At 39.3% G+C, this 144,179-nt stretch overlaps 1 protein-coding gene and 1 long non-coding RNA gene across 3 annotated transcripts; one reads left to right on the top strand and one right to left on the bottom strand.

Moving 5' to 3' along the window:
• The first annotated feature begins 4,230 nt into the window (after nt 1–4,230).
• LOC134879815 (zinc finger BED domain-containing protein 4-like) lies at nt 4,231–8,003 on the top strand. The gene is made up of 2 exons (XM_063906336.1): nt 4,231–5,813; nt 6,703–8,003. The coding sequence occupies exons 1-2, from the start codon at nt 5,125–5,127 to the stop codon at nt 7,223–7,225; spliced, it is 1,212 nt and encodes a 403-aa protein (XP_063762406.1). The 5' UTR covers nt 4,231–5,124; the 3' UTR covers nt 7,226–8,003.
• Nucleotides 8,004–68,621: 60,618 nt separating this feature from the next.
• LOC134879675 (uncharacterized) lies at nt 68,622–143,575 on the bottom strand. 2 transcript variants are annotated; one of them, XR_010167859.1, is made up of 4 exons: nt 133,002–133,237; nt 132,800–132,881; nt 131,080–131,172; nt 68,622–68,759 (listed from the first exon to the last, which is right to left on the bottom strand). It is a non-coding gene; the product is annotated as an uncharacterized LOC134879675 (long non-coding RNA). The 2 variants fall into 2 exon arrangements; XR_010167858.1 differs by lacking the exons at nt 132,800–132,881; nt 133,002–133,237 and adding an exon at nt 143,441–143,575.
• Nucleotides 143,576–144,179: the final 604 nt, after the last annotated feature.

The raw sequence follows: 144,179 nt of genomic DNA, 5'->3' as shown, positions 1-144,179 counted from the left end.
CCTGCGGCCATCACAGGACAGCTGCTAGTTTAAAACCAAAAATGTGGCGTTACATCACCGGGGTGAAAAGACCCACTGAGGAGAGTGTACAGGAGGGGGTGGGGGGAAAGCGCTTTTTTAATGAGAGATGGCGAACAACAGATCGCGACTGGCTGGTGTACGAGGAAACGAGCCAGACCATGTACTGCTCAGCCTGTCGTCAGTAGGCCTACGCATCGGACGCTCACAGGTCAAACAACTTCATCGTGGGGACAACAACCTGAAATTGGAAGCCGTGACGACCACGAATCATCTAAATGTCATGTTCACGTCCTGAAAATAACTAGTTATGTAACATTTGGAACTGGGACATTGAGGTTGACAGAATTGTTCTGTACTGTTGTGTGGACTCAGGGTTTAACATGCTGAACTGTGGTGACTTCTCTAAAAGTGTTCTTGCTGATGTTTTGGAGATCATCCTTTTCTATGAAGCATCTTGGATCTTGGATAGTTTGATGCACTGTCTATGCCTATGGTTTGTATTTGTAATGGTTGCAAGTGGCTTGTGCTTGTGTTGTCTGTGACTGCAAGTGTTAAATATATATATATATATATATATATATATATAAAAGTTGAGTGGCTGGTACATTTTAGAATCCACCAGCCACAGTGGCCGGTGGGCAAAAAAATTAATTTCCATCTCTGGTACGGCCACACCAACTCAGAACCCAAAAGAGGCGCAACCCATTATCAAATGAGCAGTTGTTTCATGTCAACTGTATCTAGATAGATGTAGGAACTTTGTGTTTGAGAGTGTGTCAAAACAGGTTTAAGACCTGATAGTGTTTTCTCATTAAACTGATTTAGTCATGAAGTTAAATTGAGCAGCTCATGGATCAATGTGTTGCTTCTGCCATTACTTCATTGCCAAATCACTCATTTTAGAGCTGCTGTACTTACAGCGTGAATATCATTACTTACTGCTGACATTTAATTAGAAAAGTACACAGAGAAGACGTGGAACATATTTATCTTATGCTTCTCATCCCTATGGCATCCTACTGACATCTTTCCTTCTTGCAACATTGTTAATGTGTGGTTTGCCACCATTGCTTCTCTCTTCATCCAGGTGTATCAAACTCTCTCATCAACCACACGCACACACATGCACACACTAACAGGATTCTTGCCAGCAAAACAGCAGAGCCACAGATAACCCAATAGTCAAAACTGACGGATCCAATCAACAATGCAGACATCATGGATCAAAGTGAAAAAGGAAGATGTGTGTAGAAAGTCGCCTGAGCGTTGAACCAAAATTAGGATACGGATTCCTTTTTAGGACAATAAAGAGAAAGAAACAATTTTCCTATCACATGTGCCACTTTACTGTACGCACATTACTTTAATCAGAGCTGAAATAACCCTAAAAGTGGAGTTGGCAGTCAAACAGCCCCAACCTGTGTGCGCACTTCTCTACCACTGTTCTGAGAGGAGACTCTCCTGAAGCTGTCAGCTGAATCATCAGCCTACTTTCAGCTGCTCTCTTCTCTGTCAAACACTGCTGCTACTGTACATGAAGACAGCTGTCGGCTCAGGTCACAGGCTTCATCACGAGGAGGTCTCCCGCTCATGTCAGGGGTCTTCAGGAAGGGAAGTCACTTCACATACCCAAACAACTCGAGTCAGCGGCGGACAGACATAAGAACAATATCCACGGGAGCTGTACATGTTCCCTCTCAACTCCTGTGTTTTCTAGTGGAATTCATGAAATGAAAAAAGATAGAGAATATCCCTTGCCTTGAAATCCAAAGAGGAAAACGACGCCGGGGATCCATACGGTGTGTATAAAGAAGTAAAGCATGGTTCCTCCAGGTGCAGAAGCTCCGCGCTCTGCCCGACTAATGTGCGTCTCCTGCGGGTAATTTCCAGAAGAGGAAGCGCTGCGGATGAATCCGAGCGGTGGAAGAAATCAAAGCAGTGTGAACGCTGCTGAGGACTCACGAGCTGGAGACTGTCCCTGCTGCTCTTGCTGCTTAACACGGACAGTAGCGACCCCTACCGACACACTTACAAACAGAAAGTGTGTGTGTCCCCTCTCCGTGTGGTCAGTGTGTTTCCACTGAAGGAGCGTTTCATGGTTCAGCACGGACAGCAAATCTGAACAATCCAAAACATTTCATTCAGCCCCACAACCACGATTTCTCACATCGATGCTCTCACTCTTTTACTGCGATTACTGCTGGACAGGAAGGCCAGTGAAGAAGAGGGGAATGGAAGTTCAAGCAACACGTGTTTGCTGCTCAACAATTACACAACTCACAAACAACATCAAAGTTGCATCGGTATTTGTTATTTAACCATTATAAATGTACTAACATGGTGTTGTTTGTATAAAGATAACTAACTGTTGTCAATATTTCCGTCAAAGTTAAACAAATTAGATGCAGGAAACCGTCACACGATCTGTCCTAAAGTCAAACTGCAAAATGCATCAGTCAGGTGGATTTAATGTAATATCTGCAAACACACCGACACAATCTGCAATAAACACACCGTAAGACCATTTTGTAGTATAACACATCACAATCCATTAAGATAAAGACTGAACTGTAAGCAGAAGCGTATTTAATGATGCAACAATATGCATAAATATGCAAAGCTTCCCACATATGACTGTAATGAGTAATTATGCATGGCCAGGTGGTAGAAAATGATTTCACGTTACCAAGAGTTACTAATATCTTTGCAAAATGCAAAAATATTGCAAATGTTGACATTTACGACATGATAAGAACGATAATGTCCCAGTCTTTTTTTCTCCGGCTCTGACAATGTATCTGGTCAGAAGCTGCTTACCTCTAACTGTCTTGATATATTTAGTCATAATTTATTGTTCAGTTTGTATTGTTTCTTTGATATGTGAAAGATTTAGTGATGGAGAATTTGGGTCTGATATACTGTGAGGAAATGATACGAGATCATTCTAAGGAAAACATATGGAAAGATATGGGAGTGGCATGAAACTAGATGAGTTTTTCACATCATGAGGCATGCTGGGAATGCAAAGGAGCCATTACTCTTCTACAAATACATACCACGTACAAAAAGTGAAAGGCAGAAGAGGGAGGCAGGAAATGGTGTTGGGGTGGAGATTGAATAAAAGGAAGAAAAGGACCTTTTGACCTCTGACTACACCCACCATCACTAATATGTGGTTGGGTTTAATCAGAATTGAGCCGTGTTGAATATATAATCACACCCAACTGTGATATTGCCATGTCCTGGAGTCCACCTGCAGCATGGTGAGAGTAAAAGCCACAGGAGGTCAGCAAAGAGAAGACTGTTGAGTTACCTGCCAGTCAGCACCATGGACAGAGAAAGAGCAGAAGTAGAGCACATAACTTGTTCATACTTCACATTACACAAGAAAAATGAGTACATTTAGTAGATTAACAGGTCAGGAGGCTGCCCAAGTCATAATGATGTGTCCTCAAACAAAAAAAGAACACATCCTGCTGTCAGGTAATCTGAAGTCTGACTAATGTGTTCTTCACATCAGAGCCGAGATCACTCCAGTTACTGTACAATATAATAAGTCTGAAACTGAAAGTTTGCTGCTTGACTGTCCATCCATCAAGTATCAGGATACAGCGCAGAAAAGATCTGTATTGATTTTCTAAATGTGACACCACGTTAACACTGCACTCTCTCCACTCTGAGCTGTGACCTCCAGAAGTGGATCATTTACCGTAAGGTGCAGATAGTGTCTTGCTTTGATGATCATAACTCTTGGAGCTTTAGTTTCCTCTGCTGTTGGTCTGCCCTGAATGAACAGCTCCTTTGTCTATTCCTGGTGTCTTCATCCCAATGGTTTCCATCACAGCTGACCCCCAGCTGATTACCGTGACTCTGCGAGAGCGTTGATTTATGACTGTTTTGCTCTGATTATAGTGAAGCTCTCTGCTGCAACACTGAAGCTCTCAGCTGGCATACCAATGTGTGAAAGCTTCCCTAAAGACTTTGGTCTCATAACTGTTTGCCTCTGGCGAAGTGCCAAATGTCTTTAGATCAGAGCATCATTTTTTGGTTTACGTCCAGCTGGAAGTGCGTGGGTCTCTTTTGCTCATTCTTTATTCCCTGGAGAGCAATGTATGCCGTGCTAACGGTAGTAGTAGGGTTGTCCCGATCCGATATTTGGATCGGATCGGCCGCCGATATTTGCAAAAAAATGCGTATCGGCCGGCATGGAAAAATGCCGATCCACAGACTCCCGATCCAGTTTTAAAAAAAAGTCCGGTCCGTGTTTTCCAGCGCACCGATTTAAATAATCCATTCCACTTTTTTCTGTGTTGTTCCCTAATATCCGCTCCGCATTTTCCAGCACACCAACACACGAGCGCATCTCCTAACCCACAGGTGCATAGACATAATAATAATAATATTATGTCTATGCACAGGTGTCCTAACCATTAAGACGGCCATTTGAAGTTACCGGTAAAGATGTCGGCTGTGTGGGATTACTTTACCCTAAAAGACGAAAAAGATGAAGAGGTGGAGTGCAAAACTTGCCACAATAAAGTCAAGCGTGGTGGTAGAGCTGTAAGGCATTTTAATACAACCAATCTTATTAAGCATTTGGCGAAATACCACCATAAACAGCATGAGGAGTTTTTAAAGAAAACAGAAGAAAAGAAAAAGAAAGGTCCAACACAACTTACTCTTGCACAAACGTTTGCAAAGCGTGACATACTGCCACTGAACAGTGCTAAAGCCCAGGGAATAACACGAGTCATTGCCGAGGAAATCATTCTGGATGACGAGCCATTATCTCTCGTGAGTAAAGTGGGATTTAGACGCACCATCCAGCACCTGGAACCACGGTACAACATGCCCAGCCGTCATTAAATCCTTGAAAAAACGATCCCCCAGATTCACAAAGATGTTACAGATTACATTACCAAACAGATAGAGAGTGCAAATTATTTGAGTTTCACAACTGATATATGGAGCTGTGATCACCGTCCTTTGTCTTTATTAAGTTTAACTGCACATTGGATTGGGCCGGATTTCACCCCAAAGAGAGCTGTTTTACATGCGCGCGAGTTTAGAGGCTCACACACAGCGAATGCCATCACAGACGCAATGGAACATATGCTACGTGCTTGGAAGATTGACAAAAAGAAGGTCCATGTAATTCAAAGAGATAACGCGGCCAATATGAAAAAGGCAATGGAACAGCTTGGAGTGCCCAGCCTGGGATGTTTTGCGCACACCTTACAACTCGTTGTCCAACACGGTCTATTGGCACAGCGAGCTGTAAGCGATGCCATCGCCAACGGGAGAAGAATTGTGACCCACTTCAAACACTCCCCCAAGGCCTACGCGGAACTCGAGGATGTTGAAGAAGAGTTGAATGTTGAACCGAAGCGTTTGCAACAGGACGTTAAAACCAGATGGAGCAGTACGAAGATGATGATCGACAGCCTTGTGCATTGTAAGCGGGCGCTGCAGGCCTATGTATCGGATAGCGACAGCAATTTGCCAGTCACATTAACAGGCAACCAATGGTCGCTGCTAGAGAAAACGGCGACAGTTCTTAAACCCTTTCAAGAGCTGACAGCCCAGGTCAGTGCAGCCTCCGCCACAGCAGCTGATGTTATCCCATTTGTCCGTGTCCTGACACGCTTTCTGGACAGTGAGAGCGAAGAACACCGAGGGATTCAAACCATGAAGGCCACATTACTCGATGCGGTTCACACACGTTTTGACCATGTGGAAACGGAACCCCTCTATGGCGTGGCAACAATGCTAGATCCACGCTACAAAGACAAGTAAGTGCTTTATAATTATTTGAGAATGTTATAAGCTTTAGTACAATATTGAAAATATTTTACTGTACAGCGGGCATTTATTTCTTTGTCAGTATTTCAGTAGCCTATTGTTTTGTAGGTGTGATGGGAATGTATTACAGTGGAAACCGCTTATAGTGGTCACGGATATAGTAATCAACCGCTTATATAGATCAAAAGGCTTGGGAAAGAATAATTTCTATACAAATGCTGTTTAAATAATTCTTATTAATCAAGAAATCCGCTTATAATGTTAATTTTTGGCCATTTTATGAATGTCAGACTTGAAAAAAAAATGCACCGGCGGCACAGCAGAGCCGACGCACAGCGCAGAATAAGTTACGTAGGCTACTGTATTTGAGTTACAGTGTCTGCGCACTGCGCAGTACTATAATTAAACTTGCATGATAATACAATTCAGTAAATGCTGAAGCTACCGTTTCATTTAATTTTTCTCATTGAAAAACGATACAAATGGCATTTAGATGATATTCTGCATAAAAAAATAAGTGAAATACCTGTAGGCCTACGTAATACAAATTTGGTTTTAGTAATCAACCGCTTATAGTGTTCAAATTGGCTCTGGACCACGTGATCACTATAAGCGGTTTCCACTGTATTATTATTATTATTATTATTTATGGTTATATAAGGTGATGGGAATTTATTATTATTAGTCTAGTGTTAATATTCTTATTTGTCTTCAGTTATCTGATGGGTGAGGAAATTAACATCACTGTTGATCATTTGCTGATCGTTTGTGATCTATTTTGTGTGTTACTGGTTGTCATTTACCATTAATATGTGGAGACTGACTGAAACAATATAAAATAATTGATACATCTTTATTACATTACATCCAAATGTTAAGGTTCCTCACTGCTACCAACCTGGATCAGGCAAAGGAGGCACTAAAGGTAGAGGTGATGAAAATGGAACAAGAACTGAAGACCATGCCCTCTGGGGAAGGTGTGGCTGAGGCTGAGACAGCAAGGCAAACACCAGAAATGGAGGCTGGAAGCTCAACCAGCAGCCTGGGCAGCTACTTTGACGAGATACTGGAGGAGAGCGGCACAGCAGGTCCGTCTGAGCAGCAGATCACCCCAGGGGCACTGTTTCAGTTGGAGAGCTACCTCAGTGAGCCTCCACTTGGGCGTAAGCACAATCCTTTTCAATACTGGAGAGACAATCAGGCTCGACTACCCACCCTGGCAGCAACAGCAGCCAAGTTTCTCAGTGCTCCTTGCACCAGCGTTGAGAGCGAGAGGCTTTTTAGCGCAGTCTCACTCATCATTGATGAACACAGGAGCAGGCTGACACCTGAGCATCTTGAAATGCTCGTCTTTGTAGAATCTCCCCATCATGCTCGGACTGCAGCCAGGGCATACAGTTGAAGGGAGTGTGTAGATTGAGATGGAGCAGCAAAGTGTGGAGGAGATTGGGGAGTAGAAGTCATTTTTGTTTTTAAATAGTTCACAATATTATTTGCACTGATTGTTTTTAAAGCCTTGGTTTACACTTGTTCAAGAGCAGAGTACTGATGCTGAGTTACTAGACTATTTTCTACTCAGGTTGTTTGTGTGATTTGCTTTCTTAATACAGTTTACAGTATTATTTGTAATGTAAATGGAGACTGCTAATGAGCCTCTTTTATGTCCCTTTTCTCTCTCTGTCTCCACACTAATTCACTGATTTGGCTAATTGGTGCCCACACTCTTTCAGACCCAAACCTGTCATTACAGTGTCACTACATCACACATTTTATGTACAGGGACAGCAAATGTGTGTGTCTGTGCTCTGTCCCTTTGGTGTATGCTTGTATTTGTATGTGCTGTCCCTTTTGTGAGTTCAGCCTGTGTACCTCTCTGAGATCATTTATCTCGTCACATAAGTACAGGCACCCAACGTACATGTCTTTCACTGTATTTGTGAACGTGCATTTGCACTTTACACTGGAAGTGCACGTCTGTGTGACTGTTTGTGTTTGAGTTTGTGTTTGAGTGTTGCAGGGTGCGGGTGTTTGTATACTGTACTCTAAGAGTGTGAGTGAACTGTGTACAGTTTACAGTATTATTTGCACTTTTTACTGTTAATTGATGCCATTTCTGTTTGTTATTTATAATTTTGTCAATTTTGTGTTTATCCCTGAATAAACAGGAAAACTCTTTTCAACATGAGTCTGACAACTAAGTTAGTAGGCTAAATAACTTTAAACTTTAATACATGCTTGGATAGGCCGGTATCGGTATCGGCCGGTATCGGTATCGGATCGGAAATGCAAATACAATATCGGTATCGGATCGGAAGTGCAAAAACCTGGATCGGGACATCCCTAGGTAGTAGTCCTCAATATCCAAGCAGAGTTGCTGTGTTTTCATACAATAAAATACACGTTTTCAAAATCGATTTAATCCAAGTCTCTGGTCTTGCAAATTTACTTCTCTTGTAAAGTTTTGAGGCTGATGATTTTTAATCACTTTTTCTTTTAATACATGATTTATTAAATATGATGGAAAACAAGATTAAATAATATTATGCACAATTATTTTTTCACCTGGAGACATTAAATAGATGTTATAGTTCGAGACAGCTTTGAACATAACATTTTAACAAACTGCTGCAATGAATCCTATTCAAAGTGCTTTTAATTGGTCAAAGCAGACATCAGGGCAGTGATCAGGACATGACTGAAGGAGACGTGAAGCTTTGTCCTGGTTTAAAGGAAAGGAAATTAAGTTCAGTCCGTGTGTGGTTCTGTCTGTGGAATCTGGTGTCGAAGAGACAGAGAGCTGAGGCTCCAACCACTGACACGACACAAGAGGGTAGCTCCATCCCTTTGACTCTGACAGAAGACAGGCTGGGACGGAGGAGAGCTTTTGTCCAGATGTAACAGGACATGAAAAGCTATAGGGAAGGATGTGGCGTTCATTTAAACAGAGGAATGAACAGTAGTGGCCTACATAATAATTTACTAAAAAACACACCTAGATTGAACTTCAAATTCCTCAGTGTGATCTGAGGAATTGACTCTAAGCTAAGGAAAAGCCAATATAATTCAGTTTATCAGCTGATTTGCTGTTAATTTTCTCCATGAATGGTCATTAGCTCACCACCTGCTGGGCTACAGTGTAGATCAGCTCGGCAGATGTGTTATGATCTAACAGGATCAGACAAGTGTGAGACACACAGCTCTGCCCTCAGCGAGTGAACCTGAAACAGTACATAAAGATATATGCTGTCTTTGAGTCATTACGCTCGCAAGGATACACATGATGCAGGTGTTGCATTCGTACTGTGGTCACGAATTAACAAGTTTCCTAATCATAATGTTTTGATAGATATTCGTCCTTATATTGTTTTGAAAAAATACAATGTGAAGACCAAACACTTTTTGCCCAATATATTACAGATGTGGAAACACTTCAAGCTTCAACCAACTGCATTCATCAGGCTGCAACATTTAGCAAATATGCATTGATTGCAGGTGAAAAGTATTTGACACGTTTCTAAAGTAAAACACGTAATAAAACAAACAAAGTCCTGACTTTTTCTCCGAGAATAATGTACACCCTTCTACATAATATCCCCACTTCTGAGAAATCACTCCTTGCCATTGTGTTCTTCCAAATATAACTGTGATACTATGCAATAACAGTCACAGTACCGGGAGGGACTTGGCTTGGGAACGGGTCACTGTTTCAAGTCCCCGAAAGTGCTAGCGAGGTGTCCCTTAGCAATACACTGCTCCCTACACTGCTCCCCAGGCACCATATATCTGGCCGCCCACTGCTCCTGACACTGGGATGGGTCAAATGCAGAATGTCAATTTCCCCTCGGAGGGACAAACAAGGGTTGCTTCATTCATTTTCATTTCATACACACAGTACTAGGAAAAGCACACAGAAACACAGATAGCTAATCCGTGAAATGATTTCCTCTGAACACCACCTTAGCAAATCAAAATGGATTCATGTGGAGTCTCATTGGAATGTCAAGTGTTGAAACATGCCGAAGGCTGCTGTTGTTTTTAAAGTCACATGTCTTATATCAGCAAAACAAAAATTGGGGTGTCAATTGTGTGTGTAGTGAGGTGTTTTTTTTTGTTTTTTTAACAGTACATTAAAACTTACCCTAACAAGATAATTAGAAACAACGTGTGCAGTGATCCCAGATGTCACTGTAGTTTAATCAAACTTTAAAAAAAAGAAATATATGAAAATGGTACTGTGTTGCTATTAATTTGGAGGTGATGGTTGAAGTGATTGACAAACTGGTGCAGCAGCTAGATACCCTAAACTGATATGCTGTTAATATTATAAAATGAGCATAAGCATTATTTAGCAACTTTAGCACACATTTGATGATGACATAGTGAAGAAAATATTCAATTGAATCTTTTTCATCAGCTCCATTTAGAGAAACCCCTAAAGAGGCAGGTCATAGTAGAAAAACAAACAAAAAGTGCATATTTAATATCATTCAACAAAGGCTGTTTCAGTTGGGCAGTTATGTCAATTTGTAACACCGTTTTGCTTCCTGATTTGACAAGTCTGAATGTGAAAGACACATCTACAATCTGATTATTAGAGATCATATGCCATTGTTTCATTAACATAAATTGACAACAGCACAGAGAAACCAACTCACTCCAGTTCTAACTCCTCAGTAACTTAATTTGTCTTCCTCTCTCCCTCTCTCCATTGTTGTCTTTCCACTCTAACCCGTCCCTGCAGCTCTGTCCTCCTGCAAGCTGGGTCACACAGTGTTGTGGGCGTGCAGTGTAACCTCCCAGCCTCACAGGATGTCATTATGCAGAATACAGGACCCAGTTCACACTCTAAGGAGATCTGCCCTGCTGCCAGCAGCTAGACTGGAGAACTACATTATCATATTCAGGGATACGAAAATTCACCAACTCAGCAAGACCCCTCACCCGATAAGACCAGCTCATGTTGTACTTAATTATTATTGATAGGCAGAGAGGGAGATAGACGGCAGTGACGACAAATAGCAGTTCTAAGTGGCTCTATAATGTGAAAGCTTATGCAATTAGTTTCAATAATGGAGCTTGAGCAAATATTATAGTATATTAAGTGCATTAGAGGGAGAACAAAGGGATTAACACACATAAATGAAATGTATTCTCTCATTGTTTCATGGCGTTTACCTTCTAAAGTACTAGCACCAGATCATTTGACTGTGGGAAAGGCACTCTGTTTCAGTGTTCATTTCTTTCCTTTGCATTTATTAATTCACAGGATAACTCGGGGTGGAATCATTGTGTCTGCTACGCTGTCATCTTCTGGTTCCGGGAAGTTTTTGGTTGAAAAGGTGCTCAGAAGTTTCTTTCTTAGTGACAGTGCCACTATCACTGAGCAGACACGTAGTCCACTACAAAGTCCAACCAGCTCCAGTATTTCAGCCTGAGGGTCATTTAGTTTTGTTCAGTGTTCCTTTCTTTAATTCCCACTTTTTCTTTCAGTCATGCATAAACATTCATTCAGATTCCGATTGTTGATACGTTTCCTAATCTTTACTGTTCTTTAGTTATGGTAGAAAGCTGAAATGGAAATGCTCAAAAGGGACTTTCAGGACCAAGTTTAGTTGCTCTGGTTACTTCTTTAAACATGTTTGGTTGAAAAGGGACTCAGGTGTTCTTTTTCTATGTGACATTGCCACTGGCACTACGCAAACACATGCAGCTCTCTCCAAAGCCTCAGGGTTACTATTTAAAATATGACCATCCCATAGCTACTGCAGTATGACAAAGCAATCCCTCACGTGTCAGCTACACCACAAGGTCAACACTGACGGTAACACAGATATCTGCTGGATGGGTAGGCATACTGGGACTGCTAAAAAGCTATTCCAAACAACAAAGAACAATGAGGTCTTAGAGAAAATAGGATGAAATTGAGATTCAAAAAGACATTTTTCTTTCTTCCCATTAGTATTCTCTTTGGTTGTTTGTATGAAACAACAAAGAAATGTCATCTGTTGATTTTTCTCTTCAGAAACCTCACCCAGAAAACCAACTTTACACAATTAATTTCCCCACAGTCTGCTTTCAATTCCACAACACTTATTTCGACTTGGGAAAAATATATTTTTCATCAATCGTTATTAGGGTGTAGCAGCACACAACTTTAAGGGAAGGGGACAAAGTGTTGTTTTTGTTTGTGAATTATCTATGTGTTTTTATGATGCATGTTGTGATGCAGTGTATGAAAGGTGCTATTAATAACGTTTGATTTGATTTTGGGATTACTGATGTTAATTGAGTGACCATACCACATAGTATATATCATTGTGTCATATGATGTATTATATCCATCTGTTTTAGATTACAATTAAAGTGAGTTTATTCAATACTAATGTTGACCGAGTAGTTTTACAATAATATAGCAAAACAAAACAACAGGAGAACGTCCGCCTGCTCCCCACAATGATCAATTAACAGTGAACAGAAGGTGATTAAAGTAAGGTAAAAATAAACGGCATCACACTGAGCCTGTTTAGTGTTGCTTGAGTGTTTAGTGGTTTGTCACGTTCTAGTCACTTTGCTCAGCGATACTGCTTGTTACAACTTGTACTCGCCCTTCTCGCCATGAACTGTTATTGCTCAGGTTAATGTCGCCCCCCTCCGAAATAACATATTTGGTTCTTGGATCTTGCCGGGCAACCGAGTGGGGCCAGAAAGATCAGTTTTGTTGGCGCTTAAAGCCGCACCGTTACGGTGGAAACACGAAAAACCAGATCTTTATCGGCTCCAGCTCCGGGTTGGTGGAAAAGCAGCATCAGAGGGACTGAGCCATCGTTAACTAAATTATTGACACCTGTGCTTTCTGCTGTGGTGATTAAACGGTTACACTATGAGACAGCCATCAACAGAACAGTAATGCTACATACAGACAGAAAAATGACACTGCCTCGGGAGTCACGCTCACTCTGACCGATAATATAATGTTAAGGTAAGTCTGATTTTTTCCACATTCTAGACAGTTGATTGTATCATATAACAGATAAATCCAGTCTCCAATGTACGGAACAAAGGTGATGTGTGCATGCAAATGGTACACATCAGCATCATCATCAACATTAATTGACTACATGCTATTAATTGGACAGCATGCAACATGGAGTTGGCTGACATTCAAAGGAACACACCAGGTTGCCTGGAGCACCGTGGAGCTCACAGCAGGAGGATGGACAAAATGCCTTGATGCACAACAAAAACTTTCCTGCTGTACAGTCCTCTTGTGATTATTATGTACCTCATTTATTCTGTCTGCATGAGAACAGTGTTAGAAAGGGTAAGAGGAGGAAATAAGGACAACATTGCTTTAGTTGGTACCAAATTGTACAAGGACAAATTCAGTGGTGTTTGTATGAAAACAATGGTCAAAAAAACACCCAGATATTCAGCAATCCACCAAAACTAACACACAAAAAAAATCTTTCTGAAACAACATGTGCATAAAACAGTGCTGAAGAAGGTGATCTTAGAAAAGGAGAAAGGCAACAGTGTACGCATTCTATAAAATGAAGTCCACACTGTGGCATCTTAGATCAGCAGCATTAAGTGTAAAACAAGCTTCCCCGGTCTACACTGTGATCCTTGAAACCTGTGTGAGATGACCTGATAGACCTGTATGACTCATAATAATTTAGTAGGTCTGCAAGGTTTTGTTCACTGAGTGCATTTAATGCTCCATAAACACGGAGCAGAGGCTTAGAAGAGTTTGTTTAATACCATACAACCCCTCCAGATCCTACATGTACAATACAACACCTGCAAAAACTAGGAGCACGTGTTTTTACAAACTTATGTGGCCCCCCACACTGCTGGGATAATATCTCTGAAATGTGATGTGTGTTTTGCTTACATTTTCCACACACACACACACACACACACACACACACACACACACACACACACACACACACACACACACACACACACACACACACACACACACACACACACACACACACACACACACACACACACACACACACACACACACACACACACACACACACACACACACACACACACACACACACACACACACACACACACACACACACACACACACACACACACACACACACACACACACACACACACACACACACACACACACACACACACACTTTGAAAACAAGTGTAAAGTCATAAATCCCTTTCTATCATATGAGCTTGAAAGTGTTAATTTTAGTACAAATTATACCACACTACTGCAGGTTTATCCATTTTAAAAGTGTAAATGATCAGCGTACATCAGTAATGATAAAACACACAGGCATTGTTGTCATTAGTATAATTGAAATGTAAATTCCCATAAAGCAGCTTCAAATACGTGTAATCCCACAGAGTCCTATGGTGGCTAGTTGAATACAGAGAGTTGCACTAAATGAAACACTAATGCATGCACAGATTGTCCAACATCATAATATTTAAGAGGCAAGATCAAAGTGGATATATTAAACGCAATTATGGTATCTATTTACATACAAAGAGGGGCATTTTTATAGCTACTACGGGAAAATGGTGACAGGGTATATTAGGTCTGTTCGTTTTTAACTGTATGTGATGATGGAAAAGGCTAACTGCACCCGAAATGTTTAGAGCACTTCCCAATTATTGGTCGTGCGGCTGGAGGTGACAGATGAATTGTCATGACAGAATAAAAATGTTGGTTTCCTGTCATGATTTGGATGCAACATTTCTCTTTCTCAAGATATATACCTTTCCACTTATACATTTTGTTTTCTCACACACTTGTTCTGTTCCTTTCTCTACACTTCCTGTACTAGTAATGTTTTTTTATTCCAATGTTCTTCTCAGAAGATTGTATTCAACACAAATACCATTGAAAGCAATGTTTGATATTATTGCTTTTGTCGTTCTCCCATTCATTCAGTTCTGTTCTTCCGACATTTTTTTTTTCCTTTCTCTGGCTGATAAGGAAGGTGGATTCAGCTGCTTTCAAGAGGTTGGGGAGGGAACTGAGTTTGCGACTTACATTGTGTTGAAGTTGATGAGTACCTGACAAGAGAAATGCTGCTGTTGTATCTGGCTCTGACTGAACATGCTGAGGCTCTTGGTAATTTGGAATGTGAGTTGGCTTTAGTTTAGAAAACTGCAAATCCTCACACTTCTCAGATTATCTGATTTGAAAGAAAGTTTGATGAATTCAAATAAAGTGATTGAGAGAGAACTGCATTACATTCAAAATTTCAGGTATTGCACAATGTGCAGCTCCTATGTGTTAACTGTTATTTTTCTGTAGGATTTAAAAAAATCTTTGACTCTTTTCTGATTTATAAAGATACATATTGCTGTTACTTAATAGTGTGTCTGATATAGATTATGCCGTTATGGTTAATCACAAAAACAAAATGCATCAAAAACAAGTACAGTAATACAATGACAAAGTCATAGTAGCACTACGGCCAGTGATCGCCCTTTCCACAAAGCAGGGGAGTGAACTAGCCTCATCATCACCTTTACTGTGAAACAGCCGGGACTAAACCAGAGCAGCTGCAGAGCCAGAAGAGAGAGACACCGGTGAGCCCATACCAGCTGTCCTCAGCTCTCCTCCTGAACTCTATCAAGGATCTCAATAAAGCGTAAAGTGAGGCCATAGAACTGAACGTTCTTAAACACTTTATCTTATTTAGTCATTACAATAAAGGCCAATGCCTGCATTAAGGCAGGGATATCTGTAGTGTGCACTAAAGAGAGCAATGGGAAATGAATCACTACATGCAATGAAGGTTTGCAGATGATGATTTTTTCTTCTGCCCTCCTGCATCTCTTATAACCCCTGAAGCCTCTCCTGACTTTGTGGCCAAATCCTCAACACAGCCAGCATGACCCTTATCATCGCAGCAGCAGCAGCAGCAGAGCCTGTCCACACGTGGCACACTACCCAGAACATGATGGAGTTGTGAGAGTGGGTGTTGTTGCTTATGATCTCAGTATGAGTCTAATTAAAGTGCAGACCACTACAGTATGATTCAAGTGTGAAACACAGGGCATTTTTCACAACCTCTCTGACAGGAGAGAGGAAGAGAAAATAACAACACAATTCAATGGAAACAGGCAGCTTCTTTAGAGCTGCTCGAAAAACCAAAAGCTTAATTTATTTGTCCCGCATAAGACAGCATTTTTTTTTATTAACTGACATACATATGTACATATACGGGATACATACACATATAGACATATATACATATACATTAACAGCTTTCTTCTTCATGATGCAACTATATTATTCATGTTATTAGTCTTTTGGTTTAGTACTTTATATTGTAATCTGTGCAGACATTCCAAATAAAACATCTAAAGTATGTTTATCTACAGATACCTCTCCACGGGCTCAAAGCAGGCACAGAGACAAAGAGGTGAAGCTACTCTTAACTTTAAACAGGAGCTCAGACTCCTCTCACGTCCTCTTCTTAGTGCTGCTGACCTGTACAGGCTGTTTAAATAAACTGTGAAACGGCTTTATTTAGCAGACAAGTAGAGCCACATGAGGCTGGACTCTAAAGGCAAAATAAAGCTCAGTTGTTTACTTAGATGATTTAACTTCACCTGTGGCGGTGAAAGGACATTCTGGAGTGCAGTGACCCTTCAATATGAGAACATCATTAAAAACCATTACAGAGCTGGAGAAAGATGCTCACAACAGATCATTATTATCAACAGAAAGAGAGAGGGAGTTCTCATGCACCCGAGTTATAATTTGATGTTGTAATACTACCTGCAGAATGCATTATGCATGACACCACATATTCAGACTATGATATGCAGGTTGTTGAATCATCAAAATGGGAAACTGTGTCTGGGGGAAGATACTTTGCTGCTTTCAAATATTAAAAAGAGTTCCAACTTTCAAATACTTTTTACTTTACCTATTTGTCAAAGCCTTTAATAGCAATCATTCTACACATTGTGTTTACATTTAGGATAATATCTCAATTGTACTATATGTTGAGTGATCAACCATGATCCCTAAACACTTGCCTGAACCGAGTCTAAAACTGTGGCAGCAGTTTCGGTTTGGATTAAAACGGTTCTAAATAAAATGTTAAACTTCCTCTAAATGTACATGTGTGTTCCCTGTTTGCTGATCTTGTGTATAACCCACAAGCTGCAGTTTAAAAACACAAAAGCTATTGAGAGAGTTATTCAACATTAACTCGAGTTCATTTCCAGTCATGTCTTTCCCCTTACCATAAACCATGTAATAAAAAAACTCTATAACAAATTAATATTTATAAATAAGATAGGATTTGTACTGCTGTGGATTTCAATTGTGTTGAATTTAATAAGCCTTAAATGCAGAGGCTGACACGGTTTTACAGGAATCACTGCTGCTAAATTACGGTAATTTAACAGTCATATGAAATATATTACTGCCAGTTAATATAGGTATATAGCATGTGTGTCATCTGTAGAAATTCATTTAAGAATATGATTGTGTTCTTGTGCCTGTGTGTAGACAGTGGACTAGCAACAAATGATACGTACAAAATAGTAAGCAGAGGTAATCCCAAATATCCCCGATATTTGCTGCAGTGACAGGTTTTTCATTCATCCAAACCCAGAAAATCAACATGAAGAGTAATACATGAGCCCAGTGGACATTGGGATGAAAACAATGACATCAACCAACTCTGAGAAAGATAAACTAAACAAATTGAGCCAAATATTAAAAATATATGCTACTTGTTCAGGAACATGAAGCATGTCATGTATCCATGAAGTCGTTTATATGTTTATATGCATTGTATTCACATTTGGATATAGGGTTTATGTGGCTTAGGTGAGGAATTGTTACAGAAAGTTAACAATTTAACATTATTGAATAAAGCGTTTACCTTCAGGCAGACACAAGTTTAGTTATACTCTTTCCTCTCTTCCAGTATCTGTGTCGTTCTGTCTGATTTCCCATGCATATACTCTGTTTCTAAATGTGGGAGTAAAGGAAATGTTCAGGGCAGGGCCTGTGCTAGTCACAGACACATAACACCTGCATATGGAGGAAACCAATTTCCCCAAATGCAACAGATTATTTTGAGCAGAGGGTGAGCAGGAAAGACTGAACCGATGCGTAAATAAGGCTGAAAACTAAAGATACATTTAGCAGGAAGGGAAGAGCTTTGATAAATTAGGATGGACTAAAAGGCAACCAACGTACAACAGAACACTGATCCTACTTTTAATCCATGTCCTGGTATACCCTTCTGACAGACTTGTGTTCTGAAATGTAAAAGGATCATGTTCAGTGCTACAAACCAACTTCTCGCTCATATCTCTTCCTCTCCAGATGTGCTCCAGATGTTGTTGAGGAGCCGACAGATGCTTCTTCGATTCACACCAGAACACTGTGAATAGATTTTCTGAAAAACTAATGACCATACCTGAAACGTAAATATTATTAAGTCTGCTAATCAGTGCAGTATTAGGATTTGAAACCGTGTGCTAATGGGATGCATATCTCCAAAAACATTATGCAGCTTTTTGTTCCATGCATGCATTTATTGTATCCATCTCTGTCTCAAAGACATGATTTAGTGTTTAAGAGATTTTCCTTAATGCCCTTTGTTTAACTTCATTGTTTCAGTCTTAGTTTTTTTACTAAGTCTTTTAAAACACTTTTCTTTGTAAACTCATGCAAATACTTTAGAAATAGTCCAATCTGCATACATCTCTCAGAATCATTTGTCATGTAAATTAACAATTACTCTGCAAGTGCCTCTGCTAAATATGAAGCATGGTGTTGGCTCATTCAAAGCTCTTCCATACGTCACAATCTTATTTTTTACAGAGGAGAGAAAGAAACAAAGGCTAAATATCAAAAATGAAATGTCTTCCCTGCATGAAAAATATGAATGAAATTGAAAAATCAGTGATTTACAGCTATAAAACTGAAATGATCCAAGTTATTCTTTCCACCCCTCTTTTCTTTATTTCAGAGAGATGAATGGAGAAAGACTGTGGAGCCTTTCACACCGAGGCCGACTGGGAGAAGCAGATTAACTAAATAGCTTGTTTATGATTTCATGGGCTTCAGCTAGGAGCTGATCCTTTAAATGTTCCATAACCTCCAGCATACTACAATGTGATGCTGTTTTCTTTATGTGATTATTGTGGTCTTATTATTTCCACTGGGGGATTCAAGGCTTTAGCTCACTTCCTGTCCATCTCCTGTGTTGATTATAGAAATCCGTTCATTCCACAATTTCAAAGCAAGAGTCTCTGTGTCGTCTATGTCGTCGCATCGCTGGTCTATTATTCTTTTTCATGCAGCCTTCACATAACCTGAAAAAAATACTTCCTGTACATACAAGCTGTAGACCCCTAAATGAATAAAACATTACAGCTTTTCAATGCATGAAGCTTTCAATATTAAAGATAAATATGTTCCTTAATTCAAAAAGACCCACATACATCACCCACACTGGTTTTGCTCGAAGGGGGCTAGTGCCAATGTCCTTACATTAGAAGGCTTAGAGTGACTTCCTCCAAATACTTAATATTATATAATATAAATTACTGAACTAAATTGATATTGCATATTTTATAAATTCAGGCTCACACATCCACCATCACATATGATTCTTTGGAGGTCCTTTCTGTTTTATGGGAGGAATATGCAGACGCGTATCCTTTGAAAGCAGCAACTCCAGCATATTCTACATATTGGATTATTTTTAATGTCCCAGGGGTCTGCTCAGAGTTAAAACAAGTGTTCTCTTTCTATGCACCCTGGGCATGGAAAGAGAAATGTGATTGCAAAATGTCACAAATTTAGAAGTACAGTTCTCCTTTCATTCAATACTTTATAAAAAGATCATTTTAACAAATTGCCCTGAAGGACACATCTTGCCGTAGAGAGGAATGTGTTATGGTTATCACCAGATAAATCTCCTCTGTTCTCTGTTTATATATTGTAAGTATTTTGCTGTAAATTATTATGCTGCTGTCTTGACCAGGGCTTCGTGGAAGAAGTAACCCCAACCCTACACACGGAATCCCTCTCCTAAAGGACACACCTACATGTTTTACTCTACGTAATGTGTAGCAGAGTTAGACCATCCTACACATAACAGAGAATATTATTAGCAAGACAAAGAAAGTCAAAGCTGCTTCATTAGGAGACATGTAAAATGTTACTCAAACAATTAAGCTTCTGTATCACCTCTATGTGTTTATGTCTACAGTTAGATATCAAAGTCAAACTCTGTTCTGATATCCAGCTGAACTCACAGAGGGAGGCACGCACACAGAACAACAATGAACACATGTCAGCGTGTGTCATGTGGAGTTGAGGTTAGATTCCAGAGAGCGGGTGTAGATCTGTAAAAATTTGGATAACACTTCTCTGTTATTTAGGGAATTCATAACAGTAATGCCTGTAGAGCCAGCGGCATTTTAAGACTAACCCCGCATATTTGAACAGCAGAATCATGAAATATTTGTGGAACATTTTGACACAGTGGGGTTTTTTTTGGGGGGGGGGCGTTAATTATTCACAATCATTACACTCTGTTCCACTCATGCATATTTTAGATACAACCGTGCATATGTTTTTCGCAAGTTTTGCATGTGAAGGAATGCAACTAAATATTTCCTTGAAAGCTGAAATGTGTCAGACTCGCGGGAGATCAGTGTTTACAGCATGCAGTCTATGGTTTACAGCACTTCACCTGTTTAACGCTGCCTACAGGGAAGAACACAAGAAGCCTTTTATCAGTGATGCTTGTTTTCTTTAGTGCTGGACTGTATGTGTGTGATAACTTCAGCCAGAGTCTGGCCTATGAAATATGCAACAGCCAGACATAGGGTGAAAGGCTTGAATCCAACCGGGAAACCGAACAGATGTCTGGCTGTATAAAACAGTGGACATAATTTAAATGGAGGAGTGGGCTAAAATGTGGCAGAAAAAAAACTATTTTGGGGGCTGTAATATAATGTAAAACATGGAAAATAGTTTGCATCATTTAATTATATGAACTCAGGAAATCATGGTCTGTAGCACTGGGAGGATTTCGGTCCATTTCTTACCCTCACTTTGTCACTCACTAAATGTACTATCTTTTCCAAAACGTTATTGCAGCTCCATTAAGCCACTTCCAGGTATACTTGGTCAGCTTTGAAAAAACAACAATAAAATGCAGACAATATCACGGCTGGGAAATACAAGACTGGAATTTGGTGATTTGGAGAATGTTATTTTTGCTTCCTCCACTGAGTTGACTTTCAGAAGTAGTAGTATTATGCACCAGTCATCATTGTGTATATCCAGTTCTCAATAAAACATTGACTGCTGTCGTGTGCAACATATCGACATGCTTGTTAGCATCCTATACATGACAAATGCTCTACTCTGACTTCCACAATAACAGAGAGCTTCATGGAGTAGAAACTTACATTGTGAAGAACCATTAGTTCAATATTAACAATCATTCAACAAACACTTGCTGTAATGATTAACAGCAGAGAAGTAACAAAACACAGATTCTTCCTTGAGAAAGAATAGAAACAGGCAACTCCGCAATACTCAAATATATGTTCACATGTCCTTGGCTGTCATATAATATGTTGACAGCTACAGTTTGCATTGGGCTTAAAAAAAACAAATGGAATAGAGAAACTTTAAATCCTCTTTACTGACAAGCTGTTCACTTCTGTTGCCAGCAGTCCTGATGCCGAATTTGCACTGAGAGTGATTTCATGATGATGTCCAACTGAGCTGCCAATCGATCCCTGTGTTTCTTTGGTTACTCCATTACCAGCACAACTTTCAGGCTTGAGCTGCTACAGGCTGAAGAGCTTCATTATTGTTGACATTCAATTACAAAAGCAGACAGGTGATGGAATAAATGTAGTGATGTTGTGAAATTGCAGGTAATTAAAAACAGTGACGCACAAATATACAGAGACCTCCTGGACTATTGCAGGGCTGTCATCGCACACAAAGCAGGTCATTGCAAGTGATCAGGGAGAATGGGCTCATCAACATGGTTTTAATCCCAGTATAGATCAATGGCTTTATTTTCTAAGCACTTATCTAGATTGTAGACTTCTTGCAGCTCACCTCTGGCAGCCCTTACATTCTTCCAGGTAAGCTGAGAAATTACTTCTCTGGGCTCAACATCTTCAAACGGTCAGTTGTACAAAAGAGAAAATCTAAGTAGGTAAAGATCAGTATGTGAGCTCCTGTTAGCAATTCCACTGATGCATGCATGGTGTAGTTTGAAGACAAATTCCTCTGTGGACCAGATGGATTCCTCCTTGCTCTCTGCACCACCCACATATTATTCAATACACAGCATACGCTAATCAGTGCTAACAGAGTCTGAGCACAGTATGCAATTAGGTGACCAGCCTCAAGGCCTTTTGATTAAATCACTGATTATTGACAGATTTCTTTCCAAGCCCCTTGTTTTATCAGAAACAATAAATAACCCCTGCAATCGGTTCAATCCAATGATAAACTGTGTGTCTGTGTGATGACTGATTATGATGGTAATTATCTATTGGATCAATTTTTGTTCATGGCGTCAGCATTAATTGATTCTTTGAACTAAAGTATTTTACAACAGCTGTCCTCGACAGTAATCGCCATCACACACACACACACACACACACACACACACACACACACCATGCAGATAACTCTTTACATTCAAGCAAAACAGATTATGTTAAGCTTCACAAAGCAAATGAAATGCACACATGTATAGCTTATATTCTACTATATAAATAAATAAATATAGACTATAGGCCACTCGAACACGCTCAGATAAAAATGCCACACTGTTAATAAGCACATGTTTTAAAGCATGTGCCGAAGTGTAAAGAAAGAAAGTCCACTAACTGCCATTATTTAACGGAAGACTACCACTGGTAAAATCAGAACGAAACCAGCTGCATGGATCACCAAAGTGGCTCTCATTATGCTGCTATGACAAGAGAAAGACTATAGCAACAATTCAAAACTCATCAGGAAAAAAGCAAAACAAGTTCACCTTAATACACTAAGACCAGCCTTGATACTAACCACGTTGCTGCAGCTGGAATGAATCTATTTGTGTTATAATGTCATGGTAAACAATACAAACTAAACACAATAATACTCAAAGTGTTTAAACACATACGGAAAACACCTGTGCTGGCATTGTAATAGCTGAGACAGCTGTATCAGATACATTTTTATGTTCATTAAAGTGGAAACGTCCATTAGGGTCTGATTCTGTTTATAATAGCTGAGGAGTCTACCACAGGTAAACACTCAGCCACGTTGGGACTGTGTGATTCAGTAAAGGTCCCCTATTGTGCAAAATTCACTTTTTGCTGTCTTTTATATATAAATGTGTGTCCCCGGTGTGTAAGGAGACTCACAAAGTGTCAGAAAATACAACCCTCTTAGCCACATCTCTAAAAATGGGGATACAACAGAGCTGATCCAGAATTGCTGCCGATATGACATCATATCGGAAATGTGGACTGGCTTTACATTGAACTCCTGGCAACGTCCCACCCACGTAACACCTACCAACATATCGTCTGCAATATACAGTCGCGAGCTGAATCCCCTCTGCAGCACCTCTGTGTCTCGCAGAATGTCTGCAGGAGGGACTTAGAGTTGTTGTATATGGGCCATTCTACCGAATTGGTTCAAAGTCAGGTTGGGAAAATGTTTGAAATGTATATGTTTTATTCCCAAAACTTTGACTATATATATATATTATATATATATATATATATATATATATACCATTTAGTCCACACAACACATTTATTTTAAAATGATGGGATTGGACTGCTTCTTACCATTCAATTTTGTCACTACCAAAATGATCATGTCACTACCGAAACTTTACCATATGTTTCGGTAGTGACTGTTTCGGTAGTGACAATTCTAGCTAACTTTGAGCATAACTAAAGAATGCTAGCATACATGTCTTTGAAGAGGGGTACACTCATAAAAACATAATATTTTGCATAAAACCCCAAAAAGTTCTCTTAATTGAAGAGAATATGTGTTTGGTAGTGACAATTCTTATGGTTACATGCCGATTTTCAGACTTTGGAACATATTTATATAAAAAGTATGGGATTCTGCTACTTACCATTCAGCCATGAAAGTTTGAGATGCTGTAACACTTCCCAATCCAAAATGCAGGGGGTGTGGCTAAAAACCAGGCTCAGCCAATGGACTAAAACTCTTGTGTTTCGGTAGTGACATGAAAACTGGGGACATGATTTTGAGTATAGTTTTTTAAGTTAAAGATTAAACCCACAATAATTCTAAATATTTCAACTTCTGTTTAAACGTAATCATAAAGATATTTGTAATCACACCATTGAACAAATTCTTAAAATTGTTATTTACAGACTTCCCAATATAAAGTACCCTATAAATGATGAGTTTGTATATATTTAGCTTATCACTATCTCATTTAATGCCTTGGGATTACATATACCATAACATGTTCTTAGTAAATATCTTTGACTAAAGACTTAATTGTTTTGTTAAATTATTTTTCTTGTTGAGGGACTGCACTTTGAACCAATTCGATAGAATGGCCCATATATAAAATACATACGTCACTGTTCTACTGGTAAACATCGATTAGTGTTACAGAAATCATGCTTGATGTGGTTTGGAACATAATATGGGGTTTAATCACGGCAGCGTTTAGCTGAGTATCTCCATTAGAAACGTCTCTCTTCAGACATAGAGCTGCATGCGCTCCAAAGGGGCGCGGCCAGCAGCAGCTGATTTGCATGAAAGGGAAAGTCACAGAATCAGCACTTTGGAAAACGGGGCTGAAACAGAGGGATAGGGGTCATGCTAAAATGCATTGTCTGTTTGGTATTTTGAGACATGTTTTATATATATATTTGAGACCTATAATATATGCTATAAAAGAGCATAATAGGAGACCTTTAAGGGAGATGTGAGGAGATTAAGGATCCAATGAGAACAGAGCTCACTGACAATCAGTCTGCCCCTTGCTGCCTCCGGTCTCTGTGACTCAAGAAGTAAAACAACAATACCTCATTAAAACTACACAATTTAATTTGCCCTAATTCATTTGATGAGTCTTCTACAAAAGGGTATCCATGCCACCTCGATGAACAGTGACACACCAGACTACAAGCCTCAGTCAGCTTGGGGAGCAGCAGAGCAACATGAAGGAGCTTCATCTTCAACCATGTGTGCTATCAAAACAACTGCCTTTTAATTTCATGTTTTTGATATTCCTGTACACCCTAATCTCCACCTTATCAATCAACACTTTGAATCCTGCCGTAAACAGACAAAAAAACAACAACAAAAGACAGAAATATATCTTGCTCCTGACTGCTTTTCAGCTGACCTCATTGATTGCAATTGAAAAATAAGCATATACAAAGCACACCACATAATAAGTTAAACCATTGAGGATGCAAGAGGCCATAAGGGCATAGGAAATTGCAGCGATGGTGAAAAATTGAGTGGAAATATTTAATAACTCATAAAGTAAACAAGACAAGAAGTCTGAACTGAGCCCAAAACATCAATTTCTGCAATGAGTAACATAACACCATCTCAATTATCCTTAATGTATTTGCTTGTCCTGAGAGTCAGCATCAGTCTTGCTGAATCTTTATTCAAACATCCAACCATACATAATACGGGAAAAGTTAATTGCAGAGTCATTCTCAAACTGAATAACTGAGAATTGCCGATTGCAGCATCGACTCTAAAGACCCAACGATGATTTCTTACTCAAAGTCATTTTATCATTCAGTCCAGCTGAGATGCTTCTGTCACTTCATTACCAGACTGCAGACTTCCTTTTAAAGAGGATACTGATGTACTGACAGTGTGGAGAGCACCATTATTTACTGCTGACATTTAATTACAAAGCAGACAGGAGCAAACACAAACATTGGAAACAAATATTATTCCTCTCCAGGGCTGATTCTCCTTTCTTTGCCTGTTACTTGTTGTCACAAGTTCTTGTTTTATCCCTCTTGCTCCCTTTTTCACATGCAGCAAAGACTGTCAACCAGCCAGTATCAAAGTGTCTACAACCTGACCAATATATTTAAAACAGGTGGATGACATCAGGAAGGTGGTCAGGTGGTAAGTAGACAGACGGAGATAACTGTCAAATGTGTTAGCTTCTTGATGTATGACAGAGACGACATTATAAATAGCTCATTCAATCTGACCAACAATTTCAAATAAAACATTAATAAACAAAACACAGAAGAGCGTTATCTGTCCTTTGCCGTTACTTCTGAGACACATTAGCTACATAACTGTACAATGAGCCAAGAGGTTAGGCTTTCTTTGGATCTGCAAAATTGCCCTCCTCTCAACAAATGTAGTATTAATTTAAATATGTAACATTTCAATATATACCAGTATGGGCTATAAATGTACATATTAGTTAGTGTGTTGGTCTCTTACTTTGTTGGTTGATTGAGAACAATGAAAGAACATCCTTATAACATGTAAACAGACATAATAACTGCTTCTACAGGAAATATTGAATATACACAAGCTAGCAGGATAAAGAGCAGATCAACGGGAACAACAACCTTTTTAGTATAAGATTACAAAACTAAAACCTAAAACCTAAATGGCAGCATGGCTCTCCATCAAAATCAAAAAATGTCCTTTTGTGGCAGGAGACTAGGCGCACCAAGAAACATCTAGGGAACCGATATGTCAAAGACAGAAAATAAATGTAAAGAAATCCAAGAACTGCAGAGTTTAGACATTGAAAGGCGAGCCATTTAAAAGAAAAAGAAAAAAGGTTTCAATCCTAAAGCACAAAGTCCCAAACTGAGGATCCAGTCTGTCTCAGGATGATGAAACATCTTTTTGATGTAGAAAGCAGAAATCTTGCAGCTTGTATAAAGAGGCATGGTATTGTTTGTAACCCGAGCTATGCAGATATGACAGTTAAAAACCATTTGATGTATTCTCCGTGTCACCAGCGATTAACAACTTCCTCTTGCACAAGTCATTCTGATGTCGTAGTTGCAGCAATAAACCTGACAGACTAATCAGCTCTAACTCAACTCTCCTTCAGTGTGGCTGCCAGTTGGAGCAGCAGCTCATTAGCAGAGAAGCTGACAATGTGAGTAGACATGGCAGTTTGTAGGCTGAGGTAAGAATTAGTGTTACTCATATTGGGAGATGTAGGAGCTATTCATCACTTTCATCACACTAAATTGTGTTGCTGATATATTTTCCATTATGTTCACGATCATTAACACATGAGGTACAGGTAGACTGTGTGAGAAAGTTCATCAACATTCCCCGCTTGTTTCACACCTCATTTGAATTTGAGACTTTGATGAGAAGGAAGTGTTTTCCTCAAAACGTTCCAGGAGCAACAAAAAGAGGAAGCAATAAAGGTTCTGCAAATGTAATCATACAAGTATCCCCAATGTAACAGAGTAACCCTTTGCTATACACACTGCATGCCGTTAAGTGACATTCATGTATAGTGCGAACTGTACATCATGTTCAATGTTTCCAATGTAACTTAATCCAACAACAAGTGTGACATTGAGAAAGTAATGGGATGGCACTGGCTTAAGAAACAGTTCATTTGAACAGGATGCAGTCCAAACTGCAAATACTCCCAAGGCAACCACAGCGTCTGCATGCTCTGTTAATGGAGGTAAAAGCCAATCTAATTCCATTATCAGGCAGTTTAAAATTCATTTCCTCCATAATGAACGGTCATCAGCTCACCACCTGCGGGTGCGGTGTTGCTCAGTGATCTAATAATATCAGACAGGTGTGAAGACAAGCAGGATGAAACAGCTCTGCTCCACTCCACCAGTGCAGACAAGGACACCTGCATCAAGAACACATGCATATAATAAAATCATACAAAAGCTACACTGATCTACTTCGACCTCTGATTTTTATCATTCATATGGAATCTAACATCTCCTCTCTTCATCCCAGTGACTTTTTAGTGAGACAAACCAAAATGAAGAGTTTACACAGAATACAGTATGAATTGCCTAACTTTAAACACACTTTTTTAATTAATAACACTTACCCATAACAGCATTTTAAAGTCTAAAACATGGAATGTAACACATTGGGAAATGTCAGTGAATGTTTTCCCGTTATGTCAGTATCAGTGAAATCTTAACCAGCGGTGAGGTATCTCTGAGCAGTTAAATCATTTGTCCTGAAAACTGTCATCAGAGCTCAGCTGGTTGACTTTCATATCTAATTTAGGTATATTCAAGGTTAGCTTCCGTGTAAGAAATAAATGAAACTTTTACCAGACGCATTCCCACTGAAATGATGTGCACAAAGTCCAGCTTAATAACCCTTTCTAATAAATTGGACAGATGGATTAGATACCATTAGATGATGGATCAGTTTCACTAAAAGAAGCAAAGAACTGATTGAGGTACCAACCTGTTAAAGAGAAAGTGATACAGTTAAAAAAAAACTGATGTGACAGCATGATGAATGTTTGCCAAATATGTAAACATATACATTTTGCCGGCCGATTATCGAACCTCAGATTGAAGAGGAACAATGCGGTTTTCGTCCTGGTCGTGGAAAGACGGACCAGCTTTTCACTCTTGCAAGGATCCTCAAGGGGGCCTGGGAGTACGCTCATCCGGTCTACATGTGCTTTGTGGATTTGGAGAAGGCGTATGACCGGGTTCCTAGGGAGTTACTGTGGGAGGTGCTGCGGGAGTATGGGGTGAGGGGGTCTCTGCTCAGGGCCATCCAATCTCTGTACTTCAAAAGCGAGAGCTGTGTCCGGGTCCTCGGTAGCACGTCGGACCGATTTCCGGTGAGGGTTGGCCTCCGCCAGGGCTGCACTTTGTCACCAATCCTGTTTGTGATATTCATGGACAGGATTTCGAGGCGTAGTCGTGGGGGAGGGGGTCTGCAGTTCGGTGGGCTAAGGATTGCACCACTGCTTTTTGCAGATGATGTGGTCATAATGGCTTCATCGGTCTGTGACCTTCAGCACTCAATGGATCGGTTCGCGGCCGAGTGTGAAGCGGCTGGGATTAGGATCAGCACCTCCAAATCTGAGGCCATGGTTCTCAGCAGGAAACCGATGGACTGTCCACTCCAGGTAGGGAAGGAGGCCTTACCCCAAGTGAAGGAGTTCAAGTATCTCGGGGTCTTGTTCTCGAGTGAGGGAACAATGGAGAGTGAGATGGGCCGGAGAATTGGAGCAGCGGGAGCAGTACTACAGTCGCTTTACCGCACCGTTGTGAGGAAAAGAGAGCTGAGCCAGAAGGCAAAGCTCTCTGTCTACTGGGCCATCTTCGTTCCTACCCTCACCTATGGTCATGAAGGATGGGTCATGACCGAAAGAACGAGATCGCGGATACAAGCGGCCGAAATGGAATTTCTCCGCAAGGGTGGCTGGCATCTCCCTTAGGGATAAGGTGAGAAGTTCAGTCATCCGGGAGGGACTCGGAGTAGAACCGCTGCTCCTTCGCGTTGAAAGGAGCGGGTTGAGGTGGTTCGAGCACCTAGTGAGGATGCCACCTGGGCGCCTCCCTAGGGAGGTGTTCCAGGCACGTCCAGCTGGGAGGAGACCAAGGGGTAGACCTAGGACCAGGTGGAGGGATTATATCTCTTCGCTGGCCTGGGAGCGTCTTGGAATCCCCAGGTCAGAGCTGGCTGATGTGGCCAGGGAAAGGAAAGTTTGGGGCTCTCTGCTGGAGCTGTTACCTCCGCGACCCGGACGGAAAAGCGGGAGAAGATGATGGATGGATACATTTTGCAATATTAAAGCCTAACAAGCAGACACTGTTGATACAAGGATGCCTGTGCAATGCAAAATAAACTTTTAATGCTGATTACATTCATTGTCAAGGCAGTCCCTCAACCTAATATTAACATGTTGAATTGCAGTCTCAATCTTTGTGAAATTAAAGTAAATATGTAGTTATTCTGAACAGGCATTATGCACCATCTGGAGGTAGTTGTGTTTGTCATCATTTGTTTACTTTTTGAATTATGGTTTTAATTTAAAATGTGTTGTTGTCTAATTTGAACATCACTTTGTCACACAAACTCAGTTTTCTTTGTTGCTTCAATGAATAATTCAAACAGTACACACCTAAAAATGAAATTAAAATGATTCATCACAGAGTTGAACATTAGTAGATGAAATTGTCACTGGATTTCACTTGAGAGAACCCTCACAAATGCCGTTAGACACAGTGGCAGACAGACACACACGTAAAGCTGAGTGGACACAAACAGTCTGTCCCCCTGTGACCTTCAGATTTTTTAAATTCACTAGATTAGAGCATTTTCAGAAGGAGGAAGACGGAGAGGGAAACATAGCTCAGCTTTCATTCAGTGTAATTGTGTGACACAAACCAAGGATACATTCTAAAGCAGCACTCAGAAAAAAACAGACTGCATGGAGACAGAATATAAGAGCAAGTCTCTGGTGCACCACATACTGACACACAGTAGACAGTGTAGACTGATGGGAGCCTGAAGCAGTGTTATTCTACCGTAATAGGTTCTCGTTTAAAAAAAAAATATGCTCATTTATATAGCTCTTGTGGTCTTAATACATACATCTCTCTAATATGTACTCATAATTAAATTATTGTAGACATAATGTGCATTTCAGTGATAAGTACTAGAGTAACTCATCCATCTAAAAGGACAGAAATGCACCTGGCCCTTTGGTTTACAACAGGTTAAACACATTGCATTACGAAAAGTACCAGATGGCATCATTACCTCTAAGAGACCAGATGGGGTTGGATAGAATAGCCATACAATTAACATTCAAATGTGTCCAGTGCAGATGAAAAAGAGAAAACTGAAAATAAATACCCAGCCCTCTTAAGATACGAGTCAAATGAAGGATGATAAATAAACGAATGTGTAGGAAGATGCTCATGTGGTCTGACTGCCGAAAGTCTCCTGTCTTGGAAACACCAAAACATGCATAATTACATTTCTTTGTGTTCCTTTTTTAGTACTTCCTCCATACAGAAACGGATTGATGTTATTGCTGCTCTGCACATAAATGAATACTGACAGAGGCCATGTTGAAGTCCCCAGCCTGCAGAAAAACAGAAATTCTCACAGAGCGACAGCCAAACAAAGCACATGGAAAAATGCTAAATAGAATAAATATTTTAGCCCAAAACATTATAATAATTATAATAATTCAATCCTACTGAGCCCACTTGTTTTTGAAATTCCTGCTGTTCTAAATCAATATGCGTTATATTAGTTAGATGAAAAAGGGAGGATCCAGCTCATATATCTCACGGGCAGAAATGGAGGTTTACAGAATCATCAGTGGAACACAGTGCCTGGTCTCATCAGCACTGAGACATATCGGAAGAGTCAACCTATCTGTGTCACAGGTGGAGGGGGGAGGGGGTGGGGGGTTCAGCTGCCTCTGTCATTCAGCATTAAACTCTAATCACCAGCAAACGTTACACTAACACTAGCATAAGTCTGGGAGTCATTGTGTGCAATTATTCAGCAGAATATTTCAACAACAAGTAAAAGGCCAAACTATTAATGTTTAAAGTTTATGATAGTCCCATCGGGTGTGTAATTAAAAACACAGTCACGTTAAGTTAATTATGTAGTCACATAAATTAATTAACAGGAGTCAAACATATAAAGATTTCTGATGCAGTCTGAATGGCTCGTCTTCCCTGTTGGATTTTAAACAGGAAGTATTCATCTAAAGCAGTTTGTGATATGATCCAGAGTCTCGGCATGGTAAGAGATGTAGCTAACCAAGATTAAATAGTTCACATGAGGTTAAAAAATAATCTCTTCATGCCCATCCTGCTTCATCTAATCAACCTCATCTTTTAAGTGTTTCCTTGCCTTTCTTCACATGTCTTTTTGTTTGTGTGTATCTTTCCTTACTTGTTCAAACACTCCACCACTCTGCCTCTGATCATATCTTGCTTCAAGTTCAAACACAATTTCCACTCCACGGTTTATTTAGGCGGTCCTCTGTTTTTCCAATAGAGAGTTGTTGCTCGAATCTTCTTCAACACAACTCTTATATGCATGACCCCTCCTTCGTTCAGGTCTTGTCTTCCTCAAACTTAGGAGCTCATAGAAAGTTCTGAATTGGATTACATTTGGAGGGGAAGTCTATGATTTTTTATGAGATCACCGTGCCACTGTATATATGTTCTTCCATTTAATATTTTTCTGACTAAAGGAAATATAGTGAATAGAGAACAAACACTATGACCAAAGTTGTTTTATCCGACGCAAACATATATCATTGTAAAGATTAGAAACAGTGTGTGTTTAAATTGGGGAATTCATTTTCTCCTAATGATGCCATTTCTCATTTTGTCTGCCAACTGTGATGCATACAAATTGCAGCATGTACTCTGGTCTCTCTGTCTCATCTCAATAATCAACACCACCTTTCTACAAGATTTAAGAGCAATGCTGTTCCTGCTGCACAGACCCTCAGCCTGTTGAGGTCTGACTCTGGTTCATCTGCTGCCTCCCCCTACACGTCCTACTGGCTGTAGCTCACAGCTGTTTACTGGCAGGGAAACTGAATCACTTATGTTAACAAGGGGAGAGTTTATCAGTCAGCACACACTGGACTGACACAGAATCTGGCACAGAGACCCGTACACAGCCAACGTTTACACAATTATCGCAATCCTCCATATCAGCATAAGCATGAAGTATTGTGTACATTTAGATCAATTTGATGCAAACAAAAACACAAAGACACCCTCGGAGGGTCACAGAGCAAAGTCATTTCCATTTTCTTGAACCCTACTAAAAGTATGTGTGGCATTTGACAGAACTTTAGAAGCTGTTATTAAAACTTCATCTAAATTTGACTAATTCATCCATACGTTTTCCTCTTTTAGAAGCAGAACTTCAGAGCGGAAGTCCAGCAGTAACCACGTTGTGTTTGAGTGCAGTGGAACAGGTGCAGCAACCAGAGGATATCTTATGTTCTCCACAGAAATATATATCTTACTGCATGATGCACTTTAGAAAATTATGTGGTGGGGATTATTTATTTTGGAAAATGGACTCAAGAAAAAACTATATTGAATGTGCACCTCTAATTTGAAGCGATACATCTCTATTGGAGATACTCAGACATTCTTTGCTTCATCCTTAAGGATGCTGACTTATCTCAATGACATCAGTAAAGATCTGCAGTGTATGGCTGCTCTGCTGGACTACAAGTTAGCCCATAAGAAAATGTTCATGCATTTGATGTTATTAAAGCAGCTAGACTCGCATACCGTATCCAAGATTGAAGCTGACATCCTTACTGGTATATTACTAATAAAGTGTATGGCCCTAAAGCCATATTTTTTTTATTTTTAGCAAAATGTTAAGGTCTACGGATTTTTTATTTATTTTCAAATGAATATTTATGGAGAAATATTTGAATTTGGTAATACGAGGGTGAAAGTTGTGACACCTGGAGGAAGAGATTGTTCTAATCTCTCCGCCACACTTCAGTTATCCTCTAATTAACATTTATGCCAAAGGCTAAAAGGACCTTAAACCAAATGAAGCATTCAGTGTGGCTCATTTTAAGATTAATGTCTCCAGGAAGACAAAAGTGCATGACTTTAACACACCTCATAAGGTAAATACTGACTTCAAACCTGCACTCTCAAATAGATTATGATTGCATGAGTATTGGATTAAGCCAGGAGTTTTACCGTCTTAAGAGTGACTTGGTGTAGCATATACAGAATTGTATAGAGTAATGTACTATTCTTATTAGAAATATTGCACCAATCTGTCCTGTACGACAATAATGTGCAATCACAAAATAAATGCTATGAAGAAAAAGTAAATACATTGGTTTTGAAAGGATCGAGCTGCTACTTTATCTCCTGATTCACAGCCATCACACAAAACATTAACAGTACAAGACAAATAGATTTACCACAAATTGTAGCACAATGTCCTTTCCACAAAATATTTCTCCTCGTTCCAAAGCAGTCAAAACACACTCAGCTACTGCCACCCCATAATGAAGGAGTAATCAAATAAAATTCCACGTGTCAGTACTTCTATTAAAACTAAATACTTTCAACACCACACATGAAGTTCTTTGATTGTGTTTTCAATTCAAACAGTGCTGGTCTTTTACGTTTTACTGAACCTGAAATAAAGACAAAGAGGAGGATGTGTTGGAACATCTCATTGACTAACTGCTCCATCAATCAAAGAGCGCAGAGCAGCGGGGAGAACTGCGAAGATGCTTGAGTCAAGCAGACAAAATCATTTTGGCTGAAAAACAACTAAAATATTTAATGTGTAAGTGACTTTGCTGAGAATGTGCAACAGTCTTTATGTGACTGGAGACTTTAGCACTGAAATGATTGTATATGATGTTCTGGTCCAATAAATAAACAAGTTGGATCAACTAAACGAAACTTGGGTGAGACAAACTCTGTGCTGAACACCCAGCATTGCAAATTAAAGCATTTCAATGATGTACAGTGTATTTCAGCAAAGCCAAAAAGGTGTTAACAACATTGAGGTCTGTGTATGTCAGGTGTGTGTTAAAATGGCAGAGCCTCTCTAATCCAGACTGCATGGAAGGAAAACTAATGAGCCAAAGATTCACGCAGAGGCTCACATTAAAAACTGATTTCAAATGAACCGAATGGAATATAAACATGATCAGCATAGTGATACACTCCATCAGAGGAGATTTGTTTTAGAACTGAAAACATTAAAGAGCACCCGCATGGATCACTGGAGAGGAGACTGATGGTGTTTTCATACACTGATATATTTCCCTTATTGAAAAAATGTAATCGATGAACTGTCCTCTATTGCAGGTAACAACATAGGCATATGAGTATAATAGTGCAAGAAGACTGAATCGACAGAATGCCAAATGAGGTTCATCGAGTATTTCAAACCATTGACTCTGATGGTGACATCTTATCCCCCAAGCCAACAAACAAAAGTTTCTAATTTTTCTCAGCTCCACTTGTCCATAGCTCTTTGAGATAGAGTGGGAGAGCAGAAGCCGGAGCCAGATCCTTAATATTCCAGTGCTGGACGACGTGCAAAGGATGGAAAACTGAGCTGAGAGAAAGATTTAATCTACCTTCCTTTTATGTGTAGCTATACTATTCACTTCCTCTCTGTATCTGTTCTCTTGCCAGTGACGTACAAATCAATCCGGGCTTCATTAGTTTTAGTCGTGCTGCCGTTCCATTTTATTTGGCACATCCATTATGCTGGATTCAGGTTGTATTTCATAAACAAACCTTGGTTAAAGGGAAAAGAAAAATGAGACTCAGAGCTTGTAATTAATTTGAGGTGGAACGGTGAGAGATAAAATGTTTGAGGCAATGTTTCTTTTTTTCCTAGGATGAAATATAGTGACTGGCTGAAATGATTACTTCAAAAAACTCACGGATAATATTTACTTGTGCTTTAAGAGCTAAAGGCTCTATTGATCACAGAGGTTGAGAGGGAAGGGAAGAGCAAAAATAAGTGAAGAGTAATACGAAAGCATCACACAAACAGACCATGCGCAACTCATGACCCCTGCTTGTTTTATCAATGTAACCTTGTCTGTGACAATTTCCTTTAGTATGACTTTTTTTGGGTGGCTTTGAAATGACCTTTTACACATTCACTCTATTAAAATCATTACTTTGAAATTACATTTGCAACATCTGGCATTATTTGTCTAATGGAAATTGATCCTTCAGTGTAAATTTAACTGCATTTCTATGAATAACTTTGGATAGACTGCTGGACAGATCTGTTGTCTTTTGTTAAGCAGAAGCACCCAGCATGCATGTGATTTTTGTTCAGCGGAATCCTGACTTTTTTTTCCACAAAAGCTGGAATCAATGCATCACTGCTGGAGCAAAGGGTGGCTGTGGACTGAATTATAATCCTTTCATCTTCCTTTTCACTGGTAGAATAACAGTGAAGAAAAACATGGATACCCTCAGCGAGATATTGTGTTGCGGTGCAGACAGCGAGGAGTATTTATAACAATAATGGCATGCGGTATGTGGGGAACACTCACACAACCATGCAGCACCCCAGTCTAATGTCGAAATGCATTAGCAGCCATCAGTAACACAGTACATTTAACAGACTGCTGCCTCACAGCCAGTAACACTGTCAGCATGTGTCCATATGACCATTCATCTATACAGTGAAACAAAACGGCCAGACTGAGTCTCTTTCACTGCAGAGAGTCAGGACTGTGAAGCACCTACAGGCAGAGTGCTGGACTAGAAACTGTTGTCAAATCAAACCTCAGCACAGCAGGAAACCAGCAACATGAAAGATAGCCCAGTCTAATGAGTCAATAGTTCTGCCTTAACCCTTGTATTATGTTAAGGGTCAATTTGACCCATTTCAGTTTTTGTGTTGACCAAAGTACTGGTTATCCTTTCTTTTTCTTGATGAAATTTGGTGACTTTTCATCATCTAGGGTCATGAACTGGTGTGTAAAATCTGGACACTTTGATGTGTAGTGGAATGTCTGTGCAGAGTTTGTATACAAAGATGATGTTGCGGGTCATTTTGACCCTGACACTTTAATGTGGGTAAATAGCTGTTCAGATCCAAAATAAACATGTCTCTTTGATGTACTTTTTACTTTGATGTACAATTGTTTGTATTTTGATTGCCTCTGAGACCCAGAGCCAGGTGTGTGAAGAGAGGGAACTTTCTCACACTTGTCCTTGTCACTGTTCTCATGTCATCTCTTTGACAAACTCACCAAAAATGAGCTCCAGAAGGACGGCAGCTGAGGAGGCTTTATCACAGATTTTGAACTGGGATAGTGATGTAGAGGAAGATATTTCAGAACCAGAGGATCTTTCAGAGACAGAGGACAATGTTATTGCTGATCCAGATTGTCAATTTTCCTACGATGAGGAGGATTCAGAGGACGAGTCTGCCGTTGTTCCTCCAACAGATGAAAACCAAGGAATGCAGCAATCATCATCCACAGAGGGGACATGGGCATCTAAGGACGGTAATATAAAATGGTCAACATCACCACACCCAAGCCGAGGCAGACTGTCATCTTCCAATGTGATCAAAATGACTCCCGGTCCTACAAGATTTGCTGTCACACGAGTTGATGAGATTCAATCAGCATTTCAGCTCTTCATATCCTCACCAATAGAGAGGATTATACTGGAAATGACCAACTTGGAGGGGAGACGTGTGTTTCAAGAGAAATGGAAGCCACTGGATCAGACTGACTTGCATGCTTACATTGGAGTTCTGTTATTAGCTGGAGTGTACAGGTCAAAGGGAGAAGCAACTGCAAGTCTATGGAATGAAGAGAATGGAAGGCCAATCTTTCGTGCAACAATGTCTCTGGAGACATTCCACATGATATCTCGTGTGATCCGCTTTGACAACCGCGACACCAGAGCTGGTCGACGTGAAAGAGACAAACTAGCTGCGATCAGAGATGTGTGGGATAAATGGGTTGAAATTTTACCTTTGTTGTACAATCCTGGTCCCCATGTTACTGTAGATGAGCGCCTTGTTCCATTCAGGGGGCACTGTCCTTTCCGACAGTACATGCCCAACAAGCCCGCCAAGTATGGCATCAAAATATGGGCAGCCTGTGATGCAAAATCCAGCTATGCATGGAATATGCAAGTATACACTGGAAAGCTACCTGGAGGAACATCTGAGAAGAATCAGGGGATGCGTGTGGTGCTGGAAATGAGTGAAGGGCTGCAAGGTCATAACATCACATGTGGCAACTTCTTTACATCCTACCGCCTTGGAGATGAACTTCAGAAGAGAAAGCTGACCATGTTGGGAACAGTCAGAAGAAATAAGCCAGAACTTCCCACTGAAATTCTGAAGATGCAGGGCAGACCTCTGCATTCCTCAATATTTGCTTTCACTGAGAAAGCAACAGTTGTTTCATACTGCCCAAAGAGAAACAAGAATGTTCTTGTAATGAGTACAATGCACACAGATGCATCTCTGAGCACAAGAGAAGACATGAAGCCACAAATGATCCTGGATTATAACTCCACCAAAGGAGGAGTTGACAATCTGGACAAAGTCACAGCAACATACAGCTGCCCGCGCAAGACAGCCCGTTGGCCTTTGGTGATTTTCTACAACCTTGTGGACGTGTCTGCTTACAATGCCTATGTCCTGTGGACTGCAATCAACCAGAAATGGAATGCCGGCAAATTGTACAGACGTCGGCTTTTCCTGGAAGAACTCGGCAAAGCACTTATCACTCCCAAAATCCAGACGCGAGCCAGGCCAGCTCGATCCCCAGCAGCTGCAGCTGTCATTGAAAAGGTCAAGCTCAGGTCACCCGACCAACCTGCAGCCTCACCCAACCCAACCTCACCCAACCAACATCCAGTGGACACAGGTGGAAAGAAAAGGAAAAGATGCCAGGTCTGTCCCTCCCGAGAGGACAGTAAAACAAGTACCTCTTGTGTGAAATGCAAGAATTACATCTGCAGAAAGCACACAGTAACATTCTGTCCATCATGTGGAGAACATTGAAAATGTTGAAGAAAAATGTGGAGAACATTGAAAAGTTGAAGTTCGCTGGGATGAAGTTAAAGTTGAAGTCAAAGTTAAAAAGAAATGTGTTCATGAAGAGGGAAAAACGTAGCCCTTGTGCTTTCTTTGGTCAAGGAAGGAGGAAGGGAGGAAGGAAAGAAGGTAGGAAGGAAGGAAGGAAGGAAGGAAGGAAGAGAAGAAGGAAGGAAGGAGGAAAGAATGAAGGAAGGAAGGAAGGGAGAAAAGAAGGGAATAGAAGAGGATGAACAGAGAGAAGGAAAACAGGATGAGAAGAAGGAAGGAGAGAGCATGGCAGGAGGAAAGAAGGAGGGAAGAATTATCATTTTGACCCGGGAGGAGGACAAGAGGATTAGACTAAATAGTTCTTAAATATAGTGTTGGAATTAAAAATGTATTGTATGTCACTTTTCTAAATGTTTATGTAATCTAAAATAAAGTTGTTATTGGTTTAACCTGTTTTCTTGACTGTTTTGAGTGCATTTACACAGTATGGGTCAAAATGACCCGCAACATAATCAATGTAATTTTTTTTCAACATAATACAAGGGTTAACCATGTTGCTGCTATTAAACACAAAGCCACAGCAAGAGGCTATCACATCAACCAGTTTGTCATTGTTTAATTGGATAGAAATCAGCTAACCAATTATGTTATGGTCTCATTGGACTAATTATAGGGAGGATTGTATTAGAATGGTGGCTGGTAGAAAGATTGTGGCCAAAAAAGTAAAAACTGGACTAGAAAATCAAATCTGCTCTGATAGATTAGAAATCAAATGGATAGCTTCTCAAAAGACACTTCATTCTTATCCTCACATCAGCTGAGTAGAGAGTTCTGATTGTCCTGACACGAACACACAAGAAAACAGACACACGGTTGGATGTCTTAACTAAAAAAGTTCAAACTTTAGTTACCCTTTAACGGGCAAGACATAGACTTCAAGACATAGACTTCAAGACATAGATTTTTTGAAACATGTGTTTGCAATGCCCTGATGATCTCAGAAATAGCACAGGGAACATTTTAGTCAGCCTTCTGGAGCGTAAAGGCCAACATGATCTGAGCCTTCAGTGTAAAATGATCTACCCTCACCTTAACAGAGAGACACCTGCAGCCCATCTTTCCCCAGAAGAACTTTTAATTTGGCTGCCACAGTGGGGAGATCCAGTCAGAGGAAAAGGAAACAGCAGACTAGCTTCACCACCCCTCAAGGAACACAGAGATTTACCCTATCCTGAATAATTACCACATTGATCCTGTTTGTGTCACATAAAACACCTGTCCACCACTAACTGCTGTGTTAAACATGCACTAAGAAAACAAAATAATTAAAGAGAGCAAAAACATTTTACCTCCACAAAGCATATACAGGTAATGCTAAAGACAGAAAAGCACCTGTCAGGTAGTTTTTTTAAATGTCAATATTGACAAACAGAAAACACCAGTTCATGCATTTTGCTTTTCACTGAGGCTGAATAAATGAGACCCGTTACACAAAGTGAGGCACAACCATTGATGCATTTCACATTTTAAAGCTGTTGGTAGAATTATGAAAAGGACACATTATCCTCAACCTTGGGATGCATGAGCAAACGCATTTAACCAATTGTCACTCGCCTCCAAAAACAGTATGCACATATTCAGCCAGCTAAAGTCAGGCACAAGGTAGATGAACCAAGAAATATATATTTGTTTTAAAAAGGGCTATATTTTAGTCCAAATAGGTAATTTAGCTGACTAGTTACATTATTTATTCTCTTAGTGGACTCAACATTTGTATTTTGGGTCTGCACATCTTAATTACCACACATTTGTCCTATGAAGTAAACACTAACCCCTTTGTTATTCTCAAACCTTCTCTACAGCTATCAGAGCAATTCAATCACCATTATTTAACAGTAGGAAAGGTAGCCATGATACATGTGCTGGCTTTTGTTTATGGTGATGATGCAAAGGCTCATTGTTTTAAGGTGCACTTGGGTAATTAACAATGTTACATCAGAATAAATACCAGAATTATACATTATTCATACCCACAGACCCAATACAATAAAACCAAGCCAACGCAAGGGAGCATCAACTTCTGTCATCACACACTTGTACTTCTCAGTGTCACCCAACAAGTAACTCCAAACATCCCCTTACAATCTGAATCGACAAAACTCAACAACTTTTATCTCTGTTGAGTTGTACCGTGTAAAGTGTGGGGATGAGGACATCACAGCAGCCCAATTAAAGACACAAAAAAAGCTATGCCAGATTATAGATAAAAGCTCATTTCGATCGGAAGTCTTTGGCAGTCCTCGCTACTACACCAGAAACACAGACAACAGTGTTCCTTATCCGTGGAACGTTGGCCAAACTTAACAGTTTAACTCTGTGGGAATGACAATACCACAGCAGGTTAACAAGACCTGAAGAAAAAACAGGACAAGGCACAAAGAGAAGTGATGAATAGTGCTTTCTGTGGCATTAAAAACTCCAATAACATTGCAAGTCATTTCCAACCAAATTACGTGAGGAACTTTTGCTATATAGCAGCACTCATCAGGAGTTGAGACCCTGTTGAGAACCTTGTACCAAATGTTTACCTCTCCACTCCAATTCTGGACCTCTTAGGCAGTGACAGCTTGTGCAGCACACTTAACCTTAACCCAGCAGCACTTTAAACACCCTGACATTCACACATACAGCATGTCCTGCCACTATGAATGAAGTACATCAAAGTGGCACTTTCTTCAACAAGAAGACCCAACAGTAACACTTTCTTTTCAGCTAAATAAAAGCTTTTCACAATATACATTAACTCTTTAGAGCAGGACGAGCACTTGTGCAATTACTAACAAAAGCAATGTGCCAGTGAGCTACGTAGTTTACACATCAACCAACAGAGCCCTGGCATTTGCAATCATCACAGCACTGTTGTTTGTGATACCTGTGACTTCCCTGCTGTAACTCAAAATGTGTTTATGTAAAATAGCGTTAACTGCCTTGTCTCCAATGGTTTTAGAAAGTTTTACCGAAATACAAATGCCAACCTTATTTTCCACGGTAAAACTTTGTCTAATTTTGGAAACTACTTCAATTTAAGCATAAATCTCACCTTAATGCAGCTTGTCCCAGTATACTTTCCACTGCAGCTAGAAGGCTTTCGTGGTCACATATTTGGTAAAGCTCCTCCAAACTTGCAGTAATCAGAACTGTTTGACCAAACATGTTAAACCTTACAGGTAACATTTCAAAAGTGTGTAGGCATGGAGCAGGAAACACCATTTTGAAGACAACCAATCATATACATCCACTCACATATCAGCCAATAGGACGCACCTAGATGGGCTGGGCTTATGGTCACATGACTTCAGTCAATCTCCTTTCTAACTGGTAAAGAGGGGAGTGCCCAATAATAGACATGGTGAAAAAAACAAATGCATGTCAACAGATAAAGTGGATCTTATAGGCAGCTATCTTCTTTTTACTGGTGAAATAAAATAGGAATTATGATATAAATGTATACAGTATTACAATGATTGAGTAAAAACACAACAAGGAGGGGGTTATACTATACACTTTTCAAACAATATGAAAGTATTTTAAAATACATACACCACCATAAAACTCAATGATTAAAATTGCCCCTGGAAACACTGTTTTTAGATAACATTATGCATTCCTCACTCTGACAAAAGTTAGCATTACCACCTCTGCTGATGCATCACTTCTCTTCCTATTCAATCAGGGATGACATTTGATGTGGTGCAAGAGAGGTCAAAGAGACCTTGTAGAGACTGTTTGATGAGCAGGGTTGCACAAGTGTTGCATGTCTAACGATTATTATGTATAATGAATAAAGAGCAGCATATGAGTGTTTGAGGTCAAAGGAATTACAGTCTAGGTTTACAGTGACACACTGTCAAAGCATGTTTGCTATGCAGTGCAAGATGAGAGGAGATGAAATACAAATCCTGTATGACACTTCTTTTACAGAAAAGATGAATGCACACTTTGTGATAAAGAGTAGGAAACGATAATATATGAGCATGACAAAGAGAAAAAGGTGAGAGTGTAATTGTAAATCCCTCTGGTGACTCTGCAGTCATGGAGGACAAAAAGACAGTTTGATTTTATGAATACTGAGTGAGGCAAAGACATGCAGAGTAGAAACCAGAGCTGAAATATAAGAATATGTTCTCCTTTATGAAACATTCTAATCAAAAAAACATAACTCAATCCGTCTTTACTTTACTAAGGACTGTTTTTCTCTTTTCAAAAGAATTGCATGAGGTCAAATAAAGCATATGATGAATTACTTCCTCTAACCACCAGTGCCCAAATGGTGTCCTTATCAGGCAAGGTTGTTTAGGTTTACAGTTTATTTTCCATTGCACTCAATAATGTCACATTTACTGAACTGTACTTCGGCACTGATTATACCACACACCAAACTAAAACCATTGTTGTTACAAGGTCGACATTTAATATAACCTATTTCACTCTTTCCTCCTACACTGGCTTCTGTTTCACTTCTCTTCCACCTCAACAGCCCCCTGCCTGCTAGTTCTACCCTGTTGAGTCTGTCGGCTTTTAAAGCATTAAAACTGGCTCAGCTCAGTGTACACCCGCAGGGGATTTGTAATGTTTTCTTTTCAGTATATCTTCAGCCTGCTGGATAATCACAGAAAAGCAAGACAGTACAATTGAGTAATATATGGTTCATTGTGGGGCAACACCGTGTCTAGCTGGTACAGCACACGTTTCACTGTGCTTTTGTTTTCAGTGTTTTAAATTGGAAACAAATAAGCCTATCACAACCTAAAAGCACATTTTAGGAATTCAAAGAAAGTGATATTTGGAGCAGAACATGCTAAATTGTTCCTTAGCAACACTGTTGGCTTAATGAAATCCCATTTTCCACCCATTTGTTCACTCCCATGGGTCATTTAGCCGCAACAATGAAGCCACAAAGAAACTGTTTATTCATTTAAACTTTAATATCACCTTACACATGTTTTATGTTTCCTCTTTGCTACAATTAAGGGTTGAGGACATAAAAATAATTGAATGAGATCTGTAATGAAAAGTCAATTTCCATAGAATCACAGTATTTAAAACAGCTGTTCCACACATTAGATATTATTTATTGTAAGTCACTTTGGAAAAAAGTGTCAGCTAAATGCTATGTAACATATTGTAATGTAAATCTGAAATTTTAAAATAAAATACAAATATTTTAAAAAAGTCAAAGTGTGCGCCCCCACACACACACACACACACAAACACACTTTCACTTGAAAAACGGTCCTCTTCTTATTACTGGTGGTTTTGAGTGATTGTGAGTGGGCCTATTAATGCAGAATGGATTGCAGAGGCACTTCACAGTCTTTTCAAACTACACCCAGCAGACACACTGTCGTCAGAAGGTGAAGGTGTCTTCTTCACGTCGCTGTTACAAAAAGATACAGCCCAGTCCAGCCTCCGCACACAAACTTACTGGAACACGGCTGGGACTGAAGAGGGTTCAGACAGAATCAAGGGGACTTGTATACTTGAAATAAATGACTGTCACTTTGGAAGTTTTAAAAATTGCAACATGAATATTTCATATCAGTGTTTCACTGATTTGCATCACCGCATTAGCAGTGTGAGGAACTATGCTAATCTATTTATTTACAAAAATACACCCACAGCTAAGAGGATTTATGTATGTTTATACCTTTAATTGAACGGTATACAAAACCGCCAAACAACCTTCACCAATCAGAGAAAAATAGGTATATGTTCCCAACATTCAATTCCTACTGTCTTTGCTGAAAAAAGAAAAACAAGGGAATTTCACAGTTAAATGTATAACTAGATGTAGCAGACTGATTCTTCTTTAAAAAAAAAAAGCTTGCTGGATGTCAAAACTCTACTCAGCAGGCTTATCACACACATGCACCCCCTTCTCACACATTACTACTACTCTGCAGAAGAGGAGATTATTGCCTCCTCCAATATAGTAAGAGCTCCATCAGCACTGTGAGATATAAACAGCCCTGATGGGAGCTTTCAAACATCCCCTGCCTGCATTCTCTATCCTAACTTCATACAGAGACTGCCATACTGTATGTGAGATGCAGTCGCACAACTTTGATTTATAATGAAATGGAGAACACGTGGAGTGATTGATAGCTCAAAGATGTCAAAGCATGACTTATGAACCATTCAAGACACAATACTCCACGTACTCCATACGTTCAGGTAACTTTCATAGTTTGTTGACACTGAGTATTTTACATACTTACATATCCTCATGAAGAAATAATGTGTAGTAGGTTGTAGGGAATTAATGAACTGAATAAATTGTAGATGAGAGGGAAAATCTCACCTAACCACAAACCTCTAAATTGTTCTGTTAATAGTCTCCTGTGTTTTGAAACAACTGTCCATAAAGACAATTGTATAATGTGTTTTACAAGCCTCCATTGTTGAATCAACCTCTCAATACTGTCATCCCTTTCGGGACAGCTCAGATATTTCGGAATTTCTAGTGCATTTATGTGATGTGTGTGGGTGTCTATGTGCACATAGGTAAATATCAGGAAGGCAGTCAGGCTGAAGAGAGGCTTTTAGCACGACAAGCAGCTGTTGACTCTGTGTCATTGAGGCAGAACAACATCAACACGCTGCTCTTGATCCCATTTATCATTTTCCCTGAAGGACTGATCTCAAAAGACACATTTTCCATGTCAGTGTCACACATCCCTCACTCTGTCTTTCTCTACCCCTCTCCATCCTTTATTGACTCTCACTGCAGTCGGCTGAGTAAACCTCCCACAGAGCAACACACTTAGCAGTGGGGATGTTACTCACAGAGGTTACACACCTTGATCCAGCCGAGGGGGCGGCTTGCATGTTCGTTGCGGAGGTACACACAATAGAGCAAATTTGCTAGGCTCCATAAATTATTACACAAGACAAGGTGAAGGTTTTCCCAGATAGAGGTTTTTATTTTAAGACAGGCTTGGCTAACACATGCCAGTCCACACTGTAAACGTGAGTTTTAGATGAGATAACAAACCTTCTACCAGAAGTGCTTGTATCATTCTCTTTAACCACCATATCAACAACAAATCAATGTGCTTCTCATCCACTAACCTCTAAATCTGACAAAGGTCTTGCTTAGAGGTCCAGTTAAATAAAGAAACAGGCAATTTAATAAAAAAGTAACTTGTCTGAATGATATTTCCATTTCAGAATTTTCGGTTTTACAAGTCATTTGCATTTAGAGAGACATGTTGGCTGTACGGTTATCTCTACTTTTATTCTTCAACAAATGGCCCGAAGGTCACAGACTGAATAAGGATCTACATCAGAGGGTTTCAGCAGGACGAACTGCCTTGGACACTAAACCGATTCAGCGAGAGGTTCGAAGTGAAGTTAACATTATACAACATGAAAGAGGAACAACCCGACTGGAAAATTAAACACAAAATCCTACCATTATAAAATAATGGCTTGTAATGGTGCTTTTTGTGACAATAGTAGTACAAGTGATTAAAGCACAAAGCCCTTTGCTTCATTCATGTATCTCTTCATCCAATATACAAATACTAATGGATCAGCAGTTTCAGTTATGCACAGGAAATGAGCTAAACTCCTGGAAATAAATAAAGACAGGTATTAAAAGGAAATGTTTCTACTGCAGACACTCTGGCTCCAATTACTTTCTCTAAGGCAGAAGGTCGTTCTGCACATCATCATTTCCTTGGCATGAGAGATTCTTTTTTGAATTCCTGTAAATTGTTAAAACTTTACAATCTGTACTTAAATATGAAGTGTATTCCACTTGAGACAGACAGTAATCCTTTATTACCTCCTGAAAAACTAACACTGCCAATCTCAAATAAAATTTTACATTAATCAACAAAACCTCGTTTTCATCATCAGCCACATCAAGCAAAGGTAAAGCTGGTAAACTGTGACAGAGAACTGCACCAGACTCTAGAGAAGGGATCACACTCCATTTTAAATTGGAGAATGTTAACGTAGTATTTACACTTCTGGAAATCTCTCCGTAATCAGTCAGACACGTTGGCAGCCTCAAATCACCACTTCTCCAGGATATATTGGTAAATAGTGTATCGTAAATAAAGCTGACAGTCACAGAGAGACATTTTTATTGAATCCTATTTTCCCAGCAGCAGGAGTCAAATCAAATTCCACCGATCTATCCTGTATGTCTGCAGAAAATCAAGAAATAAATGTAATGGGTTTCAATGCACGCAAAATAATAGTTGTCATACAAAACTAAATAATGAAAATAGTTTAATTTTTCAGACGTATGCAAGAGTATAGTCTGGTTAAAGCCGTATCAAATGAAATACGTCCTGCACAACGTGTTTTAAAAATGTTCAAATATGACAACAAGGTGTTTCTTGCACTCTGTATGCATGACAGTTTGTATTTCATATGCAAATCAAAAGGAAAAGCTAAACCGATTTGAGATCTTCACTTTCATTTCCTATGCAGATTTGTTAATCACTGTCATAGTGCTTATTTGACAACCTGATAGGGAGTGTGGCTGAATCTGTTAGTGGCTTATTATCTACCTGCAAACAATCCGACAGACATTTCAAATATGATAGCAGAAAATGATGTAAAGCAATGCAAGTCTCACAACAAAGATATGCAGGATTGTGATATACATGAGCTGAATATGTTATTCATCGGGGGTAAGTCATTACACTTACGTGACACCATTTCATTGTGAAAAAGGTCTCAAGATTATTGTATTGCTTAATATGTTGATATGGCATATGAAAAAACAGACAGTGTGATTCCAACAGAGAGGACTGGACCTTCTGTAATGAATAGCAAAGGTTCACCAGCAAAACTAAGAACATTTCTTTTAGAAGCAAATTGTGGGTGAGACATGTTTCAATGGGAGCCATTATTAAGCAACCTTGATACAGACTTTCTGCTCCACATGGATGATAATATGCTTCTTGTATAAATGTACAATCAGAACATGTTTACTTTGCTGTTGTACAAAACAAACAATAGCAAATAGTAGATTAGTCAAGCTGCATTTTAAGGCAATAACTGGAGTTAGTTTAAGTTGAGCTGTAAAACATTTAATGTATTTTCAGATTTAGTAACACAAATAGATTGAACTCTTAAAATAGGGTCTTGTCATTGAAGGTTACATGAGCCTAATTGCAGTCTGACAGTAGTAAAGCTATAGATGTTTTAACTGCATTACACTTCATAATAGATTCAATGCAGGCTCAAGTCAGCAGCTCAGTGTGAAAAAGAGCAAAGATTTCAACATGAGAATGACTTTGTAAATAAAGGGATTACTGCTGCCTAAGCCATGTCTGACAGTGGAAGGGCACAGCTCGAGATCAATAGAGGGACAACATCGTGTTATCCAGTGACGGCATTTAAAATCACCAGAGGTACAACATATGAACTTGTGCTTCTGTTGTTGTTATTAACCACATACTAAGAGCTGCAGCTGGAAGAACAATATACGTTCTTGGTGGGAGGTGAGATGCATAAACAGCAGGAACTGAGACAACTTAAAAACACCATCATGATACAGAAAGACAACACAGGAGATCCATCAGAAGGAATTGTATTGTAGAAAACATTTTTAAGCACACACATGGAAAGTCATATCATGCATTTGGTAAACCAAGTGAAACCCAATCACAGCCCTGCTGATCCCAGAGCACTCCAATCACAATAGCTCATTGTCATGAGGACAATCATTTAAAGACAATGTTATTAAGCCATAATTAGATTCCCTGCTATAGAAGCATTTAGCATAAGCTTCTGCCACTACATGACTTATGATGATCGCAAAACATAGACTGATGTGTTCTCTTTGTGAGAATATAACAGACAAAGGTTTAGTCAAACAGCTTTTGCAATGACTGGAGAGATGTGTCTCAAGCACTAAAGCTGCTTCGTAATTAAACATATTTGTCATGATGACACTGACTTGATTGCACAAAGTTAAACATTGCATAAGTGTAATGCGAAAACAGCCGAGCAAGACGAGACACAGATGGGAGATGCTATGAGGCCATTCTGTATTTCAGAGCCCGGAAGCTTTGGGAAACTGTTTAAAGCAGGTTATAATTCATTCTCATTGGCCTGGCAATGATGTTGGCTCGAGCGAAACCATGGACATAGAAGAGAAATCAGTGGAAAACATGGAGTCAGAAAGAAAATACAAAAGGTGAGTGTATATTTTCATCAATGTGGTCTCAGGAGATAGTGTTTGATAAGTGCAAATAAAGTGCAAATATGAAGTGTCAGAAAAAAATATATAATGTTCACGAATGACAGGATCACACCAAAAACCCAAAGGGAAAAACAGGTTTGAGTCTGACACAGAAAGGACATGTTGGACAGGAACGTGATTAAATGATTTCTCTCTCAGTGAAGTTTAAATATTTAAAAACAACATCCGTTTTCCTTTCCATTATACATTACACTTGGTTTAACATGATCAGCAATTTCCCATACAACATGTTGAATGAATTGTGTCCCAGAGGGATCCATCTACTGAGTATGATATTATGCTCTATTGTCTGTTTCATAGATCCAATCCTTTCAGTTGAAGTACTTTGCATTTTGCAGAATCATGTCTGAACAAAGTGAAGCTTTTACTTTCAATTAGAGTGCTGGAACGCCACAGTCTTGATAAAACAAATCAGCTGCAGAATGAATCAGATGTTCATTAATCCCTGATGAGTTAGGCCTACTTTGCTAAAGATTACAGGTGGACTTTTACCAACCCTTACAAGACTTAGAGTAAGTTAGTCGATCAAAATGTACAGTACATCCGTATCAGGGTTTCACAAAAGCAACTATAATGTCAACATGTTTTTTTCCCCCACCCCCCGAAGGCTAGAACCTGATTAAACTCTGGTTCTTCTCGGGTAAAATATGCAGCAGTTGTTGTTTTTGTTGTTGCCGGTTTATGCCACAATAACATAACACAAGTAGTCAAGGTAGTCAGATTAGCTTTGGCTGCTATGCTAACATCACCTGTCTTATACCAGACAAATATTCATAACAGCGTTGTGATGGCAAACAGCGTCAATTCAGACTGAACCACATACACTGATGGGGATGGGGGGGGTATGCATCAGCTGCTCGTGTGACAGTCAGACAGTGAATACTTTCCAGCGGCCGCTGCCGTGAGCTAACGGCCGACTAAACGCCGGTGGAAGAGCAGCACTGCAGCGGGCGGTAAGGGCCGCTGAACCACATTAATAAACAATGAGCCACAGCACTCTGGAGAAAAAGATAAGGTTTGAGAAGTAGTTCTTTATTTCAAATCTGGCTTCGTATGACAAAAGCAACACGATCATCGACCCGACTCAGTCCCCGAGTGTTGTTGTTGTTGTTGTTGTGAGCGGCGTTAGGGGGAACATCAGCGAAGTAAACGGTGATGTCATGAGGCAGCACCAGTAATGTAGCTGTCAAAACACAAATGTCTAGGGATAGCCTACATTATCTGAGTGTTGTATGAGCATTATGACCAGACATCTTGACCGGCAGGTTTTTAATTTACCGGTCTTGTATACATTTTACCAGCTGAAAAACGGTAATTACCGGCTAATGGAAACACTCAGTAGGATGAGGAGTGAAACATAACAGATACAATGCTGGTAAGGTCTGACAACATTTAAGCTGTCAGACGTGATGTTATACATTCTAATCCAAATGAACACAATGAATAACTCTCAACCTCTGAAATAAGTCTTAATAATAATAATAATAATAATAAATTAATTTTATATAGCGCCTTTCAGGACTCTCAAGGTCGCTTTACAAAGAGTGTGTGTGTGTGTGTGTGTGTGTGTGTGTGTGTGTGTGTGTGAGTGCGTGTGTGAGAGTGAGTGAGGGTGCAAGTGCGCAGGGCGCCAGGTGGGGTTGTGAGGGGGTTAAAGTCCATAGGCCTCAGAGAAAAGGTGTGCCTTGAGGTGCTTTTTAAATGAATCAACTGAGGGGGCACAGCGGATGTGTGGGGGGAGTTGGTTCCACATGGTAGGGGCAGACACACAAAAGGCCCTGTCCCCAAAAGTCTTAAGTCGGGTGCGGGGTACTGCCAGCTGGTCCTTGACAGAGGACCTGAGGGACCGCAGGGGGGTGTAGGGGTGTAGGAGGTCGGAGAGGTAACGGGGGGCAAGGGCGTGGAGGGACTTGTAGGTGAGTAATAGGATTTTGAATTTGATGCGGAATTTGACAGGTAACCAGTGGAGCTGCATGAGGGTGGGGGTGATGTGCTGCCAGGGCTTAATGCCAGTTAAGACCCTAGCAGCAGAGTTCTGTACATATTGCAGTCTGTCCAGGGTTTTTGAGGGGAGACCTGTGAGGATGGCATTGCAATAATCCAGGCGGGTGGAGATGAAGCAGTGAATGAGGGTTTCGGTTACTGAGGCTGAAAGTGAGGGTCGGAGTCTTGAGATGTTTTTCAGGTGGTAGAATGCAGATTTAGTGATGTTGTTAATGTGGGACTGGAATGATAGAGTGGGGTCGAGAATGACACCCAGGTTGCGGACAACGGGTGATGGGGTGATGTAGCAGCCATCCACTTCTTGGGAATCAAATAAAAAATGAAAACATTCAAACAGTAGAAACACTCAGACAGCAGCTATGATCCTGCCACTTGTTATACCACTGAGAGTCCAATGACTGCTGAGAGTCCAGCGGAGAACATGAGCAGTGATTCCAGCAGGACTGAGACACCATGAGGATCAGTTCACCTCCACTGACCAAGCTCTACACTCACTTAGTCGAGTTAATCCTCTGTATCACCGGATGTTTCTTATCCTACAGAGTGTGACAGGATGTCATAGCAACATTCATGCTTTGTTGACTACAACAAACTGTGTCCGTCCTATTAAATAAAGGGCTTTTCTTTACCAACACTGTTGCTGTGTTGGTGCACTAGCGAAAGGAATCCCTCTGTATTCATCCTTGTTGTTCACCACTAACTTGTTATTCAGTTCACACTTTTAAAAGCTTTTACTTTAATTGACAATAATGGGGTCTTAACCCACCATGCAATTGGGTGGTCAACCTTTTCATTAGAAGACTTATCTGAATACCCACGTTCCCCTGATTTCAGTTGGTCAGCAATTATCCCAACACTGATCTGTGACCGACACAAATAGAGTAATCCCAATTTAGTGGGTAAATGTAGTTTCTGAACACAGTGACAGAGCTGGGATAACACAGAGTTCAAACAGGATTTAAACTTCTCTACAAACACACTTTCACATAAACTCTCACCAGGATTTTACTTCCAAGTTTGAGAAATGTAAGTTGAACCTTTTAGGTAATACAATTTCCACATTGGTGATATTTGAACAGTTTTTTGTTTGTCGACATTTAGAGTTTTTACTGTGTGTATGGGCGACTGTCTGTTGCTGTGGTTGACATCATTACATTAAGCTGACACGTTTGACCAAAGCAACTGCTGGTAAATAAGTTGAACACATTAGTTTTAATGGCTAAACAAGCAAAACAGGTGGGTTTTCAGTTTCCAACAGAAGATATGTATACTCTCCGCTATTCGAATATATCAGTAAGAAGCTCACGCCACCATTTTGGAGCCAGGATAGCAAAAAGGAGAGTCTGCGTTGAGGTGTACCTGGGTCCACTTTGCTGTGATGGAATAGCAAGCCGTTTGGCTGATGCAGAGCTAACTGAGCATGCTGGAGTGTATACGGTTTGACCATCTCTTGGATGTCAGAAGGATAAAATCCCTTCACTGAGACATAGGCCAGTACCATTGATCCAAATAAAATAACACCACCAGTCAACGAAGAAAGAGAACAACAAAATGACTGAAACACCATGGTTCACTCCTTTTTTGTTCCAAGTTCTTACTCCCACTCCACTGACAGACAACCCAACATCACACTTTTCTTCACAGTTTCATCTCCTCCTCTACCTACAATCCAACCAAGTCTATTATCTGCTTTCTCTGCTAGCTCCAATGACATAATGGCTAACTGCTCTTCAGAGGGACTGGGCTAATAGCTGGGCGTGTGTCATAGTGGTTCCTTAGAGGTGCTTCAATTCTTCCTCAGTGGAGTGACTTATTTCAAAACTACTTATGTTAAGCTCACAACCACATATACTGTACATGTACACACACGCACAGAGGCACATGTTTTCCAATGTGTCCATTTAGAAGTGATATGTTGTTCTGTTGCTGTGCAAGGGCAACAAGTTTAGTGTAATGTGAAACCCTGCTTCTTATTTAAACTGTGGAAGTGATATTTTAAAAGCAGTCTCTAATGAACATTTTCCCTGATGTTAGTTTCACAGCTCAGTAAATACTGACAATTACTGCAGACTTGGAAACTGTATGAGCATGTTAATGATGTGCAATTAAATAATGAAATGCTTCATTTATTTTTCTCAATATGTTACAACATAGAGACATTTGACAGTGTCTGTGATGTAACAGCTTCCAGTTACTGAGTGCAGTTTTTACACTGATGAACCATCACTCAAGTGACTATTTTTTTTTTCTTAATGTGTTGTTGCAGAAAGCTACATAATGAAACCAACAGTCCAGAGTAAATACCTCTGTTCTCTTCTAACTGCCAACACATTATCTCTTGCTTCCTCCATCTCCTCTTTGAATAGATGTTACTGTTGCTGGCTGTCTGCTGTCTGTGTTCACAGCAAAGCGACAACTTATTTTATACCGGAAAGTTATAAGTCACATTATTGGTAAAATGTTTGGTTTTTTAAAAGCACTGATCATTTAGAAAAAATAAAATGTGTTTATGTATCTTAGCCATGACATTGTCTCCTCTGAACATCACTGTGAAAAACTGTATCCATCTGGTGTTTCAGAGAAGTGCATTTTTGCATGTTAAGGAGCCTGTTGTTTTTGGAGACACAGATGTTAAAGAAACAAACAGCTGGGACTCTGATTGGTGTGTCTATGCACTGTAAATACAAATCTGCATTTTTTTCCCCCCGCATATTTGTATCATGCTGCCATCATTCGTCACCTATGACACATTCTTACAGACGCCCATACCATCGTATTATGCATACACAGCATATGGCCTTTAGAGTACAACCACTTTAGAGTACCTTGCTTAGCAAGGCACTTTCACAATGTAATTGTTTTCATTTAGTCTTTTCCTCTGGTGTGTGTGAATCCTCTGTAACATGTAACTGTACCACTGAGACTTCCTTTTAATCAAAAACTCAAACTAAATGTTATTAAAGCTGCAAATAACTAATGAAAATGTAAAGTTCTATAAGCAGGATAAGTGTGTGTGTGATGGCCAGGTTTTGTTTCTGTGGGGGTTTCACCGCGTTTCACAGATGACTGCAGGTTATTATCCAGTAGCCTCAGTAATTAAAATGATTTAAATCATTGCAATTAGTATCTGTGCTATTCCCAAGACAAAAAAATGCATCCAACATGTTATTTGTAATACATAAATGATGTGTTTCTACAAAATTTGCCAAGCTTGCAGAGCATGATAGAATGGCAGTCTGAGAGAATCAAAGGATATAAATGAGCATGACGAAAGACCATAAAACCTCACTTGATTACAGGATAAATATAATTTACATAACAGTGAAAAATGACTGTTAAACATTAAGGAACAAATTCATGGATTCAAACCTATACTTATTTTCTTTCATTAATGCTTTGAAATATGGTATCTCAGTGACAATTTCAAATTTCCAGATGTGAACTAGATGTGGGAACATTGACCAAGAAAAAGATGAATGTTGAACATACATTATGTTCAGTACAGCAGTGTACTCCCAGTGAGATAAACGAGGGACTAACTAACAAGGACACTAACTCACACAGCATTATTATCTAAACATCCTCAAATATTAAAGAAAAGTGCAATACAATAAAATAAGAAGATTTTTAGTTTTTCTTATTTAGGGTTATTTGCATTATGTGTGTCTAAATATTTAATATTCAATTAAGTCCAATGGCCATTTCCTCATTGGTGAAATAAAGGAGTCAATGCTCTAAGTCAGGGGTGTCCAATCTTTTTACCGAGGGCCACATACAGAAAAATATACGGAGAGCTGGGCCACTTATAGAGGTGAATATTGCCTCATAAGTTAAGTTATAAGTTAGCAAAACAAAACAAATGTAGGTGAATAATGTGCAATACTTGAACATGCTTTAAGAAAAAAAAACAGCCTCCGTCCCATCTCTCTTTAGGGTTTCATTTATTTTGTTGGCAGCTCATTCCTTAAAACAGAAGCCTCAGATTGCTTATAATAAGAGTAAATATGAAGGTTAAATGTCCAGCTTGTTATAGTTTGGCCATAGTTTGGACACCCCTGTTCTAAGTAATCCTACAGAGCCCTAGGGTGGCAGCATTATAGAGGCAAATAACAAGAAGTGTATACAAACTGCACTCAAACCACAGCCTTTCTTATGTGAGGCCCTTATGGACAGTTAATGTACACAAGAAGCAAATTACGGATATTTCACTTCATTTTCTTCTTTCTATGAATATCTGTTATAATACCTTTGTGTTGGAATGCATCTTCCCAATGGGTTCAAATACTGTTGTCATGAGAAGTGAGTTTTTCTCATTTTCCTTACATGACCAACTCTACCTGGTATCAACAAAGAAGAAGAAAATAAGAAACCATTTCGTCTCAACAGAGAAATATATGATAGAAATTATGAAGGGGCAATTCCCTTGGCTTTGAACAATCTCCAAGAAACAAACTGGTTCCATGGAAGTCTGCTTATAACAAATGCCATACATCTATCTATTTGTCTATCATTTCCCACAAAGACGGCAGACAGAATGAAAACCATTTCAGCCTTCTGTGCATTCTCCCATTATCTCTACGAGGCCAACTTTCAAGATACTTTCAGAAAAACAAGTAAAAGTAACTGTTATGTTACGTGAGACTGTTCAGGAGAAGATCAGGAACAATGTGTCACCATGAAGACTCATATAATTATAAGACAGCTATTTAATCGTATTCATGTTCATATTGAACTGTCTATCTCTTCAGAAAGTCCAACTATATCTGGCAGATTCTTCCTCCCCTCAGGGGAGTCCCCTGCTTGTTGGCATTATTTACCACACCATTTCTTTACTGTGCCTTCTCCAAAATGACACTTTCTGTCAGAGAAATCCCATTATTCTAATGCCTTCATACATATTCACGTTGGGGTTAGAGGGATATAGTTTCTGATTAAGGTAATAATACAGCTGTATGAATAAATATGGGAATTGTGAGATAAAGAGAGAAACAATATTTAATTAATTATATAAGTTAATTACACACAAATCACAAACATAACCGGAAAACTGAACCTCTATGTGTAATATCAGATACAAATATACGTAGAGAATGAATGTTGAAAGCAGACTGATAGTATAATCCAAATAACTACATTCTTAACCTTAGAGTTGTTTTTAATATACCCAATCAAACATCTTACCTTGGTTTGGTTCACATCACAATTTCAGTGGAGATATATGTATTACTCCTTACTGCATATTCAATAAATGATTCTTATAGTTAATTTATCTCTCAGTTAATCGAACACTTGTTCTAAAACATGTACCCTGATGCTTCTTCTGCTCTCCCCTCCTGTCTCATGTTTGTGTTGTTGGACAGACACCATCATGTCCCACATGTCCACCAGGCTTCCATGCTGCTCTGCACCTGTTCCCAATAATCCAATCAGTCTCCTCACCTGCCTGTCTCCCAGCTGTACCTTATTAGCCAACGTGTCTCCCAGAACTCAGCTTTTCCTTCAGCACTTTGTCACATTGTTTCAGCCTGCTGTCATTTCTGGGGTACGGTCGAATTGTCAAAAAATCAGCGCCTATCGTCTATTCCTGTCTACTATTCCTTGACCTTTGCGTGAAACCTCACAGGGTTAAGGAATAGTGGATAGGAGAATTCAAAAAGACTTAGGAAAAGAGACTGCGGTGCTTTGAGAATCCGACTGCACTTACACTATCCCACCTATTTATGATGTGCCAGCGGACGTTATTAATGTGTGTCTGATGTGGGAAAACTACAGTTTTTTATAAAGCATCACGATTGGCTGTTTCCATGAACGGTCGAATGCTGTGTGACGGTAAATGTTGCAGCCGCAAGGCATTGTGGGACACCATTTTATCCTTTCCTGTCTTAAAGGAAGGTCCATTGTTTCCTAAGCTAAAGGAGGTTATAAAGGAAGTTTCAAAGCTCCTTTCCTATCATCTACAGTAGTGGTTCCCAACATGTGTGGTCCGCGGCTCCCTAGTGGACCGCAAAGGCATTTCAAGTGGGCCGCCAAATAATTTGCAAGACATTATAATTTTCTTTTTCTTTTTGTACATACTTTTTTTTCCAAACTTAAATTGAAAGTTGATGGTAGGAAGTTTACCGCGGGACCACATTGATAATGCACCTGATTGGTCGTTTTGGTAAAAAAAACAAACATCCACAGCTAAAACTATCCAAGTGTTTAGGTAAGGGATAATGTGCAGCGAGGCGGTCATTATGGGGAAAAGAACACCCGACAGGCTGATCAGGGAGCACGACTCGAAGCTATCTCTTGCTCCTGGCTGGGCCTACATGCTGCATTTGAGAACTGTATTTAGCTTCCGTATTGTTAATGGTTGAATGTGTTTTTGATTCTTAAGTGGCCCCTGAGTCAAAAAAGGTTGGGAACCGCTGATCTAGAGAATTCTAACAGCTCTTATCATGGCTGCCACTGAGGTACTTCCGGGTCATTTTGCCCCGTTAGGAACCTTCCTAAGCTAAACAGACTATTTGACTTTTACATGTGACTATATCCTTTAGCAACTTACCGCACACTTTTGTCAAGTGATTCTTCTCGAGTGCCCACAAGTAGAGCTAGACTATATATACACGTATGATTACAAATCTACTTTTTCCAAATAATACATTCCAGTAGATCATCATCTCAGTCAGCAGTCTTCAAGTATCAATAAACACATATTATTTGCCTATATAGTTATGAGTGCATTTACAGGAAGCATATATTTATTGAGATACATTCATAGAAAACTGTGAAACTTCCGTAAAAGCTATGAGTGATTTATATCAGTTATGAGTTGAACAAATCATTACAATTAGCATTTTGTTATCTTTGACATATATGAGAAGGATGGTTCATGATAATAATCATTGCATTAAATCCTCATTAAATTTCCTCACTGATTAGCATGCAAAGCTGTCACCATGTTAAACAGGGAGTGGGTGTGTGGCTGTGATCTTACTGGATCTCTGCTTACTTCCTACTCACAGTTTCCATTACCCAAACACCCACAGCATGAGCTGCTCTCTGACTGTTTCCCTTTTTAAACAAACTGAGCATGACATTAGTGAAAGTGGAGCCACTGAATCAGTCCATTTGGCAGAAGAAACCTCCTGAAAGGATGGAAGAGTCTTAGTGAGCGGACCACACTAATGTATGAATTCACACACTGATGCACTTATTCAGAGATCAGTGTGTTGCTGTGTGTGTATTTTTCAGTGGGACAGAAGAATATCAGCAGGATGAGAGTCATCACAGGCAGAAATCTGTTGTTTTGTTCAATTTCACTTTCATTAAAAATGTATAAGGCTTGACAATGAGCCGTGCCATAAACCCTAAAAGTTAGGAGGTAGGTTTCTTCAGGATCAAAATGGAGACATTCAAAGACAAATAATAACACAAGCACAAATATCCAATTAATGAGTATACTGTACGTGTTTTTATCTTTAAATGATTGATGAAAACAGGGCCAATATCTCACTAATACAAAGACGATGTGTATAGTATAAGGAGAAAAGAGATGACCACAAAATTGGTCAAATGAGTTAACAGCTCACCATCGTGGTTCCACTAATAACTTGTAAAGAGTTGGGTTCAGTTTCAGGATGCCCCAGCCTATCAGAGCAGCATGTCTTTTTTCTCTCAGTCAGACAGATGTAACACAACTCCCAGACAGTGTCTGTCTCACATATAGCACAGAGTCACATCTTCAGTGCAAGGTTATCATTTCAAACCTTCATCATTGAGCCCTCTTTACGCCTGTATCTTTCCTGTGGGACAGCTCTTGGCTCCCACACTATTCCCAACAAGGTATTTACTGTGAAACGGCATTTAGCAAACAGAGAAGGCATGTTGTATGTCTTTTGCATATTAGAACATATGCAGTTAAAAAGGTTTTAACATCTTCAGGAGGTTAATGCAAGCAGACATTGTATTCAGTCTACTCTACAGCCGCGGCATGTCATCTGAGGTCTGGCCACCGTGAGCTGTCTAATATTAGTCCTTAATAGCATAGAGGAAGTGCTTTTACAAATACCAGGTTATTATCCATTCAGCTTTCAATCACCAAAGCAGTTTAGTTAGAGGTCTGAATGAAACCGGACAATATGAATGTGTTTAGGTCAGACCACAGAGAGGAAAAGCTCTGAGGTTGAGAAAGGACTCCCTTTCATGAATTTGTGAACATAAATTATTCTCATTGTATTGAACTGGTCAAAGTGTTTCTGTGGATAATAATTAAACAAAAAAGCTTTAAAAAAACAGAGCAATTAAGTAATGAGACGTCTAACCCAAACCAAACTCAATCCAGGACCAGCTGAGCCCCCAGCGCTTTAATCTCATAAGCTCTTTCTTGCAAGGATAATAAATTCATGGTGACAGTAATAAGCACCAAATTGATTTCCTATTATAATCCATTTAAAGAACATTAGCTTTCTTTGTCTTCTGACTTCAAATTTAATGAAAATGAAGACCTGATCCTGCTAGAGTAAATTGGTGTAACTGTTTCCCCTTTGTGAGTTATTAATATATATCTTCTGCCGCAAAGCTTCCTTGACACTGGAGAGGTCTGCATTGTGTACAGCAGCTCCGGGAGGTCTGTGATGTTTAAAGAGCGGGGATTAATATGAGTCCCTGGGTATATTAACTAATTATTATCGTGAGTGGTGGCTGGCTGCAGAGCACAACAAAATATACTGATTCTGAGAAAGAGAGATAAATGCCAGACTGATTAAGGGTGTGAAACGTCTTTTCTGTCTCTCATTCTCTATGTTCATCACATCTCTTTCCAAGCCTCTCTGAATCTCAGCTGCTTTTACAATCATTTCACATGGATTTTGGAAAAAGGAGGAAAGCTTCATCCAATTGTTTAAAATTGTTAATGGTTTCAAAAGTCTTTCCAAAACTCGAACGAAATACAGGAGGGAATTTTTGTCCAACATCTACTTAGAGTGACAAGAACTGTCAGAAAAGTATCAGATCACTGTCTTACTTTAAAATGAGGAAAAGGTAATACAGCAGGTGGAATTAGTGCATATTGGATAGACAGATTGGGACACCGGTGCATTTCCTGTCCCATTCTTCCTTACAGCAATTTCAAATGGAGGTTGAATGATTCAACCTTATGGGGATGTCACAGACAGCCAGTAAAGTGGCTGTAAATCAGTCAATTTTCAACCACAGATTGGTCACCTGCGTGTTCAGACATCTTGTAAACCACATCATGTTTTTCCAAAGGCATTAGCAGTGTCTCAGCACACCAGGAAACATGGTCTTACAGTTTAATTCCATCCTGAAAAGAGAATTAGTTCTGGCTCGAAGGGGATACCTGCAGAGCCAAGAGGGGCTCTGAACAATGACATCAACATTTCATCACAGTGTAATCAAGGATTGATCAGTGAAGCCCTAATTGTATTCCAAACCGTCTTTCTTATTGGTCGCCATTGAGAAGGAGATGTGATGGTTGGTGAGATACTGAGAAGGATGAGAGACTGTGACAGGAGTGGAGTTTTTTTAATTTTTTTTTATCCCAGGGCTCCATCTCTGCCTCAGTAGTGTGTGATTGCCTCAGGAAAGACAGCCACTATGTCAGTAATATAAATGTGTAGCATGGGTCTGAAGATAGGAGGCACAGGATCATTTTGGACTTAGATGTTTTTTTCACACCTGGACAAGAACATGTCAAAGAAACTCAGAACTCGAAATAACAGGAACATGGATCATCTTTTCTGTGTGGATTCAAACCGAGATGGAATTCCACTGAATATGGACAGTGTTTGCGGAAATCCGTTATTTGCAATGACTTGCCAGCTTTCTGGACTGGAGTGTACAAAATGTCAAGAGGGCCTCCTCGAGGCTGACAGAAATATGCAAAGACCAGAGAACTCAATCTTTAAAAACAAAAGCTAAATTCCTTTACTTGTCTGAGAGTAATCAGAAATGAACCAACAACTACTGTATAGATTGACTGCAGTGCAACAACGTCACAATCTCTACATCATGTGATTTTAGTTACATAAATGTAGATAAGGAACTTTTAGATAAACCATTTTCATAAACCTGTAACACTTACATTACTAACATATTAAAAAACACCTTGAGTCAATGGATGAGGGCCTGTTTGCACCCTTGCACACTTATGTTACATATATGTTACTTAAAAGTTAATGTTAACGCTGTTCAGCTTTATTTTCCATGTTATGTGCCTATTTCTATTTAAGTACACAGAGAACAAAACAAAACTGGAGTTAAATCCCCTTGCATGTGTACATATTACAGCCAATACATCAGATTCTGATTCCAATTCCTATTCCAAATTGCGTTCCCTGAGCCTTTGACCTTTGTTAGTATAATCGTCTATAAACGTAGCATGAATTTAATTCATAAAACATTCATTGGCAAACTCATGATGTTTTTGTTATTTTCAGAAAATCCTGCCAGTGTGGCTTCTACGTCTTCATATTGTAAAGCTTCTCTGCTGTGGGAGGAATAATTACAACAGAATAAGTGCAACTCAATACAGCTCAAGGGCACACACACTGATGAGAAGACCACACCAGCCTCTGATAAGTAAGTAAGTCAGATATAATTATTTCAGATATAACAGTGACTTACAATGAGGACTGAATGAATTACTGTGGTAAAGATGCTTTCCATTATTTATTTTACAAGGCAGCTTCATAAATATTGTTTACATCTGGGAGGCGGCAGATGGTAAAGAGGTGATGGTCAGATTGTGATTAAGTTATTAAAATAACAGCTGACAGCTTTGGTGCTAGATATACTTCAAATCCTCCCCTATCAGACACGGTTTATAAAGGACGTGATTTATAGATCTATTGTAGCTATGGGATCTCTGAAATGGAATTATGAATAATAAAAGAGTTGAAGTTTTAAACATTTAACCCAAGAGAATATGACTTAGTTATTCATCAACAGATTGCAAATGACCAGATTGAGAACTACAATGGACCTTTATTATATTACACTTAGGAATTAAACTAGCTAATGCCACTTTAAAGACTTCTCCAGGAAATAATCAAGAGAAATTATTCGATAAAATAAAAACAAATAATTTGTTTGTATGAACTAGCACCACAGTGTGCACCAGTTTGGTACTACTGGTTACGGCATCACCCCAAACATCTCATGCTAGCCCTCCTTAACAGCCAAATACAACGTAGGATATTGATGTAGCGTGTTAAGGTTCTTTCTCAGAATCGATTTTCTCATCGATTCTGAGAAAGGATCAGACATACCGGCCGCTACAAGGGAAGAAGTGACCACCCATACCGGGTTGCAACGTTTGTTCTGAACCCACATGGACCTGACAGCCGACTTCCTACTCCACGCCTCTCCACTCTCCTCTGCCTCCTCTTTACCTCTACCACCGATCATCGTTCGAGTAGGTCCCAGCTTTGTAGTTTCTGTATCTTGGGTTGGTGTATTAGCTGAATTGATTAAGGGGTTATGAAAAAGGAATAGGGATTCCCATGAAATAATGCCCTTTTAGTCTTTCTGCTGTCAAGAACCACCTTTTTGATAGTCATCTCCATCCTTGTGCCATATTCCATTTTTGCTGAGTTATGCTGTGTTGATTTCCATTCAATGTGCAGTATTATCCTTTCCATTTCATTTTATTATTGTATGTATTATTGTTAGTACCTCCTTTAGGAGTTAATAAATTCTTCATTTATAAAATGACTGATTCACATGCTTTTGTGTGATTTAAAGTGAGCGAAGTCTCTGTTCAGACGGTGAGATTTAAACGAGTTGAGCTATTGTATTTCTGGCTTAGTTGCCAGTGGGGCCCCGATATTCTAATTATTCTTAAACATAAAGTTAAAGAACCTTCTTCAACAGCTAAAGATATAATCTAAAGTAATTCATAATTATCAATAATTCATAATTGAAATATTTCTGATATTCTACCGAGTCATTCACGCTACATTGATCACATGAATACACATTGCAGTCACTTCATGTCTTTAAGTTTTAGGATTCTGTTGGAGCATACTGTAGTATTTCAAATACACATTGTAAGTGGGCATCAGTGGTGGGCATACTGCAGTTAAGAAAAGCAACTCTCTCCACTTTCCTCTGCTGAATACAACCAGAAGCATACATTCATTCTGTACTGTACAAGAAACTCAACCAGCTAAAATTAATTGAGTCTGAGGACCCAGAGACATCCTATTGCACCTTAAATAGCACCTTACTCTGTTAACACTATTACAAGAAGCTGTGAAGTAGCACACATCACCTCTGATCCTCACTTCACAGCAGTCTGACAGAAGAGAGCCAAGCAGCAAGGCCAACTTCACTACTGAACATTTAAAACTAACGACCGCCATCTGGGTTTATACTCTGTGCATTCAGATCTAACAAGACACTGAGCACAGCCGAAGCTAAACATAATAAAGTGTACACACTGATTTGGGAGACAGTGCGGCACTTAGAGGGACTGTAGGAAATCTTAGAGAGTTGGGCTAGCTTTCATCAGTTGAATGCAATTAGCATGGTATTGTCTTAAAAATGTCATTGAGGACAAGTGATAAGAAACTAAGAAGTACAACATTCCCACTCGGCACAGGTGAATATTTTAACACTTTTAGCTTAAGAAAGTTTGGAATTGAATCTCTAGTTTAAGACAACTCCTCATTAAGAGGAAGTTCAGTGCAGGATACTCATGTCTTAAACTGAAGATTTAGTTGAAAGCTCCTGACCACTAGGTGTCTTGAATTATAATTAGTGTCCATCTGAAAGTTTCTTTCTGTCAAAAGGTTGGATGTTTGAACACTTGCTGTCTGACTTATGAGGAGTTGCTATGAGCAGCTCCCTCAGGAATTGGGTTTATGAGTGAGACACGAGGACACTTGTGTGAGAAATAACGTGGTCAGTGTTATGACTGGCTCTTCATTAGTTCACCACGGTGATCAGAGAGTTATTTTGTGTCACTGTGATCCATTGACAACAGGCGCTGGAAGTTAAGGAAAGACACTGACTGATTCCCTAACAGAGACATGTACAGAGAAGATTATAAACATACACATGTAATTACCACAATTGACAACATAATTCTTCCTGTACTGGCATATGGGACAGGAAAAAAAGAAAGAGATAGAGAAAGATGAAATGCTGATGTAAACCAGTGTTCATCATGGCTTAATTTAAAGCTTTTGATATAATCTTCAGGAAAAGATACATACTCGACGACACCACCATGCACACACACTGTAAAACCTTCTTTAGGTGTTATACAAGCTTTGACTTTCGGAAAATCAGATAATGTAAATGCCTAATCCATATGTATCCAGACACAGATGTAAACAACCCCCCAGACACATACAGTAGTTCATTGTCAGGTCCATAACCCTACTGTGACACACAGCATTCAAACATATGCGTACTTGTGTATAAACAACTCATACAAGAACAAGTCCTTTTTTACCTGCATTTCAGGATCCACAGAAGAATTTTCAGGATGACGGGGTTCAGGAAACATAAAAGAGAAGAGGGAGAAACATAATTACAAAACAAACATCCTCAGACATTGCAGTAAACAAAGCTATCTATCAAATAAAGCTTCATCTTATTCAATCAGGCTATTTAAAACTCATTTATTTTTCTTTCCCTGTCTTCTGTCTTTGGTTCATTAGCTGAAGTGTGCTGTAGGAACAAAAGCTCACAGTGTCTGCCAGCTCTGCCTGAGATGAGGTGAAAAGGACTCATTAGAAGATACAGTCTAATTAAATGTAGGTTTAACATTCAGAGATGAGACCAAAAGAAAGATGTATAGAACTATGAAAAAGATATAGAAGTTTAATTGACAGCCCACTCATTTCCCAATACTGTCTATAATGTATTATGTAGTAATAATGTAGTTTTCATCCATCGTCTATATGTGGAAGACGATGTGTAGTGTTCTTTGTGGTTGCAAAAGTTTATGAACCACTATTTCTAGAATATATGTTTAGGAGAAGAGATCAACTCACAGTTATTTTCCATTCCCATGATATACTAGCAAACATTGCACCATGTTGTCAGCAGTGTATAAGGTCAGCTCATGTATCACGGGTACAGTAATTTCACTGTTGAATCTAATTGTAGTGTTGGATAAAATGCACATTTGCAACACATGGGCTCTGCCAAACTTGTAAGGTCAGAGCTTTGATATTATCAGCCTTTGGACATCAAATGTGTTTTGCTTTGGAAACTTGAATCCCTCCATGATGTTCTTTTTCTTGGCCTCCAATTACTGCTTAGTTATGAGTCACCAATCATTTCAGCAACGCACATAAGCTCTCTGCTGTAAGGGCAACAGTTTTATATCGAGGAGGATCAATGTGAGCATTCAGACAAACATGACAGCTGAAAAAACATGAACAATGAGCTACAGCGGAGTAAATGTTGTTAAAAGTTATTTTGACTTTTGTAAATTGCATTGTTCATCATGTGAAGTAATCTTGTGTCTCTCTTTAATATCAATGGACCTTAAAAGAGACTACAATAAACAAATAACAATAGAGATTTGAGGAAATAGCTACGATCTGAGATAAAAAATCAGCTGGAAAAACATATAACTGAACATTTAAAGTTCAAAGAGAACTGAAAAAAATGTTCTACTCAGAGGCTGATCCATAGTGAAGTGGTTTAACACAAAACTAAAGGCTTTAGTAATACAGTGAGAACAGTTCATGGATAACAATGTAAAAATACATCACTTAAACTAAAATGTTATGGATGTGTACACAATCCTGTAATAGAAGAATGAATGGCTCAGTATATGAAGTCTCATTGGGAACTTTGATATGCAGACGAGGCCATAAGAGGAAGATAAGAAACCAAGATCAAACACCAAGCATTGGTACTCTCCTCACACTTACTAAACCTAAGATCACACACGCACACGCATGCACGCACACACGCACATCGGTTCAGCAGATATCTCTCCTCATCTTGGATTATATATCAGTCGAGTTTCAGATCAAAGCCAACTATATAGACAGAGTGATAAAAAGTACGTATATATAAAAGATGTCGGGTAGAAAATATAATACAATTGCATATGGTTTGCTGTTTGATGTTTCCCACATCAGATGTTCTCATTTAAAATCCTGACTCCAATATTGACACTCATATTATAATAAATTATGAAAATAATGTATTTCTACCGTTACGTTTAAAGGTTGTTACTGAGCCAACAAATATATATTGTACATATTGTAACTGTTAAAAAGACCACAGTTTCTACATACTGAAGGCTGTTTCCTTACTGTTAGGATGTGTCTTTATGGATTCATTGTTGTTACACCCTACCAGTGGGGAGGCAGGGGTCTGGTTTATGCAGGTATTAGGGTTCAGGGTTAGGGTTAGGGTTAGCACGTCACGACAAGGGGGTGATGGCTGAATCACTAGCCATTATTAGTGGAAACACTTGGTTAGACTTTGGGAGCTGAATCGGCCTGCCATGAAGACAACATGAGAAACAAGACGTTTTGAAAGACAAAGTCCCTGACCTGCCCAGGGACTGAAGATGGAAATGACCTGCTATAATCCGGCACAAAGCATCTTATCTCTCGAAACAAAGAACATTTGTCTCTCAGCATTAACAGTCCAGTCTTGTGTAACATCTACACCTTAGATTAGGCTGGCCAGCTCGATCAGATCAACACCTCGCCCTAACATTTACTCTGAGAAGTGAGCAACATGTCAGATGCTTGTGACTTGGGTTTGGTTTCTCCACTGAGTGTAGTGAGTCACAGTGAACAGTTCAGCAAAGTGATTAACATGGATTCCTCTGGTCATGATCCAGTGTTTCCTTCACCTTTGTTGCCCATTTAGATAATAGATACACAGCAGTTATTTAGCTAAATGGCTCCTTATAGTGTTTCAGTTATGCAACACTGTGAGTTTTCATCGACAGTTCACCTCATTGAAGTCTCTTTAAAACCACTACATCTTCCTCAGCGGCCACGTAGTTATCTAGAAACATACGTATCCTCTTGGCCCACTTAAAACGAAACTATGCGATATATAATTGCTACTATTTATAATCATTCACTTTGTTAAAATAGGGACATAAAGGGAAATAGAGGAACTAAGCAGATCCACCAGCTACTCTTTAAAGACTATGTTGAAGCTATGACTGCTTATTCCTTTTTGACATTGTTCTAGTATGCCTTTCTAAAAAGCTATTCAAGAATGAAAAGAAACGTTGTTTACCCATTATTGTTTGATGTGAGGTGGATCCAGGGAACATTTCAATCGCAACACTAATTTAAAACTTCAGATAACTCAGAAAAAAGAACAAAAACTCCTTTCATATGAGCATAGCAGAGATTATCATGGATTTATTTATCAAACCCATGCCATTCATCTCTAAAAAATACTCTTCCCACGTAATACATTTTGAGATGTTTAACAGACATGCTACAGTATAAAAGAGCTGCCTTGATGAGGCTTAAAACTAAAGAGTGTTATTTAAGTGGCTAAAGAAGGATTATCTACTGTTGAATGCTCATCATGTTGTACTTCACACATTGATTTCCCTGTAAATAGTGTGATTTAAAAGATCAAAAACCTAAATCTGCACAGACAGGGCCTCTTATTACCCACAGCTGCCACTGCTATGTTGTTTAATGTATTCCACTCCACTCATAAATCAATCTTTAATCACTTCAAAACAAACCGAAGCTGCAGAGCTTAAATCTCAGAAGGTGGCGTTTCATTTTTTAAAGGTGACTTGTAGTTTAAGATGTATTAATGGTTTTTTCTATTTGAACAAAAAGAGATAGTGTTCAAAACTATTCTGATACATCTTAGACAACAGATTGACAATTATATTTACGTACATTTATTGACAATTTAAATTATAAAGCATTAGGATTGCATGCACTTTATGTAATACAATCCACGATGCAAGATTATGGTTGCTCAAGTTAACACACACCAAATTGTGTCTTGGTAAACAGTTTTGATGAAGGATTTAATCCTAACAAGAGTAGTAGCACAGGCGTCTTTCATAATTCTTGATTGTCTTCAAATTATGTTCTTTCAGCCGACAAAAAATGGGCTAACTCCAACCCAATATCCTGCTGTGTTGAAAGCAAGATTGGACAGAACAGGCACTTAGTAATTGTTGAAATGACTTCAGATGTCATGCTTTTCAAGCAGAAACATATTGACTATACAACTTCTTCATGGTGAGCGCCAAAGTGCTCTAACAATATGATACAACAAAGTGTTTACGGTTAATGTTGTGTCATTTAATTTCCTTTTGACTGCCTCCTTTTGTTCTCTGTTTGTCTTCTGGCTTTGTCCTCTAATCACTCTTCTTATGTCCTTCATTTATATTAATAGTTTCTATCTGTCATCTTTGCAAATGACTACACAGTGGAAATCACTGTCTCTGTGTTAGTGTTCAATTATCTCTGTTGCTACATAGACCCTTGTGGGTAGGCTATGTGTAGAGGTTTTGTCAGAGGGACAATCAAACAAGACACACACCATGCTGTCTGTGTATACCCTGTTATCTTTCAAAAAGAATAGTCTATCTTGCTGTCTCCATCCATTTCTCGGTAATAGGGCAGGCCAGGAATCCACTTTTCACAGATTTGTCTCTAAAGCTGGATAGGTTGACATTTAACAGGAAGTTATATCCTCTCTATCAAATCTCTGTATGGTGTCCTCCTTTAAAGTTCCTTTGGCAACCATTTCAAATTTAGAAAAATGTTTTGCAATATTTTTGATTGACAAGTTAGTATTCTTCACAGAGGGCTATTAGGAGGGATTTGCTAACCAAGAAGATATTAAACAGCAAAGGTACATTTGGTTTCAGTTTATTTAAATAGAAAAAAGCATCAACATCATTCAAATGACACGACTGCAGCTTCTGTGACGAGGTAAAGGGCTTGAAGGGGATCTGGAAAGCGTGGCTCACATCTCTCAGTGCAATGTGATGTCAAGAGCTGTACAGCTGGTGCTCCGCAGGTGTCTTCTGAGATAGAGATATCCCTGCAGAGAGTGAGGACACCTGTTGCGACTGAGAAAACGGGATTGAACTCAAATGCACGACTCACACCGGTTTTTACAAAAAAAAGGTTTATTCTAACCAAAGATCCACTATGATGGACAACAACAGTATCAACACAAAATCCCTCTTAAAGAGGAAAAACACTGGGGAGCATAAAAAAACAAAAGCAACTAAATCACGACGTGGCTCGAAGCTCTGAGGCGTATTCGTGGCTTGATGACACTGGTAGAAAATCACCATGAACAAAAACGAACTGGCACAGGACAAAGGGCGATGAGGACAATAAATACACCAGGTAATGGGGAACAGGTGAAAACAATCAGGGGCGGGGCGGGACAATCACAGGAGCGGGAGTTTACTATTCAAAAATAAAGGGAAAAGTCACAAGACCAAAACACTTAAATAAACGTAACATAATTTCCGAGATATGACAACACCCCACTGAAGAGGCACAGTCTAACGGGATTTTCAAGTCTGCCGCTTTGAATAAGAATCATCTGAGTTTAGGGTATGTATATATTAAACAGAAGCATCAGATGTCCCAACAGACTCTTGCGTCAGGGTCCAGTCAGATAAAGTTTGGCCCTTATCTCTAATGTGAATAGGACAGTGAGAGGTGCCAGTGGGCAAGATGCAGAACGTCAAATCTCTATTTTAAGCAACAAAGGTTTTAAAAATTGAATGATGCTGCCTGCCAGTTTGCCATTATGGCATTAGCTACTAACCAATGTGTTATTTATGGCAGAAACGAGTCACTCTGACCCTAGAAAGGTGCCATATTATAGAAGTACCAGATCATAGTGAAGTTATCCTACTTTAGATGTGGGCTGCTGCTCTCTACCCACCAGTCAGAGAAGGGCTGCAGCACCCCATGAAATTTGTTGGCTTCGAGTTTCCAAGAAGCACAGGGAGCTCTGTATGAAATGAGCTGTGAAATGAATTGGCGGACACAGACGATGCCACATTCTTCATTCATTTTAAATAAAACATGTATTACCAGCAGTAGCAATGACCCTGGTATTGTTTTCACCTTGTGAGTCCGTATGTGTGTATGAATGGCAAAATGTAGTCCTGAAAACACAGTTGTTAGAACTACCACAGAGGGGGTCTGAGTTCTTGGACAGATGTTAGTTAGTTTCGGTCTGTCTTTGGATAGATGTTGTCAGCATGATAGTTTGAAGATGGCCATGGTCCGAGCAAGGGAGACGGGGAGTGTATCACCCCCATATCACAAAACATTAAAGGTGTTGCTTATTTCAAAATAAAGGCTTTCAGTTGTGTTGTTACAGCTGCAGAACAATCACCACTTTTCATGTAAATATTAGATAAATATGCTGCAGTTAGACATCTTTCTTTGTCAACAAAAAGTGGATTTGTGTTTGAAGCATGATTACAGAGACTTCAAAATCAATGTACACGTACAAGGGGTACATGTACAAATCAAAATCAAGCCAATGCAGAATGTAAAGGTCAATAATAAAACAAATATATAAATGTATAGATAGATGTAGAGTTCTGTGGGAAAGTAGGTTTCCAAGACAATCAATCACACACTTCTTATAGAGAAGTTAGTTTGTACATCTTAAAGTATGAGTGTTGGAAGACACATTCGGTCTCATCTATCTGCATAAATAAAACCAAGTTTATGTTATATTCTTCCAGTCTGCTCAAACCATAAACAGAATGTATTACTCCAGCTATTCCACACAGTTTTGGAAGCAGACACATAATTCCATTCATCAAAGGCCAAATGCATTTTCTGATTGTCTCATTATTCAGAATGGCTGAAAGCTCTACAACATCTAAACAAGCATTGTGTGTGGCACTACTCTAACGCAGCAATCAAGTAATTCAAGATGTGCTTCATGGCTGTGTGTTTATTAGAGTTACCGGTATATATAGCAGTAAACAGTTTTCAAGAAAACAGAGCGCTCCCCTGAAATGATTTTTCCCTAAACATGCACTCAAGAGTCAAATCTCAGGAAGTCAAAAACCTTAAGAGAGTCAGAACAGCCATTCTACAGAAACAAAGATGAGACTGACATAATTGAATCTCAGTTCTGATATCAAAACCTGTATTTTAAAGCCTGCCACTTCCCAAATACTTGATTTACATCTTTATGTTATTCCCCTCAGACTGACTGATGCTGAGCACACAGGAGCTGAAAGATGTATGATTCTCTGAACCTGGCTGAATCTACCAAAGCCACATCTTACGAGAACATGTTGTTTTAACTGTATATCTGTGAATGAAAACAAATATTAACATGACTCCATGACCACTTTATTTTCAGCACCTTACAATTCAGCATCAGTACACACGTGGTGGGAAGAGGGAGCCAGCAGCTGTAATGTGTATGCATAGACAAGAGCAAAAATAATGAAAATGAGAATCAATAGTCAATTAAAAGGAGAATATTGGGTAATTCTCAAGACTGACTGGTCTCAATATTCAGCTATCTGGAACAACAGATCAACAATTGAGAGTAACTGCCTCTGACATGGTTACATTTCCAAAGTGCAGTTAAAGTGTGAGGTTTCCCGTCATGAAAACGTATAAACTTGCTGGAAAGAACAGCCTGACGGTGGCTACATGGAAACACACTGTTGGCAGGCAACCAAATGTAGAAACCACACAGCTGGCACCTTCACTTAATGATCAAAACAACAGTTAAGCTAAGTGGTTTTCTTTTAACCAAAATTATATTTTAGAAAGCCTATTTTTACTTTCCACCAAATAAAAACAAGTCATTCAATTAAACATATGGTTGATGGTTAAATTATACGAACACAAAAAGTGTTTGTTTGGCGAGAAAGAAAGGCCTCAGAGGACAAGAGAGAGCAGCGGCAGCCCTCTGGCTCTGACAGAAGACAGGCTGGAGGGAGGACAGCTGTCCAGATTTTTATAGGAGGAGCTAGAACATGAGCCGATAGGAGAGGACACTACAGGAGGGGAAACACGACATTCCTCTGGCTGAACAACAGAACAACTTCATTTCATGTGAGGAGAGAACTGCCGTTTACAGTGGGAAACAACTGCTGTGCTATTACCTACTTTATTATGATTTAAGTCCAAACCTTTAAGTGTGTATTCAACAGAGAAACACGGTCTGTAAAATAAGTTACTGTGATTTCAATAATATCATTATCTCCATTATTAACATTTGTCAGCTGGCAATGTGCTCAGAGCATATCACCTCAGCAGAGGTATTATGATCAGATAGAATGAACGAGGTGTTATGACAAAGAGGACAAAACAGCTCTGCACAAAACCAAGGTAGAATACACTAACTCCGCAAGACCAATACACTAGCTCTGCCTAAATAACATGACACCCATGCTGAGACAGTATAAGGTAGTAACACATTTTATATTATAGTTAAAACCTTCAAATTGTAGTTGATATGCACAAGTCTTTTTTATCTACAGTGCCTCTGCTGACTTCCTTCACTGAAGCTTTAAGTCAGTTTGAAGAGTGTCTATGAAACAGCTGCCTGGCTGATGCTCTGTGGTTCACTTGTTTATACTGTTCTGCATCAGGAAACAGGTTCCAGTGTTTAAGCAAGTGCAGCAGGGCATTTCTAAAACCTTACACACCTGATAGTGCGAGACAGCAATGGGAGTGAGATGTCGGCTGAATTAAATTATTCAACAGGACGGGGATCTTTATTTTTGTTACCATCACAGGTTTCAGTATAATCAGACATGCACATTTAGTAAATCCACAAACAAATATACTATTTAGATTATGCTACATTGTTTTTATATCCATTTTATGGATATTTAATAAAAGGTCCATGAACATGTATTCCGTTGAAGAATATTGTATTGTGGAGCACTTTTTTCTTCCCATTTCCTCACTACATTATAGCTTTCCCATGGACCATTACACTTTTATAATAATCAACACTGGAGGTCTCCGATCATCATTGTGGTCAGCAATAAAGGGCTGAGGCTGATATGAAAGTTTGTCATGTTTTTGAATTAGTTTTAAAATAGCTTCAAGACATCTTTCTCTAAAAGACCACAGCACACCCTGAATGTTCACCAATGAACAGTGGAATATAAAGCCTCTGTTTTCGGCATTAATGACGTCTCCAAACTAGGGAAGCAGTTAGTACGTGGCAGCAATGGTTTAACAAAAAAAGCAGAAGGAGTATGACTCTTTGTAAAGTTAGAGAAGGGAATGTTTTGGGAAATGTTTAAAGACATCCTAGGAACATTAGTTGGTTCTCAGTACGTATCACAGGTTCAGGGTCAGGGTTAGGGTTAGAGTTAGGCTTAGGGCTGGACATCATCTGTATGACACCATCACAATGGTTTTGTTTATCAAGGTTATGATCATGGCACTCAACAATATTGTATAGATGGTTTTGATAGGATATAAAAAGAATGAAGGGGTTACAACTGGAAACAGTGTATACCAGCACACACAGTTGACATAGTAATTGCAACACATGTCATTGCTTGAACATAATTCATGATTGATGTGAATAAAAACTGAAAGGTTGCTGTCAATAAACAACCAGCTCTGTGCTTCGGATGGGTATTAAGATTCACTGCTGAAGGTCATCATCCCTCAGATAAACATGTATTGCAATTAAAAACAGACTCAATGTCAATGTGAATAAAGTCACAACAAGATGATGAATCTGAACTTGTCTGAAATTAAAAGACTTCCATTTCATTGTTTACCCATCAAATGTCAGTCCAACGTCAGTAAGATTTGAGGAGCATAGGAGAATATTCAATGTCATCAAGATTATAAAAACTATAAAACATACATACTTTTTGACTTGTAATCAAAAGTAATGTACATGTGTTTTAGCACATGAAGGTATACTATAAATAGTGGGAAAGAAAGAGAGATCACAATCCAAGCGTCTCCTCTCCATAAAAAAACTGTTTCCCTCTGAAGTGTCAGTGGAGCAGAACGTGTGTTGGTGTGTTCAGCTGTGCAGGAGACTGGTGTTGTTGATGGAGTCACATACACTGCCTGGCCAAAAAACTGGTCACACACTCTGATGTTCGTTGGACCACCTTTAGCTTTGATTACGGCACGCAATCGCTGTGGCATCGTTTCCCAGCTTCTGCAATGTCACAACATTTATTTCTGTCCAGAGTTGCCTTTTTTTTTCCTCCAAGATCTTGTATTGATGACGGGGGATTCGGACCCACTGCGCAAAGTCTTCTCCAGCACATCCCAAAGATTCTCAATGGGGTTCAGGTCTGGACTCTGTGGTGGCTAATCCATGTGTGAAAATGATGTCTCATGCTCCCTGAACCACTCTTTCACAATTTGAGCCCGATGGATCCTGGCATTGTCATCTTGGAACATGCCCGTGCCATCAGGGAAGAAAAAATCCATTGATGGAATAACCTGGTCATTCAGTATATTCAGGTAGTCAGCTGACCTCATTCTTTGGGAACATAACGTTGCTGAACCTAGACCAGACCAACTGCAGGAACCCCAGATCATAGCACTGCCCCCCACAGGCTTGTGACCTTTTCTTTGGACGGGCAGTGTATGTTATTGTGACAAGCAGCTACAAAATTGATTGGTATGGAGTTCATCCGGCCAGCTTATTCAATGTATTTAGTTCAACAGAGACGGACAAAAACACTTTACTGTTTTTTTGTTTATCAAATATAAAGTTTTGACTGGAATAAATGACAGAGAGCAGGCTGGTACTTTAAGTCAAATATTAGGAGTGATATGGTGCATGGGTCCTCAAAATTCTGTGTATAAATGCTGTATTTTGTGAAAGTAATTAACACAGATCCGAGTAGAAAACAGTCATTCATCAAAAAGTTGAAGCACTGGTCATCTGATTCAATCGCCTGATACTTACAAAAAATCCAATAAATAATGTTCATGCCATCGTTATTTGCCCATTTTACTATTCTCCCAATATTTCTCAATACTTATTTGTCAAAGACAGTAGTGGAACTTTTATTGATGTTATTTGTATAATTTATTCATGTCTGAGTTGTCTGACCCTGTATGTGGCATTATCCTTCATTGAATTCATCCAGACAACATTGTAAGCATAAAGATAAGAAAACAAATAGCAAGTTGATTGAAACAAGGTTTTTCAAATGTTTGAAGTGAAATCCAAGATATTCAGCGTTTTAGGCTTTAAGTACACCCTTTAAAACATGATTCAATATTCAAATATAACAGGTGAGCTTTGTCTTTTTCTGCAGTCAGTGGGAGGATTTCAGGTGGTTCGTTAGACTTAATATAGTTGCAGTCTCACTCTTTTTACAGAAGTGAAGAAATATATTATACTTTCCTAGTTTTGTTTAATCCTTTGTGTTTGTGTCAAAACAAATACTTCAACAATACGAAAAATGTATGCTTTGCAGGTTTAGTTTGAACTGTTTCCCTTGTGACTAAATTCCATTTGTAATACCCCAAGCTAAATAAAGTTCCCCAGAAAACTGTCAGTGTTCATCAATATGTCAGAGTTGTTTTGTAGGGTTTTACTGAAAGGAGATGAAAGAGGTGGAATAACAAACCACATGTATCAAACACAGGACGAAAGGGGATCCTCTGGGGGGAGAAAAGGCCTATATCTGATTTCTGTTAGTCAGCCATGACACTTCCCACTATACACACAGTGCATTACACTTCCAACACACCAAAAGAAAAGGGCAACAGGCTCTCAACAAACACAGGTATCTTCATCTAAAGTCCAAAGTGTTTCAGCATCAAGGTTTTTTTGTATAAAATAGGACGATCAAGAAGACACTTAACCCTTAACTTAACAAAATCAACACACTAAATATTGAGCAAGGAACACCTAATTCAAGATCAACGTTTTTGTGTAGCTTTCTTGTTCCTTCATGTTTTGTTTTATCATCAATACAAACAAAAAAGGAAACAACAGAGGAAAATCAAATAAAGCCTGATTCTTTCCATTAGTATCTAAATTAAAGGCAGAGAAGACTGTCATTGCTTTGCATAAGAACAAAGAAAATAAAGATTTGAGGAGACCTTGAAGACATCATTTACTTGTATTAAAGTTCATGAAAGGACCGCAGCGATCTGAACTCAGGTAGTTAGAGTCATTACAGACAGTATTTCATCCCGGCGCACAGAGAAAATGACAGAGACTGAATTCATTTCACAGTTTCGTCTCCTGATATCATTTTTTTTTTTCTCTTCGAGGCAAACTACATCATACCGAGCCAAAGCCATTAGACTGATAGAGGCCTTCTTATCTAAAAAGCCTCTTGTGTGTTTGCAGGTCATTATAGCAGCTAGACTTGAAATAGACTGGTGCACTTTAAATGTGTAATTTGAATATGAGCAATGCAAAAAAAGCAGAATGGAAAAAGTCCAACCACTTTGAAAATAAAAGCTCCCCAATGACAAAGAAGATACGGTATATATAAAATAATACAGTATTACTCTTCATCAACCACCATCAGTTTAGATTTAAATTACAGGCATATACACAAACATTTATTTAGTTTGTGTAGATTATTTGACTGTAAGTGTGTCTATTGCACAAAAGAAGAACCAAACCCTTTTGACTTTAATCAGGTTAGTTTGGGATGCAGTCAACAGCAACATATAGCACTATAATAATACAAATGTAGTTTTTATATTTCTAACAGACTATATATTTTAGAAGTGGTTTGCAGTTTAGCAAGGTCAGAGCAAAATGAAAGATGACAAGTAAAAGTGATGAGTTACAAGGTCTTTAATATAGCCGAGTGCCGAGTGTCATCTTCGCTCATGAAAGACGGAGTAACCTGAAGCTCCCGTTCTGCATCACTCTACACATCGTTAATACAACATTTCATTTGTAATTCAACTTTTAAAAGTAGAAGGGCCAACACTAGCTTTATGGTGAAACGGAACAACTGACCTGACAAAGGACACACCAGCAATATATTAAAACTGTTGTCATCCAATAGAAAATCTGTTGATGGGGAAATAATGTAAAACAAATCTTTAGAAAGAGCAACTAAGGAAGGATCCCTCTCCCTGGAAAGACAGACTGCTCTTGTTTTAATTAAAATATTGTAAATATCAGACTGTGTCTCACTTTTCTAACAACTGTTACAGGACAATGTTTAAAATGTTGTTGACTGATACAAAATGAGTTGATGTACATAAAAGTAAACCACTTCTGGAAACATTTCTGATACATTGTCCTTTACAATTCCATCTTAATCGAGGTGAGCACGTTAGCCCAAATTCCAATTTTACCTGCAGTTTCAGAGAAAAAATATACATGAAGTGTCTGAATGTTTTACCTCCCGATTTCCCCATTGATTCAACATTATGTGTGTTAACTAAAGTTCATGTTTTTTATACTGTAGTTTTCAACTATGTTGTGTAAACAACTCCTGAAATACAAATAGCGTATGTTGTATCATGAGCTTACAGCAAAACTGAATAAGTAGACAAAAAAAAATGTAGACTTGAACAATACATTCATGTTTTTACCTTTTGTCTCATTACATGGTCCACTGAGTTAAACATTGGCCAACTCCAATCTACACCACAGCCCATTCTCACAGTTTAATGTCCCCTGTCAATCAGCAGTGGAGTGGTTAGTATTGATTGGTTAAATGGGTTCCTGCTGGTCCAGCAGAGAACAGTTTAAAACTGAGCATAATAAAACAAGAGGTACACCTTTTGGATTATAAAGGTAGAGGAGCTATAGAAGTGAATGGGTAAGCAAAGCAGAGTATCATTAGTTTGGAAATGTTATCCCAGCTAAAAGACTGTATTTATTCTTCCTGGTAGTTTAACTGCATCTCTCCCTGGGAGAAACAGAGACCTGTCACACACACAAATAAAGATCAGACTCATATAATCTGGCAGAGACAGCAAATGACACTCCTTTTTCACAACGCACCTCTTCCTGCTCCTCTCACCTTCCTTTCTCAAAGCCACATTTTGTCTTCTATGAGAGAAGCTAATTTGACCACCCTCACCAAGTGTCATTTATCTCCTCTTAGGGACACTTTCTATACATGTTTAGTGTCAAGAATACAACTGCCACTAGTGTGAGTAAAAACGTCCTGTCAACTCAGGATATAGCTTTAATCGTAACTACTGTAAATGGCATTACGTAATACCTAACTTCAGTCTGTGAGCTACTGTGATAAAGTGTGTGTTTGAGATGTGAGTTCTTTACTGCCACATTTATTTTCACCAAAATGCTTTCTGCAAATCTTAAGTCATGCTGTATGGTTATCTTTATGCTTTGTGAGGAGCTCAGGGTATACATGCATAAACAAGCTTTGGGAAAAATAATATGATTTACCACCTGAGGTTTAATCATGTAATATAATCTGAATGGATGGAATACCTCAGGCTGAACCAGCATGCAGAATGTCATTTGAAGCTGTCAACATTTTAATGAGTGTATGTTTATTTAAGCAATTCTTTCCTCCAACACCTTTGCATTCTAACACTCAGTGTGTTTGCAGATTGTTTGATTCTTCTCACTTCCCCCTTGATATTTGTTCCCAAACAGAAAACTTCAACTGTAAATCTGCCCTGTTTACTTCTAACTTCCGAACAAATTGAATTTAAAGCATTCCCCTAAGAAGTACTGACTAAAAGACAAAAGCCTCAGATTTCAGAGGCATGTTGAAATCTCAGAGAAGATTCCACTGAGGAGAAAAAGTCCTCAAATGGTTGACTGGGTAAAGTGTGTTTAACCCCAAGACAGGAAGCCTGAGGGATATCAGAGCAAGAGAGCAAAATAGATGAAAGTGATCACAGTACAGCCAGGGGATACCTGTTAGACCATTGCAAAAAAGCCCATCCCAGGTACATCTATCCCAACATCATCTTCTTCATCACTGTCCTCTTAATCTGTCATTTGAAACCTCCATCACTGCCTCTGTCAGTCTGGTACCTTCACATTTGAGATAGATTGTGGCTCTTGGCTTCCTCACTCTTCCTATCCTGGCTTCACCTGCTATGACAGGATGCTCCAATTTACTCACCTCTGCTAATCCACAGTGCATGAAGCTGTGTAGGTGTGTAAACTTGGCAGTGGTTTGTTTGGCTCTCTCCTGGTTTCCTCCCTGCCGCGACTCTATTAACCTCACGGAAGTTCACATTCACTCCTGACAATCACAACCGTTTGCCATACAACCTGTGGCAACTGAGCCGTGGGTGGTGCAAACAGAGAGTCTACACCCGAAACAGAAAATACACTCCTGTAACACTAAGAGCTCTCAGTCAAGGGACACACACTTTGTTTCCACACTGCAGGGAGCAACATAGTTAAAGAAACGATGTTAAGAGACATTAAATATGTTACTATATGTGAATTGACAGATTAAATGCGTCGATTATAAACCCCAGCTGAGATAACTGGGATTCATCTTCAGTTTCCTGCAACAGACGGCTTGTTGCTGAGACAATATCATATTGAAGACCTTTGGATCCTGGGGACTGTAACTGAATCACAAACAACACAGTGTTTTGTTTCTATCACTGTTGGTTTGTTTTTATGTAGTTTCATCTCCTCCCGTATCCTATCTTCTCCCTAGCATTATGCTGGAGCCTTATATGTTTTAGGGAACAGGCCAGGGTGCACTGGCTCAGTTTAGAGCCATAAATCCCCCCAAAATATTGAGCACATACATCAAACTGACTGATAAATTACAGAAAGAACACAAGTAATGGTGCCCATCCCTCCACCGTGGTCTGTATGTATGTTACTACTGGTGTTGTCCCAAATAAAAATGTTCTCTTGCCAAGCTTTAGGACATGATTGTGAAAATAAAGCAAGCAAGCTGCTGGGCTATACGGTTTTGCCAGTGTAGTGTTTACAAAACAGAAGGCAGTAATTACAGTTCCAATAATGATCATTTCGGTTAATCGGAAAACTGGAATAACCCCAAGCATGAAAAGGATGGAGCCACATGCATTTAGAGGATATTAGATATCCGGCAGTAAACAGACTGAGTTTGGCCTGTGAGGCATTTTGGGAAAAGTTTAGACTGCCTGTCTGTCTGTATCTCTGTGTTATACTTTCCATGCAAACAATACACTCATAAATCACTCCTGTCTCTAAGCGAAGCACGGGACAAAGCTATTTAATTTCAGTTGGGCAGCCAACTTTCACAGAACCTGAATTTGGAAAACCAAAGTGTTCTTATTAGATTTCAAAACATGTTTTCCCTGTTGAATAAACCAGTTTGTGTTGAAAACTAAAAGAACAAGTAGCAAAAGTAATGCCCTCAAACACAAACATTGAACAGAAGAAAGAGCCAAAAGTACACTAGATTGATCCCCTTTTGTGAGCATGTATAGATAAAAGCAGTCCAGGAGTTAATTTATTTAGCTGTACAGACATTAAAGTGCTGAAAAAAAGATAAAATAATCACCTTTTCATAAAAGACATTTTGGCTTGTCACAGTAGGAACAGCAGGTGTTACTAATGCAAACTAATGCTGTGTTTATATGTGACTATGAAACACACAGCTGTTCACATTATTCTTTCAATTTAAGTCACATTAATCTTATTTTATCTGTCGTCTTAGCTTCAGTGAAATTGATGTATAACCGTGTCAAGGTCCTATTTACATTTTTCGGAGATTCCATCATGGGCGTCCATTCACAGCCGAAAACGAGAAAAGAAGAATTTGTTCACAAGTAAATTATTTCTGTGAGTCGTGAATGCAGCTGGAAGGGAAAACCCCGGGGCCTCCTCCCAGGGCAGATAGAGAAGAAAAAGAGGCAACATTAACAATTCATAATTTGCTTGTTGCAGCGCATTGTTAGTTTCCCTGGAATGACCCGTTTGATTATGTCTCCCTGCTCTCATTAACCCCATTTCAAAATGCAGCTAACATAAAGGCTCCTGCTGAGGAGAATTTCAGAGCCTCAGGTAAGGACATCTTTGGTGGGAATACTGGAGTCATTCAGGGCAAGCTAAGATGAAAGCTTGTTGTAAATGACAATGGGATGTCAACAATGCAATCTCTGTGTTTTCAAAGACAATTCAAAGTCAAATGGAATGTTATTTGAAAGAAAAAAAGGACAATGGAGGACATTAAGGTATAGTGTATCTGTGAAGTCATCTCAGTCATGTGTATTGTATACTTAGATGTGGCATCATCATCTTTAACTTAAATATATGTTTTAACTTGTGGGTATTTAACATGGTCCCACAAAGGGGATTACTCTAGGTGTTAATAATACAGTGGCATGGCTTCAACTATGGGCAGATGTGATTATGTAAATGTGTACCGGATTTTATTCATTAAATAAAAATAATGCATTATTTTTCCAACATGATTAGCACAGACTTCAAATCTATTAACCTATTTTTTAACAACTCACTGTCTTTATAGTAGATGAATTAATATGTTGACCAAAAAGGGAGTTCCCTGTAGTTTTCTTTTTTTTGTTTCCTGGTAACCATGTATCTTTTTAATTATAAATAGGATTAATGGCCGTTAATGTCAATGTGAAAGAATGTAAAACACAATGAGAGACATTTGTGATTTCCAAACATGATTTGGAACACAAAAACGGTATTCCCAAAACTGAGAATGAATTAAGATTGTTACACAGGTGATTCATCTGGTGGTCTGGATTCATGTTTTTCAGTCAGGCAGCAAGGAATACACTCCTATAATTGGAAACAATTTCATTTTCATAATGATGGAATTGAATTTGTGTTGAATATATTGCATAACATCTACAGCAGGGGTGACCAGACTACGGCCCGGGGGCCACATGTGGCCCGCAGGCCATTTTGAATTGGCCCACAAATTCAAAAAACACAATGTGGCCAACAAATTAAACTCGTGCTTCTCTTATATTGTACTTCTTAAATATGTATGTAAACATATATTATACATTTGTATTCATGTGTGAATAAACCCACTTTTCAAATAAATGCAGTCACTAAAGTTGAAAACATTTTCTAACAAATTTAAGTTGATAAGAAAAAATCCCAATAATTTATTTACATAACCAGCCTTAACTATACCCTATTTTTTCCCCGTACTATAAGCATAAGGGGGTCCTGTTTTAAGGAATGAGCTGCTAACTACATTAATGTAACTAAATTAACTGAAATGAAACCCTATGGAGAGCTGTGATGTAGACTGTTTAAAAAAAAAGCATCATTTACCTATGAGGCAATATCACCTCTAGCAAGGGGCCTTGGTATGTTTTTCTGTATGTGGCCCTCAGGGAAAAATTTTTTAGAGATTCCTGATCCACAGTGTTAGCTTGGCATGGACTTTACAGAGAGAGAGAAAAGTGACTCATTTGTTATGCTCTTCAGGTTTGTTTATGTCAAGATTTGCTGACAGTGATTCATTCATTGATAAAGACACAGACACAGACACACACACACACACACACACACACACAGTCATTTTGATCAATACACTAGCACTTATACAGAAAAAAAAATATTTGACTCCCACATATTGACTCCCACTCTGAGCAAATTATTCAAATGGTACATGCAGTGATGCTTTTTCCTGATAAGAGGAAGAGAAAACTGCATTGAGTCACCCACGGCAGCTGTCTAATGGACAGAGATGCTCAGTCTTGGATCTCTCTCTAGTCCAACTACTTTATAAACTGATTTAATGGCAGCTTTCTTTTCTCTTTGCTCAGTTCACTTTGGCACAATACACTTTAAATTAATGAACTATTATTCAAGTAAGAAAAACAACGGCTACAAAAAGCGACAGTTTATGATTTATGAATGGTTCATAATGCACTTATTTCTGTGGGACCAATTATTCAACTCACAGAGATGGACGTACAGTATCATGTCCATACCCTGGAGTCCCTTATTATAACACAGTATCAGCAAAACTCAGAGAAAGGAAGAGACTCACACCACTTAGAAGAAAATAAGTAAAGATAAAAAGAGGACAAGCAGTAGAGAAAGTTGCATTTGAGGGAAAAACTCTACTAAGAAGAAGAGAAAAGAAAATGCCTTCAATAGAGAAAATTATAACGTGTCATTTTGTTTAGTAACAAAAACACAATTCACTCTGCTGAAGCACACTCTGCTTTCTTTCTGCAGATCGTTGCTCAAGGCAAAAAATGGGCACATGTCTCTCTGAGTATTACAGATAGAAACAAGAAACCCATCCACATCTCACCACTCAAACAGATAACAGTGAACATCAATCTGTGTTTATAGTAACCTTTGTCCTTTCTGTGTAAAGCAAAGCCTTTCAACAAGATATCTGAGAAACCCAAGCTTCTAAAAATCAATCTCTCTGCCAGAAACCAGTCACTATAGAAACAAGCAGCTCACACTTGCCCTCTTACAGAAACTCTAACCAGTCATTACTGTCCAACAAACTTCATGTGTCTGTGTGTAAAGCATCTAGGTAGGGAGGTCACTATAGAAAAGATGCAATTCCCCACTGTTCTTTCAATGTAAATTGGATCTCCTTTAAACTCACGAGCTGAGTCAGCGACAAAGGAATAATCCCTGGATTTTTCTTTCCGCTGCCTCAGATGGTTTTGGGAATCCATTACGCTCTTTGGTCCCTAAGGCCAGTTTATAAAACCAGACAACCACTTCATTTCAAGATAAATGATGCTATCAAGGACGTGTAGAGAACCATCACTGACTGTACACACGCACAGTTAACCATGCACTGTGGTGGGAAGCAGGAGAAAATGAGGAGAGCATATGCAGGCCTAAATAATATCGAGAAATACGATGCAACAAATATGTACTGTGGCCAGCTGGCAGGTTATTTTGTCTTGTACTGTGCATAAATAATTTGATATTTTATAAAGTGGATCTTCAGTACAGTGTTATAAATCCCTGGAAATATGACAACACATTTCACAAAAAAAGTCCACCAGCTGTGACGTCCAGAAGATGATTTAAAAATAAGTTGCTGATACGTTGTCATAGCTTTATCTGTTGCCAACAACTTAGAGATCTAGTTGCCTCTACTGTTACTCTCTGTTGTGAAAAAGGAGCTCCTCTATTTAAAGTTTCAGTCATTTAAAAAGAAGACAGACATGTCATACGTATTGTAAGTAACATATACAAGAAACATGAAAAGAATGTCTAAACATCATATGTAAATCTAGGTTTAGGTGAATGAAAAATGTTCCAGCTGGTGGAATAAAATAAATAAATAAAATAAAAAGCTTGAACGTGCCATGCTAAACCTAAAGGGAGTTTAAAAACCTGAACAGATCACCCTTATCTTTTCATGAGTCGAGATGAAAAAGGTTGATATATATCTGACAAAAGATGCATACCTTCAGCAACACTTTTAGCCAAAATAAGTAAATCCCAGCATGCAACTTGGCAAATGAACTAAACATTAGAAGAAAGTTAGCAAAAACAGAAGCCATACAGTTGACGTGTTATTCAGAGGCCAATTGTATTCACAATTGGACTTTCAGTCTTCCCCTGCCCATAGTCCTGACTAATAAGACACAATAGAGGCAATCAATCTCCTGACACATGACCTTTTAAATTGCCTTCCCCTGGAGGATCATTAAAGTTCCATTGCATCTGTTTAAACCACACTGAGCAGGCCAAGCATGGGGTCAACAGGTAAGGACACACATCTATACTGAATATTTTCAATACAACTTCCTGTAGCATTCAGATACCATGCATCATCTCATTGTCAAGCTGATGAACTGTAAAAGTGACCCTTTAGATTAACTCTCATTTAGGAGATCATACCAGCGGAGAAGGCCAGTCGGCATGCTGTTGTTCTGTCAAGGTTAATACTGAATGAAGGTCATCTTCTGAACCAATTAAGAGTATAACATAAACCTATCTGCACTCTTCTGAAGTGCCAGTGTTACATACTTAGGATATGTTATTTTATCACAAATATGTATAAATTACACATCAGGATACTAAATCATCCCATGTAATGGCTCAATGGTTGATTATTTGAAACACAGGACATTTTATGATCATTCAACACTATAATAACTAACTGTCGGACTTAATACAACTCTGAGATGCATAATGCTTGGTGATGTCTTGACAGTTTAATAAAGTTAAAACGTTTCTACTTTGGAGCTTCTGACTCATACTATCACAGGCAGATATATGTCTGAGCTACAACCCAGAGAGGAGGAAAAACAGTGTTCAGAGAGTCTCAGAAAGAGAGGTCTGTGTCTTGGTAGAGTGTTTTAACATCAATGCAATCCTTTGCCAAGGCTGCTCTTAATGCCACAGAGTCCCTGAGCTACCAAATCTGAATTGCTCTGGAGCACAAAACAAACAAGTACCTGAGCCTGAGAATCAATGCAGCCTCTCGGTTCTATTGACACTGGCAACTTTCTCCAGTGAATATTTGACAATTGCCACATAACGTTGTCGAATATTAAATATGTCCGTCATTGTGCTTTCAGCTGTCCTCTGGAGTCTCTGCCCCCTAAATGGTTCACTGTGCTTCCTTGAACATTTAAATGAATCTGAACATAACACTAGAACCTCTGAATAGAACTGTATTGTTACATAACACAATCCACAGGAAGGATAGAATCAGTTAAATAACCAAGATAAAAATAAACAGACATCTTCCGTCTAATTTGAGTGACAGCTGCAGCTGCGACTTGTGGCAGGAGACAATCTCATCACAGGAAGGTATAAAAAAAAGGTTGAACCCCATCTCATTGCAGTTTATTCAAACAAGTGACTTCATCAAAGGATTAATAATCTAAAATGAACCTTAAAGGTAAGAAAAATAAACACTTTGTCACACAATATCCAGATATGTCCTGAACATTCAACAAGAAAACATCCTGCAGCAGGAAGGATCCCTGTATATTTAGGATTTAAATATTACAATCTTTAATTGTTTAGCTGAAGCAGTCCTCCAAAAAGCTGAGCTTATTATGGAGACATATCCAATGAACTGTTTGTAAAAAGGAGGATGAACAAAAGACATTTTTAACTGGTGTTAACCCTATATAACAGCTTTTCATATTCAACAAACTATATAGATAAAATCCATAAAGCAAGTCCATCATGATAGGGCTTAAAAACGGTAGCCAATGATGTGTTTAAAAAAGAAGTAAAGAACAACAGGAAGTTCCTCTGGCACATCAGGCAGCAGAGACTTCTGTTATTTTAATGAATCGCAAGGCTCTTAGTGACACCGCCAGCTTGTAATTATATTTCCTTCCAACATCTCCTCATTAAAAAAAGAATATATATATATATTTACACTAACTTCAGCTCCTTGTGAAAACCGAATTGAACATTCATGTTATTTTCCACGGGCATCATTAAAGATACCTCATTATTCCTTGCAGCTCTTACAGCACTTGACTTAATGATGTTTTAAGGAAACAATGTCATTACAGCACGCAAGTACAATATGCTGCCATCCAGTCCTGAACAGTTACAGATACGAGGAAAACAACAAAACACTTTTTGTGATTTCCAGTGAGATCCATCACCCTGCATGCCTACACAGCGATCCTCCTCTGTACAGTGTCTTTAAAATACATCTCTACATGGGGAATACATTCAAATAATAAAAATAGTTTTAACTTAGAAAAAAAATGGGAAAATATCTTGTAGAGATTACTGAGCTATAAAGGAAGAAGAACAAGTCAGTTCCTGCTTTCAACTTGTTTTATGTCATACTAAATCTCAACTAAAACAAATGACTTTCTTTGTTAAAGTAAATGTATTCAGGAAGTTTGTCTTTGTGTGGTTGCTATTCAGTGGCTGTCCCTTTCTGGCTTTGTTGTCATGAATCTAATTATTACACTCCTAACTGCATGTTATATGTGTGTCTCCATCCTCTTCATTTGTCCTGCATATTGGCTGTTGTGGCTGTTACTCTGCTCTGTAACCTCCAAGAATTTCTCATCATCTCCCAGCAGGAAGTTGTTATGCATCACACTGAGCAACACAGCAGCACATCTGCCCTGCTGACAGCAAGCAGAGCCACTAATGGAAATCACTTACAGTATAAAGGATTCAGACTGTAAACACATACATATTCAGATATTCAGCAGATCAGAATCAAAATGTTACTTCTGTTTGTGTCATCTGAAGTGACACATTAAGAGGGATGAGCTACAACTATTGTGGGTCAAGGAAACAGAAGAATGTAGTTTCTGAAATAGTTTGTATATATTATTAGAAAGAAAAGAGATTCTGAAGGTTAGCCATAAACAAAATGCCTCCATGTTTTAGCCAACTGGTCCAACAGAATGACGATACATACAATACTTCCACCTTAACAAAGAAGAGATCCTGCATGACCAAACTTCACAAGTTATCTAGGCCTTTGAGTCACACCTCTAACAAGTGAACCAGAGACTGCACCTAAAATGAATCCCTGTTCACACATAATAGTGGTTCTTTCTATCCTCCACCCTTTTTCAGTCTCTTCATGTGGCTCACAGGGCAGCACACATCTATAAAAGGAGCTGCTGATTATAAAGAACAATCAGACCTGAAGAGATGGAGCCCAGCGGAGCCGCATTTCACACTGCAGTGGATACACAAGAGGCTGAGGGCCAGACCGCTCTCTGTTTGCTGCTGCTTCTCCTGCAGAGCGACAAACACTGTGGCTGCTCAGACTGACAACTTGAAATGGGATTGTGACATACAGTAAAGGGCTTGACTACTGACTGGGATCAATAGTTGAAGGCATGCTCTTCAGAGCCTTCTGTATAAAAGTGTCTGAGTTTAAAGGCTTAACAGCTTCCCTCCTACACACAACTGCTCTGTGTGCTTTTGTCGATTTAGATGATTTTTTTTCTCTGTAGGATTTCAATTAGTGGTTATAATAAAAGGCAATGTCTGAATGTTATCCGGTCCCATTACTATTTATAATATTCAGTGTGTGTGCTTTTCCCATGATAATGCTATATACCAAACTGCTCTTGTTATTACAGAAATTATGCAAACTCTATTTATTTACAAAAAGCGTGAGGCTTGCAGAAAGGAACAACTGGATACCTTCAATGAATCTGCAGGAGAATGAAACTGTATTACATTTACAATGCCCATTAAAGCAAAGCCTTAGAAAACGCTTTCTTCATACCGTTTCTGCTCAGCACTTTTGTATAGTTTTCTTCTCACTGTGGCTCCATCCGGGTTAATTTTGACCTTTTAACCACCAGTAACAGAACGCCCTGGAAAAGCAGCTAAGCTTTCATGTTGTCAAAACAACATTATTCACGGAGCATTTCATTCGATTTTTTTTATTTTTTATAAGTAATATCCGAGCTCAGATAGCATTATGTGAAATTAATTTGTCTTTATTCACGTTACTATCTTCTGCCCAGTCTTGTTAATACCAGGACATATCAAACACAGCTTTGAAAGTGAATAATGAAGAGGATAGCAAGACCAATTATCTAAAATGTTTGAACAGTTGCTATGGAAAAACCCATGTTCCTCCAAGAAAAAAGTTATGACTGAATAAAAAAATTAGTAAAAGAAAGAAAACATCCTTCATGCTCATATTTCTGTAGTTGATGTACTTTTACAGCATTGCTCTCTGTCTCTGTCTCTCATCTGTCAGTTATTCAAACGAATCTCAAATTATACTCTGATTCTCTCACATCAACTCTAAATCTATTGACCAAATATATTTATTCTTCCCCAAAAACAAATGCAGGATGATAAAATGTCATGTCATGTCGTGTCGTACCCTGATTAATTCCATCGATTTGTCAGTGTCACCTTCTGGAAGGCTCAGAGAGGGGATTGGTGTACTGCTGAGAGGAAACGCTAATAAACCCAAACTGCTTATTGTTGGGTTTCACATAAATCTGCTCCTCTCGAAATTCATCTATGCTTCTGTCTAATAGTTTATTAGTATGACTGAAGAAACTAACAGAGTAAAGTAGTATCTAACACTTACCAGAGGACAGCCGGTTAATACAAATCTATCAAGTGTACACTTGTCAAAGAGAGATTCTTACTGATACGACCTTTAGTCAGAGTCGAGGTTTTGTAAACATAGAATGACCATAGTTGAGAAAACTATATAAACGGCAACGTTCCGAGAAGCTGTCCTTGTCATACTTCGAGGAAGGATTCATCAGAGCATATAGAAAAATGGATAACAGTGATCCGGTTAACAAGTATTATCTGTAAAACCTCTCCAAAGGGCTGAATAAAACGTATGTCCTATCAGCTGAACATTTGGACAGTAATGTATTTTCACCTGTGGGACAGATTATTGCTCCTTATCCCACCCTGTTCCCATCATGGCCTCTCACGCTGTGACAGGCTGCTCCTCGTCCTTTGCCATGGCTAGAAGCTGTTAATGAAAGTCAGTTGGATCTGTAGAGACAATTTTTATGTCATCCAGCTGAGTAACCTCTGGCAGAGAGTCAGTGTGTGTATCTGGCAGTGGGTTGTAAGAATTCCTCCCTCTCCTGCCAGCTGTGTCTCTTTGCACCTCTTTGTGGGTCAGATCCACTCCTGGAGCCTCTCCTGACATGTCAGCACGACACACTACATTAACACAACAGACGCTGATGCCATACCACCTGTGGAGAGTGAGGCCTTCAGTCAGTGTGTCCAAAGACCTGTCGCAGTGCCTAATGTTGGTCTCAAAGCACTGCAGGAAACAGCTGCTGATAGGCTGAGAGGAAATATTCACACCTACCACACAGGAACAGCCAATAACAAAGAAATGTTGTTAAATAACAGCGGGAATAACTGAGGGGAGTTCATCAATTCACTCCTTATTGCTGTGACAAAACACCCTACAGTGATCTATAACTGAACCATGAACAGCTTAGTGTTTGTGTTTCATAGGTTTTATCTCCTCCCACCTTCCGCTTCTCTATTGTACATTTAAATTTCCTCCAGTCACAATCCTCCATGGATTACTGGAGTAGTGATCATTAGCTATAGTTAATTACAATGCTGGAAACTGATTGCTGTACTGAGCCTTAAGTGCAGCCACAGTATCCTACCTTAGATTAGCATCAAACAGCAAAGATAAGGACCATGGCCACCCCTCTGACACTTTCTCTGTTAGGATGCCCATCAACTCCGAATCCTTACAGAAATAGTGTCCACATGTAAATGTGTGTTTCGGATTCAAACTGATGTTACAATGCTAAAACACAGGAAATAGAGTTTCCTGTACACTTTAAAACACCTGTTCACTTCATGCATTAGGGGAAGTTTCCTATTATTATCTGTAGCCAGTCTTTTACATCTGAATCTATAGTATTTATCCTAGGCGATTGTTTTACAATGGAAACAAATGTAATCAGCATTCGATGAAGTCTGAACGTGCTGCATTCAATGACGGGTCTGTTGCTGGAACTCCTCTTGTAGTAATGAACTGTTAAATAATTGTTCAGTTGGTCATGTATTAAGTGATATTATGTGGTGTGAGGTAGTAGCGTGATATAAGTCATGTGTAAGAAACACTTCATAGAACTGAGGCCTAAAGTCAAAACTTTCTAAAGCTAAAGAGACCAAAAAAGATAAAAACAGAGACACGGACGGCTCTTCACATGGGACGAAGTAAAGCAGTTTTAACCTAATATTGTTGTGAAGTAGAAACAAGGGACCGTTTATTGTTGATGATAAACAATGATTTATCAAATGTTTTGTCAGTTAATTAAAAGTACATGATGATTTATGGATGCTGGGATGGTGAGGGATTAGGCCCTGTAGAACAAACTTTAGAAACCTTATCCTCACAACTCTCTCTCTCACACACTCTCATAGAACACATTTAATTTTCATTCAATGGACAGCCAGGTAATGTGAGATGTTTTTCCTTGGTGAATTACCATATAAATAATCTACATTGGCTGTTTAAATAGGTTGCCAGAAAGGAACATTTCAGACCACCTATATCGAGACCAGGAAGCAGAAAACTAAAATAAATCTGTATAAATAATTAAATGTTGGAAAGAAATAATCCGTTTGCCAATGTGCCCCTTAAAAGTTGTACTATTTACACGTGGGAGGAACACGAGGTTAATCTTAAAAAAGTTAGACTAAAACTGACACAAAGACCTCATCTGCACTCAACACAGTGGTACTTTAATGTGTGATGTGTTTCTTTGGGGAATTACCATATAAATAACTGCAACCGCTTATCATTGAAATTGCCTGTAGTAAGAATAGGTTAGCCTGGTAAGTACGAGCGAGAGAGAGAGAGGGAGGATCAAACAGGAGGGATGCGACAGAGCAGGATGAGAAACAGGAATACAAGTTTGCCAAAGTGTCCTTGCTCTCTGTGATCAACATCAATCGCTCAGCCAAACAAGTCACACATCTCGTCCACTGACCTACAGACCTGATCTATAACCAGTTAGCTTTAACCCACCTCACCTCTTCACATGCTTTTCTCTTTTAATAAGATAGTTGTCTGGAACATTTTACTAGATATATGACTGAAGCCAGACAGGAAAGAGGGAGAGGGAGGCAACAACATGCAGCAAAGGCCAACAAGTCAGATACTAACCCGAACTGATGCGGTTAAGACTCAGCTGCAGTATTGTACATGGGGCACCAACTCTATCATTTTTAACAGGCATGTACGGATTAAATCCTGTTCTTGACTTGTTTCTGTTTGTTTTTGTTTTCTTCCCAACAGCAAATGGTTGTGTTTCATGCTCAGTGTTCTTCTCTCACTGCCACTATCTAGCATAATGAGATATGTTTTCTTAAATACAACAGGAAATAGATTATTTATATAGTCAGATCTGACAGGTGTTATTCTTATGTGATTTTGTCTGCTCAGTTTAATCCTCAGCTCTGCCTTGAAGTTTTAGGTTTAAGTTTACAATATGTACAGATGTAATTTGCTTAAGAGTATACCAGAGAGGCCTACAACTCTGATATACATTAATGTTTTCAGACAGGTTATTCACACTAATTGCAATGCATTTTTAAACCTTGAATCAGCCCATTAGCTTTCATGGTGTGAAATCTCACAGAGCATCATATCCTTAAGAACAACAAATGCTGGGATCAGCAATTTAGAAAATCAGGGAATCCAAGCCAACGTCCCACTACGTATTGTACTTGGGCATGTTCAAGTGCTTTTCTAAGGGTTTACTAGGAGGCAGTAGATTCATCCCACACAATCAGACTCTCTGTGTCCGGTCTTTTTCAAAAGACCATTGTCCTGCTGCTGCCTCTCTGTGAGATGGAGCGGCTCCACTCTGACTCAGGTTTCTCTCTTTACAGGTTTACAGCTACTGAACAGCTACCACACTGCTTCCTTGTTTCTTATCAGCCTCCCCCCTGCAGCAGGAGTAACACACATCTCTCTGATCTCATGACGCTTGTTCAAGATATTTATGTCATGCAGAGATTGAATCTTAACACCCATGGGAGTGAGACATGGTATCACCGCGTGGGGCAATGGGACATTATTTGGTAAAAATGATGGATAGTTTAGGAGCTGTTGGTAGAGCAGGAGTCTAAATAAGTGAGACAAGAAGAGAACAAAATGTTATTTGGACACTACCCTCATGAGATACAAAAGCCTTCAACATATCATATTCAATATCAAAACATGTATTTGTAATAAACACATGTTAATAGAGGCTCGCGTTGATAAATACATCTGGAGCGCAGACTTCTACAACCCAGTGGAGAGGATCATTAGGACGATCATCTTTGAGCTCCCAGCAAACTGGCAAATCTTCCTCCAGCACTTCCTCCAGAGTCAAGGTGACTCATGTGCAAAGGTATTTCATATTCCCCTTAATCTTTTTGCTTTTTGATCTATGAAATGTGCTACAGTGTATAAAAAGAGATTGATTTGGTTGGCTTGCATTTCTAAACAGAGTGGTGAGATAGGATGGAGAGAGCAGGAGGAGTTTCCATCATCTCAGCAGATGATGTAATGCAACTGAAGCACATTAAGCTTAAACTCTGCAATGTCAAAACTTCCATTCATCTTCCATGACGCTTTGTTTTCAGTGTTCCTTTTTACATGGCTCTATTCAACAGTCCAGAAACATCTACTGGAAGACCTAGTGCCTAAATAGCTGCCTGCTTTTCCTAAAATTCAATCCAAGATTAAACCGTGAAGCTTATGCACAGCAGTTTAAGTATAGTTCTCCCGATTTACACCACCAAAACAAGTTGCTCATCTCCTTTGTGAGTCAATTTTTTTATAAACTGGGAGAGCAGTGCAGCTTTTTCCAAAGTTTCACAACATCATAACATTGAAATTGGTACAATGTTTTTGGTTTTTTTTCAATTCATACATCTGTGAACTCTTTCTAAAGCTGGAAAATGTATACAAACCCTGGATATTGTGATCAAAATGTGAGAGACTTGATACTGCTTCAGTCCCAAAAGTCATGGAGCCTTCACAAAGAGTATTTGACAATTCAATACTGTCATATTGTGTGTGTGTGGAGTCTGGGATCCACAGTGATCCATGTTGTATGTAGGGAAATCTAATGAGGAAGCGGAGATTCCCATACAGAATCACACAATGATTAAAAAATAAACACAACACAAGCAGCTCACAGCGGATCCCCTGTAGCAAAAACACATCAACCCTTAACATTTATACATTAAGTATAAAGATCACCAACATGGGGAATATCACAACCCGTAACTGGAGGAGGTACAGTGACAGTATATCACAGTCAGGCCAGATGAGGATTTTCTTCCAGAAAGAAGTGAGAAATATCTACCATGTGAAACCTAAAACAAATGTCCCACTGCTGGCTTGAAATTCAGGACATGCAGCAGACTCTACATGGGAGGAATACATAGATTATGTGTGGATGAGATAGGAAAGAAGAGCAGTGTCACTCCATCTGCTGTGTAACAATAGTATTGTCACAACTAACTTCACAATGATACATTCAGTCAACATGTTTAATCCCTAACTCACCATCAGGACAACAATGTAAACCTATATATTATGTTACATCATTCTTGCCCCCAAATCCGTTCTCCCACTTTCTGCCCCTCTCTCCCCCTGCCCCAGCTGGTACGTCGCACCGTCCAGGCTGCCTGCCAGCATCAGAGCAGTGTTAAAGTGAATCCAATATGCTTGGTCAGGCTACGCTGTTGTAGGTGCTGTAGGTTGATCCTGTGGGAGACAGAAGAAGCTAATTGATTCACCCTCATCTCCCTGAGATGGGCCAAATCATCTGTATTAGTACAGTCATGGTTGGATCGGAAAGCGATCCGAGAGGCTAGGCAAAGAAAATAAAAAGAGATTAGATTCACTCAGAAAAAACTGCAAGCAGTGTTGCATTGTGAAGCATTGTTCTGGCTGAATCCTGCCCTTTTTGTTGCACTACAGCACTCACAAAATATAAGGCAAGACATTAGTTTTAAGTGTGCTCTTAAAATATTGTTTAAGGGGAGCATTTATGAGGAAATGACGGAGTGTTGAGAATAATTCAGACGGATAAAGGATTTGTCACTCGGTAGCTAGAAAGCACATACGATAAGATACGATGTACTTTATTGATCCCACATTGGGATTTGTTTTAGTTGCAACAGCATAAAAAATAAAAGGCATTAACATAATTAGAAATGAAGATAGATATAAAATAGAAACATCTCTAAATAGAAATAGAAGTAAACTGGCATTAGAGCGTAGACAATATACAGATGACCGTGAAGATATAATCTATAATCTACTGACAAATAAAACACTATTGAAGGGCCAATTTTCAGTTAACACAATATAAAGCAGGACCTTATTTATATTTAGTGTGTAAGGAATGGTATATCGAATTAAATACAAATGTAAAATGTACAGTGTGAATACATCCATCATAGAGAGGTATACTGTGAGGGCTAGCTCAAAGTCAATAGTCTACTCTATAAAAAAAACCATGGGACGAATAAATAAGTTATGTGACAGTGATAGCCAAGTGTGCTTTATCACAGCAGAGAAGCACAGGTATACACTAACAATGTCCCAGTGAGCAGCTGCAGCCATCAATTACACCTGTGCATTTCCTGATGTGACGTGTCAATATCTGTGCTGTAAAAAGGGCTATTACAACAACTTCACAACTGCATCTAGCTCAGATCTAATGTGGAGACAGTTGACAGTAAGCTGCCATGGTATCTGATGCTGCAGGGAGTCTGAATAAAAAGAAAAATGAATGACCAGAGACATCAGCGTGGTCTGTACACAGTAGGTGTGTGTAAACCTGCAAGATGGATGCTAACCTTTGATGTGGCTGTTTTTAACTAAATGCCACACATTGTTACATCCCTGGGCGGTCAAAACATGAAAGTCCCCTGGTTCTCCGAGGGCAGAAAACACACACAGGTACCCGAGTCTCAAAATAGCCTCTGATGAAATTGGTTTGAATTCAAACTGTCAACTTCATCTGACATTTGACGCTACGGTTGTTAGTTGTTGAATGTATCTGTCAATGAACTGCAAAGGGTCTCTGCTGTGATCTGTGGTCTGCGAGTGTGGATCTGTCAGGTTTTGATCAGTGAAGATTCACCAGAAAATAACCTTCCCCTTAGAGAGAAAACAGATAAACCAATGATGTCTCATCCTGTGGTTTGGCTGTTTTTAAAAACATTTTGCAACACACACAATCTTTTATAATGTCTACATCCAATACACACTGGGGCAGTCCTTCATTTCTCTTTCCTGCCTCGAGTGGCAGGATTCAGCTGAATTTCCTGAACAGATTCAACAGAAAGACAGACAGCCCAGCTGATCTCCTGAGGATTATCCTGTTGAGTCTCGGCAGACTTGTTAGCTCAATCACTTCTATCCTTGTCAGATCACCTCCTACTTCCAGTTTAAGACCACCGACCATGCTGGCCATGTCTAACTGTGTTTCTGATGCATAAAGTCTATGCCTCATCTGGCACTGTCAAACACTGACATCCTTTCAACTCCTAAATCATGAAGGATGTTGAAGTTGCATGCAGTATAAGACTGTCAAGTAATGGATAATGTCCTGGCGTATATGATTACTCTCCTCATTCATAGATTACACTAATGTTACGAAGTTAAAACAGGGTTGTTAGATTTAAGGGACAAAGAACATATAAGAAGTGTGCATGAACTCTGCTACAATACAGATGTGGTTTTGTCTAGAGAAGTTACCAGACTGCTTACCACCTACCTACCCGTTATACCTGTAAGCTGCTTACTCTAGACCTCTACAGTACAGAAGGTATCAAGACTATTTTATGCAATGCAAGAAACCCTTCTGATTATTACCAGTACATTTGAACTGCAATGTTAATAATCAACCAACACATAGTCATGTCCCTCTCACTGCAGATTGGTTTTTACCTTTAAAAAAGAAAGAAAGCACGTGTATCGGAACAGATTTTGTGAAAGATGATAATTAACACCTGCATAAATGAGAGGATGTACTGGCTGACTGACAGATGGACGATCAAATGAATTCAAGATTTGTCCTTGAATGGAAATACATGTCAACGTTGATTAGGTCTATCCACTGACTCTGAAGTTTAAGATTAGTAAGCATGAACTTTAAATGGAAACATCATCCATATAACTCTCTTTCTCTGAGTGTCACCACAGTTAATCATTACTGGAACACATGGACGGGACAACCTTCACACACCCCCTTAGGATGGATGTCTGAAGAAAAATACAACAGGAGCAATGCAGGAAATGAAAAGTAGAGCAGAGGGAGAGAGCAGGATGATGAACAGCAATGAGAACAGCTGAAAGAAAACTCCTCCTTGTCCAATCAAGTTCAAACATTGTTCAACTGACCAACAAATTGGCTATCCGTCCTACAGCACTACTCTCTGTTAAGCCATAACTTGATGAGCAGACAATATTGAACCTGATGACTGTGAAGACAGTGATCCCTGAATGTGTGGTGATTTTAAAGTAGATCAATGAATATCCAAGGCTTTTTGTACAAGTGAAGGTCAACATTTATCAAAGATGGCAACAAAAAAAAGCTAAAAACACTGAGCACTACAAGCATAGGGTTTGAATCTGGATGTCATTTTTCAAATCTTTCCACCCCTTCAGTGTCACTTACTGATTCATATCAGATAACCACAATTGACCCAGTGCTCAGGAAATGAACTGCAGTCCATGCTGAATCTATAATCTTCTGTATGAACATGAAACAGTGTTTATAGTACTGAACGGAGGTCCAGCTGAGATCAAATATTCCGCTCTGTCAGTATAATATGTTTGCTCAGGCACAATCCTCTTTAACAACTTTCTCTTCACTCAAAGAGAGTCTCTGTGTAATGAGTGTGTTGTTGTTAAAGGACTTAAGTTAACTGTTTAATGGAAGATTAGTTATACTTGTTTGGTCCCACATGATTCATGCACAAATAAATACACATAAACCTTCTCCCTTAGCTCTCTTTGGTAATTTGAAAATGCATCCATTGTGGGCAAGCATGGGAGAGTCGCCAAAGATACCAGACATAGCAACTGGCAAATACAGACCGCGTGGCAGCCATGGGCTTAATTAGAATTGTGTGTACTTTGTTGGCAAGGGTTTGAATATAACAGACAATCATTTAAAGTCCTGAACTCCAGCTTTAGTTTGATAATTGCGATTGTATAAATGGTGATTTGGTAGCTTTTTGTTGTACCGTAGATCGCATCTTCAGGGAAAAACGGCAAAATGTCAGAGGCTGAATGAGATTGAGAGAGAAACAGCTTAGTCCCGCATGACTGGGAGCAGAAACAACCTGGCATATAGATGAGACATGATCTCACCAAGTATGGAGATTGTGCAATGTTGATATTAATAATGGAGTATTTTAGTGGCTGTGGGGCCATGCAGGTGCATACACAATACAAGGGAGGCGTGCAGTGCATCCATATTTCATTATGATGGTACAGACCTGGGGATACTGCTGTTTTCTAGGGACTGTAATACAACAGTAAAGGTCTCAATTATAGGTCAACACTTAGAGGAATATTTATCCTCAGAGGGGCTAAATGTGGTTCAAAAGGACCAATAATTTACCAGCATGAACACTGCTTAACATATCCTTACCCTTATTATCATGAGGATTTCTTTCTCAGTTATCTATCACTTCATATTTTAAAACGATTAATCAATGAAAAGGAAAGTTTGGTGGAAGGTTTGTTGTTTAGGTGTGAGATAAAAACAGAGAATAGCTACTGTATAAACAATGTCCAAGAGCTCACAGAAAGCCCTGACATAGCTCCCTTTCTCGGAGCTGCGGTGATTTATGGGAAATGAGGAGGATTCTTTTAGAGATGCTGCACTCGAGAAAAGGAGTTATGGGGGATAGGTAATCCGTTGAGACTGTAAGTACTGCAGCTGAGTCATGGCATTATATTGCTGTAATGGGGAAAGGTGTCATTTTTAGAGAAAGTCCATAGATTGATGCTGCTGCAGAATCCAGATATGCTTGAAATACAATTATTTTTTGTAGTATCAAGTAGAACCATGAGCAATGTTGGTCCAGTACCTGATTAATTGGCTGTACTCTCAAATGTATTGAGGCTGAGAATATTGATGCATTGTACCTTTTTTTTTTTTTTTTTAAATGGAAGCAATGCTCTTAGGGATTTATCAACATTACAGGCCTCATTTGTGAGTCAATGACAGATATCTTTTCCAGGGATCCAGTGTTTTGCATCCCCCACTGTGTATCCACCATCTGCTACAACTGAACAAAAACAACATTTTATGATAGAGTATTATATTTCAACAATGCTACTGGAAAATCCATGAAAACAACAAACCGACGATGCTTACCCTCAATGCTATTTTATAAGTTTTGACTTTTATAGCTAATATAGCTTCCGTATTTCCATGTGGGAGTGTGCAAGGTTAAGTGTGTGTGAGTGTGTGAGTGAGTGAGTGAGTGAGTGAGTGAGTGAGTGAGTGAGTGAGTGAGTGAGTGAGTGAGTGAGTGAGTGAGTGAGTGAGTGAGTGAGTGAGTGAGTGAGTGAGTGAGTGAGTGAGTGAGTGAGTGTGTCTGCATAATTAAAAGGTGTAATTGTGGCATATTGAAAACATGAATGAGACAGAAAGGCTGAGTAGAGTGTAGGAGTGAAAAGGTGAGTGTCAGGCTGTGGACAGACTACTAATATTATTATTACAGTATATTTCCTAACTGTCACTCAGTTAGTATGCATCAGACAGCTGATTGACAGCATGGAGGCTGCAGAAATGGACCAATGGAAGTCAGGCTGTGGACTGACAGCTGTCTAAGAAGAAGCTGTACATCAATCTACAGAGCTCTGCTTTAAAGTGCCACTACCCATGGACCATAGCAGCTAACGATGCACAGTCACAGTGAACAGCAGATACACAGTCGTCATTCAGGTGATATTGAAAAGTTGCTCTGTTCATTATGGGACAATAAATCCATTACTGTGAAACAACAACATCACCGCAGTTAGAAGTGATTCATCATGGTGGCAAATAGCTGCTTTGACCGCCATTGACTTTACTCTAAATGTACAATGATGATTTTCATAACTGTGATTAATGTGACATTGCTGACACTCAGTCATCATATTAAGGGCTTTGGTTCAGAGAACAAACCCACCATCATGTCAAGTGTTTAACTCTTCTCCTTTTTTCCCCTTCATGTATTAGTGTATAACTTGAAAAATGGACCTCAGTAAAATTCATCTCATAGTCTGAGAAATGTGTCAGAAGAGAGTAAAACATTTATAGCAACAAAATGTTTCACAGTTGTGAATGTCTCTTAATGAGTACAAAGCAGCAAAACGTAGATTATAATGAGAACGAAAAGTATCTACTGTGGGTAGATCATAACAGACCACACGTATTTCACTGAGATATCACAGACATATAATCCACACAGCAAGATTTGCCAGTTAAAGAATGATGAATTATAATTCAGGAGGGAGAGTGTGGGAGAGTTAAATCATAACTTTAAAGTACAGTATGTGCAGCAGGTAGTGCAATGGATTGACGGCACACACACACACACACACACACACACACACACACACACACAGGTTTGTGTAAAGACATTATCCTCAACTATAACACATTATTACTTCACAACCACTTAAAAAGCATTGCCAGAACACTGATGTGACTCTATAGAGATGGAAGGAAGCTTCATTTTGCTCTTCTTCAATAACAGCCCCTATCTGATGTGAGAGATGCTGCAACATTAAAAAGGATCAAACAATCACTTTTTTCTTCCGGAGTGATTTTTAAGGGATGAATGAAGTAGAAGTAAAACACATCTGATCAATAGACAGATCACCTGAATTAAGCAGCATGAAGTATTTAAATAATAAAGTTCTAAAGGAACAAGTTATTGGATGTGATGCATTAATTGGAAGTGATATGATGTTGCTAATCAGAATATAAAAAGTAATTAAACCAGAGTAGACTTGGAAGAGAGACAGACTGCATACACAACACACCACACAGGAAACATGACACAACAACCATCTCATCCCAAAGATCTTAAAGAGACAGCAAATCCCACCCAACCACGTTTCTACCATCAACCACAGAGCCATATTTACGGGAAAGGATAGACATTATGCAATTACTGTACACCATCCTTCCACCACTGTCTAATGAGAGAGCAATCAGTGGAGCCCTAATCCAATTCAGAATCGTGTATCCATGATGTGTGATCAACTCAGGATAGGCTGCCGCTGTGTCAAAGTCTACCTCTTAACACAGCATGGATAATGTTACTCCAGCACAGTGCCATTCAAAGCAGTCTGAGAAAAATGGAGCGATTGTAAGGCTACATAGGACTCGTTTCTTTCACTCAGCTCTCGACTGCAGATATACATGATGAAGGTCAGTGCTCCACGATACTCAACAGACAAAACAGTCTCAAGGCTCTGGGATTCAACAAATGTGTGTGTGTTACTGAATGAAGCCCTGCTCTCTCTTGTCAAGTGAACAGATCAGGATGCGGTGTCCTCATTACCTCACTTATAAACACACACAGGGTCAAACTGGCCCCCCATACCTAAAAAGCACTGCCTACTGTGTGCACCTTATCAAATCCATCACACTTTAGATCAACTCATTTCTTCATCTCATCATGACAAATCAGACATTATTCGCCTCAGTGGGGTAGGGAAAAGGGTTTGTCTTTATTGACCGTGACTTCCACATGGCAGCATTGAACCCCTTACCTGTAAAACATGCTAATCTACAGGGATATATAGAACATGTATACAGGCAGTCGATTAACAACTTGAATGGATGTATGATGAGGTGAGCTTAAATAAAAGAAAAATGCCAAAAATGCATTAATCCCCAAGTGTGGCAACTTTTGTTAAAGACATATTCATTAATCAATACTGTCTACAGGAGCTAAGCAGCTATGACAGCAGATGTCAGGCAAATGCACAGTGATTACCATGGTGAACGCGTCCAAATTACAATTAATAAACCTTGAAGAGAAGAAATGCCATAATTAATCATGTCACGAAAATTAGAGAGCTAATGCAAACTCAAATTAAACGGTTGGAAAGTGTGTGGATTTTAAAAAGGAACAAAACATCCTCTTGAAGTGTGATACTGCACAAACACACAGTGGAAAAGAAGAGGTCATTTCTCCGAGGCTGGGGATCCTAAATGACCTTGTGTGTGAATTTGAAGTAAATGTGTAAAAAATCAAAGCTCATGGTTCATGGAATAATGGAAATACACACAGAGTAGAAAACATATATTGTGTGCAATTTAATAACATAAAATAATGGTAAAACAAATCACTCAGATGTCTCCACACACACAGAGTACATCAACACTGTCCATACTATATGTTTTCAGTCAAAGTTTCCTTAAGAGACACACAGCCTTTCACTCCTGTGTCACCTCTATGATCCTCTGCTCTCTCCACTGACAGACAGCCTGATGTTACCATGTGTTCCTTCCCCGTCTCCCCCTCACACACCATTAGTACACCATTAGCTGTCTCTGGTAATTCTGTGTATGTATTGGATGGTATCCCACTCTGATCTCCACAGAGACCGGTCTAATACAGCTGTGTGTCCCAGTGGAGGTCATCTGACTCTGGGCAGGGAGTCTGGGTACATTTGCAGCCATTTTCACTCCCTATTTATATTGAATATACAAAACACAAATCCACAGCTCCTTCATTGACTGATAGCCATCATTAAATGAGCAAACCTCCAGTGATTACAGTGCCACATATTAAACAGCAGCTGAACAGACTGAAATACATTGATGGCTTAAGTCCCCTGGACATGACATTATCAGAGGTGTTTTCTCCAACAGGATTACCTGTTTGAATGAATGATTAATAGAAAAGATGTGTGGATATATTTAATAGGTGAACACTTTAGCCAAGCAAAAAGCTTTAATCCTGTTATCCTTTAACAGGATTAATGCTTATGTTGTTTGCTGACCAAGCCCTGCCACATCACCTTGCTCTGTTATTGTATAAAGTTTGATTGAGCCAGTAAAAGAGGATAATAATACATAAAGGACACATAGGAAGTGGTTCCACTATGAAGAAGGATGAAGTTAATTTCCCTGAAACACCACAATGATCTTTTGCTGCCAAAGAAAATACATATTTGTTTCATGTTAATATTACTAGATGTTTTTCTCAATCCCCAAAATGTGTTAGAATCACTGATGCACAACATTTAGAGAAACCTATCTGAAGCTAAAATGGAAAACAATCACATTAAATGCCAAATTATCTTTTCATACACTAAGTACTGTTTGTATTCAGCAAGCCTGGCAAAGTATATTCATATATTTCCATCACTTCATCATCTTTCTATTCCTGCTGCTCATTGGTTGCATGGTAAAAGCAAGCAGCAAATATGTTCAACATGTAAATAAATTGAAGTGTGAGCAGATGAAGCGCTTAAAGAAGCGTTGCAGTGAGATGGACATCACTGCTCCCCTCAGAGGGAACAATGTATCAGCTGCAGCTTAATGATTTTACTGTCCGTCACCTGTAGGCAGCTATGGGGAAATCATTTCAGTGGAGATAAAAACGAGAAAAAAAAGATCGCTCCAAACGAGCGGGAGTCATAAAATCTGGAATTACAGAAGACTTGGTAGTAAGAGTCTACAGAGAATTGGGAGATGGTGATGGGAGATGATGTATGTGTGAACTAATGGGAGGAAAGTTAGAGAGTGAACATACTTTAGCAACTCAGAAATAAAAGGATTTAGTGTAAGGGGTGCTAATAGAAATCTTAACTATAGATATTTCAATTGACTTGTCATGTTCCCTTTCCTTTACAGATTTCTTTAACACAGTGTTTGGTCTTTCTAACGAGCCTGCATCTAAATATTGTTTCCCTTTTTGTAGATTCTGAATTTATGAAACTGCAATTATTCACAAGGGTTTATCACTAGTCCATTCTCAATGTCAATATGTACTGCAAGTTTCAAGTTCACATATCATACTTGTAATTGGACCACTAATCTACATTAAATTATTCCAATATAGACAAACTAACAATACATGGTGTTTGTAATTGTATTGTAAAAATCAAATGAGGATGATGTGCGGTTCATCTGGGAAGGTTCAAACCAAAAGGAAGGTAACCTGTGTTTCCAGCACTGATCCTGCAGACCTGATAGTGTTTCCCCATTTAAACTGTTTGTCTCGTGAATTTAAATTGAGTAGCTGATCGATCGCTGTGTTGCTGCCGTCACTACTTCATGACCAATTCACTCAAGAGCCTCTGTACTTACAGCGGGGCAAGCATTAGTTACTGCTGACATTTCATTACAAAAACACACAGTAGAGAGAAGATATGGAGACATGTTTTCTTGTCTGCCTAATCCTCTATTTATACTAAACCAAAACACACAGACAAATCTTTCATAGACTTTAGTGCAAAGTGTACTTCATTAGCAATATATAGTTTGAGTTTGGCGTCATCACTCCACATATTTACATAGAACATTGAGTGATGATTAGATAACTAACCCCCCCCGAGCCTTCAGATGGAAGATTGGGTGGAAGATTGGGTGATGCTGGGGCAGGTGAGCATCGCCAACGTGAACGCAGCAGCAGCGATGTGAACGCATTAGCAACGTGGAAGCAGCAGCAGCAGCAGCAGCATTAGCGAGGCAGAGGTGGGCAAATCTGACAGCTTAAATAAAGGTTGCAAAAGTGGCGCGGGGCGTTATGTGCGAATGTATCATTGGTGCTCGAGTTGACTGCCTGAACTAGCTCATAGGCTTCGCCCCATATGCGTTTGGGAAATATTAAAGTAGGACTATGCATAAATAATTCTGCAGAAGTTTTATGTTATGGAGGCTTTGTCAAAGTGTTTTGCTGTTGAAACACATCCCCCACTTACTTAAATTCAGCAAGACATTTCTCAGTTTTAACAAAAAGGTTACAAATGACAGTTGCATTGAAGAAGGATTTCTATTTTAGTTTCCTTCGGTGTTTCATTTCACATTATGCCACAGGTGGAAAGTGTTTATAGAGGGTTTTTATTAACCGTCTGTTTCTATCACACTGCTCATTTGTATTTTATGTTCAGATGAGATACATACGGTTTCCATCCTAACATGACAGCGAAACAAAGCAAAGTCTCATCAAAACAATATGATGAGAATAATGTAGTTTGCTGTTCATTCAGAGAAGACTGTTTATTCTCAGAGTGTCACGTCTTGTTTCCTGTTAAAGTCAAAAGAAAACACATCGTTCATTTAACAAGAATGGTTTATGCATACACTGCTTTCAATCCAACATAATTTATGAGACACATCAGATCTTTGTGTGTGTGTGTGTGTGTGTGTGTGTGTGTGTGTGTGTGTGTGTGTGTGTGTGTGTGTGTGTTTTGAAAAAGGATTTACAATAATAATTGAACTTGTAGGGTTCTTTGAGGTTTAGAAACAGAATCGTAATGCAAATCAAATCCAACAATCACAACCCATTAAGATACAGACTGAAATGCAGGCTGAAGCTCTTTTAATGATGCAACACTATGAATGAATATGCACAGCCTCCCACACATGACTGTAATGAGTAATCCTGCATGGACAGGTGGTAGAAAATGCTTTCATATTTGCTTGTCTAACTAATATCTTTGCATAATGCTAAAATATTGCTAATGTTGGAAAAATAAATTAACATCAAATTGGTGTTAAGCATAATGTTCTAGTTTATTTCAGTCTTTGATTTTCTTGACCATTTTTCTCTGGCTTTTACAGTTCTGTAATCAGAGAAAAACACCACTGTGGGTGAAAACTGTCCTGCTCACTAAAGAGAAGAGATTCTGAGTACAGTTCCTTCATGCTTTATCATACTGACCATAAAGTTTGAAGCTGCTGACCTCTCTGTCTTCATTCATTATTTATTTGAAGCCCACAATGTTCCTGTTCTCCTGTTCTCTTCGGATGTGTGGTAAAGACTCAATAAAATGCTGGAGGATTCGGGTCTGATATACTCAGAGGAAAACATACGAGATTATTCTGAGGCAAACATATGGAAACAGATGGGAGTAGCATGATACAAGGCGATTATTTACATTTTACTGCATACATTTAAATATGTTGTGGCATGCTGAGAATGCAAATAAGGCTTTACTTCTCCACACATTAAAAGAAAATAGATAGAGCAGAAAAACAAACAAAACTGCAATAGACAGAAACAGGCAACGATGGAGCTACAGACTAAATAAAAGTAATCTGTTTTGGATTTTCACTTTGCACTCAATATCACTGAGGTGTGGACGAGTGCATTTTAGAATTGAACTGTGTTGAATCTGTACACCCAACTGTGATGTCATCATGTCATGGAGTCCACCTGCGACATGGTAAGAGTAGAAGCAGGTCAGCAAAGAATCTTGAGTTGGTGTTAAACTCAAACTTCAACTAGAGTGCAGTGAGTTGATCCTTCCTGCCAGTCAGCACCATGGACAGAGACAGAGCAGCAGCAGAGCACAGAGCTTGTTCACACTTCACATTACACAAGACAAATGAGCACACTTGCTGGGAAAGATCAGGGGGGTTGCTTAAGTCATTATGATTCATCCTCTACCAAATTGTCGGATACATGAACATTGACTAGTGTGTCCTTCACATCAGGCCCAACTCTTTCCAGTAAGATGTAATAAGTCTAAAACTGAAAGTTTGCTGCTTGACTGTCCATCCATCAAGTATCAGGATACAGCTCAGAAAAGATCTGTATTGATTTTCAAAATTTGACACCAAGTTAACACTGCACTGTCTCCACTCTGAGCTGTGACCTCCAGAAGTGGATCATTTATCGTAAAGTTGCAGACACTCTGTGGTACTTTACGTTCTCTGATACTGATGACACTTGGGGCTCTAGTTTCCTCCGATTTGGTTCTCTGTCCTGAATAAAGATCTTCTCTGTCTATTCCTGGTGACTCCATCCCAGTGGTTTCCAACACTGCAGACCCCAGCTGATTAACGCGACTCCATGGATAGCGTTGATTTATGACTGTTTTCATCTGAGCTGGCATGCAAAAGCGTGAAAGCTTCCCTAAAGACCTTGGTTTGATAATAGTTTGCCTCTGGCAGAGCGCCAAATGTCTTTGGATCAGAGAATGACTCTCTGGTTCAGATCCTCTCCGAAATGAATTGTTCTCGGTCACTGGGCCTTCATTCCACAGAGAGAACTGGATCACGTTGTTAACCGTAGTAGTCCCAAATATCCAGACAGAGGTGCTGTGTTTTCATGCAGTACAAGGAATATTCGCAGTGGATTAAATCCAATTCACTGACTTTCCAGTATTACAACTCTTGTAAAGCTTTGAGCCAGATGATGCGATATGATATGAAGAATGGAAGTGAAACTATGTAAAATAAAGTTAAAATAAAAGCAGTAATTAAGAAAAAGTACATACAAGTTCACTTATCTACTACTTCAGATTGTAGTATTTATTATCAGTTAGTTTAGCACCAGCAGAAGTGTTTCAATTAGATGAAGAGTATAAAGCAAGAACAGTGATGGCCGGTAAAAAAAAGCAGTTATATACCGGACCGACAAAAAGTTATTGGATAATTACACTCAGAGTTGAGTTAAGGAGTGTTTTTCTTCAGACAATAGAAGAAATGTCTTCAAAGTGCATTTCAAATTCACTGGCTTCGCAATGTTACTACTTTTGTAATTCTCCAAGGCGAATGCTACAATGTATTTCTGACAAAAGCTTAATTTCACACATTTCGGAGTCTGTATATGTTTTCATATAACCTGCATAATCCCTGATTAGACCTGTGGATGTTTGGATTAGCTCTATTTCCTGAACTGGATGAACAGAAACACAGAGAGCTAGGCTGATCTCCTGAGGATTTTCCTGTTGAGACTCCGCAGACTTGTTAGCTCTTTCACTTCTACATTTCCAGTCAGAGCTAATCCTCTCCCTACTGTAGATCAACATCAACCCCGTCTTACTGTATTTTTTCTTGTGTAACTTCTACATTGAATTCCGGTCTGTCAAAAATCTCCCATCAAAGAGGGCCATCTTTGAGATTTACTGAACATTTCACAAGAAACCTGCCAGCCAGTCAGGGGCAAGTATCCTCATCCATGCGTTACACTGCAAACATTAAGACAGAAAGATGTGGAAATTCTACCACTTTCTCTTTCTCTGCAGTCCTACTTAGCTTATCGCCGTCTTGCTTTACCAAGCCATTAAAGATCTTTTTCTCTACTCTACGATCTTCAGTCAAAAGGAGAAGCAGAAGGGGAAATGTGTGCAGTATGGTCAAATTATAAAAGGTCACACAGTGTTAAATGCAGCAGCTATACAAGACTTCTCACAAATTACAGCACCAGAAAAGGATGTAAGGGGACACTGGTTATCCCGTCTGTCTCGCACACATCCTGTAAGAACTTCTGCTTGTCGATAAGTCCATCAGACAAACTGATTACCCTCCTCCTTTACATTGATTTCACTCCAAGAACAGCCTGTGTGACACACATATCCTCAGTGAGACCATATTGAGTAGATGTTCAGGAATGAGAAAAATAATCAGACCCCGTTTGTAACCTTCTGACCAGGACAGTAAACCAAGATTAGAAATAGAAGGTCAAAAGAGAAGAGTATAATCACAGGTCTTAACCCTAACCCTAAATCATTAGGAGGAAAACACAACAGCAATTGACGGTAAAAGGGGAAAAAAGGAAAAAGACTTGCAATAAGGATAAGCTGAACACTTTACAAATAAATAAAACTAAATATCTCTGACAAAGGAAGCAAGAGAAAGTGGGAGGACAGGCAGGAAGAAGAAAAAAACTATGAAACTTGTAAACTAAAATTAAGAAAGACCAATATAGAAGAGAAGCTTTAAAATCAAAGAGTGATTCAGCCTTCTCATCTCAACCTCCCCCATACTTGTGTTCATTGTTCAGTCAGTGAAATAAAGTGCTGCCTGAAAAGATGTTTTGTTATATGGGAGGTGGTAGGTGTTATAAAAACTGCAGAAGCGGTTGCTTATTTTGCCACATGTATGCCATTTGGATGACGTGATAATTCAGCTGTAAGTGAGTTGGTAAGTTATCAACTTTCATGAGCTTTTCATTAAGTCTCTCCGTCATTCGGTTCAAGCAACTGGCAAATGTCAAATGCATGTCTGTGAGAATGTAAATGTGTGGTTGTGCACATGTGTGTTGACAGTGGATTAGCATAAGATGATATGAACACATTGTGTAGAAGTAACCCCCGATATTTGCTACATGTTCCAGCCATCCAAACCCAGAAAACACACTGCATAAAGAATAATAATACAGGAGCCCAATGACAAAAACAATGATATCGGCCATGGTGAGAAGGGAACACCGTACACTGATTGAGCCACATATTCTACATATCTGCTGCTTGTACAGGGACATAAATGTATAAAGTGAATTATAAGTTTCACTCACAAGTTGTATTTATTTTATTCATAAATAAGGGAAATGTGATGAGACAAATATATGATCCCTAGCTTCAGACATGTTATCTTCACATACCTGCATTCTTATTTAGATGTAAATGCTGGGTGGCCGTAGGTGAGGATTTGTTAGGGAAATGTATTTTCTTTTAACCTTCAGGCTGAATACAATTAAGTACTCTTTTCTATTTTCACAGTTTATGTCTTTTGTTTGTTTGTTTGTTCCCAGGAATGCCAACTGTTTATTAATGTGCAAGTAAAGCAGGTGATCAGGACATAACCTCACAGACAAATTACACCTGCAGACAGAAGAATCCAATTTCCATGAGTTGGGGCCAATAAGCACCTGTTTTCTCGGAGCTGAGAAAGGATGAGCAACAAAAGAGTCAAAACATCTTTCTCTTTCTTTGAGACTTAAGAACATTTACATTTTAGCTTATGCAAATATTTGGCAGGAATAAAAGAGCCTTAAGAATTCAGGAAGGGCTAACCTGAAAAAGTTAAACACCAATAGAAAGCGGCAACTGTTAATCCATATTTCTGATGCAAACAAAGTCAAAAGCACACTGTTGTAGCAAAAACCATTTACCCTGTAGACAGATGCATGTGTTCTGAAATGTCTAAATAAGGTTCATGTTCAGGACTGTACACACTAACCTCTGCTTGTATTGCTTCCCCTCCAGATGTGCTCCAGATGTTGTTGAGGAGCAGACAGATGTTTCTTTGATTCCCACCACAACTCTGAATATTTATTCTACTGTTGAAAATGTAATAACCATGCCTACAACCTAAATAAGCACAGACGTTTGAGGTAAATGTGCTGATGGGATAAATATGTCTCACCAAAACCGGAGTATTACGCATGGAAATCATACCCATCTTTGTGGTACTTAAGTTGGTTCGTATTAATAGATTTCTCTGAAAAAGTTGGGACTTGGTCTACAACGAGTTCCTGCAAAACAGATATAAATCATCTCCAAATCAAGTTCCTGATATCTGCTGACAGAATTGATTTTTCTTATCTTTTCTGACAGTTTTAGCAGAGTTCCTTACATATGTTCCTGCACCACTGCTTCAGTCACAATTTGCCAAGTCGGCATACATCGCTGTGACTCATTTGTCATGTAAATTAAACATTATCCTGTTAGTGCCTCTGCTAAATATGAAGCATGGCGTTTGGCTCATTTAAAGTTCTCCCATTTGTCATAATTTATTTGTTACTGAAGCTTGAGGGAAACAAAAGCTGAATATTGAAAAACAAAGTTCCTTATTTGCATGAAAACATAAATGTGTGTTATATGTGATCTTAAAAGGTACTGGTGGACAACATGCAATGACATTATTCAGAGGGATGGCATTTTGAATCATTGTTCATCATCTATATTGTAGAATATATTATTTTCTTTAGACCAACACAATATTAGAAGGTAACACAGACGTCAAAGGATCATGACCGCGTTGCAATTTCAAACACAGCTGTAAAAAGACATGAAATAAAGAATTCTTTCTTCCCCTCTTTCCTTCATTTCGGAGAAAAGAGAGCAAAAACAATAGTACAAAAGAGCTAGATCAACAGAAAGAGAGAGAAACAGAGAAAGTTGTTCACAGCTTTTCTTTCATCAGACATAAAGAGGCTCGGTGAAAAGCAGCAGGATCAATTGACAGGACTTCTTCTGTGTGTAAATGCCAGGTCCATATCAAACAGGCTGTAGGTGAGGCCCATTGAGCACAGTGTTGAATGAAGCGGCTTTCACACCGAGGCTGACTGGAAGAAGCAGATAAACAAAATAACTTGTTCCTGATTTCATGGACTTCAGCTAGAAGCCGATTGTTGTAATGTTCCATAACCTCCGCAATATATGTGTGAAGCTGATTTCTTTAGGTTTCTTTTATTTGTATTGTTGTCTCATTATTTCCATTGGGGGATTAAAGGCTTTATCTCACTTTCTGTATATCTCCTCAGTTGCCTCTACAAATCCATTTATTCTACAATTTCAAAGCAACAACAACCATTTCCATTTGGCTGGATATTTCTATCCTCCTTTTTGCTGCTTGTTTGAGCTCACACCACTGTTCTATTTTCTTTGATACAGCCTCCACATCAGATGAAAACATCCAAGCTTTAGACCTCTGAAACAATAAAGGCTTAGAGCTCTTGCAGCTTTTCAATCACTGCAGCTTCTATTGTTAAAATCAAAGCTGGTCCTTAATTTTGAAATAAAGACCACAAACATCTCCCTCACTTGTTTATGCATTCAGAAAACACACACATTGATAAATTACTCTATGTTAATGTCCAGCGCAGTGTACTTAGCCTCTAGAAAATGTGAAATGTTTCTCAAACACGAAGCTTCTGTATCACCTCTAAGTTGTTATGTATCAAAGTTAGACTCTGTTCTGATATCCAGCTGAACTCACAGAGGGAGGCACAGGCGCGGCACAACAATGAACAAAATGTCAGCTTGTGTCAAGTGGAGTTGACAGTAGTTCATTTCCTGAGAGGGTGTATAGTTCTATAATGACAGATAACATTCCTCTGTTATTTAGGGAATTCGTGAAAGTCATGCCCACAGAGCCTGAGGCATTTTTAGAAAGATACCTGCATATTTGATCATGAAATATTTTTCAAAAGGTTTTAAACTTTGGTTACTCATTTAAATTCAATGTAATCCTTTTTACATATATAAACAATATATTTGTCTAATTCCAATGTTTCAACACTTTATTAACTAAACATACAGTATTATATATATCCTAAACTTAAAGTATAGCTATATCAAGCCACCCTACAAACATTCAGACTGACTCAAAAGGACACAGTACGACAGACATCACAAGTACAAGACGTTATGGAGACTGGAATTAACTAATGCAGGTTCTTCCTACAGGGAGAATATTTTCTTTTGATTTCCTCCGCAGAGTTGACTTTCATAAAGCCTCTCAACTGGCCTTGTTAGAAATTGACAGAGTGGACACAGAAAGTGATTCACTGTACCTGTGTGATCACAGTGATACTCAGACGATGATGAACACCTACTGAGTGAAATAATAACCAGGATGAATCATCAGCTCAAGAGATTTTTGAGCTGAGACCAGTCAACGTAAAAAAAAAAAGGCAAATGTTGGATGCATAGGGCAGTAATCATCGTGTGCTTAACACTCTTTTCCAATTTGAAAAAGTGTTTTAAAAAGTAGCGTATGCAAAGCATGGTTTTGAAGCTTGATCCAAAAAACTGAAACCGCACTGCCAACGTTATCCCTCTTTTATCAATGTATTAATTTGGTGAACACTAATTAATGGTCTTAAACTGGAAGTCCTGCAATCCATCCAACCCCCTTTTGGAAAATTGTCAATAAAACATTTGTTTGTATTTGTTCTATATTGCTACAGTTTGAGTCACACTTCAAACAGGAAGAGAAAGGCTTAAACTCAGCTCTACTGAAAGGCTGTTCAGTTCGTGATGAACAGAGTGATTTTCGGCTAACATCCAACTGAACTGTTGATCGATCCCTGACTTTCTTTTGTTACAACTCCAGTACCAGCACACCTTTCAGGGTTGAGCTACATCCAGTCTGAAGAGCTTCATTATTGTTGACATTCAATTACAAAAGCAGATAGGAGATGGTAGTAATTGAACTGCAAGTTTTCCTTCTCTTTTTCATGTGTACTTTAACATCTTTTTGTTCTACAAATACAAGCGCTTTTAGCTATTTATTTTAACCCCCTGCATTTTGCATGTGAGGATAATTGTTGACAGGTCAAAATAAATAGCAGACAACCAGTCAGTCAGGACTACAGTAAGTTAGCAGTGACAAATACAGTGGTGGAGGGGGCTTTATTACTTCTTCCAGATCTCCTGAAATGCAATGTCTCTTTGTTAAAGACATTGTGCTACATTCAGTGTGTTTTGTGAAACAAAGGTAAAAGAAACATTTTAAAAATCAGACTACCATTGACAGTAATGTGTTTGTAATGGAACAACAATATCTACCAAATATACAATTGTTTTCTAAACCATCCTTATAGACCTCATCCAGCTCCTCAGATAACCCTCATGTTCTCCCAGGTAAGCTGTATACAACAACACTGAGTCTCTTTAACTCTCCCTTAGCTTTATCTCACCTCAAATACAAACATTTTTGCAAGATAAAAGCTATCAAGAAGAAGAAGATGTGTGTGTGTCAAAAATGTCTGTAAAACACAACACAATTAGACAATGCTCACATTGTGATTCAATGCATAAGCCCTTTCTCATTTCTCAGTTTTCCCCTCCTCGACTCGCGTCTTAATCCCGCACACAAGCGAGCGGAGGAGCGGAGGAGCAGAGGAGGGGAACCGAGGAGAGAGGAGTGGAAACAACAGGCATTTGGAGAAATGAGAAATGAGCTATCGTCCATCTGTTTTTAGATTGTGTCCATAATAAAAGACTTAATTCACTCCAGGGTGATAACAGCCCGCCCCGACTAGCCACTCAGATAATGTCAGGACTACAGGATACAGTTAAAAAAAAAAAAAAAAACACCTTCGAAATCTCATATATGAGCTATCATCCCTCTGTTTTTAGATAAGAATAAATTAAAAACTGTCCATAATCAGAGACTCAATTCACTCCAGGGTGATAGCAGGCCACAGTGTACACCTACACACTGTACACCACGTACCTAAACACAGCATATAAGCGAAACATTGAGAAATGAGAAAGGGCTATAGTGTATAGTGTAATTGTGCTGGCATGTTATTAGTTGAGACATCTGGAGCAGATACATTATTATGTTCATAAAAGGTTGAAATGCCGGTGAGGCTCTAACTTTGTTTATAATAGCTGAGGAGTCTACCACAGTTAAACCCTTAACCACAGCCTTCAGATCATCTCATTAGTGCGTTGGGACTGTGTGATACATTAAGGGAGATGTGATGAGATTAAGGATCCAATGAGAACAGAGCTCACTGACAATCAGTCTGCCCCTTGCTGCCTCCTGTCTCTGTGTCTCTCACTGTGAACTCAAGAAGTAAACAAATCACTCATTAAAACTACAACGTTTAATTTCTCCTAATTAATTGGATGAGTCGTCTAGAAAAGGGCATCCATGCTACCTCGATGAACAGCGACACACCAGACTACAAGCTTCAGAGGATCATGAAGGAGCTTCATCTTGGTATCAACCATGATGCACTGGGTGCTATTAAGCAACTGCATTTAATTGCTTTTGGCTTGTTTGATTCTTAACACCCCCTTATCTCCTCCCTCTCAATCATCACCAACACTTTTAATCATGTCGCCTTTGGAAAACCGACCAAATCGACATAAGCAGACATACAGCACAGAGTTTGTATTTAGGGGAGCAACTCAGCCCAATTGTCAAGCAGGAAGGGTTTGAACAAAATGAAGAAAGCCATCATAGATATGGCTATAGTAAATGGGAAGTGGCTGTGGACATTAAAGTGTGGGAACATTTTACCAACTTACTGAGAAAACACAGGACACGGAGTGATAGGAACCTAAATGTTAAGCTTTGTTTTCATTTCGACTGAAGTGCCAAATCAGATCGTAATCATGCTTCACAGAACATTTTTACAAAAATGAGCATAATATGAGGCTTAAACAGTCAATACTGCACTGGGCTAAGTTCAATGACACTTGAATATTCTTTCACCTCTTTGATTATCCAAATATTCAGTTAAAGTGTTAGTCAGTACTGCTCTGTGCAAGTCAAAAATAATAAGTAATAATATCATCCAGTCCAGCTGAATAATGATATCTTCCAGTCCAGCTTATGTCACTTCATTACCAAACTACACAGTTCCTTTTAGAGCGGATACTGATGTACTGACAGTGTGGAGAGCATCATTACTTACTGCTGACATTTAATTACAAAGCAGACAGGAGCAAACACAAACATAGGAAACAAATAGTATTCCTCTCTAGGACTGACTCATGTTTTTCACTGTTTCTATTTAGCATTTCTGGTTTTATCTCTTCTCTCTGGCTGTATTTACTCCGAGCTAATACTGTAAAGCAGCCAACGTGTCAAAGTGTCTACAACCTGACCAATATCTTTAAAATGGTGGATGATATCAGTATGTGTGGTCACGTAATAAACAAAGTGAGAGACTATCTAAACATTCAGCATCTTGAGATGGGCCAGAGCAGCTCCATCAGTGGAAGACAGGGAAACATGCTTGATAACTCTGCGCCATAAATTCGACTGATGGGTTTAAAATGACAGATTATTACATTTAAAACCGACATGTAATCTGTCAACCTACATGACACATGTCAACACATACTGTATAAGCAGAAATAGCAACCTTACTATGAAGGGAGCCAAAGAGTAAGGGTTAATTTTCATCTGCATTGTCAGACTCAATTTGTAAGCGAGACATTATGTAAAATCGTGGACTATATTTGTACCTATTAGTTACATGTATATGTTCAGCTTTGTTGTCCTTGTCCATTACTGTGCAAGAACATTGAGAATAATACAGGAACATTCCAGAATTCCTAGATAGAACGTGTAGACAAAGATGAGATATAAACCAGATGAACCAATATAAAAAAAGTTGTGTTAGTATACGTTTTAAAATAACCAAACTAAAATCTGAATGGCAGGCTGGGATTGTTTGTCACAGTTAGACTGTAGGTAGAATAGACGGAAGAATACTACTGAGTTTTAATTTTAATCTACATTTACTGTTGAGTACATAAAACAATGATTTCACTTGTAAAAAGAAGGATAATTAATAAACCATGAGTAGGTAAAGAGGGTGCAGGTTCAGCCTTAAAAGTATTTACGGTGAGCTGAGGATCCAGCCCGTCTCGTGCAGAATGATGAAAAAACTTTGAGGTGGAGAACCAAAATCTATCTTAGATCCAACAGCTATAATGGCAGATAGGTTTGTGTGTGTGTGTGTGTGTGTGTGTGTGTGTGTGTGTGTGTGTGTGTGTGTGTGTTAATCCCAACATTATTTAAAAAAGCAGCCATTATTAAAATGTAGGAATTCCTAACAGTTTTGGTCTTGTTTGTGTCTTGGAATGTGCAGTTATGACAGTGAAAAAACAATTTAGATTATCAGTGTCACCAAAGGTAAACAACTTCCTCTTGCACACGTCATTCTGATGTCGTAGTTGCAGCATTGGACCTGACAGACTTATCAGCTCCAACTCTCCCGCATTGTGGCTGACAGTTGGAGCAGCAGCTCATAAGCCGGAAGCTGATTATGTGAGAGCGTATGAGAGTATGTGCAGAATGTAGGCTGAGGCAGGAATTAATGCACTCCTATTGGGAGATGAGGAGTTAATCACTAAAACAGTAGAAACAGTACATATAATTGTGTTGTAGTTCTATTTGGCTTACCAACTGCATGCAGTTATGTAATATCCATGAAGCATACGGTAAGTTATCCAATATAACTGAATGTTTAAAAATTAAAACATTGATTACAGCTTTTCAGAGTCATCAACCGCAAGTTCTACGATTACTGTCTTCTTTTGTTTCAACAATTACGAGTATGATCCACACATCTTTGTGGACTTTTTTTGTGCATCAGTACGGAGAGTTTAATATGTCAGAGCAGAGAGAGCACTCACAAACCCTGTTAGACACAGTGACAGATAGGCAGACAGACACAGATGTAAAGCTGAGTGGACACAAACAATCTGTCCGTCTGTAACCTTCAGATCTGGAGAACCATGACATCAAATTGCATCGCGCTCATGTCTCAGTGCAGCGACACATTTCATCAGCGTGTTGAACTGTGTAGGGACTAAAGTTGTTGGACTCGCATATCAACAAAACAGATATAAATTGGATTTGTGTTTTGTTTTGTTTTTTACACAGGGGTCAGAATTCATTTATGTAGAGCAATCTTTTACAAAAGCATGGAGAGAGAAATGCCGTGATCTGTCAGGACTGAATATGGGATGTATCTTTGGAGAAGGAACAAGTGATATGGAGAAAGACATGAGAGGAACAGTCTGTCTCCACCTGTTAATGTGTTATTACTACAGCACACTTATAGAACTGATTGTACCACTAATGGTATCCTTCAGAAGAGGAAAATATAAATGAACTAAACCAGGCAGGTTGCTAATATGTGGAAAGGAATAAGTATTAACCATGACTGTCTGAGCCCAGCAACAGTTTCTTTATGTATATCGAAAGTTCTTAAACTGTAACTAAACTGTGTTACAATTGACTACACATAACACGATTCAAGCATCTTAAAATAACGGTCAACATGATGTGCCTCTCAGTAATAAGTGCTAAAACAACTCATCCATCCAAGCAGCAGAAATGCACCTGTAGCTGTCGATCACAACAAGTAAAACACATTGCATTAGGAAAAGTAACAGGTTACCACTGAGATACAAAATTGTGTTGGATAGAATAACAATAAAAGCATCATTCAAATGTAACTATTGCAAGTGAAGATAAAGAAAATAATGTGCTGCTATCTTAAGATATGAGGAAACATAAAAGATGACAAAGAAGAGCAAAATGTGTAATAAGATACTCATGTGGTTTGATTGCTTAAAGTCCCCTCTCCACTAAGGAAATACCAACACTTGAATACACTTGCCTTTATCCATTTGCTTTGCTGCCATTAAACAATAATAACAGAGGTTGTAATTCACCAAACAGCAGAAAAAAAGAGCCGTCCTAAAAAGAGCAATTCCCAAATCAGTCACATGAGTAGGCTGAATCAGGCTGAGTAGATCAACACAAGTCGGAACTGGCAAAAAATGACATGTTATTATTCCCAACCAAATTCAACATTATCATAATGTTCAGCATGTTGGATAATGCAGTCCAACTGAGCAACTTTAATTGATGAGAAATCAATTTCTGTTCTTTTAGTTACAACGATAGGGCCACAGTGTTGGAGGATCGAGTTCATATACAGTATAGATATATATTTAAACATACAGTGGGGCAAAAAAGTATTTAGTCAGCCACCACTTGTGCAAGTTCTCCCATTTAAAAAGATGAGAGAGGCCTGTAATTTTTATCATAGGTATACCTCAACTATGAGAGACAGAATGAGAAAAGAAAATCCAGGAAATCACATTTTAGGATTTTTAATTAATTAATTGGTAAATTCCTCGGTAAAATAAGTATTTGGTCACCTACAAACAAGCAAGATTTCTGGCTCTCACAGACCTGTAACTTCTTCTTTAAGAGGCTCCTCTGTCCTCCACTCGTTACCTGTATTAATGGCACCTTTTTGAACTGGTTATCAGTATGAAAGACACCTGTCCACAACCTCAAACAGTCATACTCCAAACTCCACTATGGCCAAGACCAAAGAGCTGTCAAAGGAGACCAGAGATAAAATTGTAGACCTGCACCAGGCTGGGAAAAGTGAATCTGCAATAGCTTGGTGTGAAGAAATCAACTGTGGGAGCAATCATTAGAAAATGGAAGACATACAAGACCACTGCTAATCTCCCTCGATCTGGGGCTCCACGCAAGATCTCACCCCGTGGGGTCAAAATGATCACAAGAACGGTGAGCAAAAATCCCAGAACCACACGGGGGGACCTAGTGAATGACCTGCAGAGAGCTGGGACCAAAGTAACAGAGGCTACCATCAGTAACACACTACGCCGCCAGGGACTTAAATCCTGCAGTTCCAGACGTGTCCCCCTGCTTAAGCCAGTACATGTCCAGGCCCGTCGGAAGTTTGCTAGAGGGCATTTGGATGATCCAGAAGAGGACTGGGAGAATGTCATATGGTCAGATGAAACCAAAATAGAACTTTTTGGTAAAAACTCAACTCGTCGTGTTTGAAGGAGAAAGAATGCAGAGTTGCCTCCAAAGAACACCATACCTACTGTGAAGCATGGGGTGGAGACATCATGCTTTGGGGCTGCTTTTCTGCAAAGGGACCAGGACGACTGATCCGTGTAAAGGAAAGAATGAATGGGGCCATGTATCGTGAGATTTTGAGTGAAAACCTCCTTCCATCAGCAAGGGCACTGAAGATGAAGCGTGGCTGGGTCTTTCAGCATGACAATGATCCCAAACACACCGCCAGGGCAACGAAGGAGTGGCTTCGTAAGAAGCATTTCAAGGTCCTGGAGTGGCCTAGCCAGTCTCCAGATCTCAACCCCATAGAAAATCTTTGGAGGGAGTTGAAAGTCCGTGTTGCCCAGCGACAGCCCCAAAACATCACTGCTTTAGAGGAGATCTGCATGGAGGAATGGGCCAAAATACCAGCAACAGTGTGGAAACCTTGTGAAGACTTACAGAAAACGTTTGACCTCTGTCATTGCCAACAAAGGGTATGTAACAAAGTATTGAGATGAACTTTTGTTATTGACCAAATACTTATTTTCCACAATCATTTGAAATAAATTCATTAAAAATCCTACAATGTGATTTCCTGGATTTCTTTTTCTCATTTTGTCTCTCATAGTTGAGGTATACCTATGATAAAAATTACAGGCCTCTTTCATCTTTTTAAATGGGAGAACTTGCACAATTGGTGGCTGACTAAATACTTTTTTGCCCCACTGTACACAAGTAGTGATAGATAGTGTGTTTATAAGAATAAGAAGCATTTTGAATTATTTGATTGAAAAAAGGTGCTTTCTGATGAAATTACCGGCCGTATTTTAATCCCTTAACAATGCTGCTGCTGCTGCTGCTGCTGCTGCTGCTGCTGCATTTCACCATGTGGTCTGCTGTCCTTGATGCACAAGAATTGTAACATGCACCCCTGGCCTCACTGTGTACTCTCAATAAGCTTCACTACACTACCAGTCTACCACATGCTGTTCTACAAGTTTAGAGCAATGTGGTTTCTGCTGCACAGACACTCAGACTACAGTTAATCCGCTGCCTCCCCTCCATACTGGCTGTAGCTCACAGCTGTTTACGGTCAGGGAAACTGAATCACTTACGTTAACAAGGGGAGAGTTTATCAGCCAGCACACACTGCTGATACATAATCTGGCACATATAGACTTGTACATAGCCACAGTTTTCACAATCATCAAAATCCAAGATATTAGCATTAAGACTAATGTGAATTTAGAACAAAGATACACACACTCATAAGGAGTCACAGAGCAAACTCATTTCCTTCCTCTTAAATGTGTGCAATGTGTCTCTTTTGTGAATTACCATACAGATAACAACCACTTATCGAGCTTTACTTAGAAAGTCAGAACTGAGTGACAGACAGACAAAGACAGAGAGAAAACCTTGCTTATTTTAGAATGTGTTACTGACATTTTAAATCTACATTTATCAAGTTATAGTTCTCTAAGTATAAGCTCAGCTTCATTTCAAAAGGTGCATGGAGAAGGAAACATTTTCTGAAGGTAAAATGTCCAGCAAAATGAAAAGTGTAGAACAATATTGCATACGACTACATCCAAAAGAGCTCTTAAGAAAATAAGCAATGCATTAGTTTTCAATGAAGCAGCTAGACTTGCATGTATTATCCAACTTTGACACAATATAGCTGTATAGAGTAGTCGCCATGGAGCCACAAGTCATATGTATTTTCTTTGTGAAATTCTTTTAGAGAAAGAAAAAAATGAAATGCAATTCAAATGAATAATTATGGAGCCATATTTGCATTTGGTGATATTAAGGTTGAGGTGGACCCACCTGGAGGAGGAGATTTGTCTAATCTCTCCGCCACACTTCATTTATCCTCTAATTAACATTTATTCCAAAGGCTAAAAGGACCTCAAACCAAATGAAGCATTCAGTGTGGCTCATTTAAAGTTCTCTCCAGGAAGACAAAAGTGTATGACATTAACACCCTCATGTTAAATACTGACCTCAACCCATCATTCCCAGATACATTATGATTGCATAAGTAACACGCATTTCCTGCTGAAAATGTGTGCGAATGTTTTAAGCTGTGGAACATTTGTCGCAGCAGAAAATGCAGAAATAGCTGAATCATTTAATAGTTGAATGGTTTCTGTAGCTGAAAGTATGCTGAAGTTATAGAGTAAAAAGAATAAAGGTTTGAAGTACAATAGTGGAATCCTGTTGCACAACATTCACACTAATACATATTTGAAGAACAATAGTGGAATGCTGTGGGTGTGTTCCACAGCATTCCACTATTGTAACAAACAGCTTCCAGAGAGTCACAGGTAAGCCTTTCTCCATCACATCTAGATGAAACACTTCCAGGTTTTGCTGTATCTCTTCATTTTCATCCCTCTCTTTCTAGAGATCCCAGGCAGAAAAAGGCTACATGTTCAAGATGGAGCTACAAGCAGAGGCTCAGCAACTCTGCGATAAGTCCTCCTTTTTTACCTCCTTTTTATATATGTTTTTTCTTCCCATCTGACCTTATTAAACACCAATATGTAGAAGTATTGGATTAATGCATCTGGGCTGTAACTGAAATGACCATAAAGCATTTGTATTAAACATAATAATTAACTATTTATTGCCTGATATCATTTGTATATGTGCAGTATAGTAATGTTACACAACAGATATAACAATATACTTATTATGTTATGACTTAATTTGTATTTATTTAAATTGTCACAAAATATCAGCTATAGAAGAAATTATCAGAAAAAAGTCAAAATTTGGTGTCTTTTTGAACTTCTTAGAGATAAATCAACATGGAAAATGTAAAACATCATTTAAATGTTTATTCATAAAGGCTTTTGCCGAATTATGAAAATTGTAGATTGCTAATAAAGAAAAGTACCCCCCCGAATATACCCCTGATGTCACGCGCAGTAAGCTAACAATGTTCGGGTTTTTTTGAGATGGCAAATGCAGGAAAACGTGGATCTCACGGAGAAGACCTGGTATGCCACAAACTAGCTAGTGGCCTTGAGGGCCCGCTAAACTCTATTCTCCTGCACCATTATCATGTGCTCAAGGATCTCATCGCAAAGGGTGTCATTGTCCCGATAATAACCGTTAATGACGTCCTGATTTTCCTGGACCTGGCGTTCGAGATCCCGGTTTCGAGCATGAACTTCTTCTTGCTCATCGACCGGACACTTTTTCTGCATGCCGATGAGCTTTTCCTGCAGGGTTTTGTTCTTGCTGGTAAGAGTTTTTTTCACTGCCTCGACGGCTTCATAACTCTTATTGAACTCCCCGTGAGATTTGAGCTTGTCTTGGAAAAACTGGACGTCTTCATTCAGATTCTTTTGCTCCTTCTCCAAGCTGTCCCTCTGAATAACCGCAGTGTTGTATTTCTGCTGCCAGTGCATTTCGCGAAGGAGTTTGTCCTGGGCCTCAGCGAGCACCTCTTTCAGGAACCTGTGTTTTACCTGGGAGGCTGCTTCACTGACTTCCAGATTGAGGAGTTTGTGCTTGAAGTGTTTCTTACGATCGATCTCTTTCTTGACATCGTCCAGATTCTTTTGCAATGAGTTGTTTTCCGCGTTCAAAACATCCAGTTGATCGAGTGTTGCCAAATGAAAACGACCCTTCTTCAAAACAACAAGCTGTTGGTTGAGATCCACAAGTTCCTTCCCCATGGCGTCACTATCACGCCTCAGGGTGTCGTTAGATGCATTCAAGGCCTCAAACTTTACCTTGAGATGCTTTTCCTTGTGAACCTCATTGCTCAAACCCTGGATCGTGTCTCTCAAAGCCGTGTCCTTCCTCATTAAGTCCTCTTTCTCAGCTTTCGCTTCGTTGAAAGTGTCCTCTAGGTCAACGAAACGCTTTCGCCTTTCCATGAGCTGCAAAATGTCTTTTTGCAGCAAGACATTTTCATGGATCAAGGTGTCTTTTGCAGTCACCATTTCGTAGCAATCTCCCCTCATGATGCCCTCATTTTGAAGGTCTCGACACAACTCCTCTTTCTGTTGTTGCAATAACTGATTTTGCTGGAAAATCGATTCTTTTTCTGCCTTCGCAATTTTGTATGACTCCTGCAGATCCTCTAAACTCAGAAGCCTCTTTGAAAGGTCAAAGATTTCTCCTTGCAACTCGCCAGTTTGACGCCTTTCCTCCTCAATTGACGCTGTTATTGCGTCTATCTCACTCTGCACTGTGCTGTCCTTTTCAAGCTCTGTCCTGAGATCTTTAACGTCCTGCTGCAGAGCCTGGTTCTGCCAACAAACCCCCTCTGTCTCTGCCTTAAACAGCTGGTAACGTTCCTGAAGCTGCTCTTTCCTGTGCTTGAGAAACGTAAGTTCTTTCTCAAGGGAATTGTTTACTCTGGTGATTTCCTCTGTGTCCTGTCCCAATGCAATGAGCGATTTCATTGTAGCATTTAAGCCTTGGATCGCTGAACGCTCCTCATCAATCTGAACATTAAGCGCTCTCTGCCTAGACAGTGCATCTTGATACTCAGCTTTGACAGCATCCGTGCTAGTCAGCTCATCATACTTAGAATTCCGCTCTTCCTCGAGATTCTGTAGTCGAATCTCCAATTGCTTGTTTGTGGAAATCATGCCCTGGAACATGACCTCTATGGTGCAGTTATTTTGGATCTTCTCAGTAAGTTCCCTCACTTCTTTATGGAGGTAGGCACATTTTCGCTTTACGCCAAGTTCCTCTGCCTTCAGAGTCTTGAACTCCTCCCCCTGACATGGAATGCTACTGAACCTGTTTTTTATGGATTGCATTTCCCGAAGTAGGATCTTGAGCTGCTCTTCGATAGCCCCAAGACTCCTACTCACCCCATCACGCTCGCCCCCAAGTTTTTCCTGGGCCTCAGCGAGCACATCTTTCAGAAACCTCGGTTTCACCTGCGAGGCTGCTTCGCTGACTTCCAGTTTGAGGAGCTTGGGCTTCTTACAATCAATCTCTTTATTGACATCGTCCATATCCTTTTGCAGGTAGTCATTCTCCACGTTCAAATCGTCCAGGTGATTGAGTGTTGCCAAATGAGAACGACCATTCTTCAAAACACCAAGCTGTTGGTTGAGATCCACAAGTTCCTTCCCCATGGCGTCACTATCACGCCTCAGGGTGTCGTTAGATGCATTCAAGGCCTCAAACTTTACCTTGAGATGCTTTTCCTTGTGAACCTCATTGCGCAAACCTTGGATTGTGTCCCTCAAAGCCGTGTCCTTCCTCATTAAGTCCTCTTTCTCAGCTTTCGCTTCGTTGAAAGTGTCCTCTAGGTCCAGGAAACGCTTTTGCCTTTCCATGAGCTGCAAAATGTCTTTTTGCAGCAAGACATTTTCATGGATCAAGGTGTCTTTTGCAGTCACCATTTCGTAGCAATCTCCCCTCATGATGCCCTCACTTTGAAGGTCTCGACACAACTCCTCTTTCTGTTGTTGCAATAACTGATTTTGCTGGAAAATAGACTCTTTTTCTGCCTTTGCAATTTTGTATGACTCCTGCAGATCCTCTAAACCCAGAAGCCTCTTTGAAAGCTCAGAAATATCTACTTGCAACTTGCCAGTTTGACGCCTTTCCTCCTCATTTGACACTGTCATTGCATCTATCTCACTCTGTACTGTGCTCTCCTTTTCAAGCTCCGTCATGAGATCCTCAACCTCCTGCTGCAGAGCCTGGTTCTGCCTGCAAACCCCCTCTTTCTCAGCTTTTGCCTCCTTGAAAGTGTCCTCTAGGTCCAGGAAACGCTTTTGCCTTTCCATGAGCTGCAAAATGTCTTTTTGCAGCAAGACATTTTCATGGATCAAGGTGTCTTTTGCAGTCATCATTTCGTAGCAATCTCCCCTCATGTTGCCCTCATTTTGAAGGTCTCGACACAACTGCTCTTTCTGTTGTTGCAATAACTGATTTTGCTGGAAAATCGATTCTTTTTCTGCCTTCACAATGTCGTATGACCCCTGCAGATCCTCTAAACCCAGAAGCCTCTTTGTAAGGTCAAAGATTTCTCCTTGCAACTTGCCAGTTTGATGCCTTTCCTCCTCAATTGACGCTGTTATTGCGTCTATCTCACTCTGCACTGTGCTCTCCTTTTCAAGCTCTTTCCTGAGATCTTTAACGTCCTGCTGCAGAGCCTGGTTCTGCCTGCAAACCCCCTCTTTCTCAGCTTTTGCCTCCTTGAAAGTGTCCTCTAGGTCCAGGAAACGCTTTTGCCTTTCCATGAGCTGCAAAATGTCTTTTTGCAGCAAGACATTTTCATGGATCAAGGTGTCTTTTGTAGTCACCATTTTGTAGCAATCTCCCCTCATGATGCCCTCACTTTGAAGGTCTCGACACATCTCCTCTTTCTGTTGTTGCAATAACTGATTTTGCTGGAAAATAGACTCTTTTTCTGCCTTCGCAATTTTGTATGACTCCTGCAGATCCTCTAAACCCAGAAGCCTCTTTGAAAGCTCAGAAATATCTACTTGCAACTTGCCAGTTTGACGCCTTTCCTCCTCATTTGACGCTGTCATTGCATCTATCTCACTCTGTACTGTGCTCTCCTTTTCAAGCTCCGTCCTGAGATCCTCAACCTCCTGCAGCAGAGCTTGGTTCTGCCTGCAAACCCCCTCTTTCTCAGCTTTTGCCTCCTTGAAAGTGTCCTCTAGGTCCAGGAAACGCTTTTGCCTTTCCTTGAGCTGCAAAATGTCTTTTTGCAGCAAGATATTTTCATGGCTCAAGGTGTCTTTTGCTGTCACCATTTCGTAGCAATCTCCCCTCATGTTGCCCTCATTTTGAAGGTCTCGACACAACTGCTCTTTCTGTTGTTGCAATAACTGATTTTGCTGGAAAATCGATTCTTTTTCTGCCTTCACAATGTCGTATGACCCCTGCAGATCCTCTAAACCCAGAAGCCTCTTTGAAAGCTCAGAAATATCTACTTGCAACTTGCCAGTTTGATGCCTTTCCTCCTCAATTGACGCTGTTATTGCGTCTATCTCACTCTGCACTGTGCTCTCCTTTTCAAGCTCTTTCCTGAGATCTTTAACGTCCTGCTGCAGAGCTTGGTTCTGCCTGCAAACCCCCTCTTTCTCAGCTTTTGCCTCCTTGAAAGTGTCCTCTAGGTCCAGGAAACGCTTTTGCCTTTCCATGAGCTGCAAAATGTCTTTTTGCAGCAAGACATTTTCATGGATCAAGGTGTCTTTTACAGTCACCATTTCGTAGCAATCTCCCCTCATGATGCCCTCACTTTGAAGGTCTCGACACATCTCCTCTTTCTGTTGTTGCAATAACTGATTTTGCTGGAAAATAGACTCTTTTTCTGCCTTCGCAATTTTGTATGACTCCTGCAGATCCTCTAAACCCAGAAGCCTCTTTGAAAGCTCAGAAATATCTACTTGCAACTTGCCAGTTTGACGCCTTTCCTCCTCATTTGACGCTGTCATTGCATCTATCTCACTCTGTACTGTGCTCTCCTTTTCAAGTTCCGTCCTGAGATCCTCAACCTCCTGCTGCAGAGCTTGGTTCTGCCTGCAAACCCCCTCTTTCTCAGCTTTTGCCTCCTTGAAAGTGTCCTCTAGGTCCAGGAAACGCTTTTGCCTTTCCTTGAGCTGCAAAATGTCTTTTTGCAGCAAGATATTTTCATGGCTCAAGGTGTCTTTTGCTGTCACCATTTCGTAGCAATCTCCCCTCATGTTGCCCTCATTTTGAAGGTCTCGACACAACTGCTCTTTCTGTTGTTGCAATAACTGATTTTGCTGGAAAATCGATTCTTTTTCTGCCTTCACAATGTCGTATGACTCCTGCAGATCCTCTAAACCCAGAAGCCTCTTTGAAAGCTCAGAAATATCTACTTGCAACTTGCCAGTTTGACGCCTTTCCTCCTCATTTGACGCTGTCATTGCGTCTATCTCACTGTGTACTGTGCTTTCCTTTTCAAGCTCCGTCCTGAGAACCTCAAACTCCTGCTGCAGAGCCTGGTTCTGCCCGCAAACCCCCTCTTTCTCAGCTTTTGCCTCCTTGAAAGTGGCCTCTAGGTCTACGAAACGCTTTTGCCTTTCCTTGAGCTGCAAAATGTCTTTTTGCAGCAAGATATTTTCATGGCTCAATGTGTCTTTTGCTGTCACCATTTCGTTGCAATCTCCCCAAATTGTGTCCGCATTTTGAAGGTCTCGACACAACTGCTCTTTCTGTTGTTGCAATAACTGATTTTGCTGGAAAATCAACCCTTTTTCAGCCTTCGCATTGTTGTATGACCCCTGCAGATTATTGAAACCCAGAAGCCTCTTTGAAAGTTTAGAGATTTGTACTTGCAACTTGCCAGTTAGACTCCTTTCTTCCTCATTTGACACTGTCAATGCATCTATATGACTCTGCACTCTGCTCTCCTTTTCAAGCACTGTCCTGAGATCCTCAACGTCCTGCTGCAGAGCCTGGTGCTGCCAGCAAACCCACTCTATCTCTGCCTTAGACAGCTGGTAACGTTCCTGAAGCTGCTCATTCCTGTGCTTGAGAAACTCTAGTTCTTTCTCAAGGGAATTATTTACTCTGGTGATTTCCTCTGTGTCAGATCTCCATCCAACGAGCGATTCCCTTGTAGCAGTAAAGAATTGGATCGTTGAACGCACCTCCTCAATCTGAACATGAAGCGCTCTCTGCCTAGACAGTGCATCTTGATACTCAGCTTTGACATCATTTATGCTAGTCAGCTCATCATACTTAACATCCCGCTCTTCCTCCAGAATCTGTAGTTGAAGCTCCAATTGCTTGTTTGTGGAATCATGCCCTGGAACATGGTGGCCTCTATGGTGCAGTAGTTTTGGATCTTCTCATTAAGTTCCCTCACCTCTATATCGAGGTAGGCACATTTTTGCCTTATGTCAAGTTCCTCGGCCTTCAGAGCCTCATACTCCTCCCCCTGACATGGAATGCTGCTGAACCTGTTTTTTATGGATTGCATTTCCCGATGTAGGCTCTTGACCTGCTTTTCGACAGTCCCAAGAATTCTACTCACCCCATCGCGCTCACCCCCGAGTTTGTCCTGGGACGACCCTTCTTCAAAAACACCAAGCTGTTGGTTGAGATCCACAAGTTCCTTCCCCATGGTGTCACTATCACGCTCATTGCTCAAACCCTGGATCGTGTCCCTCAAAGCCATGTTCTTGCTCATTAAGTCCTCTTTCTCAGCTTTCGCCTCCTTCAAAGAATCCTCGACATGCTGACGCCTTTTCTTTAGCTGCAAAAAAACATTATTCAGCTCAAGGAAAGGTGTCATTGTGTTATCGAGCTCGCCTACCATTTCCATTTGTTCGTTACTGTCTGCCATTTCTGTATGATGACTTCAGAGGACAGACTATAATATAATGCAGTAGAAAGTGGTAATACTAATTGTTTTCCAACAGAAGTTGAGGTTTGTTTTGTGTGGTCAGTGTTGGACTGGTAACAGCTAAACCAAGATTAGCTATGCCTTTGAACAAGAACAAAGACTGGTTTTATCGATTCTCATTTGGAATTTGATGATGTCACAAAGCACAATTATCAAAGCCAGAGTGATGACATTCTGATGTATTACATCACCGTCGAGGACATCACCGTTGATGATCTCATGTGTTCTAAAATGGAATGTCTCAGATGCAGAGATTTTGCCATGGCAACAGTGAAATGATGCATTATGGGTAACATTGTCAAGGGATTTTAACAACAACAAGTTGGCTGACTATTCTACTCAATAATAAGGGAATTGTTTTTGTAGAAGACTATAACGTGAGGTCCATGCAACAGATAAACAAAAAAAAAAAATCATATTTATTAAATTTTTGTGACAACAAATTCCAATAGCGCTGCTTTAGCTTGATATTCACTGGTACTTTAGTGTATTTTCAGGTTGAGGAAATTTGGCTGTTTGGCCACAACTGAGATAAAATGAACCGTACTACTTTCTGCCCGTTCGTTGATATGAGGTTATTCTATTTGAGTCTGTTATGTGTATGTAGCCAGATCTGGGCAGTAAGTACACGGCCTGGTCTTTTGTCCAGGCCGTGTTGTCATCAATTGTCATCAGATGTCGGTAATAACCCATGCAATCCACACATGCAAAGCAATCAAACTATAGATGTCCATATATTAAGGTTTGTGTATTAAAATGGAATGACACAGGGAAAATGCATTCAATGGAAGTAGCAGTGAATGAATGTGTATTAAAACTTTAGTTGCTGCATTTAACCAATCCTAGTACAAAGGGCCGAGTAAGGTAGGGAGCAGTATAGAGGTCTGAGCACCCAGGAACCAAACCAGCACCCCTAAAAGTAACCATCCAATCTCCTGGGACTTAGACCAGCAACACTCAGTTTTACCAAAACGAGAATGGGCAACTGTCGGCCCAAAATAAAGGAGAAATCAAATTACATCCCAAATATGTCAGTTCCTCTATGAAAGAAGGACAAAAACTAACCTCAACTACACACCGGAAGTTCTGTGATTGAGTCTTCAATTCAAATAGCGCTGAGCTGAAGAACGATGATAAAAGTCTGCTTTACTGAAGAGCCCTACATAAAGAAAGGGTGTTGGACATTTTCATGGACTGACTGCTCTATCAATCACACAGCAGCAACTGTGAAGACCATGAAGTCAAGCACACAATATTGTTTTGGCACAAACAAGTGTCTGTGAAAATGTCTTTGCTGATGATGTGCAAAGTGCCCAAGTGGACAGAAGACTGATGGTGTCTTATTTAACAAAAAAACTAAAAACTATGAATTGCCCTCTATGCTGCCAATAAGTGTTTGTGCAGGACTGTGTGGACTTCAAAACAGTGATGATGGTCGATATCATTACACCTATGCCTTAACAATCAAAAGTTTTTTTTCTGCCAGTCAGTCTCAGCTCTACTTATCGAGAGCTCTTTGAGAGAGAGTGGGAGACAGACCGTCAATATTCCAGTGCTGGACGACGTGCAAAGGATGGAAAACTGTTGTGAGAGATTTTATCTTCCTTCTTCTTTTGTGAAACCTTCTCACATGTCTCGCTTGTTTAACCTTTCCCACTGTGTATCTGTTCTCTCTCCCTCTCACTCGAGTGCTATATAAATCAATCCTGGCTTCATTACTTTTAGTTGTACAGCAGTTCCATTTCATTTGGCACATCAATGATGCTGCATTCAGATTGTATAACTAAACCTCAGTTAAAAGCAAAATAGAAATGAGACTTTGAGCTTGTATTACTTTGGGGATGAGGTCCGGTGAGATAGATCAAATGTTAGAGGTAATTTAAAGTTGTATTTATTCAATTATTATACGCTTTTTTTGTTCTGCGATGAAATATAGTAAAAGCAAAACTTGCTTCTGCATTACAGCAGTGTCACAATAGTGTTTTAGCCAATCTGGTGGCCTTGAACCTGGTGGTTTGTAGCTGGTATATAAAAAAAAAAGGTTCTGGGATAATTTAACTAGGACAGAATGAACAAAAAACAGCAAAACTATGATTCAGAAGTACAGTTTGTAGCCGAGACACAAACAAATATATAAAAAAGCAGGATCGTACAAAACCGAAGTCACATGCAAAAACACTATCATGCAGCTCTGATGCCCCAAGCTTGTTTCATCCATTTTACTTTTTCCAGACCATTTTCTTTTCCTTTAAATAACTGTATTTGCTCTATGAAAACATTAGTTTAATATTACATTTGCAACATTTCTCGCTTTCTCGTATGGGAATGTTGATCCTGCTGTGTACATTGAATTGAATATGTTTTTATAAACTGCTGGATGGATGTATGGTCTTTTGTAAAGTGAAGGCTCCCAGCATGCATGTGGTTTGTGTTTTGTCGAATTCTGACAATTTTGTACCTAAGAAGTTTCAATCAATGCATCACTGCTGGAGCAAAGTGTGGCTGTGGACTGAATAATGATACTTTTATCTTTTCGTTCACCCAAAGAATAACAGCAAAGAATAAAATGGATACCCTCTCTCACATATTGTGTTGTACTGCAGACAGTGCAGAGTATTTATATTAATAATGGCGTGAGATCTGTAGGGAACACTCACAAAGCCACGCAGCACCCCAGTCTAATGTTGAAATGCATTAGCAGCCCCTCAGTAACACAGTATATTTAGGAACAGACTGCTGCCTCACAGCCAGTAACACTGTCAGCATGTGTCCATATGACCATTCATCTCTACAGTGAACCCAAACAGCCAAACTCAGTCAGTCTCACTGCTGAGAGTCAGGACTATGAGGCAGCAACAGGCAGAGTGCTGGAACAAAGACTATAGAAACACAACTCAGCACAGCAGGAAACCAACCAACATGAAAGATAGCTCAAATAAATTACACAGTAGTTCCACCTTAGACATGCTTCTGCTATTAAACACAAACCCACAACAAGAGGCTACATTACATCAGCCTATTCACAATTGTTTAAATCGAGAGCAATCAGTGGACCCACAATCAGTTTGTAAAGCCTCTTTAGGAATATGTTGTGAGGTAGGCTGGTGACAAACTGTGGCCGAGAAAAGGGAACGACTAGAATAGAAGGAACAAACTCTCACTTAAGAATAATGGAAGAAGGAAGACAACAGATCAAATAAACGTTTCTCCCAGGACACTAAAGTAACGCTCACACATCAGTCGATCCAACAAAAATAATTGCTGACACTTAACCTGGAGAGCCAATCAGTACACGACAGACACAAGCTTGGGATTTTGCTCCAAAAATATGGAAAATAAAAGTTCTTACCGTCAGTACAGAGTTTAAGTTGTTGCATTAAATTACTGCAGGTTTTTTGTTGTCCCACAAACAAGAAAACAGACACACGGTTGGATGTCTTACCTAGAAGAGACAAAGAGAGAGAAGACAGAGGTTTAAATGTTTTACCCTTTAAATCATGGACAGTTTCCTTGTTTATTTTTCAGTTTAGCTGCAACAACATGTCATTGTGTTGGATTGTCAGAGTTTATCAATGCACATGTATGAAAAGAAAAAATGGTCACAATGTTCCAATTATCTTGAATATATCAGCAGGAAAATTGTAATGAGCCTTCACGGGAGTAAATGCTAACATGATCTGAGCCTGCAGATTAAATTGGTCTACCCTCTCCCTAACAGAGAGGCACCTGCAGCTCATCTATCCCCAGAAGAACTAAAAGGTATTTTAATTTCGCTGCCACAGTGGGGAGACCCCGTCAGAGGTGAGGAGATCACATGAGATGTGGCAGAGGATATTAGAAAACACCAGACTAATAGCTTCACACACACACACACACACACCCCCCCCCAAGGCACACAGAGATATTCCTTATGCTAAATAATTACCACATTTCACATTGAGTCTGGTTCTAACCACATGAAAAGTCATCTGCTTCCCACTGCCAATACCAACACATGTTTAAATATGTACTACGAAAATAGAAATGAGATAAGAAAAGAGCAAACAAGTCAAAGTCATTATAGCACCATATGCTCTATAGGTATACACATACAATGTGAATAAATGTGAAGTTTTCTATTCAGCAGTGATAGCTTTTGTTTACAATGAATAATGGATTCATGTCTTAACAGGGGTGTTTATTCAGTTTATTCCCTCCACTTAATTCACTTATAAAAGGTACTCTGAAAAGCACAGCAGTGATGATGAATTATTGGCCAGCCTTGTTAGAGAAAGAGAGCAGGTGGAACAGCTACCTGCAATCGCAGTGAAAAGCAATTGGAGTGAAACAGAGAGTGAGAGCAGATTATCCACTTAAATGAAAGAGTCAGGCTGAATCAAATAACCAAAGCAGATGCTGCTCACACACTTGATTCATTGATTTATTTGTGATGGGGGCTCAGTTTTTAGTAATTTGGAGCACCAACGAAAACAGGTTCTATTACTATATTGATGTTAAGGCTCATTAATTTAAAGCTGCACTCCAAATATGAATGTTGTCACAGCCGGGAAACCAACAGCAATGTTTTCTGTGGCATCTTTGCCAAGCCTAGTTTTACTCTGGTGGGATGAGTAGACCACAGCAGGCTAATGAGAACTGAAGGAAAAAGATAAGACACAATGATAACTGATAAAGCTTGCCCTCTCCGTGGCACTGCATCCAAAATGAGCATTACACTGCTTCTCATCCCCAACACATTACCACAGGTACCGTTGCAATAAAGCAGCACTTAACAGCAGTTGAGACCCTGTTGAGAAACAGGCCTAAAAAATGACCCTCCATTGTAACTCTGGACCTCTTATTCAGTGACAGCTTGTACAGCACACTCAACCTTAACCCAGCAGCACTTTAAACACCCTGACCTTCACATAGACAGCAGGTTCTGCCAGTCTGGTATAATTGCATATGGCTCAAAGTAGCAGGAGGGCAAACCCTTTTTCCAACAGTATTCAGCTGAATAAAAGCTCTGGTTAAAAGGTTTTTTTTAAATTATCTTTAGGAGAAGCACAGCTGTAGTTAATAACACTTACCATGGATGTCTTCCTCTGAAGTGTTTCATTAAGCATTGCTACTGAGCTAGCATACACATTAAACATGGACCTGGAACTGGAACTGGTGAAGATCAATCACACATGTCCTCGTTAGAGTAATTCATTACACCTGTGACTTTCCTAAAGTAACATTTTAAATTGTCTGTTGTGTAAAAACTGCTGGTGTTTCCAATTGTTTTACCTAAATTGTAATCTGCCTTTTTTGTAAACCTTTTGCTTTTTCTTAAAAACAACTTCCATTAAAGCACACAGCTCAACATTATTTAGCTTGTCCCAGTATGTTTCCCAATACAGATAGTAAAAGACCTTGCTTCAGGTTGTCCTCCTACACTCATTAGGTAAATCCTCAAAAAGTTAAAACCACTTGGTTGTTATGTAGGCCAACATGTATCGGCCTTTGGCTTCCATCAGGATAAAACTGATAACATTCAAATAGAGCAGAAGCAGGAAAACAAAAAAAGCTCTACATTTAAAACACAACCAATCATACACATCAACTCATCCTATTGTCATGTGACCTCAGGCCAATCATTTTCTAAACTGGTATTCAGGCAATAAAATATATTTTGTTTAGCATTCTTTAAATTCAGTTTGATGGTCAGTCTGAGAGACCTTGAAAAGACTGTGTCAAATAACATTTGCTATACAGTAGAAGATGAGAAGAGAACATACTTGTTGCCCGACACCTCTTTGAAAGACGAGGACAATAGAAACATGATAGTCTGAGCAAAAGGCACTGGTGATTCTGCAGTCAAACAAAAAGATAGTTTGAATACTGAGCAAACTGTGATTCATGACTATAACATAATCTCTCATCGATATCTTAACGTAAATATGCTCTAGTGCACGTCACCATCCAACTCTAAAAGTATTTCCTGACACCATTTATTTACTATTTTGTGTTCACTCTTCTTTAATAGTTACGTTTCTACTGATCCATTTGTATTGATAAATAACCATTTTATATTTAATAAATGTATGTTTGTTTTTTTTGCCTCAGTATGCAAAGGTAAACCATGCCAGCATTAATAAGTTAATGATGCTTTAAAATGAACTATATCAGAAGGAACTATCTAATGTATCTTTAGTGAGAAAGAAAATCTAATTTAACAGTTCATTTCACAACAGCAAAAAAGTTGCCTGGATATCAAAACACTTCTCAGCTGAGCTTATCACACACATGCACCCTCTTCTCACACATTACTATTACTCTGCAGAAGAGGCGATATTGACAACTCCAATATAGTAAGAGCTCCATCAGCAGTGTGAGATATAAACAGCCCTGATGGGAGCTTTCTAACATCCCCTGCCTGCATTCACTGTAATATAAAATTGATAAACTACAGAATGCCAAATGTGATGGAGAGGCAAGAATGTAAACATTTTAAAGATTTGATTGATAACTCACAGATGCCAAAGCATGACTTATGGACCATTCAAAAAAACCAGTACACTGATTGTTCTGGGATCAGAGCAGAGCTGGAGTAACCACACTTTGTTGGGTTTCATTTGAACTTCAAGTCATGTTCAATTTACTTCCTTAGTCTGATGAGTTTTTCTAGCTCTCTGACCTCCACTTCATTGCTTGGATAAAATTATGTTAGCCTAAGTATCTTGTCTTTACAAAAAAACAAGTCTACATCTTTAAGTAAATACATTAAAAAAAAACAGTTTTAAGGAAATGAACAATGCATGAGCTGTAAACAAGAGAGTAATCTTTAGATCTTACAGAACCACAAACCACAGAATAAGCCACATATTTCTGTGTTTCTAATGATACAACTTCCCATAAAGAGAAATGTTACATTCCTCCATTGTTGAATTGACCTCTCAATATCATGTAATTCCCTGAGGGACAGCTCTGATTTCTCGACTCTCTGGTGCATTCATGTGTCTGTGTGGGTGTCTGTATGTGTGTGTGTGTATGCACATGAGTAAATATCAGGAGGGCAGTCAGGCTGATGAGGCTTTTAGCACGACAAGCAGCTGTTGACTCTCTGTGTCATTGAGGCAGAACAACATCAACACGCCGCTCTTGATCCCATTTATAATTTTCCCTCAAGGACTGATCTCAAAAGACACATTTTCCATGTAAGAGTGTCACACACCCCTCACTCTTTGTCTCTTTCTTTATTAATTTCTCACATCCTCACTGCTGCTGCTCTGTAAACCTCCCACTGAGAAACACACTCTGCAGTGGGGATGTTACGCATAGGGGTTACTTACCTTGATCCAGCCGAGGGGGCGGCTTGCATGTTCATTGTGGAGGTACACACAATAGAGCATGTTTGCTATTCCTTCAAAAGGATGAGGTGAAAGTTTGCCAAGATAGATGTCTTTATTTTAAGATTGGCTTAGCTAACAAATGACAGTCCACACTTTAAATGTCAGTTTGAGAAGAGTGCATTACACATCTTTTACCAGCAGCTCAACCTTACAGGAAAACACGGACATGATAACATGTCCGTGTTTTCCTCATTCACCCACCTCTAATAATCTGACTTAAATACTTGCTATGGATTTTAATTTATATTACATATCAACATGCATTAGATACAAATAAATACATAAAAACCTACTGAAATAGCTGATGATATTTCCATTTCCCAACTTTCAGTTTTTACACTAATTTGCAGATTGTCTGCTACAGGTCTGCAGAAACCCCAACAATTTTGAACAAATACCCCTATGAAAAAGTCTCAAACTTCAGCATAATATTATAACTGATCTGATTATGACATAATGCACATCAAAACTGATCAAGGTGTTCCATACATATCCAAGGGAGCAGGCAGGTCAAAGACAAATATATTGAAGGACAAAATATGCACAACAACATTTTGAACAGAAAGTTGAAACAAGCTTTCTATGGCAACGTTGTATGTAATATGCAAATGCAATGGCACCGCTTGATCTGAGATCTTCATTTTAATTCACCCTGAAGATCGGTGATTCACTGTGACAGTTCTGCTTTAAAAAAAAAACCTGATAGGGAGCGTGGCTGAATCTGTCTGTGGCTTATTATCTACCTGCAGATAATCTGACAGTCATTGCAAATATGATAGCAGGAAAATTATGTAAACACACGCAAGCCTCGGTACAAAGACATGCAGGATTGTGATAATGTGTATGTGAGCTGAATATTCCATTCATCATAGGCAATCATTAGATTCATCATTAGAGTTTTTAATATGTTGATATGGTAGAAAACTGACTGTTTCGAAATACAACACCAGAGAGGACTTCTGTAATGATGAGTAAAATGTCACGACCAGTACTACAGATATTACGGATACAGGTTGTGAGTAAGACACGTTCCAATAATTTTGAACCTGGATGCAGACTTCATGCTACAGATGTACCTAAAGATGTTAATTGCAATTAAAACAAGAACATGTTAACTATGCAGTTGTAACAAAGACAAATATTGTGATTTTTCCAGCTGCATATTGAAACGTCATTAGCTGCAGTTGAGATATAGAGTATTCTATGTGGTTTTTCAGAAATGGTAATGATAAATAAGCTATTATAAAAAGGTAACGGGAACTTCAATGTTCAATAAAGTGTTTTAATTGCATTACATTTCACATTAGATTCAATGCAGGCTGAAATCAGTTCAGTGGCCGTGAACTGAGCAAAGCTCTCAATATGAGAATGACTTTGGAAATAAAGGGATTACTGCAGCCAAAGCTGAACGCAGCCATGTTTGAGAGTGGAAGTACACAGCTTGAGATCAATAGAGCAAAAACATTTTGTTATCCAGTGATATCCCTACAAATCACCAGAGGAACAACATCTCTATGAAGAGTAGTGTAGAATGTTGTTGAAGTCCACAAACTATATTTGAAAAAAACTGAGAGTCCGGAGAGATGAGTTGATAGATCAAGCAGCTGAAAGACCATTATGATACTAACAATAACGACTTGTCAGAAGTATTTGGTATACAAAAAAATTAAAAGTGATTGGAAGCTTGAAAAACATATGAGCTTTAACCAGAGGGAATTGACATCATCATAACATTCGGGACACCAAGCAAAACCTAGTACCCGCAATGCTGATCCCCCAGCACTTCAGCCACTTCAATTATAATGAGGATGTCCACTTTAATCTGACCATATTAAGCTCCAATTAGATTCTCTTACAGCAGCCAACGAAAGAGCATTAGGAGAAGCTTCTGCCACTCCATGACTTGTAATTGCAAAGCATAAAATAACAGTTTTACTTTGTGAGCATAGAATAAACAAAGGTTCAACGACTGGATTGATTTGTCTTTTAGCAAAAAAGCTGTTTTGTAATAAAAAAAATGTGTCATAATAACACCGACTTGACTCAACACTTACACCATTGTATAAAGCAAAAAAAATAACAATGCACAACTAATACAGAAAGGATTAAAACATAGAGTTAAGCTGTTTCATTATGCCTCATTCTCATCATACTACATTAGGACGTGTGTGAAGGCGGCTGAAGGGAAAGAAAATATCACTAACAGATGAAAACATGAAGGGGAAAGGAAGAGGCATAAGAAAAAGTGTGGGGGTTTTCGGTCCTACGACGCTGGTTCCCTTCTTACCGGGGTAACTCTCCATGGTAACTTATGCTGAACACCTGCTCCGGAGCAGGCTATGTTCCAGATAAGAGATCAACTCAGTGAAAGCCCCGCCAGCTGACCAATCAGAGCTCTGTGTGGGGAATTTAAAGCTATAGTCATACTACAGCATATAGAAATACAGTTTAAACTGCCGTATGCAGGAACGATGGACGGCAAACTCGCCGACTGTGTGAAAATGAAAATTAATAGAACCACTGCCCATCTTCAGAGCAATTAGACTATTATTACATTTGTGGCAAGCAAGCTTACTTGATTATCTGCCACAACAGTAGTAACGGGAGCAAAGTTATTCAGAGCATTTCCTACATTCCACGGTACTGTAAGACAGACGTGGATGTTTCGCATTTATCATTCAAATCAACACATCAATCACATCATAATATATATTTCCTTATGTGTCAGCTCCTCGAGCCAGATCAGGCCGTGCAACAATTACAGTGCCGCATACTGTATGAAAAAAAAACATTAAGTTGACGAAAAAAAGTGTAATTAAAGTGTCAGATCCATTCATTTCTTAGATGGGGGGGGGGAGTGATATTAAAAACATGTCAATTTATGCATTCAAACACTTGGTAGTTTTTTTACCAGCTGTTCTTCCTGCACCTCCAGCTGCAACTATGTTGGTTTTATCCTGGATCAAGTGTTTAATTCATGTATATTTAAAGTTTAACTTCTTACTTTTCTAACATGATAGTTTACTTTTCATTCACGACGTATGACGCTCCACTGTCAGTTTGCTTCTCCAGGTTTGTGATTGGTCAAATGTTGCTAACTCCGCCTATTTCACGTGAACGTGCTCATAGCCGGACAGAGAAACCCTGGGTTGACTTACCGAGTTGATAACCAGCGTCGTAGCACCGAATAGTGAGATCACGTTTGTTAGGTTTAATTAAGCCAGACAACTCAAACATATCCAGGGTATGTTGAACTGGATTCGTGATACAGGCCTCTGGTCTCAGCAGACCTTCTAAAAAGGACCTCGAAATGTATCCCACAAAAGAGACAAAGATACAAACAGCTTGCCGTCTGACTCAAACAAAGCATGTTGTACAGGAAGGTGATGTTTAAATGTCTAGAAAACCTTTTGTGTGGCTATATATTGTTAGAAATAATCAATATATTGGAGCAGAACTTTCAAAGATAATTCACTGTTTCTGGACGGATCATATTTGTCCACTTCCGGTAGTATTACCGGATGTTGTTTTTAGCCTCAGATAGCATAAAGCTAATATTGTATTGTATATACGAGTAGAGGGAGAAGGACCAGTGGAGTTACATACTAAACACACCGCCTCTACCTCTCACTCATTGATGCTGCAATGATACTATTGCATGTTTAATACCTGATAAACCTCAGAAGGATTGCATAATAGAATATTGTAGTTGAGAGCTCCAGGACTTCGCTAACAATATGGCGACGGTGACGTCATAAGAGGACCCGCCCCCGACGACGTCAGCCTATAGAAGAGTCCGGAGAACCCCATGTGACAAGCGGCCAACAGGATCCAACCCCCCACTACCAACCAATGAGAACACGAGAGCGGAGAGCGTCTTATTTTGAAGTTGTTTATTGTTTGGTCGGAAAGGGGTGGTTCTATAAAACATGGTTGTATTGTAGAACCGACCTCTATTTGGTCCGGACCGCCAGACAGTAACTACTGATGAGCTCCACTCAGTCAGTGGCCTGTGGACGCGTGTCCCGGGCTATTGAGCCACAGCTGTGAAACTTTTGTAAAACCTACTGCTGCATCCTTTATTAAATACTCCTTTTAAAAACTTACAAGAGGAGGTTTGCTTTCTTTCTTTTGAATCGACACCTGGGCTTCGAATAAACGAACATTTCTTACAATATCGTACATTCAAGTTGGTTTAACATGATCAGCAGTTTTCTCTTAATGCATGTTTTATAAACTGAGTCCCAGAGGGATCCATCTACTGATTCTGACAGTATGTTGTATTTTCCATTTCAAAGATCCAATCCTTTCAGTAAAAATGCTTTGCATTTTGCTGAATCATGTCCGAAGAAAGTGAAGCTTTTACTTTCAATTAGAGCGCTGGAGCTTCACAGTGCAGAGTGAAATAAATGAGCCGCCAAATGAATCAGATGTTCATTGGTCCTGTTTTACAGAGTGGGGTCCAAATACTGTGAACAAGATCAGAGGAGAACTTCTCACCAACCCACAAAACACAGAGTTAGTAAGTCAAGAAAAACTAAGATACGTTTAAAGTGAGTCTTTGATAGAGATTGTGTTTTATTAATGTATTTCTCATTAGAACCAAAAGCGAACATAAGATAAAATAGGGATAAGGACTAACTGAGCTGTAAAATGCAATGTTATAAACACTCCTCCTAATGAAAAGGATAACTAAACCTTAGTGCTTTTACATCTTATTGGAATCAATGCTAGATGAACAAATTCAAAATCATTTATTGATACACACTTACTTTATACACACTGTCTTGTCTTTATATTGCTGCAATGCAAAAAAATCCCAAATTGGGATCAATAAAGTACTTATCTCTATCTTAAACACTCAGACTGCAGCTATGATCCTGCCACTTGTTATACCACTGAGAGTCCAATGACTGCTGAGAGTCCAGCGGAGGACATTGGCAGCGAGTCCAGCAGGACTGAGACAACAGGAAGCTCAGTTCACCTCCACTAACCAAGCTCCTCTCTACACTCACTTAGGGGAGTTAATCCTCTGTATCACCGGATGTTTCTTCTTCCACAGAGTGTGAAAGGATGTCATAGCAACACTCGTGCTTTGCTGACTACAACAAACCGTGTTGTCCTATTAAATAACATGCTTTTATTTTCTGTTGTTGTGTTTGTTCACTACTGAAATAAATCCCTCTGAATCTATTCATATTGTTCATCACCAACTTGTTTTTCTGTTCACAATCTATTAAAAGCTAATTGACAATAATGGAGTCATAACCCACCATGCAATTGGGTGATTGGACTTTAAATTAGAAGGCTTAACGGAATACCCACAATCCCCTGGTTTCATCTGGGAAGCAATTATCGCAACGCTGATCTGTGACCATCACATAAAGAGTATCTGATCACAATTTAGTGGCTAAATGTAGCTTCTGAACACAGTGACAGAGGGTTGAGATAACACAGGAGTTTAAACAGGATTTAAACCACTCTACAGTAATCTTTCCTACAGCCGAACCAAGGCTATTATCAGCTTTCTATATAGCTCCAATGATTTACTGGCTGATAGTTAACTGTCCACAAGAGGGACTGGACTAATAGCTCTCATTGATTGATGGGTGACAGCCGCACTGTCTGGGGCACAACATGATGGAGAACAGCAGGGATCATATCAGAGAGGATGGAGTTAATAAATGTATTGTCGGTTTGGGCTTTAATTCTCAATCTCTTAATCCTCTTCCCGAATGGCTCTCATTTCTTGTGATTGAAATGTGTTGCTAAAGCCCTTAATCTGAAAGACACAAGGCCAGTGATACACATTTACAACCATATCTCTGTGCACACATTACATTGACACACAGGTTCAAATGAGTGACATTGTCCAGAGATGATGATGGTGATGATACATTTCAGCTGTTTCTGTGAAAAGGGGGTACGTCTTCTGTAATGTGAAACCCTGCTTTTACTGGTGATGATAAATATACAGTGGAAGTGATATTTTAAAAAGCTGTCTCTTCAGGAACGCAAGTGTATTTTCCCTGATGTTAGTTTCACAGTTCAGTAAATCTAAAAATTACAGCTTGGGTTGGCAGGCCTGTATACTGTATGTGCATTTTAATGATCTGCAGTTAAATGTGTTATTGCTTCCAGACATTTTATTTTCCTCAATATGCAATTTCATAGTGGAGTCTGACAGTATTTGTATCGAACAACGTTGACTTCCCGAGTGTAGTATTAAAGCTAATGAACCATTGCACAATTGCCTGTCTTCTTTGTCTCTCTGTTGTTGTTACAGACAGCCTCACTGTGAAACCAACAGTCCAGAGTGAATCCCTCTGTTCTCCTCTAACTGCCAATCAATCATCTCTCCCATCCTCCACCTCATCTGTGAATAGAGATTACTGCTGCTGGCTGTCTGTTCACAGCAAAGAAACACACTCTTTTATACGGGACAATTATTATTCACATAACTGCCTCAAGCCATTTGTCAATAAAACATCACACTTGTATCCAAGACAATAAAAGCAGGTGCAGAGAACTAGAAGGAGTGCCACAAGCTTCTGTGATGTCACAACATGTATTTCTGTCTTGCATTACATTTTCGGCAAGTATTGATGACGGGAGATTCGAACCCCCTGCGCAAAGTCTTCTCCAGCACATCCCACATATTCTCAATCGGGTTCAGGTCTGGACTCTGTGGTGGCCAATGCGTGTGTGAAAATGATGTCTCATGCTCCCTGAACCACTCTTTCACAATTTGAGCCGATGGATCCTGGCATTGTCATCTTGGAACATGCCCGTGCCATCAGGGAAGAAAAAATCCATTGATGGAATAACCTGGTCATTCAGTATATTCAGGTAGTCAGCTGACCTCATTCTTTGGGCACATAACGTTGCTGAACCTAGACCAGACCAACTGCAGCAACCCCAGATCATAGCACTGCCCCCACAGGCTTGTGACCTTTTTCTTGGCCGGGCAGTGTATAACACACATAAGCTCAATTGCACAATACCTCTTATATTTAAATCCACAGTCCAAAATACAATTACACTGCCTCCACAGAGACTTCATTTTTAAAACTCCACCTAAATGTCAATAAATGCTGCAAAATAATAGGGGGGGGAATATAATGTTCTGAACGCAGAATCACTGTGTGTAAAGGCCAGCCCCATGTTTTGTTTCTGTGGGAGATTCACTCTGCTTAATGGATGACTGCATCAGAGTATTATCCAGAAGCCTCAGTGATTAAAATTATTTAAATCACTGAAATTAGTATCCATGCTTTTCCCAAGATAAAACATTCATCCAAATTATGCATATGTTTCTAGAAAATGTGCCAGGCTTGCAGAACAGACAAAAAAAGGAAGCCAAATACATTCTAGGGATATAAATGAGCACGAAGAAAGAGAGAGAACCACACATCCTCTCATTATAAGCAAAACATTTAATTTACCATTATAGGAAAAATGGTTTGTTTGCAACTAATGTGTTAAACATCCAAGGAACATACTCACTGTTATGAACCCATGAGGATTTACCGAATCATATTTGAAATCATACTAAAAAAAAGTAGTGACTTTTACTACATGTAATAATAAACACGTATACTAAATTACACAGCAACATAAATAGCTGAACAGCCTCATCAGAAAAGGACAATTCATATAAGCCCTTGGGTGGCAGCATTAGAGAGGCAGATACAAAGTCTGCATATTAAACTGACAGCACTCCAACAACACTCTTTGTTACATGATGCTTTCATAGAAACGTCATGTCAACCCATGAAGCAACAGAGGAAACTCAAAAGTAGTGTGTGTCCATTACTATCTTAAGTACGATACATGAGATGATCAGCAGATAAGGTGGAGAGTTGGAAAATGTGTCACCATGAAGACTTAAGGTATCCTTGAAATATTAAATTATTTCATATTATTTATGTTCATATCCAAACTGTCTATCTCATCAGCTCCAGAAAGTCAAGCAAATATTTAGAGAGGCTTCTCCTCTGTCATATGTTGTTGCTGATGTACAGTATGAGGCCATTCAAAGTTTTAGATTGTTCTCCTTCTTGTGATGCTACATTAATGAATGAATGAGAGAGATAGAGTACAAGAGAGAGAGAGCATTTAAAATGCATTATTTGAGTTAAACACATCAACTTCAATCAACCTTAATAGCCAAACTGATAAAATGTAATGCACATGTTGTGCATGAGGAAGCTGCCTGTTAGCAGAATCAAAATCAGACACACATTGACAGTTTCAAGGAACACCTGCAGTAAAGTATTGCTCCTTGTATTTAATAAAATATTGCCTAAAGTTACTTGTGTCCCTCATGCTTACCTAGCCCTTTTTCTTGAACAAACAGCCTATGGTTCTCCTGCTCTCTCCTCCTGTCTCATGTTTGTGTTGTTGGACAGACACCATCATGTCCCACATGTCCACCATGGCTTTCTGCTGCTCTGCACACCTGTTCCCAATCATCCAATCAGTCTCCTCACCTGCCTGTCTCCCAGCTGTACCTTATTAGCTAACGAGTCTCCCAGCACTCAGCTATTCCGTCAGGACTTTGTCATAGCTTCCTGTCATTTATGTACTTTGTCTGATTTACTTTTAACAGGCCTGTAAAACACCCAAACAACGTTTATGATGCCATTTCCAGCAACACACAATTATAACAACCCAAATTGAACCATTGGCAGTCTCTTAAGTATCAATAAAACACATTATTTTATTTTTTTTGTCATTAAGATTATACATGTTCACATTATACACACAAATGTAGAACAAACATACAGTAATCAAAACAAAAGGCATCCAACTTAAAAGGCACAGAAAACAACCCCCCCGACACCCCAATAGAGCTCCTGCAGATGATGTCATATATGCTGGTCACGTGACGAGATACGACAGGGGCAGCCATTTTGGCAGTCATCGCGGCAGTAAATTGACAGGCACTGGCAGACTGTCAAGGATGGTGGATAACTGCTGTGCACCAGGTTGCACAAATAGGCGTGGGAAAAAGAAAGGTGTATCGTATTATCGCATTCCTAAAGACGCGGAGAGGAGGGAGAAGTGGATT

Source organism: Eleginops maclovinus, chromosome 18 (genome assembly GCF_036324505.1).
Source record: "Eleginops maclovinus isolate JMC-PN-2008 ecotype Puerto Natales chromosome 18, JC_Emac_rtc_rv5, whole genome shotgun sequence".
In the NCBI taxonomy this organism is placed as follows: Eukaryota; Metazoa; Chordata; class Actinopteri; order Perciformes; family Eleginopidae; genus Eleginops; species Eleginops maclovinus.
Note: the sequence above shows the minus strand (reverse complement) of the source record. Positions and strands in the feature narration are given on the sequence as shown.

Excerpts from the sequence above, each read along its gene's own strand:
- LOC134879815 (XM_063906336.1), top strand. The coding sequence starts at position 5,125 with ATGGAACATATGCTACGTGCTTGGAAGATTGACAAAAAGAAGGTCCAT. Across the intron at positions 5,814-6,702 it reads GATCCACGCTACAAAGACAA|GTTCCTCACTGCTACCAACC; the intron begins GTAAGTGCTTTA and ends CCAAATGTTAAG.